The following is a 126,079-nucleotide window of genomic DNA, read 5'->3' as shown; positions in this document are numbered from 1 at the left end:
ACCTTGAAAGGTCATAGAGTCCACTCCCCTGCCTTCACAGCAGGACCAAGTACCATCCCTGACCGATTTTTGCCCCAGATCCCTAAATGGGCCCCTCAAGGATTGAATTCACAACTCTGGGTTTAACAGGCCAATGCTCAAACCACTGAGCTATCCCTTCCACCTTGGGATTTGCACAGAGGCTTAGGACATCACTCCTAGTGCACAGAACTTTGTGCAAGCTGTATAGGCATTGTGTGTGTCTGTTTCAGACTTACAAACTGCATGGGCCTGATTTTGTCATTGTTTCACATGGACAACTTCCACTGAAGCTAGTTGCAGTTGTGTGTGGGTGAATGGGAGGATATCCTCCCTCATTCATCCTACGTATGATGCTAAAACCATATTTTTGTTGCTTGTGCCAATGTACTCCAAGATCTGAACCTTTAATATGTTAAAATACAAGTTAAACTTAAGATAATTCATCTGAAGTATTTTTCCCGTCCCCTCCCCACAAATAAAAGTTTCTGTAGAGAAAAAATCAAGTCATTCAAGAACCCATTTTATAAAGCACTGAGGAATGTTCAGCCAATTGGATTACTCAGTTGACTGAACTGACTGGCAGCTCACTAGCAAAGATGTTTTCTTGTGCCCTTATTGCACATTCAGTGATCAAAGTTTGGGGAGAGTATTTGGATTAGTTTTCTTTTTAATTAATGTCTTGAGGTGATTACATTGGTCAGTGCGTAAGCTTATCTCCACCCACCCAAAGACACTCCTGCTTGGTGCTAAAGAAAAGTCTTTGTGTCCAACCCATAGAAGAAATTGTTTTAAAATCTTTTCATCCATGTGAAAATATCAACCTTGTAATGCAGACAAGTTCGGCAGTGACTTGCTGATTAACTACTGGTAATGCAAGTTACAGGTGCCTGAAGGAAAAAGGACTTTCTTATGCATTCAGAACCACTCAAACAGGAGACTGTTTGCTCTTTTAGTCTATTTCCTTCTGTACCTTCTTATTAAACATGTGGGAAAACTTGACAGGTACACAATGGGGCTGAAATTTCACAAAGGAGGACACAAACTTTATGTAGTTAACAGGTGAGAGATGAATAGCTCTGTTTCCAGTCAGATCATGAAAATAATCAAGATATATAGATCTTCAAAAATATAATGGAGGAAATAGTTAGTGTTTGATCATGCTATGTATTCATTGCAGTACTCACTGATATTTTAGGATACAGCTCTCCACCCATTTGAAGGCTTTTGGTGACGCCTGTTCTAATGACTATGTAATTTAATACCCCAAGATCTGAAGAGTTGAATCTCTCTGTGGATCTGTTTGTGAATGGGGTTTCCATACCCATGTTTCTAGTAGATATGGTTAGTGTTTAACTTATGCAGTACCTATGCCCATATGTGGAAATGTCTATTTAAGCATGTTTATGCCTAGCATATGTCTTATTTTGGTTATATGTCCTAAATGTTCTATTAAACCAACAATCTTCCACTGAAACTTATCAATACAGTAGAACATAATTTGGTTTTTTAGCTCTGCATGTAAATTGCAGGACCGATTGATATCCACATAACACTTTGTGCTTTCTGTCTGAGACTGTCAAAAGTTCACTACAAACATTGATGCCTTTAAGCTTCTTTCTACCCTAACCCTAAAGTAGAGAAGTAGTATCATTCATTCCCCCCTTTAACAGGTGGGGAAACAGCTTCAGGAAGGTAAGCGATTTGCACTGAGCCTCACAAGAGGACTGTTGCAGACCTGGAAATTGAATAGGTATTTCTTGACTCCTATACTTTAAAACAAAACACTTCTAAAGGTTAGTTCCTTTCTTTAGCTTGACATTGTCACAGTGGGCTTCAGCCTGTATTTTAATGGTGCCCATAAGTGTGGTAGATGCATCCCAATCAATATAAAAGTCATGATCACTGGCAGAAGAAGCTTATAAATAATTTGCAACCAGGGGAGTAACTAATAGGGAGATTAGGAGGTGGCAAGATATGGGCAAGCTTGCTAAGGTTATATGGTTACTTAGTGAAGGCTATGGGTTAGAGTAAAAGAAGAGGAAAAATAAGGTAGACGGCTGATTTAAACCATTTCTTAACATGCTTGCTCTTTAGTTTCAAGCAGTGGAAAAGATGGTAAATATTGGGCAAAGAAAGTTTGGTTGTATCTAGATCCTGTTGATAAAGTTTATTGGGCCAGGGGGCGTAAGGGGAGGGCAGCTCTTGGCTCTTATTCTTGCCAATCTTGTTTTGAATTAAAACTCTGAAATGTTTTAACCTGTCTTTGGATGGAGTGTTTGGAAAACGAGAAGTATTAATCATTCTTGGATTTTTGACTGGTGGATGCTATCCAGTACAGTAGTACAGTGTATTCACCTTTTAAATGTAGCGAACTCCACAAATAAAGAGCTGTGCATTTCCATTAGGCTTGTGCACATTTAAAATGTTGAGTTGTTTAATTCTTGTTGGCATGACCAATATAGACATTCCACTTCCTGTATAAGTAAGCGCTGGAACAGCAGCTATAGAGGAAATGAATCATTCCTCTATTTCTGTGTCAAAAGACATCTGAGCACTGTACAATACATTTATGAATCTTTTTATGGCATTTCTTTTAAATTCCTCCTTTACTAGAACCCTATTTACCTGTAAAAATATGTGTATAGAAGAAGGGGGAAAGCCCTTCCTGTGCCTGTTTAATAGGGCTGATTCAAAAAGGTTAGGCAAACTTGGTTTATACGATGAGGCAATCTCAGGGTGCTCCCTTGAGATAGTGGTTGCTCCAGGCAGTGCTCTGCTCTCCTTCCTGTTGAATGGTGGATAGTAGTACGGTGATATACTATAGAGTATGTTTGTTGAGTATAGATTAAAGTGCATTATTTTGAGCATCTTATCTCCTCTTGGAGGCTCATTTGTCTCTCTAGATTTGAAAAGAGGAAGCTCAAACTAGTCAAAGGATTATGAAGCATGAATGCTTCTCAAAGTAATCTTTCTACCCAGACTGTAAATACTTTCACAGAAACTATTTTAGCTACTCAGCCATTTCTGCTTTACAAATGCTATTGAAATGTTCCGAATAATAGATGAATCTAAGACTCACAGAATATCAGAATTTAGGAGGCTGAACCTCTCAATCCATTTTTCCTAATTTTTAAAATGATCTTTTCACTCTTGTATGCGGTCATAGGAATTGATAGCCTAAATCTGTTTCTTCATTCATATTTCTTGTACTACTGTATGGTGGTTCATAGGCACGTAAACTGTTAATGTGCTTTGTTTTGGGGACTGTTGTTTCATTCTGTGTTCATACCACACCCAGCACACTGGGGCCCTGGTCCATGACTGGCTCTTCAGTGCTACCACAATGCAACTAATAAGACTATAACAACTCAGATATCGTGGTGATGGATGTGATATAACTGATAACATAGGTTAGTGTAAAATTCTATTTTGGTGGGAGATGGGCTAAAAGTGGGGAGTGAGAGTCAGAGTTTCTGGCTTATCTTCCCAGTTCTAGAGGTAACTGACTTTAGGCAGGGATTTCCATGCCTCAGTTTCCATTTCTGCATAATGGGTATAATACTTCTACTGAGGGTTGTAATTAGGCTGAATTAATATCCATGAAGAACTTTGAGAGCCTTGGATGAAAGGTGCTACTGAAGTACAAAACATTATTATAGATATAAGGCTGGAATTAGTGCTTGTGGAGCATATTGAAATCCTCAGGTGGAAGACACTATTCAAAAGCAAAGTATTATTACTAATGTTTAATTCTTTAAAACATTTTGTGATCCAAATTGTATGGAAGATGCTATACAAAGTAAACATCGCTGAGGTAATTAAATTTAATGACAACTGTTTTATAGATTTAATCCAGGAGTTTCCTGAGGTGTGTCAGGAATAGTACAGGAACACAGATCTGCTGACTCCCAGGCTTGTGCTTTAACCACTAGACCATGCTCATTCATGAAACTGTGTGTGTATGTGTGGGGTGTTAGAATTTCTATTTCAATGATTAGATAACTGGTATTTCTAGTGATTCCTTCTCATTCTGTAGTAGGGAAGAGGAAGGATTGCTACATTAAGTTGTATTTCCCCTTTCTCCATTTAATAGGCGGAGTTGGAGGGGGGAATACTGCAAAAATACATATTGAGTACGGTGCCTGTGTTTGCATTTGAGTTACAGTCACTCAAATGGTTGCAGCAAGCGCATCTTAAGCTAGCACACTCCAGTATTGGTGCTGTAAATGGTGGGTTTTTTTTTTTTTAAATATATGGGGCAGGATACTGCCTGATAGAGCAGTGGGATGGAGCTTCCCGATCCTCTCACCAGTGCCCTGGCATAGAGGCAGCTAAAGAAAGCAGATCAGGATCTGACCACGACCTTTGCTTCAGGGACCACTCGTGCACACAATTAGTTTACGTGAATTGGAGAAGAGAAGTTTAAATTTAAACCCTGCAGCCTGTCAATAAATCTTAGAGATAAGGGGGGTGAGGTAATCTCTTTTATTGGCCCAGCTTCTGTGGGTGAGAGAGACAAGCTTTCAAGCTTATACACCGCTCTTCTTCAGGTGTGGGAAATGTATTTGTAAATAAATCTTACAGCAGCCTACGGTTCTTTGGGGGCTGGGATGGGGCAGTGGGTTTGGAATGAAAGAGGCCTTGGGCAAAGCCTGTGCACATCCCCAAGGACAAGGATTAATGCTTTCTAAAAGTCCCTCCTCCTACTCTTACGATGCTACCTGCCCCTGAGGGTTGTCTACACAGCATTTTGGCCCAAGCGGGAGTAAGTCTTCCAGCCTGGGTCAGCAGACTTTGGGTAGCAGGGCTTATACTAGTGCTCTAAAAACAGCTTTATAGACAGTGCTTTGAAATGGGGGCTCGGGTTGGAGGTCCTTAGGCTTCAGAGCCTGAGCCTCCACTTCAAAGCACTGTCTGTATAGCTATTCTGGGAGCACTAGGGCAAGCCCCACTGCCCCAAGCCTGTTAACCAGGGCTGGGAGACTTGCTCTAAAAAGCTGGGTAGGCATATTCTGCAAGCCCTCTTCCTGACTGCACGTTAGGCTGAGCCAATCAGAGCAGTAGCAAAACCCAGTGACGTAGGTGAGCAACTTCTTATGCTGTAAGCTCTTAGAGCAAAACCTTGCTTCCACTAAAGTTAACGGAAGCGTTTCCATATATTTCAATGGGTCAAGGATCAGCTCCATAGCTGCTAACTATGGAGGGAGTGGAAATGTAAAAAGCTTTCAGAAGATAGCTATAATATTGCCATTTTAAAACCTTGAGAAGAACAGTGCTATCCCCTATTTTATATAGGTTCTTATATCGCTTTCATCAACGTAGCATCAGAGCTCCTTTCAGCAGCATTAAGTGATGTGACTCATCTGTCAGGTGAGGTGTGTTTTTTCTCTCATCCTCTTCTCAAGAGTACAACGGTCTGTGTGTTTCATTTTGGGGAGATTTTTTTTTTTAAAGTTACACACCATTTTCTGTGTGTTCGAGGAGTCAGGTCAAAGAAGTGCCCCTTGCCCCGGGAGCAGAAGATGGTGAGGTTTGTGATGGTGTGTAGTCCCTGTGGGAGTTCATTCCACAGTCTCAAACTGACCCCTGGGAAAACTGTCTTCTGCACAGACCAGCTTCATCCTTATGGTAAAAGTGCTATAGTGCCAAAGGAGAGGAGTTGTCTGTCATGGTCTCCATCCTGCAGCCTTATGTGATCTTCTGGTTATGCTGCACCCAGGCCATTGAGTGCCCTTAAGAGCAGGAGCAAGACCTTAAAATGTGACCGTTCTAGTGTGGAAAGTGGAGAACAGGGGTGATGGGCTCATGGTTGCCTGTGCCGCTGAGATGATGCACTGCAGCATTCTGTATGAGTTGGAGTTTCCTAAGGGCTGATGGCTTCATGCCCGGGTATTTCATATTGCTGTAGTCCAGATGGGAGGTGTTGAAGGTGTGTATAATAAGCCAGGTCATTACCCATCATGTTGGGATGGAGCCTCCTAGCCAACCAGAGAGGGTAGAAAGCAGCATCCTTGAGTAATGCTATGTGAAAGGTTAGTGTCGGCAAGGAATCCAGAAGCATCTCAAACTACTGACTGAATTGGCCAGTGCTGGTTGTTTCTTAAGTGGGAAATGTGTTACAGTACACCTCTGGGACAACAGGAATATATAATGTTATGAGCCAGTGCTTTAGGCACATCTGGAGAAAATATTCATTGTTCTGCTGAGGCCCATCCTAAATACAGGGGAAGTGCTGCTTCTTTGTGGCATTAGCTATTGTATTTTGTAGATATTCCCTTGGAAGCCAGACAACCTCCAATTAGAAATGGGGCACAAATTTATAATAGTGCGAGTGATTAACCATTGGAATAAACTACCAAGGGAAGTGGTGGATTCTCCATTTCTTGATGTCTTCAGATCAAAACCAGATGCCTTTCTGGAAGGTATGCTTTAGTCAAACACAAGTCACTGGGCTCAGTGTCAGGCAGACTGGGTGAAATGTAATGGCCTGGGATATACAGGAGGCCAAACATTCATAGACAGCCTCTATGAATCTACAAATGTTGATATTTCAGTAGAAGAGCATGTAGGCTATGTGAGGAGTGAAGAGGCTATTAAAAAATAAGCGTAGCTGCCGTGCGCTGGAATGTTCCTCTGAAGTGCTCCTTTGTGAGAGAGCACTCTGAGGAACTCAATGGGATCTCAGCGCAGTGGGTCGTTTTAGCCGCGGTGCTTTCACCTCAAATACAAAGATTATGTGCAGCTCTAGCAATCACCTGTCTACTAGATGGTTTGAAATTTGCTTTTTGAAATGCCTCTTAATGTAATGAAACCCTTGTTAATGTTTCCAATACATAATGCACATAGACCAACAATTTTCAGTGCTCCTACATTACCATGAGAGAGAGTGGGGAGGGATAGCTCAGTGGTTTGAGCATTGGCCTGCTAAGCCCAGGGTTATGAATTCAATCCTGGAGGGGGCCACTGAAGGATCTGGGGCAAAAATCTGTCTGGGGATTGGCCCTTCTTTGAGCAGGGGGTTGGACTAGATGACCTCCTGAGGTCCCTTCCAACCCTGATATTTTATGATATTGTTGCAGTGCAATATAGCCTTATTGTCAAGCAAATCTTAATAAGAGCTAAGTATTTATTGTCATAGGGTATGTCTACACTGCAGTCTGAGGTGTGACAGACATACTCATGCTAGCTTTGCCTGTGCTATCATAGCTAAACTAGCAGTGTAGGTGCAGCAGGATGGGCTTCAGTACCGGCTGTACGCGGGGGACCCTGGGCATGTACTTGCATTGCAAGCCCATGCTGTTGCAGCTCCGCTGCTCTTTTTAGCTGCGATGGCCTGGGTAAAGTTACCGGAAGTATGCCGGCCTGTGACAATCACACCTGAGATTGCAGTGTAGACACACCCTTCCATGTGATGGGCCAAAGATGGCACAGAATTTGCTGCTATGTGAACTACAAGACAAACAAGTGGATGAATTAAAAAAAGAATGAAGGAAGCGGGTCGGGGGGCAGTAAAGAAGGAAATAACATCAAAACAGAAGGCGCCTGATCCAGTTAAATTGGTATAAATCTGGAATAACTCAACTGATGTCCATGAAATTGTATAAATGGGATTGGAACTGCCCTAGATATAAACTTTTCTATTTATTTTTTGAGTAGTCTCAGAATAAAAGCAAATTTGGGGGACTCAAATTTTCATGGCTGAAATATTCTGAGTCTGTAACTTTCATAGAAAAATAGATCACATCTGGGTTCTATATTCTGCTTATCTGAAACTTCCCCTGCAGTTTCAACTGGATAAAGCATTCTTCTGGTCCTGTCCTTAGCTGCTGGTGTGTCCCCTTAACCAGCTGCCACCATCCACCTAGAAATGGCTGCCTTTCAAAGGGTGGTGATGTGATATTTCTAGAGACAGGGTCCTTGTTACAAGTGCAGGGCTCTTCCTGAGGTCAAAGAGAACACTGTGAACACAGTATTTAGTCCTAGTTTGTGTCTGCTTGTGAAGTGCTTAGACAATATTCTATTTGAGTACATGTCTTTGTTATCATTAGCAATGAACACTGCTGCCCCTCACTTTCTCATGCTCCCTCCCACCTCTGGTCCCAGCCTCCTCGAACTCAAGGGATCATTATGGTTACAGTACATACAGAGATCAGAGAGTGGAATGCTGCTTGCGAGACTTGTGGGTAGAGGAGCAGAAAGTGTATGTCAGATGGATAATGTGTTACTTGAATCAAAGCCTGAAGACTGGATGTAAAGTAGCATGAAAAATAAGTTGAATTATATGCAGTACGGGAATGTTTGTTGCTTGAGAGTGGCCTGTATGTGTATTTTCAGGGGCTCCTATGTTGTGCATTTTTCTTTTTTCAGTGATTTTTGTATACATTTGCAGAGGTGGAAGTGGGAATAAAGCCTTTGTGAAGAGGGGATGCTATGGGGATAGGCTTCTTCCTTCAAAATACTTTGATAATCTTTTGGTGGATTCTGGTGCATGCTAAAGGCATGGACCACATGATTGCACCCTGGATGCATTAAATACATTTCTCCCAGTTGTGAGGTGGGTTGGAATTCTATTTCATTCTACTTAGTCTAATCAGGCATTCACTTCAGACAGTTCATTTAAACCAGCAATTTGTTAGCAAGGTTGTTGGAGGGACCCTCCCTGCTAAGATGCAGGGAAGGGTCTTTACTAATATTAACAGACTTTTTCCCTGTGAGGTATGCGTAGTTGCCCATTTCTCACTGATGGGGATATTGGAAGGAGGAATACAGAGGTTGCTTAGGGGTATAGGAGGACTTGGAGGACAAGATTCAACCTTCACTAAGGAGAAGCTTTGAGAGCTGCTCGGGGGATTTTATAAAATGTTTTCAAATAAAGACTGCCTTTTTGGGACATGATTTAGTCAAAGACCAGTCATTGGGCTCAATATAGGGGTACCTGGGTAAAATTCTGTGGCCACCGACTATATAATCTAATGATCCCTCCTGGCTCAAAAATCTAAGAATAAAAGTTCCGTTGGTTAGAAGTTGAGATGAACTTCAACTTCAAAGTTCAATTCCAGATCCAAAGTTTGGAGGCATTTGGATATGGGATTTTGGTCAGCCCATGATGAAGATGGGGTTGGCTACAATGTGTCAATCCAAATCTGAACTTTCCAAAAGTTCAGTGTTAAGACCTGAGAGTTTGGTTTGGGTCCATCTCCAGTTAAGTTTCATAAGCTTCATGAACTGAAGTTTGTACTCCAAAAGAACTTGGCCAATTTCCTTTAACTCTGTTTGTTTTGTTGGCTTTACAGCCTCCTTACCTGTTGAACTTAGTGACATTTGCCTGAGTAAGGATTGCGTGAGAACTGCAGGATTTGGTCTCAAATATTTGTTTGACATCAGGCCCATATAAGACGAGGCAGGGTAAAAAAGAAAAGAGCATACTCAGTGTATCTGTAATTCATACTTGACAAAATTGCAGTCCTTCAGAAAAATAGAGTACAAGAAATATTCAGTAACAATTTATATGTCATAGATGTACTGGAGTACAATATTATATAATAAAAGTTATGTCTTTAAATGTAGCATTTGTGTGTTATATTTTTTTGTACATCTGCTTGGTAGGATAATAGTGAGACACTAGTAATAGCGTCTGCTAGGAAGACATGAGATAATATTAAAAATCTTTTATTATAAATTATTCTTGCGTCTTACCATCTGTTTATTTTTAAAGTAAACTTGCGTGCATCTCCGATGTGAGAATGATTTGACGTTGACAACTAATTAATCCTATTAAATGCCCAGAAACTGGTGTATTTGTGACGCTCCAGAGCAACATGAGTTAAATCTTCTGTTTTTGGCAAGCATTTAATGATTTTTCTCAATAAAATTTCTTTTTCATATTCTGCAGCTTAAAATATCTTTTGACAAATTCCCCTGTTTCATAGCTGTGCAGTCCAGGGGTCCAATTATAAAGGCTTTGCTGGGTTGGTTTAAAAATAATAATTTATACTTATTTTTACATGATTTTCCATATAATAAAGTAATTGCCCCATATGAGGCCCTGCGGTTTCATGCTAACCAGTATTTTTAAGTCACTGTTGGAGTCGAGAGTCTGTATGAGCTAATTAATTCTCTATTCTGTTCCTCTTTTTTGAGTCTGTTTTAATAATAATTTTATATATTCTTATGAATTTGAAAGACTTATTAAATAGGAATGAATGTGAATTAAACAGAATGAGTATCTTATTGTAATAAATACTTTTCACATATTTTAGGGGAGAGAAATATTCTGCTAAGATGAGTCAGCAGTAAGTCTATAATATATAACCAAAAATTCTTCATAGTTATTTTACTGTTTATCCACCAGACTTTAAATGAATGATCTTGAGTGAACTCAATGCGGACAGGTCTATTCTCTCCTTAATGAGAGTAGATGAATAATACCTATCTCTTATAGTGCTTTCATCTGTAGATCTCAAAGCGCTTCACAATCTCTAATGTGTTTATCCTCATGATGCCCTGTGAGGTAGGGAAATATTATCTCCATTTTACAGATGAGAAGGATCTGAGGCTGAGTGAGTTGCCCAAGGTCACGCAAGAAGTCTGTAGCACAACAGAGAATTGAACCAGGTCTCCCACCATCCTAGCCCTGGAGGATAGTCTGTTTTATGGCTAAAGTGCTAGCCTGAGAGTCAGGAGATCTGGATTCTGTTCCTTGGGCTTGTCTACATAGTGCTGCAAAGGACTTCAGAGGCAAGGATGGCTCTGTTTTTTGCCGCCCCAAACACGGCAGTCAGGTGGCCTTTGGCGGCACGCCTGCAGGCAGTCTGTGGTCATGCGGATTCAGCTGCGTTTCTGTGGGTGATCTGCTGGTCCCACGGCTTTGGCGTACCTGCTGCCGAATTGCCGCTGAAACCGCGGGACCGGCGGACCTCCCGCAGGCACGCCACCAAAGGCTGCCTGAATGCTGCCCTCACAGTGACCCGCAGGCCGCCCCACGCAGCTTGCCGCCCCAGGCACGCGCTTGCTGCACTGGTGCCTGGAGCCACCCCTGATCAGAGGTGTGTGATTTGTGAAGCACTCTAATGTGCTGCATTCTTACTGCCCCATGTAGCTTGCTGGCATGCTCTAAAAGGAACCTAGTTTCCGTTAATGTATTTGCACAAGTGCCAGCTGCCAAATTTCCCCGGGGGTGCTCACCCCCTGCTCGGGCCCCGCCCTCGCTCCACCCCTTCCCTCAAGCCCCCACTCCCGCCCCACCTCTTCCTGGCCCCATTCTGCCCCGCCCCTTTGCTGCCTTTTCTCGCCCAGTTCTGCCCCTTCCCCTGAGCGTGCCCCATCCCTGCTCCTCCCTCCTCCCTCCCAGCACCTCTTGCATGCCACGGAACAGCTGATCCACAGGAGGCCCTGGAAGGGAGGGGGAGGAGAACTGGGCTGCCAGTGGGTGCTGAGCACCCACTAATTTTTTTCTGTGGGTGCTCCAGGACTGGAGCACCCACAGAGTCAGTGCCTATGTGTATTTGTAAAGCACGGTAATGTGCTGCATTCTAATGGCCCCTCATAGACTCTGCTAGCATGCTGTAAAGACTGCCTAGTTTGCTTTAATGTAGTCATATTAACACAAACTAGGCGCTCTTTAGCGTGACCCAGCAAGGTCTACATGGGGCAGTAACAGTGCAGCACATTAGATTGCTTTACAAATTGCATCCTCTGTACACTTCGTTGGTGCTGTGTAGACAAGCCCCTACTTCGTCCAAAGGCTTCCTGTTTGACAGTGGGAAAGTTGCTCAAGGTTTGATCCTGAAAACTGCTGAATGGTCTCAACTCTAGTTGGCAGGACTGAGGCTCTGGTCCTCAAAAGTATTTAGGTGCTGAAATCCCATGGGAAATCAATGGGAGTTAGGCACCTGAATACCTTTGAGGATCTGGGTCTGAGCTCTTAACCTGGCATCTGTATGACTGTTTTCCTATCTTTAAATGAGGATAATGCTTATCTACCTCACAGAGAGAAACTAATATTTGTAAAGTGTGATGGGAAACACTATATCAATTGAAAGTATTATAAAAATGGGTCAGACTTCCATGGGAGATTTGTCTGAGTATGGAGTGTGGGATACGCAGACAATATTGTATTCATTTTTTTTCTTGATTTATACTAAAAAAAAGCATCTGACCATTGTTTAGCAACAATTAGACACACAATCCTTAAAAATAAATCTAGCTGCCTATATCCTCAACCCTTACAGCTTGAATAAATCAGCCATAAACATAATGAATCATAAAGTAAATTGGTCAAAAATAAGTTTGTGAGAATACATGGGCTTCTGCAGCATGCCCTCAAGGTCAACAGATTCAGGCGATTTTGGACCAAAAGGGGAGGAGGGAGTTCCAAAGTGGAAAAGCCTTCTTGGGAAAGCACCATCAGCAGCCCCCTCTTTTAATCCAGTGGAGCCCTGTCATGAGCTCTTCTACTGACATGGATGCAGCAGTATGGCATGAAGAGAGAGGTGGGGGCAGGTCTTGGAAGTAGATAGGGCCCATGTCATTCAGGTTTAGGCTTTGCTAGAAAACTAGATGACGGTAGAACATGACCTCTGAGTCATGTTAACAAACATGTTAAAAATGACTTTGCAGTCAGTGTAGATGGGGGCAAGTTGTGTTTAACATTGTTAGCTGCTCAGGCTTAACCCTATGGTTTCAGTTGCTCACACTGCGTTCAATACAACGGGCCCTCTTTACATTGACTATTGCTAAGTTATGGTCAATAACATGTTAGTTAACATGACTCTGCAAGGTCTAGTTCTAACACAACCTAAGTTTCTAGTTAAGACCAGCTCTTAGGTACACGTTCCTTCACAAGTATTTGTGTTTTATGTACTCAGTAAAGCAATATACAGAACGTACTTCCTAAAGGGACATGGTTTAGGAGCGGCTGTGTGCTGTTAGCTGCGTTTTCAAACTCTGCTCCAGCATCATTCAATAACAGTTCTCGACAGAACGTATGTTAAGGACAGAATAGAAAGCGTGTATGAGGGGAAGAGCATAATTGTGATTATACAGTGCACACAAGTACATTATAAATGACAGGCAGTGGGGATCTGAGGTTTTTAGATCAAATTTAGGCCCTTCATCTGGAGACTTAAAGAAAAGAGAAAAATGTGCTTTTACTGATACTGCCAATTAGGGAGTTGACAGGCGGCCTGATAATAATCCAGATGCACTGCAGAAGATGTGGAAGCAGCAGAGGCTGTTTCTGAAGCAAAGCAGAATAGTGTGTTAGAGGGCACAATAAAAGAACAGGAGGAGAGCAGGCAGTCTGGCGGCTAATTCTTTATTATGTTTTAGAGAGGCAAGTAGGATGTGAGGGATGCAAAAGACTCAACAAAAAAGAGAAATGGGTGGGCAGATAATATTAAACTAGGAAGGGATAATGCTGAGGAAAATTACAGAGAAGAACAACAGGGACAAAAGAAATATAAAGAATAGCTAACTATTACCTGCAGGGCCTAAGCAAAGGAGCATGTGAAATGGGATCTCGGGTGTGTATTCGCAGGTATAGACAGTGTCATTGGAGTAATTTAGAGACTGTTGAGACAGAAGGCCAGGTGACTTGTGGAATTGGGCTATACTGTCTTTGCCCTCTAGGCCACCTGTTCAAATCCATCCACTTCAGATCTACTGACTTCAGTTCAGTTCCCAGGAGACATCACAAAAGTCACCATCACAATGATCATGGCACCTCCATTCACAGTTTCAGTGCAGAGAGGTCAGGGCTTTGCATGGGCTGTGTAGAGTATGCTGTATTGCGGGGGCTACGTAGAAGCATGGACTGCCTTGGCTTCTTGCAAAACCTCAGGATTTGAGGCTGAATCCCCTAGTCATTCTGAGGGATATGGGGCAACCTCTCCCTGCTCAAAGGGAGTAAGCAGATGGAAATTCTGTCAGCTTCATGGCCATTCTCGTAGATGGGAACTAGGGAGAAAGGACTGCACAGTGGTTGGGGCATTAGTCTGGTACTTTGAAGTCCCAGGTTAAATTCCTTGATCTGCCCAGGCTTCTTGGATGACTTTGGGCAAGTCACACAGGCTACATCTGCCTAGATTGTGGCAGCCTGCAGCAGGGAGCTGCCCAGCCCAGGTCCATACTTGGGCTTGTGCTAGTGCATTAAAAATAGCTGTGTAAACAGTGCTTTGGAGTTACAGCTCTAGCTGGAGCTCGGGACACCACCTTCCTCCTTAAGCTTCAGAGCCTGAGCTCCAGCCCAAGCTGCAATATATACAAACCCATTGTTTGTCGACCTGGGCTGGGCATCTCACTGCTGCAGCCTGTATAGATGTACCCATAATATCTCTGGGCCTCAGTTCCCCATCTGTAAAATGGGGATAACAGTATTTCCTAACTCACCGGGTGCTGTGAAGATAAATACTTTAAAGATTGGGAGGTGCTCAGATACTATGGTAATGGAGGCATATAAATAATAATATGGTAATGGCCGCATATAAATACCTAGTACTGACTTGAAGTAGAAGCTGCAAATACCTGGATCATAAAGGCCAAGTGAGCAGCTGAGGGAGAACTATGCTGCAGTGAAACCCTGCCAGCAGCAGACATGTTTCTCAACAAGCCTCTGGAACGGGATATAAATAAAAAGTTGGCATTGCAAGAGGAGATAGGCTGTAGTGCAGTGAAGCTAGACCTGTCACCGTGGCAGAATCAAGCCCTTTAAAGGGCTGCCAAGAGCAGTGGGCAAGCACCATCTCCAATGTTTGCCATTTTAAAAAATAGCCAGAGATAGGAGGCTTATTTTAAGACCTAGTGCTAGCAGATTATTTCAGCAGGCTCAACAGTAGGGGAAAAGCAGAGTAAGACCTCCCATCTTATCTTGGACAGACACTTTACTCCCTTACTCGGCCCACTGCTGTGTCAGTGAATGTTGCCAATCCCCCTTGGTAAGATTCCAACAAAGTAGCCAGCTGATTCTCATCTTTGCCACCCTCAGTTTGACATTCACCTTTTGTGGTTTACTTGTACTGCTTTAATGGCAGCAGGCTAAAAACTGGTTTCTAGCTTGGGTTTGATAGTACAATATCTGGTATGTTTTAAATACATGTTTTGGACACATCTACCCCTGAGTCAGATATGCCTAGTTAACATATGAACCAGTTGCTATACTAGAAGCAGGGTTGTTGTGATGGGAACTCTGACTCAAGCACATATGCAGAGATATTCAGTCGTGGCTTACGATGGGCCTGATTCTCCATGAAAATCAGTGTCAATGTCAAACTCCTGTAGAACCACTGATTTAACTGGAGGTACTCTTGATATGCACCAATGCAAGTGAGAATATGGCCAATTGTGTGGAAGTAACTTTTAAAATAGGAAACTTAACATAGTTTATGTAAAAGTTAAAAATACTGGATTTTCAAGTCTGTATATATTACAGGCACATTCTGTACATGAGAAGGTACAGAGTATATGTTATAAACTATACAGTATGACACATTTCATGCAGCACAGGAAGTCTAAAGGTTATGTTGTCATCCTGTGAAATGGAGCTATTTATACTGAATGTTGTATGAGCTGAGCTTAATCAGCATACCAGCCAAATGCAGACTTGTAATTAAAGTTTACAATAAATACTTGCCTACTGTTTAGAACCCAATTTATTCTCTGGACTATAACTGTGTGCATATGTAAAATTTCTCTATCCTATCATGAGAGAACCTAATATAGGAACCTTTTTAAGTAGTCAGTCATCACTGTGAAAAGTTCCTAAATATGGATTCAACTACTTGTGGATATTTTTTAAAACTGGAAATGTGTCTTTGTCTCAGGGTATTAGACTGCTGCCCATCATCATGGCATTTGGGTGCCTTCCACAGAAAATAAACAACAATAGCAAAGGCCCTAATGGATTTCATGGAGTCTCTCCCTTTTTGGAGTCAAACTGTTTATAGTTTATAAGTATATAAAGCACTTGAGGGGACTTTTGCCTAAGTATGAGCAAGAGGAATAATCCCACAGATTTACAAAATATACGATTGTCTCATCTTTTACCTACAAAATGTTTCTCTCTCTTCCCCAGCCCCATTCTTATATTCTTTAAAAAAATATATACCATGAAAATGCATGTGATGGGACATTTACATAATGTCATGTGTTCTGGTTTAATGTGACTCACTGCGTGATGGTTTCTTGAGTTGAAAACTATTTTAAAGATGTAAGCCTTTCTTTACTGTATTGTGATATGGAAAAACTTCATCTATTCATTTATTGTAAGTCCCATTAAGGTGGCAGTGAGTCAAGATGAAAAGCGAGAAGCTATTCAAAGTAAAGGCTGACATTTTAAATGCTGAGACTTAGAAATATGTTAGTTGTAGAATAAAAAATTCTATTAAACACGTAGTAAAAATTGAGAAATGCCATGCACCGCCACTTAACTGTGTGCTCTGCTCCGCCCAAAACAAGAATGAGAGAGAAGTGATTATATTTAAACTATGGGAATTGTGCTTCTAAAACAGGAGCTGCCTTCAGGAGGAAAAGAAATAGAGTTATTAAAAGAAACCTAGGGCCCATTGCCAATGTAGATAGTGAGGGTGTTGCCATCGACTTCAGTAAGAGCAGAAACAAGCCCTTAAATATAAACTCTAGTGCTGAAGTCTCCTATAGCAATGCTGCACCTGAGGGACACTCTCATATTATGCAGGAAGCTATAGTGGCTATATATATATATTTATGTTGCTTAGAATTTTAATCATTTCTTTGGAGAGCTCCAGTTCCTCCAGAGTTTGCAACAGGAGATAGAAATATGGTAGGGTGATAGTCCTGGGGTGAGGGAGTTGCCACTTAAGGTCTCCATGAAAACCTGTTCCGATGGGGCCTAGTTCTAAACAGCTGACAATCATTATTTCCCATCCGTGTTGTGCTCAGCGGGTTTGCGAGCAGCTCAATGTTCCATCAGCACACAGGCCACCCTGGTGTATCACTTCAGCCTGCCACCTGCCGCTGAAATTCTGGACAAGAACTGGGCAAAATGGTTTTATCATCTTTCTCCTCTTCCCCTTCAAAACACCCTTTGGTGCAGAGGAAGGTGCACTGGATTAAGAACCAGGAGACCACCATCTAAAGTCACTACTTCTACTTTCTGATGGCAATAATTCTATCCCTTCACAACTCTTATTGAGTAAGGGTTGAGAGATTACACTAGCTGGGAATAGGGCCCATGTATCTAATATGGCAGAGCCAAATCTCATCCCATTAGCTACACTGTCTCTCAGAATCTGCCATATCTAAGTAGTCATCTATGCTCTGTAAAATGAGTCTACTCATGGATATGTAACCCACTGTTTCAGTGTGTTATGCATCCTCCCCTAGTGGTTGGTACATGGGCAATAACAGCCTATTCCCGTTGCCTGCTATTGTGGTTCCAGTAGCAAACATCTATCCAGGGTCCAGTGCAAATTCCTGTAAGGGTGTGCCAGGACTTGGCTGGAGCTTCACAGGGAACCACAGGCAGGAGACTTAAATTAGAGCTTCCTTAAACCAAGGCCATAATTTGGGATGTGCAAAGGTGGCACTCAAGAAGTGCAGCCCAGAATCTGGCACAGAATCCCCCCCCCTTTGTTCCTGGCGAGCAAAAGTAAGGTGCTTTTCTTTGCAAGACACTGACCCTACTCCCAGCTAGGCATAGAGAAGTCTGGCCCTTGGTTTCTGTGGGAGCAGGATGAGAGCCTGCGACCCGCGCCACTTCCCGCAGCTCCCATTGGCCGGGAACGGCGAAATGCGGCCGCTGGGAGCTGCGGGCAGCCGTGAAAATGTAAACAAACTGTCTGGCGCCCACCAGCAGATTACCCTGACTGGCCACAGGTTGCCCACCACTGGACTAGACTGATCACTAAATGAGAGTTCTCTGTTAAGACTTATCCTTCTCCACTCCCATTCCAATTAGTTTTAAGTCTAGTTGAGCACCTCATATGCCCTTGTTTTTCGTGGCTTGCATTCTAGTTAGTTATAGTCTGTTTAGGAACATCAGACTTGCCATAATAGATCAGATCATTGGTCCACGTAGTCTAATATCCTGCCTCCAGCAATAGTCTTCATCAAAAAGTAAAAAAATAATCCTAATAAGGTATTATATGCAATGTTATAGATGGCTAAAAATTCCTTCCTTATCCTTTCCACTGATCCTTATATGATGTGATCTTTAAGATTTCGTTACCCTTATTTTAGCTTGTGAACTAATGTTCAGAAAATTATCCAGTTCTTTTAAAGATCCAGTCACAGTGCCTGGTTTGGATGTTTCTGTTACAATGAATTCTACAGTTTAGTACTTGTTGATTCAATCCTTGTTTTTTGAGAGGGTACGGCAATAATAATGCAGGTTGCTGGTGTGAAATAGTACACCTATGACGATAACTGCTAATGATATAAAACTCATATTTAGCTACCTTCACTTCTACTAAGACCTGCTAGTTCATTGCACTAGATAAGGTTTTACCAGCACTGTAATGTACTGAACTCTACCAGCATGTGATATGGGTGGGTTATGAAGCCAGTCTAATCCAGATACGGGGTTGTGTCCTCTCAGTTGATTCATTGAGCTTGGGAAATGTTTTCCAGTTCCCTGAAGTTTTGCATTTTGTCCTCTGGATGTCACTGTTCTGCCTTTTTGCACAAGACCTGTTGCAACTGCAGCTTTGACACTTACATTCCGCTTCGAAAGGAACCTGCGCCCGCCCCATAATGCAAACACATACAATCTACAGACTAGTCTTCTTAATTTATTAATGAATTCTTTTCATTAGCTCTACCGATTAACAATACCGCTTTCCCCAAATTAAAAAATGCAACCACCCTATTGCAGAACAGCTGTAGTGAAATACTTTTTCTAACCCTTTGTAAGAGGGAAAAGGTGTAGGTATAATCAATGCAAGCTTTAATTATAAAAATAGAAGTGAGAGTGGTGTGCTGGCAAATCAGATAACTATCACCTTAATAGCCCTTTCAGCACCTTACACTGCAAAATGTACATTACATTGCAGTGCCCTCTACTCATATTTACGTCAGCTTCCTTGTGTACATGAAATGACAGTTTGCAATGGACATGGTGACAGCATTTTCTATAGATTGTGGCAGGTTCCCTAGATATAATTTATTGCCGGTCCTTCTGCAAACTCATAATGAAAGAGTTTTCTTCAGTACATACACCATTCCCTTTCAATATATAAATATCTAACCTGGTCACATATAATTTGAAATAAGAGCAAGGTTTTTGGTTTGCTGATGGAATATCATCACCAATAGGTTTCAGAGACGTTTTGCTTCTTGTTCTGTGACAAAAAGGACCCTCCTACATGCTGCTGTTTCAAAGGCTCTTGTCCATCTGGTTGCAGACAGATGGATGATGCTGTTTGCAGAAGACACTTCCCCCGGATTCATCCTCAGGCTTTAAGTTGGAAAAACAAATCCAAGGAGAGATGCACTGAGAGAGGGGAATCCAGATCTCTGGAAGTGCAAAAGCTGCTGCAGCTGCTGCCCAAGAGGGGGAAATTCACCACCAGCCTAGCATAGGGAAGAAGGAAAAGAGGGAAATCAATCATGCAGCAAGTGACAGGCTGACAGAACACATCCCTCCCAGCCCAACGCAGCACTGAGAGCCTGGAAACCCAGAAAACCATACAAGAAATATTAGAAACAAACAAAATAATCAACATCTCTGTGCTAAAGAAATACTGTGAAGGAAACACTGATCATTACGGAGAGGCAGTGAGCAGCAAGGGGGAGAAGGAATGAACAGTGCTCATCTAGCAAACAAGTCATGTCTTTTTGTTGTTGTTGAGGGCAAAGTGGAGAGAGACGCCATGCTCAGGCTGTGCTGGGAACTAATGTGATACATAGTGAAGATGGCGTATATACAGGTAGGTCTGAACAGCACTGGGGAGGAAATGTCCTCTTTATCTGGGGAGGGGGACTGCAGGGACACTGGGTCTGCTCTAACCTGGTTTAGACTCACCTGAATTTACTAGCTGCATGTTCATCCAGCCCAGGCTAGTGATTCCCTCGCCCACTTAATGGGAAACTTGAGAGTTAGTTACAGAAAAGGTTAAGTTCTTTAGTGACAGATGCAACCTGTAGCATTATTATTTGTTCTGATTTTTGCATTCAATAGTAATATTTGCTTCTAATGTATTTAGAGACAAGAACTGTGGCTTACTGGCGGTTGACAATACTAAGTAGGGTTACAAAACAATCTCTTCCAAGATAAGTTTGAGGAAATTGTTCTTGTGACTGGACCTTAATTAAAAAAAGTAAATAAAAGAAATTGAATGCATCCCTTCTAGCTATGTGTTGGGTGCATGTTCTTTTAAGGTTGTGTTGGTACAAATCAGTAAAACAAAAGGAAACTAACATAGTGTGTGTGTGTGTGTGTGTGTGTGGTGAATGTGAATGTGCTAGTGAGATTCTGTGGATATGAGAGACTTACATTCATTCAGACATACACATTGTGTATGTACAAAAACAACAAGGAGTCCGTTGGCACCTTAAAGACTAACAGATTTATTTGGGCATAAGCTTTCGTGGGTAAAAAAACCTCACTTCTTCCAATGCCCAAACAAATCTGTTAGTCTTTAAGGTGCCACCGGACTCCTTGTTGTTTTTGTGGATACAGACTAACACGGCTACCCCCTGATACTTGACAGTGTGTATGTGTGATGTTGGTATCTCTGTGTGAAGCTATTATTTATATGTAATAATGTCTGCATATGTGTGTGTGTGTGTGTGTATGAGACAAATGTTTGATGCCTTCTTGCACGGTGTGTGCAACTGTGACCTGAGTGAAACAGAACAACAGTTTTCACAGACGCCTCTGCTGCACTTCCTGTTGCTGCTCTATGTGCCATGATCCGTCTGTTAACTCCAGGGTTCCGTTTCTGGGTCTCAGTTTGGCATGTGAGCAAGAGTAGGCTGGGAGATGGGCGTCAGAGCAGCCAGGAGTGCTTCAGCAACGACCCCAGCCCCCGTCCATAGTGTTACCAGGGATGTTTCTTCTAATTGCTGAGCTGAGGGGAGCTTGCTGCTGCTGGACAGCAGGTGGATATCCAGGCAGAGCAGCCCCAGGGATGCAAATGGAGGGGGCCTGGGACTCAGCCAGGGGGGCATGAAAGGGCAGAGCTTCCTGATACTGTTGGCTAACCCTGTGACTCGTAGCCTGCAATCCTGTGAAATGCCAGCATGGAAGTGCCCCTCAGGAGGTCACGTGGGGCCTTGAGAACCACACTTAGATGTAGCCCCCTTCATCTGTGAACACAGAAAGGAGGACTGGACCCCAGCATGCATTCAGTGAGCTCTGTGAATCCAAAATCCAGGGGTCTACACACACTCACTGGGATCTTGTGGATACACAGACAGAGGGGCCCAAATACTCACACGGGGTCCCCATGCAAAGGTTAAAACAGGGCTAGCTTAACACAGAGGAGACTGAAAATGGGGTCCTAACTTGCATATGAGACACCCTCCCATTCGGGCACCCCTGCAACCAGAGTATACTGTGATTGTTCCCTCAGTAATTATATGCCCCTTCCCATTACACACTGTAAATTTCCTAGCATATATTCTGCATTGCAATAATGGGTATGGCTAACCCAAGTGTTTAGAAATCATCAGTCAGGTCCCCTAGACAATTGAGAGATTATAAATATAATAAACGTTGGGTTCTTTTTATTTGCCTTCTGGCATTTAGGAGTCACATTTTCAAGCATTTCTCGACAGTCCGTAGGGCTAGAAACTTACTTTAAGACAACAAAAATGAAAGCAGTGATTCTCAGGCACTAACAGGAGAGCAGCAGCTGGAGCTGGAACAGGAGTGAGGGGCTGAAGGAAGCCGAGGTGAGTGATGGGGTGGGGATCCCCAGCACCTAACATGCAACAGAGCCGATGGAACTACCTGCCACCAACATGTGTGAGGGGCTCGGGACCAGTCAGCTAATGTGTGAAACCCCGGAGTTAGCAGCACTGGCTCAAGGTGTTTTTTCTATTACTGTATGTGACAGGCTCCTGGTGAGTTCCCTAGTGGCATTAGAGGCAGGATTCCCTCCATGGGTGCCACATGGAGTGTGACACAAGTCCCACCAGTGCATACGTTCTGGGGATTCCCATCTCTTTCCCCCCTCCCCCCATGGCACACATTAGCTGACTGGTCCCCAGCCTGTGGCACATGTTGGTGGCAGGCAGTTTCATCGGCTCTGTTGCATGTTAGGTGCTTAATAATATAATAATATATGGTGATATATACCAATCTCCTAGAAGTGGAAGGGACCCTGAAAGATCATTGAGTCCAGTCCCGTGCCTTCACTAGCAGGAGACAAGTACTGACTTTTGCCCCAGATCCCTAAGTGGCCCCCTGCAGGATTGAACTCATAACCCTGGGTTTAGTAGGCCAATGCTCAAACCACTGAGCTATTCCCCACCCCATTGCATAGCATCAGCTTCCTTCAGCCCCTCACTCCTTTTCCACCCTGAGCTCCCATCCTGTGCAGCAGGCACAGCCACAGCCTAGATTTACAGGGTCCTCCTGGGGGCCTGCCCCCCACCCAAGACCTCCCCCGCTCCCTCCCCCCCTTTACCAGACGCACGGGTCTCACCATGCCCAGCGCCTACCCAGGCTCCACGGGCTCTGCGAACTCCACTGGGAGCCTCCGCGGCAGCCTCCCTCCACCCCCTGGCGGCTCCTCGGGGCGGCAGCACCAGCCGCTGCCGCCTGGCGGGGGCGATCCCCTCTGGGCTCCAGCTGCCCAGAGCGCAGGGGGCGCTGCTGCTGTGGCCGGGGCTATCCCCCGCTTGCTCTCCCTGGCGGCCCCGGCGAAGGGAGTCGGGCTCCGGCTGGGTCTTGTTCTGCGCCGCGTGTTGCTGGCCGCAGGCGGCGGCGGGTGGCGGGGTGACGGTCCCGGCCGCAGGCGGCGGCGGGTGGCGGGGGTGACGGTCCCGGCCGCAGGCGGCGGCGGGTGGTGGGGTGACGGTCCCGGCCGCAGGCTGGGAGGTTGGGGCACGACGCTCAGGGAGGCTGCCCCGAGAGAGGCGAATGGCGACCCCGGGGAGAGGGAGGGCTGTAGCCACGGCAGTCCCAGCAGGGGAAATTCACCCCGAGCCATGCCCAGGAGGGTGCAGCGGGTGACAGGCTGCCAGAGCACATCCCTCCCCGCCCGGCGCGGCACAGAGAGCCTGGGGACCCAGACAAAACCTGCCCGAAATCCTAGACAGCGCCGGGCTAGGGAACCGCTGGGGGGGAGACGCCGATCGGCAGCGAGCAGCCAGGGGGAGCGGAGATGGTCAGTGCTCATCTAGCAACCCAGTCACGTCTTTTTTTGTTGTTGAGGGCAAAGGGGAGAGAGACGCCATGCTCGGGCTGTGCTGGGAACTAATGTGATACCTAGTGAAGATGGCGTATATACAGGTAGGTCTGAACAGCACTGGGGAGGTAATGTCCTCTTTGCCGGAGTGGGGACCCGGGGACCACAGGGAAACCTGGTCTGCTCTAACCTGGGTAGCACTCAGCTCAATTTCCTAGTTGCATGTTCATCCAGCCCAGGCTAGTGATTCCCTCTCCCGCTTAACAGTAAACTTGGGTGTGTGAGTTAGTTAGTTGCCGAGAAGGTGAAGCTCTCAGGTGACATACCCAACCTGACGCGCTAGTGGTTCGGCTTTTTGCATTTGTTTAATAGCAGCAGTCAGCCAATGCATCTTGATTTAGACCAGAACTGTGGGTTGTTGGAAACACTTTGTGGAGTACTACAGGAGAAGGGTTTGGGGGAATAGTCTGTGTGATTGGAACTCGCCTTGTTCTTAAGAATGAAGCTGAACGTCCCCTTTTGTGCCTGTTTGTGTGAACGTGTGTGTTTGTGCATCTGACTGATGGTGTACGTATGGGACTGACTGTGTTTGTGTCTGTGGGGGGGTGTTGTACGTAGGCGTGCTTATGTTTGTGTGTGTGCATGGGATTGTGCACGGTCGGTGCGTGTAAATGTCAGCATATATGTGAGTTCTTGTGTGAGTGTGTGTGTGAGAGGTTTGTGATGCCATAGTGCAGAGTTGCATATACCGGACACAAAGAGAAGCGGAGCAACAGTTTTTGCAGCTGCCTCTGCTGCTGTTCTGTTGCACGTTCAGGGATCCAGCTGTTGACGGCGTGTTCCATGTCTAGGACTGAATTCGGAGTGGGAGCAAGAGCGGGCAGGGAGACGGGAGTAGGAGCAGCCAGGGGGGCTTTACCAAGTCCTCCCCCATTCACCCAGCTGGCGTTACCATGGATGCTGCTCCCGAGTTGAGCTTAGGTGGCTGCTGCTGAGGGAGGAGGACTAGGCCGGGCAGCCTCTGGAAGGGGCCTGGGAGGCTCAGGAATCAGCCAGCCAGAAGGTCATGAAAGGGCACAGAACTTCCCCCAGGGTGTGAGATGACCTTGCTACTCACACTCTGCAGTCCTGTGAACCACCAGCAGGGATGGGACGTGCCCCTCACACTGTCACGTGGACCCTTGAGAATGGAGGCTCCGGAACCCCACCTACATGAGACACCCCCCCACCGTGGAAGCCTAGAAATGGGGGCTTCCACACATATGGGAATCCCTTCAGAGATTGAATCTGGGGCCACTCACACCAATAAAGGGACCTGCTATGGACACAGACACAGGGACCCTCACCCCAGTGTGGTATACTGACATATTACCACCAACTATGAACTTCAAAATAGGGGCCCACTCAACTTGCCCCAGGCCATGAAAACAACACTCACTTAAAGCTGTCCTTACTTTGAGGGGCTCTTGAAAGCTAGATGGGCAGGGGGCCCTGAACCCCTAGGTTTATAACTACTCTCAGCCTGGCCTGTCCCTCGTGTAATTGTGCCAGGGTAAAAGGAGCTCTTTGGTGGATAGGCTGTTGTATATGAGACCCTAATGTTGTAAACTGGGTCCATGGTGCATAATTCAAAATGTAATTTGACCTGCTCCCCAGAATGAGTTTTGATACCCGTGGTTTTATGGTTTAAAAATTCCTGGAAGATGTTAGCCAGGAAATCTGGCTTCTTATCTGAGCTCTGACAATGACTCGGTTTGGTTCTCCACTGCCTTGCACAGTCACTGACAATGACATCTGTGCACAGTGGATGTAAAATGCTGTTGGGTAAGTCATCCTCTCTGTAACTCAGTTTCGCATCTCTGAAATGACAATAGTGACCTACTTCCCGGGGATGTACTGACTGCAAATTAGTTAAAAAGTGTTTTGAGATCGTGGGATGAAAGATACTATGATGATCCAAACCACAATGAAGTCAATAGGGATCTTTGCATTGATTTCTGTGGGCTTTAGGTCAGGCTTTGTGTGTGTGAAGTGTTACGATTTATTATTTCAAAAGTACATAAGTGACTTAGGAGCACAAGGCTCATTGGCTTTCATTGGGAGTTGTGTTCCTAAGTCAGGCTCCTTTGAAAATTCCACCCTTAATGTTCTTAGCCCCATATCTGTATTATCAATGGTGTCGTACTGGACCCCTGCCATTCCCAAGTGACCAAAGTGTACAGAAGTAGAGGGGACATGTATATGCCCATACATGCATGTATGTACATATATTCATGCTAGAAAAAGCGAGCCCCGGCTCTGCAATATCACCCACCTAAAAAATGCTGGTCACTCTTGATCTGGAGGATGCAGGGAACTGCTAAGCACAGCAGCATATAGGGCACAGGAAGTGTAATGGTAAAGATAGCAAAACAGCCCCACGTATAGCAGATCCTGGAAACCAAGGTATCAAGGAACAGCTATCAGCCAGGTCATCAAGTAGCAAGGACTATGCAGGCACCCTAGGCCACAATACACATCCTATGTGTTGTTTTGTGATGGGGGTTTGTTCATGGCACCAGGACTCCCAAATGGATTATGCTCCTGAGTTGAAGAGTTGATCTTGAATTTGCAGATCTGGTGCAAGAAGTCTAGGCTCAGCAGCAGTGATTCGAGTGGTATTCCTTTTGCATTCCCAGTGGAGTAGGCCAATCTCATGGTAGACCCAGTCTGCCTATATGTGCTGGGTTTGTTATAGTGTCTATGGTCTTAAACTCCAACTGAGCTTACCCAGCACCTGCTGGCTATCACATCATTTGTACTCTATAAACCTTTGTCATTCCCCCAGAACTAGCCCCCCTGCTGCATGTGACTGGCATGGACACAGACAGCTGTTCGTGTTTGCTTTTATTTCATGGATCTGTGCATTTATGTATTTTATGGCACTGGCTGTTCATTTGCTTCTGCTGTGCTATGGTGATTAGTTCCTGCCTGTTGTCTCTGTCATCACTCCTGTGTTCCTGGCTAGGGTTTCTGGGGGAGCTGGATTGAGCACACAGACAGGATGGAACTCCGCTTACTTTATGATAGAATCTGCGGGTAGCATTGCTCATGTTCGTGGGGTGCTGGCTGCCCAAGGACCTATTTTATTGTAAAGCAGATCTAGGTTGTTTTACTTGATGCCTCTCTTGCACAACTGATACATTTTAGCCAGGATTGTCTGATGCAGGCCTGCCTGGAGTTACCACACCCACTCTCTTACGCCACATGGCCTTTTCTCACAGTACATGCTGGGCTGTTTGGCTGCAGGGCATGAATCCAATGGACTCGTCTTAATGCAGCGTAGGCATTTTAGTGCAGGCTTGGAATATGCCACACCAGTTTTGGGTGGAATTTAGTGTGTAAATTGGGGGATGACAGAACCCTGGGGTTTTTAAAAATGATTTTTGGGGTGTAGCCATATCAAAATACAGCACTTTTGTCCTTGCAATCCTTACCTCATACAGGTGGTGGTATTTTCACTAAGCAATGGTCTGTGAGAACGTGACGATGGATGTTTGTGCTAAAATGCTTTCTGTGGAAGCCATTGTAGAGCTAAATTTCATCTAATCTAATCTAGTTCCTTTTTAAAAAGTTGTATTGTCTATGTTTTCCATAGAGAATTTAGCCAATAGAAGCATTATACTTTTGGGAGTGCAAGCCCCTTAAGGAAACCATCTTTAAAGGAAGGCACATGAGACAGAAAACTACTAGATATGAGCAGGGGTTAAAGATAGCAAAGCAATCACAGTAGAGATCCAAACTTTTTTAAATGAGATTTTTTTAGTGAATTTTGGTGAATTCGGTGCTCATGAAAGTAAAGGTGCTAATAGTGCTAGTTACAGCAGGAATAGCACAAACAAAGTGAATAAGAGTGGAAGGATGGTGCGATTAAAGCACTAGATCGGAACGTGGGAGATTTGGGTTCTGTTCCTGGCTCTGTCACACACTTCTTGTGTGACCTTGGGCAAGTCACTTCAGCTCAAATTTTCAAAAGTGGTCAGTGATCTTGGGTGACAAGTTTTGAGCACTCACCTGGGGACACCTTGGGACTGATTGTTCCAATACTGAGGACCCACCACCCCAGTGAAAGACAATGGGAGTTAAAGGTGCTCAGTATCTCTGAAAAATCAGGCACCGGGTGTCTTGAGTTGGGCACACAGAAATGGGAGTACTCAAAGTTAGTGTCCACTTCTGAAAGTGTTGTTCTTAATATCTCTGGAGTTGCAACCATTTTTGCCAGAACTGAATTGAGACCAAGGTCTCTATTACCAGGAGCTTGTAGTGTATCTATGACCTGGATGTGGTTTGCTACTGATGCAGTAAATAGTTGTAGAAATCAAGTAATTTCCTAGGGACACATGAAGAGTGTGGTTGCACATGATGTCTCTTGGGAGGGGGATGGTAGCAAAAGCAATACATACGTTTCTTTTGCTGTAAACAGGGGTGAGAGTGGTGAGATCCTCCTAGGGAAGGGTGAGCAGCAGGAAGGGAAGGGGAGAAGAAGACATTGTTGCTCCCTCAGGAGATTCTTCCCCTTCCCCTAAAATTAAGTAGGACAAGCTTGGGAAATAGCATGTCCTGAGAAATTAAAGAAATTGTTCTCTGGCCGGTGCTAATTTAGAGTTATTTGAGCATTGCTAAACTGGTTTTGTCTTTTTCATTTTATTCCCCTTTGCTCCATCATGGATATCTAAAAGGACAGTTGGAACCGATAAATGAGGTGAGTTAATCTGATGATTCATTCCCTATTCTGTCTCATCTCGTCATCCAGAGGAGATTGTCCTGCATTTTCTGAATCTTTTCTAATGCCGTAGGTATAGATGGTACGCGAGATTCCTTGCTTTGTGGCTTTTCTGATTTCTGGGGTTCATTTATAGAAAAACTAATTTTTTTGAATAGCAGGAAAATTCAGTTTTTTTACAGGTGTGGAATAAAAATGTGTTTTACTATCAATCTGCTACTGTCCTTCTCTGCAGCCCTGTGCTCCCGGGGAAGGCCTCCCAATGAGTGCCGACTGCCTCCCTATACAGACAGTGTTGAACACTGCAAACATGATACAGTTCAAGAATTTCTGGTACAATTATAAAAAGCCTATTCTCAAATTTTGACTTTGTGAGGGTTTCATAATGCATTCTGGGTTTTCACCTACCACTGAGAACAGATAGCTAGAATCTGTGTGTCTGTGTCCTATGTACTGCTCTGCAAGCCTTCTTACAAACACTTTCTTCTCCCCCACTTACCTGGTAAAGGTGGGTAGGGGTGGCTGGCTTCATGCCTCCTCCCCTCTCTCTCCAGTACACCAGCAAGCTGAGTTTAGAGGGTGTGGTGGGAATGGGATAGTTATTTGTTGTTGATATAAGACACCAGCAAGTTTATACCCTCTTGAAGCAAGGGAGAGAAGGAAGGGAACTGTGGCTTCTTCTGCCACAGTTCCTTTCTTGGGATACACTCCCCCTTGCTATAAATATATACACTTCGCCTGTGTATATTTGTTTATAACATTATAACATAACATATATAATATAATAAATATACACAGGCGAAGTGTATACATTATTACATATTATGTGTGCATGTAATAAATGTAATAGCACTGTTAGATAATTACTACTGCCACCATACAAAATTCTGTTCTCAAGTGTACTTCTATACTTACTGAGGGCAAATAATGTTTTTTTTTTTTTTAAATCAGTAGCTTTTTCAATAAATTAATTATCATAGTAAGAGTCAGGCAAGATTTTGTACCTAGGCTGATACATTTTGCTGACAAATTTGAGGCTGTAATACTGCATGTATGGAGCATATGAATATCATATGTTTACATGCATACAGTATTAAAATACATTCATATTGTTGCGTTAGTTTTTTTCAGCTGTGCAACAACTTGTGAAATTAAATTGAGGTTTTCACTAATCTTTAGTTTTTTCTTCTCTCTGCCATGCATTTGTTGATATATTAGTTTGTTAATGTGAATGAAATAATGGGCATGTTTCTGCTCTAGCATATTGTTATGCCATAGTGTTTTGTAAATCGCTCTCTCGCCCACGTACATTATAATGCTATAAAAGAAAATACCTGCAGTGAATGTTTATTTCCCTGCCTAGTTATGGCTTCAGTGAGATTGTGCCAGTAACTGCACGGCACTTGTCTGTTTATATAAATGGAATAAATAGAGTTCCAAATGTTCTGCTGCAGAGACACAAACATAAATACAGCGGAGTGTTATTTCTCACCAATGATCTACTGGTTGTAATCTTATTCTTTGGTTTCCAATGGCCTCAGGGTCTGCTCTCTAGACTCTCGGATCTCTTGCTGTGCAGATGGACTTGTAGAAATTGTTGTCAGAAGTGTTTTGACTGTAGCTGTTGTCAGTCGAGCGAAGATGAAGTTGAAATCCTGGGACCTTTTCCTGCACAGACGCCAGCCTGGCTGTAAGTTTAGATGTGCATATTAAGCAAATGTTATCTCCAGTGTATAGCAGCATGACAAAGGTAATGTTATTTTGGCTGTGCTGAGGTCATAAACATGAGGCTATAAGAATCCAAAAATGCCACACACCTGGCTAATGGCATACATACAATAAGAGATTGGTGGGAAGAGTCGGTGTTAGGAGTGGAAACAGTGTATATAACTATATAAACAGTGCATATAACTGCAGTAAATCTAAACAAAATGTCCTGCTAATTCAGGTAGCTGGAGTCTTTGAAATATAGCTACCCCAGTGCTTAAGTCAGAAACTATCCTGCAAGCCAACACAGCAAGTTGGTAATTGGCCTAGCTTTGTATTGCATGCTGAGAACAATACATTTCATTTGAATTCTTGTTGAATTTCTAAATTGGACTATGTTATTTTGAGCACTTTAGCCCTCTGATTGCTGTAATTTTCCAGACTGCCAGTCAAGTGACTATGTAGGAGGATCTATATTTATTATTATTATTATTACTTAGAGCATGCCCTGTATTTTATGAACACATAACAGACAAGGTTCCTACCAGAGGAGCTTATGATCTACCTTAACCATAGACATATGCAATACACCAGATAACTGTTCAGACAAAGAGGGATTCAGGCACAGGCCCTAATTCAGCAATTTGTTGCATGTCAGTGAACCCCTGCACCCATGCAGAGCCCCACGGAAAATGGCTGAAATAACCCTTAACTTTAGCTATTTCCAGGATAAATCTGTATTCTTAGGAGGGCTTAGGGTTGGTTGTAAGATATTATTCTAGGCAGAAAGATAGCATACAAGCAGCACTTAGTGAAACTAAACAATATCTACTAGAATGTTTTGAGGATTATAAGAATAAGAAATAGATACTGAACTTATTAACGTTATTCTAATTTAACCGGGCTAAAGGGGGGAACTTTCAAAAACACCAAGGTGACTTAAGAGAACATATCCCCTAGAAAAACTGAATTTCTAATGGGATTTGTGTTCCTGTGTCACTTAAGTGCTTTTAAAATCTGATCCTAAAACAACAACAATAACAACAACATCAAAGCAGTTTACAAGGGAGGCCAGTATTGTTATCCTCATTTTGCAGCTGGGGAAACTGAGGCACCGAGCGGCAAAGTGACTTATCTAAGGTCACCCAGCAGGCCACTGGCAGAGCAGGAGCCTTAGTGCCAGCCCAGTGCTTTATCTGCAAGGCCACACTGCGTCCCATAGAAGCAGAGTAGTTGACACTCAAGGGTTAAATGTGCAATGTGTTTCTGAAACCACAACAGGTGAGGTGCCCCCTTAATTGCTTCCCTAATGCATCACATTTCGCTGTGTTGCTGGAGGATAGATAGGAAGACACGTGATCACTATCATCCTCCCCTAGGAGCTTCCTTGCTTTCATTTTTTTTCCTGCCAGATCTATCGGGTTTGTGTGTAAACGGTATATAAAATTCATCCTTTTCTGTTTGAATTACAGCATCTTGTTTATTGTTTTGAATTAGTGTAGAAAGAAGGTGCAGAGAGGTTATCAGTAGAGCTTTATAGTGGTTCTTAAACAGGGAGCCGTTTTTTAAGGGTCAGAATTATGCTTAGAAACTCATTTATCTGCAGCTAATGGGAATTGGAAATAAAATCAATGCTAAATAAGGAAACAGCGTGTGCAGGTGAACAAAATGATGAGACAGCTTTATTGGACTTAGAAAGATATGCTGCAGAAATGATCGAGTACTTGGGGACAAGTGGCGAGGCTTGATAGGGGCTTCAGGAAGGGGTGGGGTAGAAGAAATCTTCACTTGATCTGTGGCAGGCCATGAGTAAGGTTGCCAGGCGTCCTGTTTTCGACTGGAATGCCCGGTTGAAAAGGGACCCTGGTGGTTCTGGTCAGCACCGCCAAACGGGCTGTTAAAAGTCTGTTCAGCAGTGCTGCAAGTCTAAGGCGGGCTAATCCCTTCATGTCCTGGCACTGCACTGCACCCCGGAAACAGCCAGCAGGTCCGGCTCGTAGGCAGGGGGCCATGGGGCTCTGCATGCTGCCCCCGCGCCGAGCACCGGCTCCGCACTCCCATTGGCTGGGAACTGCAGCCAGTGGGAGTTGGGGAGGCAGTGCCTGTGGGCGAGAGCAGTGTGAGGAGCCTCTTGGCCCCCTGACTAGGAGCCAGACCTGCTGGTCTCTTCCGGGGTGCGGCGCAGAGCCTGGACAGGCAGGGAGCCTGCCTTAGCCCAGCTGCGCCCCTGACTGGGAGCTGCCCGAGGTAAGCCCATGCCCCAACCCCGAGTCCCAACTTCCTGCCCCAACCCTGAGCCTCCCACTCCCCCCTCCCCGCCCCCAAACCCGGAGCAAACAGAGTGTTGGGAATCATTAAGAAAGGGATAGATCAGTGGTTCCCAAACTTGTTCCGCCACTTGTGCAGGGAAAACCCCTGGCGGGCCGGGCTGGTTTGTTTACCTGCTGCATCCTCAGGTTCGGCCGATCGCGGCTCCCAGTGACCGCGGTTCGCTGCTCCAGGCCAGTGGGGGCTGCAGGAAGCTGCATGGGCCGAGGGACATACTGGCTGCTGCTTCCAGTAGCTCCCATTGGCCTGGAGCAGCGAACCGCGGCCACTGGGAGCCGCGATCGGCCGAACCTGTGGACGCGGCAGGTAAACAAACTAGCCCGGCCCGCCAGGGGCTTTCCCTGCACAGGCAGCGGAACAAGTTTGGGAACCCCTGGGATAGAAAATAAGACAGAAAATATCATATTGCTTCTATAGAAATCAGTGGTACTCCCACATCTTGAATACTGTGGTTGCCCCATCTCAAAAAAGATATATTGGACTTGGAAAAGGTTCAGAAAAGGGCAACAAAAATCATTAGGGGTATGGAACGGCTGCCATCTGAGGAGAGATTAATAAGACTGGGACTTTTCAGCTTGAAAAAGAGATGACTAAGGGGGGATATGATTGAGGTCTATAAAATCATGACTGTTGTAGAGAAAGTAAATAAGGAAGTTTTATTTACTCCTTCTCATAACACAAGAACTAGAGGTCACCAAATGAAATTAATAGGCAGCAGGTATAAAACAAACAAAAGGAAGTATTTCTTCACACAATGCACAGTCAACCTGTGGAACTCCTTGCCAGAGGATGTTGTGAAGGCCAAGACTATAACAGGGTTGAAAAAAGAACTAGATAAATTCATGGAGGAGAGGTCCATCAATGGTTATTAGCCAGGATGGGCAGGGATGGTGTCTCTAGCCTCTGTTTGCCGGAAGCTGGGAATGGATGACAGGGGATGGATCATTTGATGATTACCTGTTCTGTTCATTCCCTCTGGGGCACCTGGCATTAGCCACTGTCGAAAGACAGGATACTGGCTAGATGGACCTTTGATCTGACCCAGTATGGCCATTCTTATGTTCTCCTGCACCCTAAACCCCTCATCCCCAGCCCCACCCCAGAGCTTGTACCCCCAGCTGGAGCCCTCACCCTCCCCTGCACCCTAACCCCCTGCCCCCTCCCCAGAGTGTCCTCTCACACCTTGAACCCCTCATTTCTGGCCCCACCCTGGAGCCTGCACCCCCAGTTAGAGTCCTCACCCCCTCCCACACCCCTGCCCCAGCCCAGTGACAGTGAGTGAGGGTTGGAGAGACTGAGCCACCAAGGGAGGGGGAATGTAGTGAGTGGGGGGTGGGGCTTTGGGGAAGGGGCGGGGCTAGGGTGTTCGGTTTTGTGTGATTAGAAAGTTGGCAACTCTAGCCCTGAGGCAGTAATTCCTACCATCTGTGGCCACTGGGGCTGTGTAGTGGTAGATCACCACCTTTGGGCCTCTGTTCCTTTTCTGCTCCCCGCCCCCGCTAACCCATCTGTGTGGTGATTCTCCAGTTCCTTTGGGGAGCTGGACTTTGCAATGTGCAGCTGACGTGGACCCCCTTTGTGGGCTCCAGCAGTATTCCCTTCCACCTGCGTCTTGGATCCGCACTAGTTCCGCTGTCTCTAGGATCCCTCCTGGTTAACTTTTGCAATAAATCATAGTGAAAAAAGTTATATTAAAAGACCCTGTTCTGCAATCCTTTCTTATGCTGTGTTACATATAGTCAGACCAGCAGCCTCTAGGGACTATCAAAGTCATCAGCTCTCATGATATTTTCCCAAATCTTACAAGTTTAGTGTTTGTTTTGTTTTGTTTTGTTTCTTTAAAGATTTTTGTCTCTAGAAGCTGGGCAGCAAACTGCTTCAAAATGGCTGCTGTCTCCCATTACTTTTCATATGATTGAATCCAAGATGCCCTCAGCTAAAATGGCAGCTTCTGTTTCCTGTATGTAGCCCAGGCAAGAGATAGTGAGGGGATAGGGGAATGTATGGTGGTGGCAGCTGACTTTATCCAAGGAATATGGAGGGGCTGAGGAGGGAGGGAGGCTGAGAGATAGACTGTAAAGGAAAATGGGCATAGGGAAGGAGATTTGGGGGTATGCTAATACGGGGGAGATGCTGGGAGAATATGGGTGGCTGAGGGGAAAGGGAGAGAATATATGTATAGGGGTAAGGAGACTGAGAGAGGAGGGCTGGAAAGATGGAGAGGAGAATGGAGAGGGACAGAATGACACCTCAGGAGATAGAAGAGAGAAGTGGTGCCTTTTGCCTGGTCTTGTTGTTGTTTTGGGTGCAGGGAGGTGGGGAGGTTTCTAAATGTTTGGAGTTTGCAGTACTGCACTCATCACGTGAGTAAGTGCTACTCGGCATGAGTAAGAGTTGCAGAATTGGGCTGTGCATATGTACATTAATGTGTATATGTATTTCAAAACTGCTCCGAGGTCTGGTTACACTAATTGTTTTTGCATGGTAGATGTTCCCATGCTATAGTGCTGGGCAGCAGTATAACACCCTGAATTAGGACCTGGATTTAAAAAGATCCACATTCTGCCTCAATGCATTGAGTTTGGGGAACAAGTAAATTTCTTGAGTTGCCCCTTCTCCCCCTGAAAAGTATCTAAAAATGCCTAAGGGCTCACAACTAAGAGCATCCAATCCTCCGCTCCTTGTCCACTTGACATGGCTGTTGCTGTCGTATGGGGGGTGCTTTCCCCCCCACCCAGTCCTTCTCATGGTCTCTAGATGAATGGGAGCAATCTTGTTAATGTCTGCATCGATCCTCCATTCTTTGTATCCGCAGCATTCCCATATTTAGTAGTAGAAGCTCTGGGTATGCTAGGGAAGCAGGATTAGGCCCAACTGCTGTGAAATTAAGTAATTTCTTTCAGTAGATGTTGACTTTTCACACTTCCTGAATTTTTACAGCACCCTACAACGTCAATGTTAAAAGAAGTATGTTTATCTTGCTGAAGCAAATCTAATTGTATTGACTTGCACACATGGCAAATCCTTATTGTGATTTCATCATGATTGTTTGCTTCCTAGCCTTAGCAAAAAAATTGGCTGGGAATTGGGGTGCTTGTCAGCTCTGTATATTATGAAATCTCCTACATAAAAACTCGAAAATAAATACTGTGTGTTCTGGAAGGTTAAACTGAAATTAGAGCTCAATTCTCCTTAACAAAGGTTCTGATTAAATATGAACAGAGCTATTCCAAACACAGCCAAAGTTTATTTGAGGAAAAATTATTGTGGTTCAGTAGCAATTTCCCAGCAAAGGGTCACCTGCTTGTTACTTAGTTAATTCACTATTATGTTTAGCATGTGTAGAATATCCTTAATGATTTTTTTCTGATTCTTTTTGCCCCTGCTTTGCCCCCATTCTGTAGGTTTAATTTGCAGGCATGTGAATCATAATAAGTATGTTCAAATCCTCAAGTCTGTGTCTTGGCATGAAAAGCAGACTTTTATGCTCCTAAGTATTGATTTTTATATCCAGCTGAAGGATTTAAGCAACTGCGTTTGAAAGCTGGGTATTGTCTGTTCATTTAATGTATGTTTTTAATTTGCTATCAAAAATCTATTGAATATCAATGGACTGTGAAGCTCAGGTGGGTTCAGATCTCCAAGCATCACAAGATCCAGATTTGAACTTCTTCCTCCAAACTTGGGGGAGAGGTAGTTTCAGATCTGGAATTCCATTTTTAGTCTATTCCTAAGTTTGATTTTAGATTTTTGAGTTTACTACTTGCTACAGAATATCGTTAACAGCCTAGTTTCATCAGTGGTTTGTGAGGCAAATGATTCAACATATTCATTTTATTCCTGACATAGCCGGGTATATAGAAAGAGTGAATGAGGAGGAAAACTCAAGCACTGCTTCTATCTGATTTGCTTATTTCATGCTGAACTTTGGCTGTGCCCAGTTTCTATTTTCTGAGTGTTCTTTTGTCTTGTGGCTTAACCAGAAAAGTGTATTTTATCTTGGTACACTACAAAGAATGAAATACTGTTTAAAAAAAAAAAGGTGAGATTCTGATCTCAATTATGTCAGTATAAAATTGTTCTTCCATTGACTTCATTGGACTTTTTCCAGACTGTCACCAGTGCAACTGACATCAGAATCTTGAACTATAGATTTTTGTTCCTGTCTGCTTTTGCTCTTCTTTGAGGGGAACTTAAGAGGTTCTGATTTGTTCTGTTTAATGTGAGTTGCTGCAATTTGTGGGAGGCTGAGATTTTCACTGAACTTACTTTATGTAGAAGATTTAAATTAACAAGGGGATTGCTTGTGGACTTTTGTATGATCCCATTCTCATAATCACTTTGTGCATTTTAAACCTTCACAAAGTTTCAGTGAGGGGCATGTAACCTTAAATTCTCCCACAAATAAAACGAGATATAGCAGAATTATTATGCAAAAGAGTGAATAAAAAGGGGACAGGAACTGCTTAAAAGGTATGTCAACAAATCCTGCTTTACAGGGCCACGTTTCCAAACTTTATGGCTCATTTACTACCATATATTAATATTAAACATGTTGTGAGAAGATTGATCATGGTTATTTCCCATGCTATTCATAGTGTGACTATCCAATCCTAATGAAAGCCATAATTCCAGCACTATACCCTAAATATACAGCAGTAAGTAATGGTATAAATATTTTCACTACATATATCAATAATGCTGCAAGGTCTGTATCGCATGGATGTATTTGAAACATGAGCATATCTATATAGATGTGTGTTAAGGAGCATACTGGTGTATATCCTTGCTGTTGCTAGTAAGCTTCATTACATTTTAAGAAGTCTGAAAGACAAAATAAAGGATAGAGAATCCATGTTTTGTAGGGCCTTGAAACCATAGAGTTCAGCACTCTTCTGTTTTCCAGCTAGATCTGAAGATGAGCTCTAGCATCCATGATATTCATCCAGGGTTCAGTCTAAAGTATCAGAGAAGAGGGCTTTTTATCCTGTTCGTTATGTGTAAAGTACACTTACTGGATTCAGACATCCAGAGGTCTTTCATTTTCACAGGATAAGCAATCAAAATGAGGACAAAGACGGAGACTCTGATAACACAACCAGCGAGCCACCTCCAACTCCTCAAGACTCTTCTCCTGACAGAAGGCGATCATCTTCAGATACATCACGGTCCACTTACAGCCTCACAAGGCGGATTTCAAGTAAGGCTGTTAGACATACAAAATTAACATAATTTCCCAAAGCTTAGGTTAGTGCCAACTTTTAGAGAGAGATCCAAGTCAATCCTAAGGTATGTTGATTAAAATCTTAAACAGTTCCACAAAGAGACTGTGAAAGGGGCCAAACTTATATTTTTGCTAAAGGATGAATGTGACAGAATCACAGAGTTAGACAGGGGCAGGGGAGAGAAATCTATTTGATATTTTCACTTAACAATTAACTAGTTATGATATTATTGTTTGTTTTATTATTTGTGTTGCAATAGCCCCTAAGGCCCAAGTCATGGGCCAGGACCTCATTGTGCTGGGTTTTGTATGAACAGAACAAAAAGACCGACTGTAAGAGCTGTGGGGCAGAGACTAAGTTGGGATGTAATAAGATCTTTCCAGTTACCGACATTGCTATTTGATGTTTCTTTTGCCTAGGTCTAGAATCAAGAAGGCCAAGTTCTCCACTAATTGACATTAAACCTATTGAGTTTGGAATCATAGGCGCTAAAAAAGAAATAGTTCAGCCAACTATCCTGAGAAAAACATATACCCCAGATGACTATTTTAGAAAATTCGAACCAAGACTCTACTCTCTTGACTCTAATAGTGATGACATGGACTCCTTGACAGACGAGGAAATCTTATCGAAGTATCAACTGGGCATGCTGCATTTTAGCACACAGTATGATCTGTTGCATAATTATCTAATAGTGAGGGTAATTGAGGCTAAAGATCTGCCTCCTCCAATTTCATATGATGGTTCAAGACAAGATATGGCTCATTCCAACCCTTATGTCAAGATCTGCCTCCTTCCAGATCAGAAGAACTCCAAGCAGACAGGAGTAAAACGCAAAACCCAGAACCCAGTGTTTGAGGAGAGATACACCTTTGAAATCCCATTTTTAGAAGCCCAAAGAAGAACTCTACTTTTAACCATAGTGGATTTTGACAAATTCTCACGCCACTGTGTCATAGGCAAAGTGTCAATGCCATTAAGTGAAGTTGACCTTGTGAAGGGTGGACATTGGTGGAAGGCCCTTGTTCCCAGTTCGCAGGTAATGGAATTTATCAGACGGTTATTATGTAATATTTCGACTTTGTTTTTGTGGCTCCTTTGCTTGTGTGGGGTTAATGAGAGGTTTTTAAATAGCCATGATCATTCATGGCTATTCAAGCACCTTCTAGATTGAAAAGGCATTGGATCTGATTCTAACCTTGCTTATACCTGTATTACACTGGTGTAAATTCAGTGACATTCTTTTTGATTTACATTGGTGTAAGATAGACCTGAACCAGGCCCACCATTGTGGCTTTAAAGGAACATCATCATAAAGGAGATGAAATTAGAAAGACCTTCTATTGTGCACAATGGAAACTGCTGGAAATTGCTTTGTGAATCTGCAACTTCTGGGAGAGCCTTTCTTGCAGATGCAGGTTCATGGACAAATCCTTACCTGCAGTGGGTTGTGCTCGCTGTCACCGTAGGGCAGTGGTGGGTAATCCGCTGGCAGACCGCCAGACAGTTTGTTTACATTTGCCCAGCCGCCCACAGCTCCCAGTGGCCGCAGTTAGCCGTTCCCGGCCAATGGGAGCTGCGGGAAGCGGCACGGGCCGCAGGGATGTGCTGGCCGCCACTTCCCACAGCTCTCATTGGCTGGAAACGGCGAATCGTGGCCACTGGGAGCTGCGGGTGGCTCTGCAAATGTAAACAAACTGTCTTGCGTCCCGCCAGCGGATTACCCTGATGGGCTGTAGGTTGCCCACTACTGCTGTAGGGAGTTTATCCAGGCTAGAAAAGCAGTACTATGATCATGAAAACAGAACGATGCTTGGGGTGGGTGTGTCTGTTTTGCCATTGAAATCTGCACAGTTAGTTTGTGAGAAATACATAAGAGACTGGTCCTCTTTGAGACATCTTGGTCGTCCAATTGTCAGAGGATTCTTCTTGTGTTTCTGTACAGACCTATCTAGAAACATGTGGCCAAATATTGGTGAGGGTGAATTTATTTTCATTGCATCTGTTGACGGAAGTTGAATGTGCAGCGTATTCGATTGGATTGTAATGTCTCTTTGCACATGTGCAATGTTCTAATCTTCTCTCTGGGCTAGCCCCTGCCCTCTGATGTGTTGAGGAGGAAGATGGTGTAGGGTTCTTCGTCTTCCCATATCCTCTCTCAAGACATCAGTGCAGGGTGTCTCCCCTTACTACTCACAGGAATGTTAGGAAAAACTCTTGGCCAGTGTGCCAACCCCACTAGGCCCTCAATGGGATGACAAGCTGGCTTGTCGGAGTGCCTAGTTCCCAGGCTAGTTAGCAAGTATGCTGCAGCTAGCAGCAGCCGCTAGCATAAGGGTACATGCTACTCCGGTAAAAGAAGAAACAAATGGCAGTGCATTGCACTACTTCATCTTGAACCAGCCTGCCCTGCTTTGCTATGCTCCCCCCGCCCAGCAGCCAATGCTAAGGGTGGGAGTTTGCCCTGAGCTTAAGAGGCACTATACTGTTTAGCATTAGTGTAATACACTTAGATCTCTCTCTCTCTCTCTCTCTCATCACTTGTTGTGATGTGTGATTTGTCAGTCTTACATTTTCAGTTTTGGGTAATGCTGTGTCTGATCTCTCTCTGGTGGTTAGGGTGACCAGACAGCAAGTGTGAAAAATCAGGATGGGGGTGGGGGGTAATAGGAGCCTATATAAGAAAAAGACCAAAAATCGGGACATTCCCTATAAAATCGGGACATCTGGTCACCCTACTGGTGGTTAACAGCACCTAAACATTCACAGAAGGCCAATATAGCCATGGATAAGGGATTAGTCAGATTCTGATCTCAGGCATGCTGGTGTAAATCTGAAGTAATTCCACTGATTTCACTGGCATTACTCCCAGTTTTACACTGTTGCAACTGAGGGCAGAATGTGGCCCAGGTGTATAACCCGAGTTCAGAAAGCTGCAGAATTAAAATCTATTGAGGCAGTATTTATGTTCAAAATCCCAAAGCCTTGGGGCCTGATTTTTCATTGTCTGGCACCTTATGTAGCATCTGCACCTGTGCAAAGCGGTTGGAAAGTGTTTTGCACCCCCTTTGCTCTAACTTTGCACTGCTATAAATGCACAAGGGAGTGGAGAATCAGGCCCTTGATTTCTCAATATTATTTATTTATTATGATGCAGATGACTAAGTTTGATTTTTTTTTTATAATAAAGCTAGTAGCATGATGAGATTAACAAGAACACTTTTTGTAAATGCATAGGGAAAAATTCTTTCACCAACCAAAGTGAGTGGCTCCATGGGTGAAAATGAGATGTGGGTGTTCAGCTCCACTGGTTAGAGTCTGATATTGGGAGGGGTGGTAGAACAGCTAAAGGGCTCTGCGTTTAAATGCGTAAGCGTTTAACCAGCCTTACAAGGCTTATCTTGCATCCTATCCCTTGTTCTCCCAAGTCTGTATTTACAAATATGCCCTCACATACATGGATGCAGTTCCCATTGATGGCAGTGGACATCACATTGGTGTATCTGAGGGCAGAGGGCCAAATTTTGTTCTCATTTATAGCCATGCAAACCCATTGCAGCCCTGCATTTTTTTTTCCAACTCGGCTTTTTGTGTATGATTAATGCTTGTCAGCACATGCTGAAACGATGATGTATACGATATAACAGTGTCGTGTTAATGCAAGTTAAGGGCCTGAGTATGCAAGATGTTCACAGCCTTCAAGTCAAACCCCTTACAGGATCTGGTCCTAACATGTCTGGTGATAAGGAAGTAATAGTATCTACTTCATGCTGGCCTGCATGCTATGGGATTATATCCGCTGCTGATGTAAATGGGTGTAGCTCCAGTGGCTTCAGATGACTTGTGCCAATTTATGCCAGCTGAGGGTCTGACCCATATGGTGCAATACCACAAGTGTTTCACAGTAGTGAAGAAAAGTTGATGGATTCTGATTAATTACAAGATACCTAGTGCTGTGAGGTGCATTTCAGACTACAATGTATTAGAATTTAGCCCAGTATATGCATATGTGGCTAGTTTGTGTGGGGATGATGGAAGGAGCCTCGTCCACCCATGGATTCCTGGGCAATGGCTGATCCTTGTGCGCGAGAACCTCTTGAGCTTAGTTCTCTCAACATGCAGTCTTGCCCAAAAGAGGGTGAGGTAGGGAGGGGCATGCTCGGGATCATGGCCCCCTCCCTCTGCCCTTCCAGGAGTGTGGAAAGATCTCTTCTGGTCTGGGCTGTCCCAGGGATTCCAGAGGTATTAGGCCCAATTCACCCTATGTTGTTGTTTTCACTAGTGCAAAGTGATTCTAAAATGCCAACGTTCTGGTTTGGCAGCTACTTATGTCCGCTTTGCACTGATGTGTGTGCCAGCACGAAGTACAGGGTAATGGTGAATCAGGCTCACTGTGCCTACATCGGGCGGAGCTCCTGGTGGGGCAGTCTGCCTCCCTACCAGAGAGCACTGGCTTTATACAGTCTTCTAGTCCACATGTATTGCATTAAAGTCAGTCAGTCCAATTCTGCTCTCACCAGGCCAATTTAATTTAATGAGGTTGCATAGATGTAAGCAAGAGCAGAATTTGGCCTAGTGTCTCGAAACCTCTGTGATTATCATGTATTAATTAATCATTACGTTAATGGACAAGGAGAGTTTTGCTGATGCATTCGATCTCTTAAGTTGGCAGACAGAAGGCGGTATAAAAAACCAAGCTACAAGCAGACTGATATATTTCTATTAGCGTAGCAACTGAAATGTCATGTGGTACATGCATGTTATGTGAAGAGCTGCACTTCTTGCACTCTTCACTTGCTAATTTAGGGCCTGATCCTCAGAGGTGCAGCGCACCGCAAACTCTACATCATAATCCTGTGGGCCAGATTCTCCTCTCTGTTACACTATCATTGCATCACTGTAACAGAGGAGAATTTGGCCCATAGTATCTGAATATGACTTTTAAAAGACAAGCTATGGCGAGAATTTCTGCTGAGTTTAAAATTCAAGAGTACTTGAACCAGAAGATTTGAGCCCCAATGGACCAATAAAATACTGATTGTTCCTGAATGGAAAATTGCAGTTAATGGGCTAAATTCTGCCCTCATTTACCACTGAGCGACCCCATCGACTTCACTGGATGCTTCTCCTTTGATAGTCAGTCAGACCATGTTGTGATTCTGTAGTTCACTTTTTACAGAGAGAGCCATTCGAGCTTGGATTTTGCGAGGCCTTTAAAGCTCGAGTGATTCCTTTTTTTTAGTTGGGAAGTAGATTTTGTTTTGCATCTTTCTTCCATCAAGCCTAGCTTTCATTTTAAAGGACAGTAGCCTAATCTTTCTCTTACTGAGACCAATTGGCGTTCCAGGTGCTCAGTGCCTTTGAAAATCAGGCCCCCAGGGCAGCCAAAACTTTGGCCCTTGAGGTTGAACATTTTGGATTAAATCCCAAGAGGTACTGAACCCTTGCACTACTCTAGCCATCAGTGGACAGATGAGGGAGGGAATGTAGCCATACCACTTAGTGTTCCAGAAATTCTGGGCTGCACTGCATCCCTGAAAAAGCCATTGTAAGCCAGAGCATTACCCAGGGGGAACAAACATCCTCAGGTCAGATGAACTTTCAGTCCTTTGGAACCTGGGACAGTCCTAGTGCTACTGTGTCTGCATGTCAGGTTGATGAATGAGAGTTGTTTTCTTTAAAAATTAAAATATAAGGACAGTTTAAAATGTGTTTTTGACATCACTTGATCCATACTACATGCAGCCTAAGCTGGAATGGAGCTGTCAAAAGCACTGGGAAGTTGAGACCATGGATTTTTTTTTTTTTTAGATCATTAAGTTCAATAAGTCTTAGTGGTATCCATATTCCTGCAAGAAACATAATGTCCATCAGAGTCCATATGCCCTAGCAGTTCCACAGAATTCTTTTTGTGACTGGAGGAGGGTGAGGGATCAGGGAACAGCTGTTATAGAGGATACACGCAGTGTTGTTGTAGCTGTGTTGGTCCCAGGATATTAGAGAGACAAGGTGGGTGAGGTAATATCTTCTGTTTGTGAGAGAGACGAGCTTTTGAGCTACACAGAGCTCTTCCCCAGGTCTGGGAAAGGTCTTTATACTGTCATAGCTAAATACAAGATGGAACAGATAGTTGAACATAAGTCAGTGGTCCCCAAACTGTGGGGCATGCCACTCTAGGAGGGGCATGATGGAAAAAGTTTGGGGACCACTGTCATAAGTAGTCAGCACATATTCTAAAGGATCATTCAAGGTGAAGTGGCCTGTTAACACTCTTGTAGTCAGGGGTTAGTGGGGTTAGTGAGTTAAAGATTGTTGTAATGAGCCATAAATCCAGTGTATTTATTAAAACCATGATTTTTAGTATCTAGCAAAATTATGATTTTAAGTCCCCAGGCTTGTCATTTGAAAGTGTTGTGCAGGGTTCCTTTGAGGATGAGGACTGATAGGTCTGATATAAAGTGATTGGTTTGTGAAAAGTGTTTCTCCCACAGGCGACAGGGTGTTTTTGTCTTTTATCATTTTCCTGTGTGAGTTCATTTGAGAGAGTAGTGATTGTCTGGCTTCACCCGCATAGTTGTTATTGGGGCATTTCATGTAGTGGATGAGGTACTCCACATGTTGTTGTGATAGGCACTTGAAAAGTGTGTTTGAGGGGCGGGGTTGATCATTGACGCAGTGGAGATGCAGGTTTTGCATCTGTTGATCTGATGATACCCCGTCTGGGTTCCTGTGTGGGGTGGTAGGTGACAGCTCAAATACCACAGAATATGCTCAAAGGAAAAAGTCCAGGATATACACCTTAATACACTCAAATCTGCCTTCACCAAACAAGAACAGTCCACCAGAGAAGTAGATCGCATCATGGAATGGGCCACCCAAATGCCATGAGAGAACCTGCTTCAATATAGAATTAAAACCCCCTCTGACTGCACACCCCTCATTGTCACCTAACACCCCAGACTGGAACCCATGTGAGGTATCATCAAACAACTACAACCCATACTTGATGGGGACCCCATCCTGAAAGAAATCTTTCCTGAACCCTCTCTTCTTGCCTTCAAACACCCCCCCACCTCTACAAGCTCATCATCAGAAGCACCACCCCACACACCAACTCAGAGCACCACCAGGCCCTTCCAGAATAACAGATGCAAAATCTGCAGACTCGTGATACCGAGTGTTTTGTGCATGAATCAAGGAAAACATAGATATTTAAATAAGTAAAATATTAATTAATATTAATTTAAAGTACGGTCTTAATATTTTGTAGTGCAAGGGTAAGGTGTATGCTTGCAATTTGTATCTATTATTTTTATAAACAGAAAGTTCCATCTGCAGGATGACAAAAATGGAAATAAAAAAAAATAGTGTTGCTTATACCTGTGCTAAGGAAGCCTTTTCTACTCATCTTATTTTTTAAAAGTGCTGAGTTTGAAGCCGAGAGGAAGCTTTCTGTAAGATCGATGAAGAAGAAAGTTCACTGTCAGCCTTTTAAAATTTCTTGTTAACTACATTTAAATTGAATTTGCTCCAACTGTATCTTCCAAACGAATTCTAGGAATCTTAATACATTGGGAGAAAAAAAATCTGCTCACAGTGCAGTGAAACTTGATTTTGCATAAAGGTATCCGCAGACACTTACAGAATTAAGTAGCGATACAAAACGGGTGTGGATTCTTAGTTGCAGTTAGTGGAGCTATGATGGTTTACACCAGCTGAGGATCTGCCCCAGTATGAGAAAGAAAGCAATGAATGTGGTGAAACTTGTGTGGTGAAAAATGCTGAAACAGTCAGTCATAAGACCATTAACAGAAGGAGAGAAAAATGAAAAGGCATAGACGAGGAATGTAAAGATAGAAGGCAAGATGTCTGTTTTATGGTGACATTTAAAAATAGACGGAAACTTCATGAACTGGAAAGATACAGGAAAGCTGGTCCAGATGGCAAGAGCTACAGAGAAGAGAAGTGAATAGTGGTGAGAAAGAAAAAGCAAAGAGGACAAGGGTTTTAGAAGTGCAGAGAAAGTGGCTGTAAAAAGCTACCAGATCAGAATGGCAACTACTTTGTGCTTACTGTGGCCAAGTGTAAATGACAACACACAGTGCAAGGCAATGGAAAATCAGGACCGACCGCTGTGAGGCAGTGTAGGGTGAAGCAAGTCCAGGGATGGTTCCTTTAAAAAAGGAGTACATCTTTAGAACTGGGTCCGGAAATGAGCAGAGACAAGGGAGTGTGGGCAAACATCTTGTTGCAAGTGAGAAGGTGGATAGAAGCAAATGTATGTTTTCCCTAAATTAAAGGCATGATCCATCTCCTATTGAAGCTGATGGGAGTCTTTCCACTGCTTTCACTGGGGTTTGGATCAGGCAAGCTCTTTAGCCCTCACAAGATTCATAATGGAATATACAGCTTTTAATTTCTAGGGAGTTGGTTCAGATCCAGCCCAGATCAATAGTGAGCGACATTTCTTACTGTTTGGCTGCTTGTTAGTCAACAGCATGTACAATTATTTTGGCTCAGTTCCCAGGCCAGTGAGCAGGAGTCCACATCACAAAAACCACCATCCCAGCAGACATTTTTGTTATCAGAGATGCTCAGGATTGAAAGTGCATGAGCACTGTTTTGTCCTCTCGGCCCGTAGGAGAGATCCCTCCAGCTCAGGATTGGGGCATGTTGGCAAGGCATCACCTCATATGCCGTCCCTGGTCTGTGGATCAATCGAGGACTTCATATTCAGCCAGGCTCTTGAACCAGTGCCTTTCACAGACATTACATTCACAAGGAAGATAGAGGGCTTGATCCTGTAAGGAGTGGAGCACTTTGGCGCCAGTCCAGCAAAGCACTTACGCCGGTGCTTACCTTCGGTGGGGCTTAAAATTGATCATGTGCTTCAGTGCTCGGCTGAATTGGGGCCAGAGTGCCAGCACCTTGCAAGATTGAGTCCAGAAAGAGGGCCAGTGATCTGCCAGTTCAAATAGTACCAGAGCCGGAAAAGAAGAAATATTTTACCCTCCTTAAATAACTCCATACAATGGAATTGCCTGACTATTGTAAAGTAGGTTGAAAGTACTTGCTATATCTATGCTCAGAGTCTCACATTTCTCTGTAGAGATTGATTAAAATAGAGTATGCTGCACCCTTAGTTTTATCAACACATTATTATTTTTTGAGGGGGAGGGGTGTTTATGAATAGGTGAGTTGAAATGTTTTGGACCAGTGTTGATCAGAACTGAGAGATCATTATTCTGCATGTGAAAATCCATGTCTTGCTGGTGTGTGAAAATTCCTAAGAACTCCTTTTTCCCCTCCCCAGAGATTGTCATGGAGCTCCGTCTGATAAAAGACTGGGGGGTACTTGCTGTACCTTTCCTTTGAACCTTCATATCGCTAGTACACTTGAGTGGCATTCACTTTTTGGGAACATAGGTTCATAAGTACAGGGCTCAGTGGGAGTCTAATGGGCTTCTTGCTTGAATGTTGCACTCAGCCTTAAAGAAATTGCTTACAAGAGATTCAAGCGTCCAACAGCTCTCTGAAGCTCTAGTTTTGATTCCTGACTCAAGAGTAAACACAAAATATGTGTCCTCATTGTTCCTCTCTGACCTTAACAGAGATATTGATTGGTAAAGAAGAGGGGTACAGAAATTAAAGACTCGGTTTATAGGTCATTTCTGAGCATTTCTTTAGCAACTTATAATGAACTCTCCACCGTTCATGTCATGTGTTTTGGAAGTCTTCACTTGTGAATGTATTGAATTCATTCTTGGCTGCAGAATTCCCAGACTTTTCAGTTTTGGGTCTATGGAGCTGCAAGTGCCATTCTGTGGAAATGTGCACATCATTTGCATTTGGCTGTAATATCCATCATTTAAAAAAAAAAAGCAGGTTTCCATAATGCCCTTCACAGTAGACGAAAGAAGTTGGACAGAAAATTAAAAACCAGTAAAACTGATCATCGGACAGCTGTTTCTTTGGCAAAAGTTTTGAAACAGCAGTTGGTTCAGAGATTTGTGCATCCGCATAGAAACTAATTCCACAAACTTGGCTAAAAGCCACTGAGCGTGCCAGAGACTCCAGTCAGTATTTTGAACGTGCCCCAAACCGTAGCAGCTGTTGAACTAAACAAGCGATGCAGAACTTCCAGTAAGGGAGGGAAACCAGGGTTCTGTTGCTGAGTCCTTCCCTCACTAGACAGTAAGGAGATGGGAGGATTGAATGCTGGGGTTTGCTAACCTCTCCTCAGCCAGGGTGAGGGAGAGGAGGGAGAGTTCTTCCTCTGCCTTTTAGCAGTGCTGCCCCTTACTTTAACCCCTGGGAGGATATGCTGTAAGTGGCCTGCCCTCTGAAGACAGAGCTAATGGGATTAGATACATGTAGTTGAGACAAGGCCCCAGTATGTCTGGTAGTATGGGGATTGGGTTCCAATGTGGTGGATTGCAGGAGGAGAAAAGGGCCTGTGAAGAGCTGTGGGCTCCCTTTCTACCTGAACTTTTCCTCCTATACAACTCTGACCCACCTATGCTGGAGGAGGCCTCCCAACCCCATCCTGGAACCAAGAGGAGGCATCACAGAGCAGCTGCTTCACTTTCTCTGTGATGATAGTGGGGGTAACTGAAACTCTCTGTAAGGAGGGAAGATCACAGGGCCACTGCTAGTTGGTGTGTGACCTGAGGGATATACATACAGCTAACCTGGGAGAAAGTCTCCCCATGAGGCGGAAGCGGAGCTGAACAAATGCTCCTTCAGTCTAATATTGGTTATATGTGTTGCCTGATCCTATTTAATGCTTAATAATGATAGTATTGATTGCCAATTGATCAGGGCCGGCTCCAGGGTTTTGGCCGCCCCAAGCAGCCCAAAAAAAAAAAAAAAAAAAGCCGCGATCGTGATCTGTGGTGGCAATTCGGCGGGAGGTCCTTCACTCCCAGGCGGAGTGAGGGACCATCCACCGAATTGCCGCCGAATACCTGGACGTGTCGCCCCTCTCTGGAATGGCCGCCCCAAGCACCTGCTTGAGAAGCTGGTGCCTGGAGCCGGCCCTGCAATTGATCCTAATTAATGAGCTGAGGATAATAGAGTTCTTGTCCCAGAATCAATCTGCACAGAACTAAAACCAACTTGTTCAGTATCTTGTAGGGAACCTCGTGGTATATGGCAAGGACACTCACACTGCAGGCAAAGCCTTGGCGATTTTTATTAGAGCCAATGATAAAGACAGAAAAGCTCCAAACCACATAAGCAGAGAGGAATAATACAGGATTGGGGATATCTCTGGTATCATTCCTTGCATAAGCTCTTAGACTTATATATAGTAAAAACTTTGTTATCCGGCATGTTGGGGAAATGGGGGGTGCTGGTAATTCAAATATTCCGGTTAACTAAGAGTTATACTTCCCAATGGAATACCTATTTTCAAATAATTAGAATACAGTAAAATGAATAAAGTATAAAATAGTATACAGGTACTCACCAATCCAGTAGTAGTGTCGCACTGCAGAGTGGTTGGTTTCTTGAAGCACTTAGGTATATACAGGTAATGTTTTCTATACAACAGGTTATCTTCTGACACTACATATCACTATGGGCCGCACATGGAGTACACCCAGATCACTTAACACTAAATTATACTGAACATAATTTAATCTTTGATGATTCAGAAGGCACTTCAGCATCTTGCAGTGCCTCAGGGTCATCATTATCAACATCAATTATCATTGTAGATGCAGAAGGTGTAGGAGATTGGGCTGAATCTGTAATGACCCTGTGACACACCTTGGAAGCTGCTTTTTTGAATTAAATCCCCCATATCAGCTTGCTTGCTTGTCTTCTGCCTCTTTTGCATAAAAGGGGAGTGCAGAATGTGCAATTGCATAACTTCCTGGCCAGGATACTAGTCCCGATTACTAGATTGAAGATTTGTATTGGGAGATATCAGAAATGCCGGTTAATAGACTTTCCGGTTGGTAAAGAGCTGGAGAACACAGCTTTTACTGTACAACCTTCCTTGAGAACCTGGTGGTGAGAGACAAAGGACCAGCTTTGCCTCTGGCTGGCCAAATGAGTCCGATGGTCCAAGTTCCCCAATGCCTAAGATTGGCGATAGATAACAATAGAGCTGAAGGGTTGAATGATACAAAGCTAACCCCCTCTACCTGGAGGTTTGCCCTATTATAGGGCCTGAGAACTATCATGAATATTCATGCTAATGCCCAGCCTTCCATGTCCAAATCTGACTTCCTTGCCCTGATCATGTTGGGGTGCCCTTATCCGTATTAATGCCATTTAACTCATCATCACATATGTCACCTATTGCTCAGCCAAGTTTGTGGTTAGATATGTGCCGATGATTCTATCCTAAAATATCCAAGCCCAGTAGCACTTCAGTGTTCCTGCAGTTGCTTAGTACCATTAGGTTCCAACTCCTGCTATTGAGCAAGCTATTCCTAGTTCCCCAAAATCTGAAGGTAGCTGTCAGGCCATTTATCTATCCCAAGGATCACAGACCTACTAGGCTTGGCTATATTTATGCTAACTTGCTTAAGCGATTGTCTTACAGGATATGGGTTTGTAGGTTCCTTGAGTTACTGAATATAATAAAAGGCTAAGCTAGCTCCATGGGCTACACATGTTGGATGAATATTCAGTGTGCTGCATGGGGATTTGCCCAAGTGATCCCCATTAATTTGAATGGGTCTGCATGGTGCATTGATAATATAAGAATAATCCTGTGCTGCTCACTAGCTCCTTTTATCCCAGGCGCTCAAAGTGCGTGACAAATTCGAAAGAATTTAGCCTCACAACAACCCTGCAAGGTGGAAAGTATTCTCTCCAAGTAAGGCTGGGGAGAATAAGTGACTTGTCCAAATTCTAGAGGGATTCACTGGCAAAGCTAGTGGGACTACAACCCAGATCTCATGGCTGTGTTTTAACCAGGCTTTGTGCTCAGTACCCCTAACCCTAGGTGGGTAAATTGTTGCCAAGGCAGACCAGACCTCCAAAAGTCTTTAGTCATTTACTGTAGGAAGCTGCAGGGGCAGGGTGTACTAAAGCAGCAGTGTTCTAATATACCCAAGCAGGTAATGCCAGGGATAACCTTGAGGAGGAAAATCAATTTGAACCTTCATTGGAAGCACTGTATAGATCTGCACACTGATGTAATGCACTATGTACCTCTGGAGTCAGGGAGTCTTTGAGCTGTAGAACTCTGGGCATGTTGTAGCGATCTCAAACAGTCTGGAAGGCCTGTGAACGGTGCACTGCACTGTTCCAAACAAGATGTGCTAATGGCAAAATTAAACTCTGCTTCTCTCGAGACAGTCTCGCTGTGTTCCAGAGATGGCAGAAAACACGAGCCTTTTCTGTGAGGGTTGGATTCCTCCCCAAAGATAGTTACAGAAAGTTCTGCATCAAAGACAACCCAAGGTTATAGACTCTAGTAACAGGCTGCATAATGCATCCATAAAAAGGAACTGTGAAAGATGAAGCAGTAATCAGAACTTCAGGAAAATAATGGACATCCAAGACTGGATGTCACTTAGCTACCTAATCTAACAGGAAATTGCTTTCCCAGGGTCAGCTGGGATCAAAACACAAACCGGTATGTCATCAGCATTACAATTGTAACTGAAATTATGCCTTTAAATGATGGTGCCTAAGGGGGAGATATACAGCAAACAGCATAGGTTCAAAAACTCACGGCCTGTGGTATTCTACAGTATCTCTAAACAGAACTGGAAACATACCCACCTGTAGGGTGACCAGATGTCCCGATTTTATAGGGACAGTCCCGATTTTTGAGTCTTTTTCTTATATAGGCTCCTATTATCCCCCACCCCCTGTCCCGATTTTTCACACTTGCTGTCTGGTCACCCTACCCACCTGTAATACTGAACGATATACCTGTCTTGTATCAGAAAAAAATGAACATTCACTTAAAAGGGGTAGTAAAGATTGCACATACTGGTTTTGTTTGTGGTTTTAAGGTGTAATCTCTTTTCCTTATGCATCAAGTTAGGCCATTTAAATTTACAAACTTTGGGATGTAAATGTATCCCTGGATCCCATAGTGGGGAAATATTAGAGGTTTTGCCATAACTACTGTGAGCAAAATATAAAGTGGACCTATACAGGCAAAACCCACAGCATTTTTTTTCATTAAAAGGTCTTCGACAAACAAAATTTAGACTCTTCTCTTCCTTGAGCACCTATAAAATAAATATGGCACCGAATACATAAGCTTCCCCCTTCCTTTGTTCAAACCCTGCACTTATGTGGAAGAGAGAGAGAGAGATGTCTTTATCAAACCTTCCCCATCCTGCCTGAAAAGGCTTCAATGTTGTAACAAAAAGATGCTTAAGTGCACAGAGTCACTAGGGAAAAAATATTGTAACATTTCCTCTATAGTATATATGATATATATTTATATAATAAAAGCAAGGAAATGAAAGGGGTGATGATTATGGAGTCATGCCGTATTTATGCAGAGCATTGAGAGGGAGCCCTCCCAAATTTGACAGGCACACGGAAGTGAGAAACATTCCTCTCCAACCAATTATGCCAACCTGAATTGGCCTGAGGCTTCTAATTTGTTTCCCATCAAACTAAGTAAGAACCCCTCCACCAATCTTGTCTGACTCGGTCAGCTCTCCCAGCTGACTTGTCGTAATAAAAATATCCATCTCACATCAACTGCTGACTTTCCCCAGTTGTCTCCATTTTGCTGGCTGAACAAATGACTCTATACAGCCAGGGCCGGTTCTAGGATTTTTGCCGCCCAAAGCAAAAACAATTTTGGCCGCCCCCCCCCTTATTTAATTACCCCACCCCCGGCCCCGCCTCAACTCCGCCCCTTCCCCAAATCCCCAGCCCTGCCTCCTCCCCCCAGGCTCTCAAGCCTAGGAGGGAGGGAGGGAGGGGGAGAAGCGGCGCCGCGCCGCGGCCACTCGGAGTCTCCCCCTCCCTCCCAGGTTTGAGAGCCTGGGAGGGAGGGGGAGACTCTGAGTGGCCGCGGCGCGGGCGCCGCTTCTCCCCCTCCCTCCCAGGTGCCCAGGCGCCTCCCAGGCGCCCAAGCCTGGGACGGAGGGGGAGCAGCGGCACGCGAAACGGTCACTCGGGATCTCCCCCTCCCTCCCAGGTTTGAGAGCCTGGGAGGGAGGGGGAGACTCCGAGTGGCCACGGCGCGGGCGCCGCTTCTCCCCCTCCCTCCCAGGCGCCCAAGCCGCTCGGGATCTCCCCCTCCCTCCCAGGTTTGAGAGCCTGGGAGGGAGGGCGAGTAGCGGCGCGTGAATCAGCTGTTTCGCGCACCGTGGCAGCAGCAGCAGAGGTGAGCTAGGGTGGCTGGGGCACATTTTTAGGGGCGGCATTCTGGCACCGGCCATGCCGCCCCTAAAAATGTGCCGCCCCAAGCACCAGCTTGTTTTGCTGGTGCCTAGAGCCGGTCCTGTATACAGCACCCATTCTTCCTAGTGCTGGGGATTTCATCGCTGACACAAACCCTTCCATTGGCTTCTCTAGTTCAGTGGTTCTCAACCAGGGATAGATACCTCTTCCAGAGGGTACATCAACTCATTTAGAGATTTGCCTAGTTTTACAGCAGGCTACATAAAAAGCACAAGCAAAGTCAGCACAAACTAACATTTCATACAGACAAAATGAGAAAGTAAGCAATTTTTCAGTAATAGTGTGCTGTGACACTTGTATTTTTATGTCTGATTTTGTAAGCAAGTAATTTTTAAGTGAGGTGAAACCTGGGGTCCGCAAGACAAATCAGACTCCTGAAAGGGGTACAGTAGTCTGGAAAGGTTGAGAACCACTGCTCTAATTAGACAGAGTGTCAGAGATCAATGCTCAGATTCAGCAGCGTGGACTTGTCTTGCAGAGTGTATAGCAGAGGCAGGAACTAAACCTTGAGAAGTTTTAACTCTTGCCAGGGTTTTTCTGGAGCAACTGATCCATTTGTAGCTTGGTTGTTAATTGGACTCCATGTGGAGCTATTGAGGACTGTGAATGACAGGTGACCAAACAACAAGAATAAAGTTAGCAAGCATGGTTCAGCATATGAACCTGATTAATGAACAATGGGTTGATAAATCTAAGGCACCAGGAGAGAAGTGCAAGGTTACAAACAAATTCAAAGAAAAATGTTCAGTGCTGAATTGTAGTCATCTGGTCCACCTCCCTGCATTGTAGCAGGATTTGGACTATCCAGCATTCGTATTCCTACAGCTGAACTGAAAATATAGGGCCAAGATCAGGTATAGTTCACTGCTGAAGTTAAATGCCTTTTCAAGTCCCTGAGTCATTGGTATGGTAGGCTATTCAGTGAACTGCATTCTGTTTTGAAAACGCTGTTTGTCATTCTGGAAAGCACATTACCAGCTGTGCTCAACAATGAGACAGTTAAGACTATTCCTTTTTGCCATTTTCCAGCAAACCCATCCTGATGTGGTCTTTGTGGGTAGGATTGCACATTACTTCCTTCAAGGCAATTAATGGAAACATGCAGTGTTTGGACATTGCTGACACTAAGCTGGAAAGCAGTGTGACACACAAAAAGGCCTCAAGGGAAATTTAGGCCGATGATGCCTGATCCCAAGCCCACTGAAGTTAATGGGAGTCTTTCTGTTCAATTCCATGGGCTTTGGATTGGACCATAACGCACAGTAGTTTGTAACTCATCACCTTCTGTCTGAATATTGCATGCAAGACTATTAGTAAAATATAGACCCAGTTCTTCACGGGGGCTTTGCCCCATGAACAAGTCAGGCATGTGCAAAAGGGCACAACTGAAGATCAGGACCTTACATTATCTTTGTGCTAACCGAATCCGGGATCATTCAGTAGGCAGCATTGTGCGTAGTTCACTATAGACCAAGTTTTTAAAAAAGTGTTTTGGTTAGCCACACCCATTTAGCACCTGCAAAACCTGTATTTGCCTAAATTTGTGTGGGTAGATGCCTGACTGCCTGATCTGTGTGTGCAAATTTGAGCTTTATACTCACACACCAATTTTGTGTGTGCACAAAATGAAGCAATGTTTAAAAAAGCTCCATTTTTGAATATACAAATTTAATTTTATTTAAAGCTTACCATGAATACATGGAGTCTCTACCCTGTCTTTGACAGAGCGCCAGGCCCTGTTCCATGCCCAAACTCACTGCCCTCTCCCTTCCACTTCCTGGGGTCTGGCTATGCTGGTGACTCAAAAACAATAAAACCACATAAACTTCAGCATAAGGATAGCTATTCCTAGGAGTTCCGTTTGGGCCAATGAGATACTTTAAACTCCTGTAGATCCTGATTGAAACTAAATGGGTCCACCTACCACCAGGACCCAGCAGTAATTCCCCTGAATCTTGGTGCAGATATTTAGTACCTGAGCTTAGGGTGACTTGAAGAGCCCTGCATTTCTGTACAGCAGTGGTTCTCAATCTGCAGGCCTCTTGCGGCCCAATCAGCACACAGCTGCAGCCTATGTGACATCCTCAGGGCCATAAGGATAGTATATGTATTGTGTGGACGTGGCCCACATAACACAATGGTAAATAGGTGGAGAACCACTGCTGTACACGGTTTTAGTGTCTGCCCTGCATCTTATATTTATGCTTTGATGGATATTTACAAAATTAATTGTTTGGTGGTGGTACTGATTGTTAGTTACGCTACTGAGAAAAGTTATAGGTATCTTACATTATGTAACACAGTTTTCCAATTTGTGTTTTCCAAACATACTGGAATTTGCAAAAGCTGAACTGTGCAATGAACCAGATTAAACAATGACTGCAAGTGACAAATAAGAATGGATACGTTACAAAAAACCCAAACCAATGTAGAGTTGCCAGGTGTCCAGTTTTTGAGCGGAATGCCCGGTCAAAAAGAAACCCTGGTGGCTCTGGTCAGCACCGCTGACTGGGCTGTTAAAAGTCTGGTCAGCGGTGCAGTGGGGCTAAGACAGGCTCCCTGCGTGCCGTGGCTCCACGTGGTTCCCAGAAGCAGTGGCACGTCCCCATTCTGGCTCCTACGTGTAGGGGCAGCCAGGGGGCTCTGCATGCTGCCTCTGCCCCAAATGCTGGCTCTGCAGCTTCCATTGGTGGGGAACCGTGGCCAATGGGAGCTGCAGGGGCAATGCCTGCGGACGGGGCAGCGCGCAGAGCCTCTTGGCCGTGTCTCAACATAGGAGCCGGAGGGAGGACATGCCGCTGCTTCTGGGAACTGCTTGAGGTAAGCGCCACCTGGAGCCTGCACCCCTGCCCCCACCTGTGCCCCAACCCCCTGCCCCAGCCTGGAGCCCCCTCCTGCACCCCAAATCCCCACCCCAGAGCTCGCACCCCCAGCCAGAGCCCTCACACCCCTGCACTCCAACTCCCTGCCCCAGCCCGGCACCCCTCCCACATGCTGACCCCCTCATTTCTGGCCCCACCATGGAACCCACACCCCCAGCCTAGAGCCTGTACCCCCTCCCATACCCCAACCCCCTGCCTCAGCCCAGAGCCCCCTCCCATACTCCGAACCCCTCGGCTCCAGCCCGGAGCCCCCTCCTGTGCCCCAAATCCCCTATCCCTGGCCCTACCCCAGAGCCCGCACCCCCAGCTGGAGCCCGCACCCCCTCCTGCACCTCAACCTCCTGAGCCAGCCCGATGAAAATGAATGAGTGAAGGTGAGGAGAGCAAGTGACAGAGGGAGGGGGGATGGAGTGAGCAGGAGGTGGAACCTTAGAGAAGGGGCGGGGCTTTGGAGAAGGGGCAAGGCAGGGGCGGGGCAAGGACGTTTGGTTTTGTGTGAGTAGAAAGTTGGCAACTCTAAACCAATGGCATGTTATAACAATGTTAATAGGGATGGAAGAATGCCTGATTCAGATTAAATTTGTACATGAAATCACTGGTAGTCACAGGATTCAGAATTATGCAGATGGTCTCATAGACAGTATGGACCTTTTACACCAGTGATGGGCATCCTGCCGCCCAGGGGCCACACACGCCCGTCAGGGTAATCCGCTGGCAGGCCACAAGACAGTTTGTTTACATTTGCACGGCTGCCCACAGCTCCCAGTGGCTGCAGTTCTCTGTTCCTGGCCAATGGGAGCTGCGGGAAGTGGTGGCCAGCACGTCCCTGCAGCCCGCACCACTTCCCGCAGCTCCCATTGGCTGGGAAGGGCGAACCGTGGCCACTGGGAGCTGCGGGCGGCCGAGCAAATGTAAACAAACTGTCTCACGGCCCACCAGCGGATTATCCTGACGGGCCGCAGGTTGCCCACCACTGTTTTATACCCTACATGCCAACCTGTGACTGGTCTGCCAGGATTCAGAATCAGCCGTTCAGTAGACTTTGTCCTAAGTGGCAGCAGCCTGTTCTGTGGTGCAGTGATCGGATGAAGTGCAGTGATGTCTGGGAAATTTTTTCTGTCTGTGAGACTAATCCAGAACTGATTTCATAGAGTATAAAGACCCACGTTGGGAGCGACCCAGTGTCAAGCTACTGTCTACATCAGCCATGTGTAAGCAAGTAGATAATCAGCTACCCTAAGGGTTGCTGTGGTACTAGGAAAGGGTTAGGGATCAGGATATTACAATTGCCTAGGTGCCCCACAAGCAATGATGACTTTTTGAGCAAGGGGCTAGACAGTATTTGTTGAAGCATGGATGGTGTGTTGCTCTCCAAAAGAGAGCATCAACTATCCTTAATAATATGCCTAAGGCTTTTCTGCTAGCTTAAGTCAGCTATTAAGGGCTTGGGCTCATCTCACAGATGGTTGGCAGTAGTTCCCCGAGCACATGCAGGATATCAATAAGAAACTGGCTGGGAAAAATCGTCTGGTAAAGACAGTACATTTCCACTAATTTTTCTAAACACCTCTATCATAACACCCACTCAGCTGCCTGTTCAGTGCTGAGACTGGGCACAGTCGTGTGCTTAGGTAGGGTTTGGACCTACCCGTGGTGCAGAGTACAGTGTGTATATTTTCAGACTTAGATCTCCCGTGGGCAGTGCCTTCCTGACCAGAGGGAATGACCTGTGTAATGAAGATTCAGAATACAATGCTAGCCTCTTAGGGTATGTCTTCACTACCAGCCGGACTGGTGGTGGGCAGCGATCGATCCAGCGGAGATCGATTTGTTGTGTCTAGTCTAGATGCGATAAATCGATCCCTGAGCTCTCTCCTGTCGACTCCTGTACTCCAGCGCCGCGAGAGGTGCAAGCAGAATCGACGGGGGAGCGGCAGCAGTCGACTCACCGCGGTGAAGACACCATAGTAAGTCGATCTAAGTACGTCGACTTCAGCTACGTTGTTCATGTAGCTGAAGTTGTGTAACTTAGAGCGATCCCCCCCACACCCAGTGTAGACCAGGGCTTAGTATCACAGTTATGATGTGTAAATTCCTTAAGGCTGACAAGAGGAAGTGCATGGGTGGGGTGGGGTGGGGGGCTTTCTTCATCTTTCTTTTAGGTAAAACAAGAATGAAGTTCACTGTGGGAAGAAATGGAGAATGGTGAATAGTTAATTTGGAGTGTGTGTGTGCTGCATCTATTCATATTGGCATCTGTTGTAATCAGGATAAGGAAGTAATGATGAGGGTTCAGGATCAGGGCATCCGTTCAGGGAGACTCATTAAGTCTGATATTTTCCATCACCTCAGATTTTAGGTTTGACTTATCCCCCTGTTTGATTTCTCTGACCTGCTTGGCCATCCCCAAGTTTATCTCCTTGACCTATGCAATGGGCAGGGTCCTGCCAGACTGACTGTCACTCAGCAACTCCAGTTGCCTACCTAGGTCTGTTACGTAGTGCAGCACACTCACCTTGCATAGCCCATTGACTGAACCATGCTCTGTGACCGGAAACTCCCTTTTGTATTTCTTTGAGCATGGAGTCCAAGGTCAGAAGGGACCATTGTAATTACATAGCCTGACCTCCTGTGTAACACGGGGCATAGAACTTCCCCAAAATAATTCCTAAAGCAGATCTTTTTTAAAAAAAAAATCCAATCTTGATTTAAAAATTGCCAGTGATGGAGAATCTGTCACAACCCTTGGTAAATTGTTCCATTGGCTAATTACCCTTAGGTGTTAAAAATTTACACCTTTAATCCAGACTGAATTTGTCTGTCTTTGACTTCCAGCCATTGGATCTTGTTATCCCTTTGTGTGCTAGATTGAAGAGCCTGTTATCAAATGTTTGTTTGTTTGCTTCCCATGTAAGTACCCATAGACTGTGATCGTCACCCCATAACCTTCGGTGTTAGGCTAAATAGATTGAACTCCTTGAGTCTGTCATTAAAAGGCACTAAAAATAATCATTTAAACATTCTTGTGGTTCTTCTCTAACCCTCTCCAAACTATCAATGGTCTTCTTCAGTGGTGGACACCAAAGAAATAGCCACAGTATGCCAGCAGCAGTTAGCCAGTTACTGATCTGTTTCTTGTGTGCCATGTTAATTTTGTATGTTCTAGTTGTTTAATGAAAATGAGCAGTGCCAGGTCACGTAATGTTTTGTCTGCCTAAATCTTCCGGGTTAACCTTTTGTCCCTCACCCTAGTCATAAAGCAGGGCTGTGGGCATTGCCAGAAAATCCCTCTGCCATAGGCGCTGCTACCATAGTCTTCCTGTTGGTTGCTGCTCCAAATACTATTTCCCCCCCGCCCCCCGAAGGAGTTTATGCAGGTTTGAGAGGAGATGATGTCATCAACCCATCTTCTCCCTCCCTGGCCAGCCAGTCCCCCTCCCAGCTTTGACCCACAGACATACAGTGGACAGGTCACTGTGCAATCAGGGGGCTGAGGCAAATACTCCCACAACACCTGGCTTGTTTCCACTGTGGTCACTAACTCAGCTTGTGTTAGCAGAATGGAGAATGTGGGGTTAAATACACAGGAATTATTTTACTCACTACTGAAATATAGCCACCTCTAGGGTGGAACCAGACAATTATTTAATTAACCCACAGTGACGCTACACATCAGTTTAGGATATAAAGTGGAAAAGAATACCATATTCAATTCAGATCTGAAGCGCAGAGCTTTGCTCAATCTACCATGTGTTCACCTGTGTACCAAATGCATCTCTGTCATGTAGTCCTGAAAAGTCAATAAGAACAATATAGAAGAGAAACTACTGCAGGGGAATCTGGGTGGGCAGAATGTAATTACCAGAGTTGGGATTGGACCAGAATACCAGATTCAATGGCTCCTACTCATCTTGTGCCCTAGGATCTTTAATGAGGGAAGTAAAAAAAGGGCCTGTATTAAGAAGCAGCAGCCACCTCTGTGACGTCCTGCTGCAGGCCACAGGGGGATCAGAGTTTCCCAGCTGAGGATGGGGGAGGGTGGCAGGAAATGGAGGGTCCTTCCCAAACCTAGAAGGAGTCCTGAGGCTTTATTTACTTCTGAAGAGAGCTCTCCTGCTCGAGTTTTGTTCTGAGTGTTATGGTTCATTTCAGCCCAAAATGCAGAGCCACACTCATCTGGAACTGCTACATTTTGCCTAGTTTCCCCCTGAAAAATGATTAACTGGCTAATTTCACTGGAATCTAAGCCCCAGTTTGTTCAGAGCCCTGCCCGCGTTTACCTGAAACTTGACCTGGGTTTGTATACTTTGGTAAACTTGCCCCTAGTTTCAGGTTTGTGACAGACATTTACCACAATACTAATTGCTGTTGTCATTTGTGTCCACTTGTGGTTTATAACATCTCATGATGTGGGTGCCCTTGTCCTTTCTGTAGTGATTGTGGTACCATTGCATCTGAAGAAGTGAGGTTCTTACCCACGAAAGCTTATGCTCCCAATACTTCTGTTAGTCTCAAAGGTGCCACAGGACCCTCTGTTGCTTTTTACAGATTCAGACTAATACGGCTACCCCTCTGATACTTGTGGTACCATTGTTTCTCCTATTCCTTGCTGAGATGGTCCACACAGATCAGATCTGGACCTGGGTCTGAACTTCTCCAGTGCTTGGATGTGGGAGTTTTTGGGGTGGGCTCAGCTCTGGTGGTGAGAATAGAAAGATACTATGGTTATTGCAGGTATCGGAAAGGTGAATGTAAAACCAACAATGGTGCTCACTGGATATGTATTTCCATCACACTCATGCATCAGGAAGCTTCAAAGGCAGTGCATGTCAATCATTAGTATTTTAAGCCATCGCTTTTATGCAGCTTTTAGTAATATCAGCTCTCAGACACTTTTTCTTTTACTTGTTTCAATTAAGTCAACGAAAGGGGGATTAATGGATAAACAGCTATGCTTATATAAAGCTAAGGTCAGGACACAGTCTGCTGAATAGCAAGGACACAGGTAAGCCTGGCTCACAGATAACTGCATGACATGCTGCAATATCAGGGAATAAGGGCACAAGTTCGTTAAGTGAATGCCACCTCTGAATTTCCTCCCTATTGTCAGTTTATATCACAAAGGAAATGCTACTTAATCCTGTAGAGTCTGATCTCTAAGCATTCCGTGCCCAGAATTTCCAGAGTTGTCAGTGGTAGTTCTGCGTGTGGCTGTTTTTCAAGATTGGGCCCGTATTTTGTATGTTAGCAGCAGATCAGTCATGTTCAATTATTAAGATTAGAACTAGACGGAAAAACTTCAAATGCAAGCAAGAAAAATTACAGCTCTTGAGATTCCTCCTCCTTGTGCATCCTGTTAAAACAGTTCTGACAGGGTGACAACCTGTTCCTGTCTTCTGCTCTCTCTATGCAGACGAGGGCCCTTCAGCTGCTAAACACCCCAGTGCAGTTTATTCACATTTGCTCTTCCCATCACCTTACTGTTCCACACATCATATTAGATACAGTTTCAGTTTCTCCTCCTCAGGTCTCTGCTGAGGAGAGAGCATTCTCTCTCCAGAGACTGGTTCTCATTCTCCCTCCTGCACTGCCTTCCTGTGCTTTCTTATACCTCCTGGGTTAACGGGCCAATTTCCTCATTGCTCCTCCTCCAGACCCATTGTAATCCACTAATTAGGCCCTGGGGAGAATTAATTGGTGTTTAAGTGACCAGAGTGCTGGCTCAGCTCTTGGTTCCCAGCACTCTGTCACAGGGTCACTACAGAGTAATGATGGCAGTTTTAAAACGGAACCATGTTCAGTGATTGAAGTATAATATAGTGAAGCAAACCTATTAGCAGGGGATAGTATCCTTATTTTTACCTTATTCAGTTTAAGGCCCCAAGTGGTTCTTGAAGATGATGAAAATGGAATGTGACTTTACATGTTTTTCTGCCATTTCAATCAATTAGGGGATCTGTTTTTGTTGGTTGAATTGCAGTTGTCTCTCGATCTGACTTTGCAGTTGTATAATCTCGTATTTCCTTTTCCCTGTAGAACGAAGTCGAGTTGGGAGAACTGCTGCTATCACTAAATTACCTTCCCAGTGCAGGACGACTGAACGTAGACATTATTCGAGCGAAACAACTTCTTCAGACAGATATGAGCCAAGGTTCAGGTAAAGGGCAGTGTATTTCTCAGATCACGCCTGCATGTTTGTGTGTGCTCTAAAGTTGTCCTGTATAGTTAGGCTGCCATTTTTGATTCCACCTAAGTGATTTGGACACTCGGTTCCACTAAAATTAATGCATGGCTTTGAATAGCTCTAATATATGTTTTTAAAAATATATATATATAAATCAAACATTGAGAGTCCAAGTCTACTGGTTGAAGCATAAGATTGGGAACCAGGAATTTCCAAATGCTGTCCCTGCCTCTGCTTTTGTGGTTTAGGATTATTTCTCAATGTTCGTGCTGTGCTTTGCAGACACAAAGTGTTGTGTGAATGTTAAATATAAAGGCGGTTTAATTCTGCAAAACTTGTTATGCTGTGTGATTTTTGACAATGTCTACTCACCCCTCACCTGCTTTACCTGAGTATGGGGAAAGGTCGATTTCATCATTCTAGCAGCTGGTGATTCTCTCCCTCACGATATATTGCCCTGACTCCCTACTTCAGCTGCTGCTGTTGTCAGACTATTGACATGTGTCAGTGAGACCAACATACCTGGCTTCTGTCAAGGTTGCCATTCGTTGCACTCCATGCAGAATCAACAGAAACATTCTGAATTTTGCTGCCTGAGACTCGTACATCTTCACTGCAAGTCACCTGGTACCTTGACAGTCCAGATCCTGCCCAAGTGCTCTTTTCCTGCACCGTGCCGCTCCACACTCTGGTCCCAACTGTGCAGAATCTTTCTGAGACAGAAACATGGACTGGCTGCAACTGTAAAGCTGGAATTGTGTTTGTGTTTCTTTCAGATCCCTTTGTGAAAATTCAGCTGGTTCATGGATTAAAATTAGCCAAAACCAAGAAAACCTCTTGCATGAAGGCTACAATAGATCCTTTCTACAACGAGTCCTTCAGTTTCAAGGTTCCACAAGAAGAACTGGAAAATGCCAGCTTAGTATTTACAGGTAAAAGCATTCTTGCTATTGAATTGATGCTATCTTGGCTGTCTCAGAGGTAAACAAATCAGCTGCACCATGCATGCACTTTAGCCTACGCAGTATCTTCCTCTTTTTCAGCAAGCTAACGTTTATGGGACAATCAGCTCTGTCATTTCTAGAGGAGCTTAATTAGCATCACGCTTCTCTGCACAGAAGCTTTCCTGGTGTTGTCACCTATAGTATGGAACTGTCTAGGAACTCACCTTGTCAGTTTCATTCTTAATTGGTGCTACTGGGAAAGCATTTCCACCGAGGAGAGAGGCAGGCTAATTGAACTGGGTCCTGAAGTGCTTCATGGAGAAGTCAGAGGAATGAGAGACAGGTGGAAAGAAATATCTGATAATCAGCCTAGGACTTAAAACAATACTCATTTTGGGACTCAACATAATTTTTACTTTGAGGATTGTGCACATGTCTTGCGCTAGCCCATTGTTCCGCTGTGATATAAATTGATTTGTTTATGCCTGTATTTTTAAAGGGACACTATTAAGGTAGTGAGCTTCCAAAGTAAGTGCTGAGATTTATTGTTGACTGTTTGGATTTTGTAACACTCTGAAAAGAGATGGATAACAAATGTCCAGGCGTCTTGGTGGGTTTTTATTCGCATTCTTGAATTTGGTATTTTCTTACTTCAATTATGGAAACAGGCAATGGAAATTGACACACAGAAAAGTTTCTCAGAGCAGGGTTAGATAACATAGTGGTAAAAATGACTGCTCCTGGTCTATGCTGTGGCTTACATGGTTGATAGCACTGGAAAAGATGCATTATTGCGGAAAAACATTTAAGAAGTTTCTAGGGGCAGACACAGGGTAACTGGAAACTGAAGCCTTCTTAGTAGTTGCACAATACATGCAGCACAAGTAGTGGCAGTGCAGGCTTCCATGCGCTACCTTTCAAAGTGTCTTAACCCAGACCTGAAGCATCTGCTTTTATGGGTTTTCTGTTGTAGCAAAAGGAATGAAGAAGGTAGTTTGTATTTTCCTGCCTCTTCAACCCTTGGCTTGTTGGCTGAGACTTCCAGCAAAGGGTATGTCTAGACTTAAAAAAAACACCGGCACCTGGCCTGTGTCAGCTGCCGCAGGCTTGGGCTGCGGGGCTATGAAATGGTAATGTAGATGTCTGGGCTTGGGCTATAGCCTGAGCCCTGGGACCCCACATCAGGGCTTCCTGCCTGAGCCTGGATGTCTACATTGCAATTGTATATCTCCACAAGCCCAAGTCAGCTGATACGGTGCCTGTTGTGATGATTTTATGGTATGGACGTCTGTTCACTAAGAATCGGGCAGAGACCACTAGCTCATCTCAGTGGGCCACTGAACTGCCATTGGATGGTGGGAATTTTGGTCTCTGCTGACCTTAGTCAGATTTGAACTAGTAACCTAGAAGTGAAAGGCTGCATAGCTCACTATTCATCTACTGAGCAGTCCACTCTCCCAATTGTTTTCAGTAGTAGGGGTTTGAATGATATTTCTGTGGGCAAACAAGTTGTAGAAAAGAACAGAGTTGTATAAAGACCATTTCTGTTGTTCATATTTTAATACATGCTTTCATTACCAGGAGGAGAAAATATCAAATTCAAGAATACAAAAAAAAGTTGTTTTGAATTGTATTTTAACTTTCATTTCCACTTTTAAATGCCATGCTCAGAAACATTAAAAACCAAATTCTGCTCTCATCTGCGCCAGTGCAGTTTCACTGGGGTAACCAAGAGCAAAATTCATTCCCAGCATTCTCTGTGTTAACTTGATTTTGTGAATGGTGGCAATGCCTTTGCTAAAAATTATAATGCAAATAGGATTCAGTCCCAGTTGTTACATTGGGCTAGATGGTAGCATTCATGCCACTGTGGTGCAGAGGGCAGTGTGGAGCCAAACGGTCCCTGGAGGAGCACTATCTCTCCCAGTGCTGTATAGGGGGTGCATTTTGCACGTTGGGATGCAGTTGATTGCTCCCTCCATGGCCATGAGTCCATCTGCTCTTCACCCCACTTGCCCCCTTTTTGGCATTGTGGTCTCTGGGAGGAGCAGGAGTGAACAGGCCCTAGAACTGAGGGAGAACAGGGGCTGCCACTGTGTACAGCCTCTTCTGCAGCCTTGTAGAGACCCTGAAACTTGATGTGCCCCAGTCCTGCAACCAAGCAAGGGCCATGAGCGGAGTTTATGCTCCCGTGAGTTAAAGGAAAAGAGAGAAGGATTTTTTTTCTTTTTTTGTAATGTTCCAACAATGTTTCTGAGCCATTCAAAAGAGAATCTGCACCCAAAAGACAATATTATTGTAAAACTCTGTATTTCTTACATGGCAGAAACGGCTGTCAAGTCAGTATAAACAGCTGAAATTCAATCCATTAGCTTGTTTCCAAACATTTCATAACAAAAGTGATGCTGATCAGCATTTTAAATCTTGCCCTTCATGCACAGAAATTTCCACAGCAAAAAGGCTATATTTAAGCATGACTTTACATGCACGCCATCTTGAATGTTCCCTTTCATGTGTAATGATGAATTTGTTCCTGGAATCTTCAGCCAGGTGATCTCTTTCTGCAGGAGTGAAATACTCCGGTGCTTACCTACAAAATACCAGCTCCCTATGATCAGGAACAAGGAATAAAATACAACACAATTCATTAGAACAAATGAAGTCGGTATTAGATGGTTGGATGGTTGACCTTTTATTATGGATATTTTTTTTTTAAATGAGTCAATCAGAAGCTAACTGATTCATAAAAATAAACTGTCACATGTTGTTACGTAGCAGTCAGATTTAACTGATAATATTTGAAATGATCACATCACAGGGTTGTTTGTACCAGAGGGCACAAAATATTCATTGTTGAAATCACGGACCTGTGATTATCTACTGCATCATCAAAACACAGTGTCATGGAGTAAACAGTACTTGGCGAGATCGATAGGGCCAGATTCTGATAACCTTCCTCATGTTGAGTAATATATCACTCTGAGTAGCCCTGCTGCTGGTGATATTGCAGTAATGCCTAGAGGTTCCAGCCAAGATCAGGGCCCCAGTGTGCTATACGAACCAATGGTGAGAGACGGCATCTTCCCTGCAGAGCTTACAGTCTATAGATGAGACAGACAAAGGGTGGAAGGGGAAGCAGAGATACAGAGGGTGAACTGATTTGCCCAAGATTACACCACAGGTCCGTTACGAAACCAGTATTAGAACCTGCTCTCATCCCCTAGCCACAAGACTACGCTGCCTTTCCATTGTCCTACTCCGTGCTAGCAAGGGGTATCAAAATCTATTATGAAGAGTGGTGAAGAAGGAATCCTATATGGCCACATAGAAGCAAGTGGAGAACAGATATCCGAAGCAATATCATGGAAATAACCTAGTCCAGTGGACTTGGTGATGGTAAGGGCTCTGGGCAAAATTCTTTGCTGGTGTAAACTGGCAAAACTCCATTGATGTCAATGCAGTTGCATTCATTTAAACCAGTAGAAAATTTAGCCCAATTTCATGTTATGTCAGTGTGTGCTTTTAAATAAATAAAGGTAAGCAGCTGTGACTACTCCAAGGGTGGCTGCATTTCTCTGTTGGGTGAGTGTTCCCTACATTGCCTTCCCTGGATCACTGGGGTATTGTGTGGCTTAAGTGGTTCATGCTTGCGAAGTGCTTTGAGATCCTCAAGTGGAAGATGATCTAGAAGTGCAGATTATCATTATCGGAGCTGAATTTCTGTCTGAAAATGAGAGGAGCGGAACCCAAATCCTTTGGTTATTTTGCATGTCTGCACAACAGGAACTAAAGCCACCTCCTTTTTTTCTTTTAGGTCTTGCTTGCTCTAGCATCCCTTAAGTCAGTTAATTAAATTTGCTGATGAGAAAAGAGCCAATTAAAAAGGAAAGTAATCATGCTGCGAAGGGTGGCTAGTGATACCATGAAGGTATGTAGATCTGTAAAAGCACCCAGGCCAGCCAGTAGCTAGATCATCTTCAATAATTTAAAATAAACCATGTCAGTGGCTTCAGGTATTGGACGAGTTCCATAGCTGTCTTAAGCTGGCATCGTTTCATTGAATTCAGTGGAGCAACGCCAGCTTATGCCAGCTGAGGATCCCGGCACTCTCTGTGTAGTTGGTGATAAATTCAGAAGTGACACACTATTTGATTTAGGATACGCCTATACTCGAGCTGGGAGGTGTAATGGATGTCCCACTGCTAGGTTTGATTGAGTTATCCCGCTAAAATTAGCAGCATAGCTGCAGCTGTGTGGATGACAGGACAGGCTAGCCCCCACAATACACTCCCATCTGAAACCCTAGGTATGTACTCGAGGTGGCTAGCCTCTCCCACCCCCCAGGCAGCCAGGGATATACTTCTGTCTCTAGTGTGCTGGCTTGCTCAGTGCTAGCGCAGATATATCCGCCCAAACTGGAAATTACAACTCCAGCTCCAGTGCAGATATAGCCTTAGAGCAATAAGACTTTTGCGTATATTTTTCTTGTGTCCATTTATTTAAACTGCATAGTTTTCAGTGTACTATGGTGGGACGTGCATACAGTTCCCATTACTTCTAATGAGAGTTGAGTGTGCAACATTGCACAGACAACGCCGACAAATGAATGTCTCTTTCCCTTTATGCAAGTTTCATTTCTGCAAATTCCCCCTCCACGCGTATACCCCACTCCCCGCCCCCACCTATCATATGATTCTCTCTAGCTTTGGATTGAAAATATGAATTGTAGCCATCCTGTTTAAGCACAGCATTGGATCTACCTATACATAGATGAACCATGAGTTTGAACCTTAGTATGGTTGACTTACAACGTAGCACCCTATTTCTGATTGACTGTTATATGCCAGGTTGAGACATCGCCATGGACAGCTGTCCATCAGTGTAGCCCATGCTCCCATTGAGGAAGCTACAGATGCTAATGAAGATGAATTTTATCAGCAGCTAGCAGCTGTGACGCAATCTGTTCCACTGCACGACGAACTTATTGTACTTGTAAATATGAACGCCGCACCAAGTTGTCCCAGAAATGGCTTCAAAACTATTCTTGGGCCATTTTCCTCTGGAACAATAAATGACAACTCTGTGAGATTACTCTTCTTTTGTGCTTTTCATGGCATTACCAACACTGGCTGTTGGTTCAGGCACTTAGATATCTGGCAGGAAACCTGGATATTCAATGATGGGTGGATGAGGGAGAAACTGGACCACATATTGATCAGAATCGTAGCATAGTAAGGCCATATTGGGTCTACAGAGGTGCATAAGCCCTGACAAATGCTCACCATCATCATTTTGTTGCTAAAATGCCAGTTACTCCTCTATTTTAACATAAAAGTGTGCTCCTCATGAGACATAAAGCACAAGGTATCTGAAAATTCAGCACTTGCTAATCTGTCTCAGTGGAAAAACAAATTAGACACACTTGGCACTCTCCTGGGTGACGTAGAATTAGCTTGGACAGTCATAGGCACAATCATCTGAACAGCAGTAGATGCCATCCCAGAACTGAAATGCTACAAGCGACGCCTCCAGCTGTACAGTGGGACGTTTCAAATATTGCAAAAGAAATAGACAGCACCATGATGACACTGATCAGAAATGTTTACAAGGTATTTTTCAAGCGTGAGCAAAAGTGACTCCTGAAGCTTATTTTGAGAACTTGACAAAAGAGTCAGAAGAAGGAAGGAGACCTAATACATTTCAGCAGCCATTCAAAGCTATACAGTCACTTCGATCCAAAAATGAAAGCGTGGTAGAAATGCACTGTGTTTTTATTCTCTTAGCCTTTTGTGCACTTGATAGACAGCCCCCAGTGCTATCAGCTGGTTAATTCCACACAGACCATGGATTGGCTCTATGCAGACAAACACAACAGCTATTAAAGAATAGTACGTGTTAATTGTCATGTGTCTCTTACTAAAGGAAAGATGGAATTTGGCCTGGACACCAGAATTCTAGGCAGTTAATTTCAAGTGGAGCCATAGGATCATTGCCTACCAAGTACACAAGCAAGCAAAAAGGGAGTTTTAAACCCTAGAGATTAATACCTCCAAGTGCACTTGTGGATGCCAGTGTTGGGGATGTAAAGATACCTACTCACCTCAGTCAAGAGCGATGCTGGAACTTGCCGGGCTATACTTTTTTAATCTGAGTTTTGATCATTTTCCAAAAGACACTTCATTATAAAGTGGAAAGAAACTTCTTAGAATCCAAGAAATGTGGTCGTTCATGTCTGTAAGCTAGTTAATAAGTATTAATGTTGTTAATATTAATAATATTTTCATTGCAGTATTGTCCAGATGGCCCCCAAAGCACTAGTCCCTCCCAGGCAAATGGCCTGTTAGTAACTCATTAACATCTTTTCTTCACTTACCTGATATAAAACAATAATCTTTTGATAACTTCAGTAAGGGAATATATGCAACCATGTGATCCTATTGCTGTCACACTTCTCTTCTTCCTCTGACACATCAATGTTGTGCCTATTTAGATTGTAAACGATTGGAGCAAGAAATGTCTTCTTTATGGCCGTACAACACGGAGCCCAGTGGCGCCCTGCTTCTGACTGAGGCAGCAGAACACTGTTATAATGTAAATAATAGCTAGTAAATGCATTGTGCTAGGCACTATGCAAACACAGCGAGAAACAGAAACCGCCCTGCCCCAAGGAGTTTACATTCTGTCTGTGTAACAAACAATAGGAGGTGAAGCTGGGAGATTGCTCTTAAAATGGAGGCATAGCAGGAATCCTCTTGCTGCACCCTAAAATGTAAAATACAGCAGAACGCTCTTAAAGGGATGTGCTGTAAAGCGGGGGGGGGGGGGGGGAGGAAGGGGGGAAGGGCGCTTGTGCCATTTTTGCTTTTCGGCACTGTATAATTGCGGATTGCAGGATCTGGCTATAACTTTTGGTATGTCTATGTGACAGTCAGTGAAATCCTTTACTTCTAAATTGTTTGTAGCTTTCAGTCTGGCTAGCTCCACTTCTCATGGTGCCATTTCTCAATAGAGTCTGAGGGTACAGCTTTTAAAGTGTCCAAGTCCCATTTTTAATAGGGATTTAGGGCCAGATTTTCCAAGATATTTAGCTGCATAAAGATGCAGATGGGTGCCTGATTTCAATGGAAATTAGGTACCTAGGCGCTTATCAAAACTCCAGTAGGTGCCTAGCTGTATCTGCATCTTTAGATGCCCAACTGCTTATGACACCTGGCCTGTAGGCTCCTAAATCACTTAGGTGGTTTTGAAAATTTTACCCCAGGGCTCTAATTAACTTCTGCTCAATAGAAACTGCTTTGGCTAAAATAATAATCAAATTACACTGCCCAGTAGTAAAACAAACCGGTTTCACCCCTCTTTTCCCCACCCTCCCCAAGGAAGATTCAAGGGAGATTTAATTGCATCTGAATTTTTGCAGAATATTTCTGGTTTGGGTTTTGTTGTTGTTGGTTTGGTTTTGAACATCCACATATTATTGAAAAAGATTCCTTCTGTTTGTGTTTAAGGATATTTATTCCTTTTTTAAGCCATTACAACTTGATGAGAAGAACTAGCGCGTCCATGAAATTCTGTGTCGCTGTTGGTGATAGATGCTTGTTTTAGGCATAGGTTCTGGGTGCTTAGGGTGCAGCTGCCCGCCCGGCTTGAAGTGGTTTCCATTATATACAGGGTTTGCAGTTTGGTTCAATGACTGTCAGCATCCCCACTATAAAAATTGTTCCAGCACCCCTTGTTTTAGGTACCATTTTGTGACACAGAATACATGGACACTAATGGCTAGTGAAGTGTAACAGTGAAATAGTGTAATCTGTCACTATTCCATCACTATGCTACATCTGGTCACCTGTTCTGCTGAGTTCACCACGCTGACCAAACAGGAAATACAATTCAAAAGTTCCCGGTGTTTTTCCTGTGTACCTGGCTAGTGCAGCAGAGTTGAAAGTGCTGTCCAGAGCGGTCACATTGGAGCACTCTGGGATAGCTCCCTGATAGGGTGACCAGATGTCCCGTTTTTATCGGGACTGTCCCAATATTTACTTGTTTGTCCCGCATCCCAACCGATGTTCGGTCGGGACGCGAATTGTCCCGGTATTTTGCCCTCCAGCGCACAGGCGGAGGGGGCTCGTGCCCCCCCCGCCCCAACTCCGCCCCCTCTCCCCCATTGGATCCCTCCCCAAATTCCTGCCCTGGACCCACCTCTTCCCCAAGCACGCCGCATTCCTCCTCCTCACCCCTCCCTCCCAGGCTTGCGCTAATCAGCTGAATGGCGGCACAGGCGCTGGAGGAAGGGGGGAGAAGCAGGATGTGGCCCCCAGCTCAGGGGAGGTGGAGGCGGAACAAAGGCAAGCTGGTGCGGGGGGGAGGGGGACGGGGTGTGGAGCTGCTGGTGGGTGCTCAGCCCCCACCAGTTTTTCCTATGCTCCGGCGGCTCTTGTTTTTTTCTTTTTTCTTTTGTTTTTGTTTTTCCCTTGGCTCTTGGTTGTGTTTTTTTTTTTTTTTTGTTGCTCCGCCGTCCCAATATTTCACATCTTTCATCTGGTCACCCTACTCCCGGAGGCCAATACCATCGAAGTGCACAGCGCTGCATCTACACTACCCCAAATTCGACCCAGGAAGGTTGATTTTAGCGCTACTCCCCTCGTCCGAGAGGAGTACAGCAGTCGATTTTAAGAGCCCTTTAGGTCAGTGGAACGGGTTTGGTTGTGTAGACGCATTCATTATAAAATTGACCTAACGCGGCTAAAGTCGACCTAACCTCATAGTGTAAACCAGGCCTCAGACTATCAGTGACTATTCTACAGGCTTTACTTTGCCTGTGTTGTACTCTACACACTTCATAGTAGGATTCTTGAATGAGGGAGAGACCTTTTCTATGTGGGGCATATTCACTGGTGAGGCTTTATTTGATGTTGTAGTAGTTGAGTGAAAATGTGCTTAGCATACCGCTAAACCAGAACACGATGCTGGGCCAAATACCCTGCTGGTGTAACCAGGAGCAATGCATTGACATTAACAGAGTTGTGCCTGCTTATGCCAGTAATGAATATGGCCCTTTATCTACAAATAAAGATTGTAAATAGGTATGTGCCAAAAACAGAATAATTTATCTGACTGACATGCACAAAGTTTTGGAAAATGGATCTGAACCCTCCTTATTTTGCAAAGCAAAACCACCATGGCACAAAGTTCTGTAAAAACAAATGCATCCATATCTGAACCTTGGGACTTAGATAAAAAACACACCTATCGCTGGTTTAATTTTTGGAAAAACAAAACCTGACTGAAAATCATTCTCAGTCCTGTCTCTGCCTCATAGCAATCACAGTTAATGGAGTAGGCCTTCTGCCTTCAGTACCTCTGGCCATATTAGAGTGGTGATTATGATGTGTATTTTAATTGCAAAAAAATAGATCACATGATCAAGACACTGAGATATTGGTGCTTTTCACTGGTATTGTAATGATAAGGAGCCAAATCTTTAAATTTTCCAGTTAGCTTCATATGTTGAAGCTAGGGTGACTAGACGTCCCGATTTTATCGGGACTGTCCCGATATTTGCTTGTTTGTCCCGCGTCCCGACTGATGTGCGGTCGGTACACTGGACAAACAAGCAATTTTGCCCTCTGGGAAGGGCTCTCGCCCCACCCCCACCCCGACTCCGCTCCCTCCTTCCCCCATTGGCTCCCTCCCCAAATCCCCGCCCTGGCCCCGCCTCTTCCCCAAGCACGTGGCATTCCTCCTCCCTCCCAGGCTAATGGCGGCAGGCTGGCTTCCAGTTCCTGGAGCTGGTGAGTACGGGCACCGGGCGGTCAAGGGGGCTGCTCCCCCATTAGGGTCCGGACCCCGGCAGCGGCGGGGGAGAGCGGCTCAGGGCCGCACGAGTGGCCATGTAAAGTTTATTGGCTTGGGGTGGACCCTGGCCGGTCCTCGCCACTGTAGGATAAGAAGCTGATAAGAAGCTGAGTCCCCCCCTCCCCTCTTGTCCTGGCTCCTCAGCTGAGCCCCCCGTCTCCCTCCTGGGGGAGCAGCCTCCTTGCCTGCCCGCCCGGTGCTTCCAGCTTCAGGAATGGAAGCCGGCCACCACCCACCCCCTCCCTCCAGGCTTGCGCCGGCATTACAGCTGCAAGCCTGGGAGGAAGGAGGAATGCCGCTCACCTGAGGAGCCAGGACGAGGCGGGAGGGAGGACTCGGCTCCTTACCTGGCCTGCGGTGGCTGGCGGGACATGCTGGCGCGGGGCGGGGACGCTACCCCCCTACAGGGCAGGGCGAGGAGCCGGCCGGGGTTCTCCCCGAGCTGATAAACTTTACATGGCCACTTGTGCGGCACTGAGCTGCTCTCCCCCGCCGCTGCCGGGGTCCGGAGCCCCGCGCCTCTCCCGCTTGGCTGCTCTCCAGCGGCTCCTTCCCCGCGGGGGCGGCGGGACGCGCCGCATGTGCCTGGGGGGGGGGGGCGGCGGGGAGGACAGCACATGTGGCTGCTGCGCGGCCGGGGCTTGCTAATTCCCCCGGCACCTGCAAAACGGCTTTGGTGGGTTTTTTTCTCCGCCAACCCTCTTCCTCTCTCTCTCTCTCTCTCTCCCTCTCCCCCCCCCCCCCCCCCCCCGCATCCCGATATTTCATGTCAGTGATCTGGTCACCCTAGTTGAAGCATGAAATTGGCCTCAGTTGCAGGCATGACCAGAGATGCACCTGAATTTTGAGCTGCCTGAATATGTGGAAACTTGACCTTCAAACATCTAAGTAGTTAAATGTCAACCTCCCCTTTAACTGCCAGTTTGCAGGGGTTGCAAACTGTGTTAGGTGTGGGGCCAGAACATGACCCAGCTCTCAATGTGCATAGCTCATTTCCTCAACGTAACTTTCTGTCAAAAATGTCTTCACACATTTAGACACACAGAGAGCCTCTTGCTTTCATACCCAAACAAAATAAACACCCCCCCCCCTCACTGTAAGCAAATCAAACTATTTCTCTTCCAGGCTGGGAAATAAGAAAATAGATTATTTCTATTTTAAAATACTTGCAAGGCGTTCTGATACTGTGGTGATGGGAGCTGACTAAGTATCTAGCTACAGACAGGGATAGCTATCTTGCTGCTAAGCAACCTCCATTAAAAATTACATTTCAGTGCTGTCACAGGGCATGCCCCCCCCCCACTCCTTGCCTGAATGGACCCCTCTCAGGACCCCTTAAGGACTCCATAGAGTCCAAAATGGTGTAAGACAAAATTCCCTTTCTGGGATTATACTTTAGTAAACACAAATAAACTTGACAAGAAACCTCTCCCCTTGGCTTAGATCTCAGGCTCCAGCTTGATGTTTACAGTGCAATTTTATAGACTTCGTCTCGGGCTGTTTTGTTGCTGTGTAGACATACCCTTGATGGCCTTTTATCAGGCCCACGCTTTCGTTATTGAACTCCCTCCCTTGATGGGCTCATTCCCCTTAAATTAGCTCATCACAGGTAGCCTGGGTCCAGTGGAGGGTGCCGTTTCTGAAACATCTGGCTGGGTTCCTTGTCTCCAAAGATTCTACATACCTGACTCACAAAGGCTGAAGCTGATTTCCATTAAATCTGTGTAGTTCAATCATAGGCAAAGAAAACTCCATTGACGTAAGTGAAGTCACTTAGGATTTGCACCCGTTGCATTTAGATCATGATTTGGCCTTTTATGTCAGGATTTTTAAAATACCCTTAACTCAGCATTCATGAATTTGTGCATCACACACTCTATGGCCCTTGATCTGGAGGTCTAACAAGAGCACACAATTGCTGTCAGCACCGCCCGTGTTCCTGGCAGGTCATTATTCCAGGTCGCTGAGGCTTCAGAATGTGATCCTAGTGATCTTACTAGAACATGTAGGGAAAGTGAACAATGGTTCTTGGGGCTCAGTGTTGGTAGGTTAGGGACACGTAGACAATAAGTGGGAAATGGTCTTAACCCCTAGCAGGAATTCATGCAGAATGGAAACTTCAAGTTGAGAGTTTCTTATAAAAATAATAGCTAATAATTAATTAATTAAACCCAAGCACAGCACAAAGTGGCAGGCAATGTATTTGTTCTAGTTTAACTAAAAGTGTAAAAGGCAAGCTTTCTAAATCCATCCAGCCATGGGAAAGCAGATGAAGAGACAGAAGCTAGATGATGATTGGAGGTCAGACCAGATGATCACAATGATCCTTTCTGGCCTTGGAATGTATGCATAAGCTCCACCAGCAGGGTGCTGACATACCTATGGCAGAAGTGTAATGTGAATTCATCCTAGACATCAGGAGCAATTGAGTGATCCTGTGGTTTAAATGAGAGTGATCGTTCACTGACTCAGCTCAGATATCATAGAAGCCCTTGGGTGCTGGACCCAGACAGGAGACAGAGGATGGGAAACGCTCCTGTGGCAGTTCCCAAGCAATGAGCTGGGATGCTGCTTGTCTTCTTTGCGCACACGGTATCAGCGCAACACCCTCTTGAACTCTGCTTCCAAGCATGGAATGGGGGCAGTGTCTGAAACCCCCCCCCCAGCAATCTGAGCTACGATTTAATTATAAAGATAACCAGATTGGGACTTTCCTGTAAAGGATGTATCAATATTAACAGAATACAAACCACCCTCCAAGTTGCATATGATGCTGTTTGCAAATATTGATAGTAAAAAGAAATCTACACATGCCAGTACTGGAGGATATATCCCTCTCCTGGTTCCTTTCCCTTCTCTCTGCATCTCTGTTAGACATGAACACCCTTCTCACATGCATATAGCTAGCTGCAGCAGTTGTGCAAAGGGAGTTTAATGAATCGTTTTCAAGTGTATAGTTTGCTAGTGAATGATGACTCCGTGGAAGCCTTTGGACAAAAATGGGTATATTGTTAGTGAACCAGGAAGTAATGTGGGTTTTTTTCTGTATCCATTAATGAACATCCCTTCTTGATGCCTTGGAAACCATGGATAGAATCTGGATCTAATGAACATTCTTTCCCAAACCCCAAGTTAGATCATGAGATGCTTTTCATATGAGGATGTGACTTTGCCTTCTGTTGAGCTCTGTAGTAATTATAGCCTTGTTTCTAGGTTGTAAAGTGTGTTCTGAAAAGGAATCCTCTTAGTCTGTCCACCTGTCTGGTATTATACTATTGGATCAGTGCTGAAATGATAGAGAAACAACCACAGTATCCCATGACTTATCATTCATGACATAACTTTCTCCATGACGGCCACCCGGCAGTGCATCTGGCATTTTAGCAAAGGATGCTTGCTCCGGGGGCTTCCTTTTTAAACGTTATGGTACTTCATCACTTTTCAGGGCAAAGCTGTATCCTCTGTTTATAGGATGGTACTGTAGCAGGGCAAGGTTCTCAACTGATTTTCCTGACTCCTGTAATGTACCAGTACAGCAGCCCACCACGCTGCTTTCCGGTAGCGTTGACTTTCAGCCACAAACGGTTCTGTACTGATTTTGAAACGGTGTCCTAGAGGAGGAAGAATCTGTCTCTTGTTACCAGCCCCCAAGCCGTCCTGTTGAATCCAGTCTTCGTGTGTGTTAGCAGCACTGGAACTCTTCTCAAGCTGGCAATTGGCAAGCCAATAGAGAAGAGCAGAAGGTAACGTTAGCATGATTTTTTGGCTAGTGTGGAGCAGGTGACCCCGTCAAAATTTTGTTTCCCTGCAGAGTGGGGTAGTGAGACTTGAGAGAGCTGGCTGAGTGTGGTCATGAGGCTCACTTCATGGGGAAAGTTAGCAGAGGGGAGCAGGCACTGCTGGCTGTTGGGCCCCCAGGGACAGTGAGGCAAAGGCAGTGCCAGTGACACTGCTCTGGAAGCAGTTCTGACAGCGGCTGGCCCTTAGTTCTGCCATACTCGGTCTCATCGAAGTAGCCACTGCTGGCTGGCAATGAGAGTAATTGAAAATCCCCCAAACGGCAGCTGTGCCCATTGTTCGCTTTCACTGGATTATACCTAAACAAGACTGCCCTGATCTCGTTCTATCCTCAGCATGTCCCTCACAAGCCCCGTACTCCCCAGCGTGTGCGATAGATGCTTGCTCACGCTGCTGAGCTCTGCCTGCACTTTTTCACACCCTGCACAAGCCTCCCTGCACAAGTGCTGAGCAGCCCCGGGATGTGGAGTTCTAGCCCTGTGGCTCTCTGTGCTTCACTCAGCAGCCTGCAGGATCCAGCCCTCGGTAAGCACTCCAGGATGAAGCCAATGAAGTTAAGTGCAGAGCAGGCAGTCGGGGTCTAGACAACTTGACCAGATGGATTCTTGCTATAACTCCACTGAAGTAAGTGGAGTTACTCCAGGGATGAATTTGGCTCCTTATATCATGCTGAATGGCTTAATAAGTTAAATACGAGAGTGAAAGAACATTAATATTCTTTCAAATGAATACCTATGAAAACAAGAAGTCCTTGTGGAGCAGCGCTGTTGCTGTACCTTGGTCAATGTGGCATCATCTCATTAGAAGGTAAAATTAGACCCTCAAATTCAATTGAACGTGTTAATAAGGTGTGCAGTGTCCGAGTATATACAACTTTTGCCATAGTATAAAATAAACTGGTTTTCACTTATATTTAATATTCCTTTGTTGAATCTGGCATAATAAAAAGAACTTAGTAAAACTCCTATTTACAAGCTGATTTACTAGCCAATTTTGCAAGTGCATTTATTTGTACTGTGTCATGCCTCTCTGCCTCCTTGCCTTATCTGTCTTGTGTTTGTTTGTTTTGTTATGGTGAAAGGATTCATTACAGTTTGTTATTAGGCTGTATCTATTCTATGCTCTATGCCCTAAAACTCTCTAAGTATCAGTAGCTAGAATACTGAGTGTGGAAAGCATTCTCATTCAATCTGATATTTATCTTTGCTTCCATAATTGTCACATAATATATGTGAATGTGGTGGCAGAGTCTGTCTCTGTAACCCAGAGACCATTGACTTTAAGATGCTGCATAGCAATGGCGCTACTGTATTGAGGATTCGCTCTATTATCCAATTTGCCTCCAAAGGCAGGCTAAGCAATAATGGATTACATTCAAGACTCTTCATATGTAAATATGGCTTTTACATTTCTCTTTCCCATCAGATTCCTTTATCTCCTTAGTTTGTTTTCAGTGCTTCTTTCCTAATAAAACTGTCTGCAGTGAAATTGATAAAATAATTACCTTTCCTGCGACGGTTTTAAAATCAGTGCAGATATTCTATCTGGAACTGGGTTTCAATGCGATCCCTGACATTTTCTGGTACTAGGAACAATTTTTGGAGATAGAGGCTTCTCCTTTTGCGGTGTCAATTTGTACCTACAAAAATGCAGCCGCAGTTCCATTGTGAGTGTAGATCTGAGGCATGGCATCCCAAAGGGAGTTTGCAAATCCAGAGGTTGGAGGAGTAACTACTCATATTGATGCCTGTAATTCACTGTTAGGGTTGCCAGGTGTCCAGTTTTCAAAGGGGACCTGTACATTATCCAGTACTGACCGGACACCAAAAGTCCAGTTACCACAGGTGGGGGAGGGAGGGAGGGCAAGGGAGGAGCTGTTGGGTCATCAACCCATGCCAGCCCCTGCTTAGGTGAGGCCACCTCCTACCTGCATCTCGTGGGTGGGCAGGCTCCCGTCCTAGCCCCGGAGCAGAGGGAGCCCAGTTGGTTGCGGGGAGGGAGGTGGACAGGATCCAGGGAGGAGGAAACAGGAGGAGGGAGAGCTGAGAGGGGATTGGGGGATGAGGTAGAGCAGGGGCAGGGCCTCGGGGGAAGAGGTAGGGAGGGGGTCGGTTCCAGCTCTCCTGCTGTACTGTCCAGTTTTCAGAAATTAGAACGTTGGCAACCCTATTCACTGTGCAGGTGACAAAATGCAGGCATAAGCCCTGGCCTCATAACTGCCTGAAAATATGCCCCTTCAAGTTTAGCTTATTCTGCTAGACATGCAGATGGCTGGGGGCTATGCTGTGCTGTGTGTTTGCATGCTCAGGCTTACCATATACAGCCCTACTGCTGGGTCCTCAGAGCCAGATCACATCTGTAAACAAAGCCATTGGTTGTGTTTGGAGGCCAGGCAAAGATGCCTGAAGCACGCGGGTCTGATCCTGCATTCTTTCACATGACTTCAGGGGGAGTTTTGCCTGAAATAGGAATGCAGGATTTGGCCTTAAAATGTCAGGTGAGGTGTAACCACCCAGAACCAGATCGTCAGCCCAGGTAGGGTCCCATTGCAGCTACGGGATGGTGCAAAGGGACCTTAAACCTGACCTAAATTGGCATTGCTCCAATGCAGGGGGAATCCTCAACTAGCATAAAGCTGATGCTAGCCCCCTTTGCGCCAGCTCTCCTGGTGCCTCCACCCTGCTGTGTAGAGAGCACTCTGGGGTAGGAGGAGGTGTTCCAGGGGGCAGAAGGAGCAGAGCTGCTCTGCTCCATGCTCTGGTCATCCTCTCTGGCGTAAGAGCCCAGCGCCAGTTCAATCCCAACCACCCTTAGGATTTGGGGAGGTAGAAAGATGGCTTTGAATAATCTTTGCCTCCTTGTCCATCTGGTGCAAACATGAGCTCTGTGCAGCTCAGGATTAATCCCAAGTGCCCTGTTTCTGCTCTTGCTTTCACCTGTATAACTCAGGACTAACTTGGGTGAAATCAGTGGATTTGTCCCAGTATAAAACCAGTGCAAGCGAAAGGAGAATCAGTATCTGGTCGTGCTCATCTGTTTTGTTCAAATGGATTTAGAACTAGAGGGGAAAGGAAATACAAAGAACTGACAGAGCCGCTGAATTCTGTGTGAATGCAGTGGAATAGATTCCAAACTTGTCTGCACAGCATCCTTTGCTTTTGATGGTGCATCCTTTTGATTTTTATTTCACATTACATAAGCCTCTTTGTTCTCTACACTTGTATTTGGAACAAATATCCTGTTTCTAATCTGTAGTGCACGGATCGTTTTAACAGGTCATCTCACAGAGCATGATGTTTGCACAACCCCAATAGTTGAAAGGTTTTTCTGGTCATTAAGTAAATTCCTGTGAATTCCAATATTATTTGCCTGCTTGATTAGAAAACAAACAATAGGGCCCAGAGAAAAAAAGGCCCCCTCTTGGATAATTGATTTGCTGCTTTGAATGCCATGAAGTGCTACTTAACAGGAAAGCGTCAAGTAGCATTTTATAGAGTTTTCCCCCCTCCTCTCTATTGTTTGTAATACACACAGGAATGACTTCAAATAAAGCATCTTTCACTGTTAATTTTATCCTCATCCATTTGATTAACACTGATGGCATGCAATGTTTCTAAAGAGTTCAAGGTTAGCATGGATTTATCCTGTCTTTATTCTGTCAAGGGTTACAAATAATAACATCACCACAGACAGCAATTCTTTCAGTTTGGCCTTGTAGGTAGCTGGGTGGGGTGGGGAGGGTGGACTGCATATGCAGTAAGATCTTGACCCAGAAAAGCACTTAAGCAGATGGGTACCTTTAGACATATGAGTAATCCCTTTGAAGTATAGAAATATGCTTAAAGTCACTCACGCGCTTAAGTGCTTAGCTGGGCCCAGGTCCAATGGTGCAGGGAATAGATGGTAAGAAAAGGAAATGATTGGGCCTACGCTCATGTGAAATTGCATGTATTCCCTTTACCAACTTCTTTTTTTAAATTGGAAAAATGATACATTGGTAGAGCTAGTATTTTGTTCTGATTCATCCTGGGATCATATTTCCTGTGGTGTCATTTCTGGCTGTAGTCAAGATCTTCTTGACAGGTATCTGTGCTTACACATTTCTTGCTATGTAGGGGTCCCAGCACTGTGCTATAGGGTGCCTTGTCCTCCCTCCCAAGAATACATAATAGCAACAAAAACAACAAAGAGTCTGGTGGCACCTTAAAGACTAACAGATTTATTTGGGCATAAGCTTTCGTGAGTAAAAACCTCACTTCTTCGGATGCATATGCATATCTGTTAGTCTTTAAGGTGCCACCAGACTCTTTGTTGTTTTTGTAGATACAGACTAACACGGCTACCCCCTGATACTTGACATAATAGCAACAGTAATATGTGTAGGAGAACCTTTTAGGGTTGGTGTAGCATTATCAGCATTACCATGAGTAGATGACATTCAATGTGAACGGGAGGTGGAAATGCCAGAATATAATCACTGCACTGGTAGAGGCTGCTTCTTCGAGGTAGAATATTATTGTCCCATTTGACCCAAATGGCTAGGCAAAAATTCAGGGTCTAGTAAGTTGTTCCAGTTAGGAAGAGAAATTGGTGACTGATATTTCTTTGGTGCGATTTTATTTGTTTGCAAATAATGTACAAAACCCTGTGTCTCTGAATACACGAGGAATCAAATAGCAGGAAACAGTGTTTTTTGCTGACAGCACCAAGAGCACTCTTTTCAGCCTGTACCACTGGCGGGAAAGCACTGGAGGGAGGGAGAGGAGCGGGGACGCGGTGCACTTGGCGGAGAGCAGGAGGGGGAAGCTTGGCTGCCGGTGGGTGCAGAGCACCTGCTAATTTTTCCCCGTGGGTGCTCCAGCCCCGGAGCACCCACGGAGTCGGCGCTTATGGCCTGCAGTACACCTGTCTCTCGCCGTGGGCCCCCTCAGGGAGTCCACTCACTCTGGACCCCCGGGGCCTTCACCCCCAGAGGGAATAATGACAGGTTTCAGAGTAGCAGCCGTGTTAGTCTGTATCCGCAAAAAGAACAGGAGTACTTGTGGCACCTTAGAGACTAACAAATTTATTAGAGCATAAGCTTTCGTGGACTACAGCCCATTTCTTCGGATGCATACCTGAATAATGCATCCCTGATCTCTAGACTGGAGTGACTCTCAGCCAGTGTAAAGCAGAAAGATTTCTTGAGCATCTGAACCCAGCACAGGAAACTTTTGGGGCCCTCAGGCCTAGCATCCCTCAGCACAGTACATCTAGGTCTCTCCTGCATCCTGGTGGGCTACAGCTGCTCTCACTAGTCCAGCAGCCCCCTCCTTCCAACCGAGGCATCCTATATCACCGACCCCAACAGCTGTCCTTTGTCTTCCGTCCCAGGTAAACAGGTCAGTGGGGCCCTCTCTCCTCCGTCTTTTGTTCCCTCTTTGGCTGGAACTGATTGGTCAGGTCACCGGGGTCCTCTCTCCTCAGACCAGTGTCCTCCCACTGGTCAGAACTGGCTGCCTTCCAAGCGGGGCCAGGCCTCTTGTTGTTCGGGGACTCAGCTGCTAGGCGAGGGTCACACCTGGTCATCTGCAACAACAAACCCTCTCCCACCACCTTGTTAAACATGCAGCACACAGGGAAACTGAGGCATGCACACCCTATTTATGTAAAACACTACAAAATTCCCCAACTTTGTCACACTCTGTATTAGTGTGCTGTCCTCTTCATTATTTACCACTCCTTCAATTTTTGTGTCATCTGCAAACTTTGTCAGTGATGATTTTATATTTCTCCCAGGTCATTGATAAAAATGTTAAATAGCACAGGGCCAAGAACTGATCCCTGTGGAAACCCGCTAGAAGCACACCCACTCGATGATGATTCCCCATTTACAATTATATTTTGAGACATATCTGTTAGCCAGCTTTAGTCCATTTAATCTGTGCCATGTTAATTTTATATTGTTCTAGTTTTTTAATCAAAATATCATGTGGTGGCAGGTCAAATACCTTACAGAAGTATAAACATATTACATCAACACTATTGCCTTTATCAATCAAATTTGTAATCTCATCAAAAAAATATATCCTGTCAAATTAACTTGATATTTTCCATAACCTCATGTTCATTAGCTTTAATTATATTACCCTTGCTACTTCTTTATTAATTGAGTCTTGTATCAACCTTATGCTTAGTTATGTTAATTGACTGGGGAATTCACACCTATCAGTCTGTTGGGTTTTAACTTAACCCATACCGAGGTTTCACCGAGCTCATAACAATATCATGGTAGTCTATGTTGCCCACAAAATCCGGTGCAGTACTTTTATAGGCTCAATAAGGGAATTCCCAGGGCCAGACCTGAATTTCACATTCCAAATATGCAGTGATGTTGGTCCCAGGATATGAGAGAGACAAGGTTGGTGAGGTAGTATCTTTTACTGGACCAACTTCATACACCAGCAGCCAAACCTTTTTTTTTTTTTTTTGAAGTCCATGTGCAATCTCATATTTTGGGGTTTTTTTTGTCCGGATGCTGTGCAGGCCAATATATGGGGCTGTCTTTGCAGCAGGACCAGGAGTGGGAAATAATTTTGCCAAGGCAGAGTTTCCTTAAGTTGGTTAGTATTGTTATCCTGTGGGAGGCAGCAGCTGGATGATAGAGACATATTGCTTAGAAGCATTGCACTCTCTGCCCCATCAATCCCTGCAACTCAACATTAGCACAAGGGTTAAATAACTAGCTATAGTGATTAAAATTCCATCTGCAGTTTAACATTAGCAGATGTTGCAGAGAGTAGCTTAATGAAGGAAAATTCTGGGAAATGAATTTTACATTCAGTTCACAGACTCACTTAGACCAAATTCATAAATGTCAAACCACTGCCTCTTGTCTCTGATTTTCTTTTTTCTCTGATAAATGATATAGGCTGAATTCTAGTTACACTGAAGTTGTTGACTTCAATAGAGTTGCCTCAGCATAGCTGAAGGCAGAATTTGCTCCATATCCGTGAACCAGTTGTTGGCACTGTAAGGTGGGAAACTGAGTCATGAGTCCACCCTATTCAGGCTTAAATTTTCATCTTTATTTATAAAATGCAGACAGAGTCCTTGTCAGTTGTAGTGTCTGAACATATATTTATGCCAGATGATAAACAGTTAAGATGGAATAGGTAGGGGCCCATGTCACTGAATTCTGGGATACTGGGAAGTTCTTCTTTACTTCACGATAGTCATTGATGCATCCGATCCCAGTCTGGTCCTTCTGTCTCATTCCTTCAGTTTCTAGTCTGCTATTTCTCCAGTTAGGGCCCCTCCTTTGCTTGGATTTGCATATGTTTCCACATTTACATATTCATTAGTTTTTCTCCAATTAGCATTAAGCATTTGTCTTATGTAACCATACTGTACATATGAGCAAGTATCAATTTGCACAGCTTTTGCTGTTTATACCATTTTCATTGCATTATGTATTCATGTCATCTTGCCCTTATTTTTCCCAGGAAAAGAACTTTGAGCATTACAGGTTTGTATATTTATCAGGCTAATTAACTTTGCTTTTGACCTAAAACACAACATATGCCATGAACAAACCATCCCCTTTGTCCTGCCAGCAATAGAATTATTTAAGAAAATCTATGTAAGAGGGAAAAAATGGCAAAATAACACTCAAGCCAGACAAAGTAAGGCTGAGGCATTGGCTGAGACAAGTGTTACCTCATCTAAACTCATTTACTGTCCATAATTATAAGTTATTGAAGTATAACTAATTACGATCTTAATTTTACCATGTAGCAGTTCTTAATCTTTATATTTCAGTATCATAATTTAATATATGTATATCAACATAACCCTTAATTTATCTGGGTGGGGGAGGAGTTAGAGAGCATTGTGGCTTTAAAATGTCACTATTTCTTTGTCATCTTCACATGCGGGTTTTCAAGGGACTTTCCACGCCAAGTCCAACATCATGTTTATAAACCATTTAAAAAACAAAACAACTTTGTCTGTAATCTTGCTTATTGCACTAGGAGAGGTGCTCTTTATTTTAGGACCTTCATCATTGTTCGCCAGTAGCATAACATTAGTGTCCCGTCATGGCTGTATATTCTTAACTTTATGCTCTTTACACTAACTAGCTTTTTAATATTGATATCAGCAGTTCAGAAGTACAGTTCATCCCTATTTAGCCTAAGGTTTCAGGTGCTCAGGAGTGTAAAGGAGAAAATGTTAGCAGGCTTTAAAGAAGCTGTGCTAACTGGAGCACTGCCCATTTCAGAGCGGGAGCGTGGTCTGGTAGTTAGGATACTCAACTGGGAGTCAGGAGACTCAACTGGGGTTCTAGTCTTGGCACTGCCCTGCTTCTGGGGAACCCACCGTTTGTCTGCTTATCTGTCAGAAACCGAGATGTGGAGGGTCATGCCTGCCAGTGGTGGATGAAATTGCAGTCAGATTGAGAATCAGAGCTAGAGGTTAGAGCTGGAATAAGGAATCAAGAACAGGTGGGAACAAAGCAAGCATAGGGCTGGGAGCTGGACTGGAGCATGGACAGGACAGGGCTGGAGCAATCTAAGGACTGTGGAGTCTGCCACCACTATCAGGCAAGGGAGAGTTCAAAACCATGAAGTTACATTGGGCAGACTGAGCTGCTGTTTCTCCTGTGAAGCTTAAATACCTGCCCTGTGAGTCAGGTCCTGACTTGTGGACTGGCTGGAGCCTGGCACAGGAATGACTTCAGCCACATACAGGATCAGACTCTAGTTTGGGGATGACTCATCACCTCACATCTTTTGGTAGGCTCTTTGCGGTAGGAATGTTGCTTATTATGTGTTTATACAACACCTAACATGTGGGGCCCTGAACTCAGTTGGGTCCTTTAGGTGCTACTGTAATACCAATAATATAAATATAATAAACTCTTATATAGCTTTGAAGCAAATGATTTGCATAACCAGCAGGTGGTCTCACCCAGACCAGCCTCAGGGAACTAAAAGATGAAACTGGAGTTTTGCTAAATAAAGTTTGGGAAAAAATTAGGTTTATATTGTACTGATAAAAATAGAAAAACGTCAGGGTTGTCTTACTCTGTTTTGGTTTCCTTTTGCCGTGTAGTTTGTTTGGCTATGTTTGGGTAGGTAGGAAATGGCCACAGGGCAGTGTTGGACTGGCTCCATTGTCATACTGGGTGTATTGTCAGAGTTGTGGTGCAATTTGTTGTGGCAGATGTGTGCATGTGATGTGCACAAAGCAGCGCTTAATTATTTAAAGGCTTTTAAAATATGCAATGTGAAAGCAAATACATTAAACAAAACTTTGGTAAAATTTGATAGGAAATGAATTATGTACAGTAGAGATAAATTAATGGGGAATTCCGAGTAACTGAGGGAAAACGTTCCATTTGAAGCCAAGAGGGACTCCTGAAGCTACTGAAATTATAACATGGATGATAAACTCATAAGGATTCATTCATTTCATTGTTTTCTCTTATTGTTTTCCTTTGGAGTTAAACAGTTTAGTACAGCATCTCTTTATGTAATTGATTTAGGGATTGATCCTGAGAGAAGTTGACTAGAACCTACAAGTCTCATTGACTTCAGTAAGAGTTGTGGGTTCTCAGCACCTTTTGAGATCAGGCGCTTAATAAATAATTTCCATTTATTAATTTTAAATTATTTTGTTACTTGGGTATTGAACCTGTTTGCCTGCAGGGGGCAGCAGAGTTCCTGCTTGTTTATACCTAGCGCTTGCTACAGTAATTGCTAAATAACTCACTATGACATATTTTTCAGGATATCTATATGTTTACAGCCCCAGCTCAACAAGGTACTTAAGCCTCTGCCTGACTGTAAGCATGTAAATAGCCCCACTGACTTTAATGGCCCTATTGACTTCAGTGGCACTGCTCATTTGCTTAAAGTTATGCACATACTTAAGTACCTTGCTGAATGAGGACCTCTGTGCAGATTATTTCATAACTATAATGATCATTCAAAGGCGGAATCTATATTTTAATACCAACGTATTAAAATCTATGCTTCCTGATGCTTTCCAATCCAACTTTTCAATAAGACTTGCTTAAATTGAAAGTCTTGTTTGATAAGCAAAATGATATCCCATGCAAGTCTGTGCAAGAATGGCAGGACCATGCCCTTAGACCTGTACTGGATAGGCAAAATATTCAGGATGCAAAAGCCAGCTTAATGTTACATAGTGGCAAAGATGCTGAGCCCAGTGGATTTGATTTTTATGTTAATGCAAACTGAAGAGGTCTCTAATGAGTTATGTACCGTTTCCATTGGTTTTCTAGGGAGCCTGGAGTGCATAAGTAGCTAATTCGCTAATCCTATCTGCTTTCTACCCCATCAGTTGATTCATTTTCCACTATGCACACTCCATGGGGTGTATTTTCAAAATGAGAGTGAGCCAAAAAAGAGCCGTCTCTCCTCTAGAAGAGCAAAGTACTGTAGTGTTTTAAACAACCATTTATTTTAATAGTATTGGAGCTAAAGGCACTATATGCAGCTAGCTGGGGGACTGTTGTTATAAATATGTCATTTGGGTTTTCTCCTTCCCTTTTATTGCACTTCTCAATTAGGCCTTGCCTACATTGTTGGGTTCTATTTGCACCATTGTAGTTTGAAACCTGGGTAAATTGCCTTGCAAGTCATCTTTTACACCGGCACAGCCTATGCACAAGTTTGAGTTACATCTGTGTAGCTAGAGGAGGCTGGAATGAGTCACTTTGCCCACAAGCTAACTGGCCTTGTAAGAAAGAAACCTCCTTAAACCATTAACAATATTTACCAAATGAAAAGCAATGGCAAGTGATCAGGAGACACGATTGTCTGCATGTGTTTTTTTAGAAGACCAGTGAGATCATGGAGAAGTCTTTGAAGAGGGCAGTGGGCACACAAAACTAGATCTGAGAAAGTTCTGCACCCACAGGGTCTGAGAATGCCACAGGAGCGAGTTTACTTCATTGGGGGGCATGGGTGCATAGGTCCCATTAAATGCTCTGTGCCAAATGGAGTTGTGACCTTAGTGAAATGTTCCTATTCACTAAGGCAAACACACTGCCCTGTCCCCTGTATGCACTGAGGCCTTCTTAGCAGTGAAGCTGTATGGTTCCAATGCACAGGGGACAAGAGATGTCACACAGAGGGTGCTTACCCTTGCTGCTCCCCAGCACACAGCTTTGTAGGGACCCCTGTGTCGCAGCACGCAGAGAGAGGACTGGTGGGGGCAATGCGTGGGCTGGCTAGGAGAGGAACATGGCTGGGAATGTGCTGCTGCCTGAATCTCCCAGTGGCCAGTACCATGGGGCTCTGCATTAGAAACATGCACAGCACTGAAGTAGCCTATTAGAGCCATTCAGCAGTTACTCTGCAGGCTTGGAAGGAAGTGTCTCTCCACGCATCTGCCCAGTGCCTGGCCTGGCTACTCAGGCCGAGGTGGGCCTAAGGCAGGGATTCTCAAACTGGGGGTCGGGACCCCTCGGGGGTCACGAGTTTATTACATGGGGGGTCGTGAGCTGTCAACTTCCACCCCAACTCCGCTTTGCCTCCAGCATTTATAATGGTGTTAAATATATTCAAAAGTGTTTTTAATTTATAAGTAAATTTATAATTTACTCAGAGGCTTGCTACATGAAAGGGATCACCAGTACAACAGTTTGAGAACCACTGGCCTAAGGAAATGATCCAGCAACCCCTTACTCATGCAATGTCATTAGGAGTACTGACAGGAGGGCTCGTCGGAGGAAGGAGTTATGTGGCTGGATCCGTTGGTCCCCATACTTCACAATGAATTTGGAGACAACCTCATCACAGTGCACAAAGTCCAATCAGTACTTTAGCTAGGAAAAAAGCATTTAGGAAGAACACAAGTAAATAGATAATATACAATTGTTATTTGCACCATATTGTTCATCCTTAAAAATGCAGCTCTTTTGGTGCACATAAACGAACCCAATTTTCATGTATATTTCAACATTTCCATTGAAAGGGTAAGGGGAACCTTTTTATTCCAGAGTGGATCTCTTCAATGGCCGGCTGCGGTATGTGCAGATACAGAAGGAATTAGTTTGATTAGCACAGTATATCCAGTCACCTGATCTCTTCTTTTTTAATTGCTTTTTGCTCTATCTTGGCCTCGAAATGGATGCTGTTGTCACAGCAATGACTACTATCATGCAGAAATACCTCATGAGATCCGGTTGTGCAATTTCTGTTAGGAAGAGAGATTACTAAAATGGAAAATAAGTGTCCACCTGGTCATAACCAGAACTTGGCTGAGTTTGGGGAAATCCAGATGATGAGAAAAGTACTTTATTTTATGCTTTAAAAAGCCCTGCCGGGTTATCAGGTTTGCAGACCTAGTACCAGTTTAATTGAAGTCTTTAAATCAAGTGTTGAGGACAGAGGTTAGTGGCCTATGACAGGAGTGGGTGGGTGAGGTTCTGTAGCCTACTGTGTGCAGGAGGTCAGACTAGATGATCATGATGGTCCCTTCTGGCATTAAAAGTCTATGAGTTAACCCATCTTCTAGGCCTGCAGTGACCTAACTGAAGCAAGCCTTGTGTTATTTAACAAATGAATGTGCACTACTTGGACACCTCCTTTGGGTGGAGTCCTGCCTTCTTTTAGAGCTGCCTCATCTGAAACAATCCCAATTACGAGTGCTTATGTGCTTCACTCTGGTGCATAAGGGAGGTGGAAAGAGGGCATCTGGAGCCTCTTCCCCAGGCCTGAAGGCAGGAAGGCTGGATGTATCCATAGTACACAGGGCATTTGGCTCACTCAGAACTTCCCAAAGATGTGTGGTCTGTGTGTCTGGGACATTTCTATCTCCTCAGCTAGCGCGGATGTGGCCATTAGAAGTAATTGCTAGTTGTCTGATAGTGGATGCACACATTGCTGCTGGTCAGCTTCTCTCATCTCTCCCTGTGAAATCTTGCCTGGCCAGAATAATTCCTGTTGCAGAGGTGGCAACTCTGTTCCCCTCACTGTGCCAGCTAGGGTTGCTTGTGGCTTGTGTCGTATCTTGGCAAAACTATAATTCTCTTAATGTGAATAAATAGATCAGAGACCTGCAAGTGTGTATAATGGGACAAACGTAGCAATGACCATGTCTGAAGTAGCTGAGAGTCTTCACCAGGACTCTGAGTATATATACACCTTGGGAAAGGAGAGCATGTGCTTTTGCCCTTTAAACCAACCCTCTGTGTGTGCAATTACTAAGAGAGCATAAATAGTGTAGAGAAGAGAGAATGGCTAGCACACCCTTATCAATGTACCAGGCAGTGCTTAATTGGCACGCTGATAAAGGAAGTTCTACTTCTAAAGCAGGTAATGAACAACAGTTTCTTCCTCTGTAGTTGAGAGATGAAGCACATTATAAAATACACCCAGTGAGGGAAACCTATCACACATCTAACTGGTACAATCTGCTGGACAACTGGTGCAGTCTACAAAGACCCCATTTTTATTTTGAGCTTCTCTTACCCCTGTGTATGGAGTCTTCAAATTTCCCTTCCCAAGCTGTTCTTGTAAGAAACAAAATTAGCAGGAAAAGAAATTCAGGGCTTGGATCTGATTAAAAAGAGGCTTAATTTCACAGCTGTATCTTTAGAGCTTTCTGATTGGTGGTGCCTGTTAAGCAGTTCTGTTCCTCTGAGCCATTACAGATGGTTTACCAAGCAAATGCTGACAGTTTTAACAGTAGAATAAAACAATTAGCTCCCAATGATGAACTGCCTAGAATTTTAAAATGAGCTCATGGACTGATAAACGGAGCTGAATTTTTGGCAGACAAAGATGTTTTATCTTAGCAAGCAGCAGCCTTTATTATCTCAAGATGTGAATTCATTGAGACTGTTTGTAGACATTATAGTAGAGGACAGGGCTATCTGTTGCAGTCCTAAAATGCCACCTGATTGAAGTAAGTCTAACATCCATTCTGGAGGTGAACACCAGGAAATTTCTTTTCCCTTTTTTCAGAAATCGTGAAACTGCACCAGTGCTACCAATGATAGCAGTACTAATAATGATAGTAGTAAGCTGTAGTATAATTAGCATATTGCTACCCTAACGATTCAATATGCTAATTATCTGACACTACCAGATAAGCACTGGAACTCTCCTTTGGGTAGTTAGTCTGGGAGATGAGTGCTATACCCTCAGGTAGTTCTCTTGGAATTAAAGAAAATGGTTTGAAATGTATATACTTTAAAAGGCAAGTGCACATAAAATCACTGCAATCCAATCTGCCTAGCATCACCAGAACAATAAGTGATCCCCACATTTGAACTCAGCTGCTCAGTTTACAGTCCCAACATTAACTGATTGTTAAGGAACCTTTTATTGCCTGGTTTCAGAGTAGCAGCCGTGTTAGTCTGTATCCGCAAAAAGAAGAACAGGAGTACTTGTGGCACCTTAGAGACTAACAAATTTGTTAGTCTCTAAGGTGCCACAAGTACTCCTGTTCTTCTTTTTATTGCCTGGAGTACTTTGCATTTGCTAATCTGTGCTGTGATTAATTAGTGTAGACCATCCTATCCCTAATGGTTTAAATTACATGGTATTGTGTCTCAGGGTTCTGCTTCCTCTTTCGTTGTTGAAACAAAGAGAAAAAAATACCATTATAGAAGTTGGGTGAGGGTGTTTTTTGGGGGGCTTTTTGTTGTTGTTTTTTGCATAATGTTTGTTTACTGTCAGATAATAAATCCCCCTTGGGATCTTTCAGGCATTTCTCATAGTCCTGCTGGGTATGTTTGAGATGCATTGCCTTCTATGAGAGCTCATTAATAACTCCGACAGGCTGTGTACTAGTTAAAGAGATGGATAGTCTGAAATTCTGCCTTGCATGCATGGCCATTCCACAGAAAACAGGGCTGATTCTCATCACGCCATCCTTTCCTTTGCAGTAGCTCCCTTAGAGCGAATCGAGTTACTCCAGATCTCCACTGGTGTAGCTGAGACCAGAATCTGACCCCCTGTCTTGGGGTATAAATCAAATTAAAATATTGATTGTAGTTTAAAGACACACAAGGCATTCAGAGTTTTAAAGTGGAATTTTCAAACACTGCCCTCCATGTTTGGAGCTCATATTGTTTTTATAGCACAGGCTCAGCAAAATGACGTTAACTGTTTCTAAACTGGGACTCAAGAGTTTGAGAGACAAAACTTTTATGCATTTTAGTAGTGTCAATTAGAAATATTCCAGAATAGTTTGATAGAACATCAGGTACATCTGGATATACCGTAAGTATCAGGGAAAATGGGAGCTGGCATTATAGACAGGCATTATTATCTGTTTCCCCCTAGGGAACATCATGCATTCGGAGAGCTCCAGGTTTAGAGGGAATGGCTTGCTGGTTGAGGCAGAGCTCCACTGGGAATTGCTGTGGGAGTTCACGCTGATAGTTGCAGCTGTATCTCCTGCTCCATGGGTGTTAGGGTCTGGTATGTAAGCTGTGCTTACCTGTGCCATGAGGAGAGAAGGCCCCAGGGAGCAGTGCAGAGGGACAGGTCTACGCCCTGTTCTTGCAAAACCCTGTTCCCCAGGTGATGACGAGTCAGGAATTTTGTCTGGAGATTCCTGAGTAAGGTGACCAGATGACAAAACTGAAATATCGGGGGGCGGCGGAGGGGAAAAAAAAAAAAGCCGCCGGAGCACCCCCCTGCACCAGCTCACCTCGTCTCCACCTCCCCACATAGGGGAAGGTGCCCAGCTGGTGCAATCCCGCAGGCGGCCCCAGAGTGGGGACAACAGGCCCCAGTCCCCCAGTCCTGCTCGGGACCCGCAGGGGAACAAACGGGGCTGCCGCTGCCTCCGCCCCGGGGCGGGGTTTCCCTACAGCCCGCCCTGCGGGGCAGCGCAATCCCGTCACTCCGAGTGTGCCCAGGCCCGACCCGCGCCCAGCTGCCCCGCAGAGCACTGCAGGTGGCCCCGGAGTGGGGGCAGCAGGCCCCAGCCCCCCTGTCCTGCTCGGGTCCTGCAGGGGAACGAACGGGGCTTCCGTTGCCTCAATGTGGTGGGAGGTGAAGCCCCGTCGGAGTCCTGGTGCGGGCAGCTGCTGCCCCCCCACCCATGGGCGCATACAGGGAGCCGGTTCCCTAGGCCGGACCCGGGGCTGCCCCTGCAGGTACCGCCCCGCCCTCATGCCTGCACTCGGGGCCAAGCCGGACTCACTCACCCCGTGCTCCCCTGCGTCCCCCGGGCCTCCCTCCAGCGCTTGTGCCACCATACAGCTGATCAGCGCAAGCCTGGGAGAGAGGAGGAATGGCATGCTTGGGGAAGAGGTGGGGATTTGGGGAGGGATCCAATGGGGGCAGTGAGGAGGTGGGGCCAGGGCAGGGATTTGGGGAGCGATCCAATGGGGGAAGGAGGAGGCGGAGTCGGGGCGGGGGGGGGGACGCAAGCCCCTCCAGGCTCCGCCTGTGCGCGGGAGCGGAGGGCAAAATTGCTTGTTTGTCCAGTGTCTCGACCGAACATCGGTCGCGATGCGGGACAAACAAGCAAATATCAGGACAGTCCCGATAAAATCGGGACGTCTGGTCACCCTATTCCTGAGTAAACTTCCCCCTTATGCAGATGGCACTTTGTATATGCAACCCTTTTCCTGGCACTACCTCAGTCCAATCCCCTGCTTCTGCTTGCTCCTGTTTTAACAAGCGAATAATGCCAACGGTGTAAACTAAGAATGTGTAACCTAAATGGGATGTGACCAACCACACACTGGCATGAACAGAGGGCTCAGTTCTGCCCCGGCTGAAGTTAATTGCAATATTGCTACTGACTTTGGTGGGAGCCAGATCGGGTCCTGAGTTAGCAGCCTGAGGCAGCATGATGTATTAGCCAAAAGGACAGAAAAGGGGAAGCCCAGGGCTTCAGGCTCTGATTGTTCTACAAGCCAAAGGCCATCCCTGCTGCATGCTAAGAACAGTACATTATACATAGTTAATTAGCATATTTACAGAGTGGTGTTAGTATAATAGCAAATATAGAATCATTAAAAGACACTTGTAGGGAATAGGGATAGAGCATCCAGTGCTTGGTAACTTGCCTCCATTAATCCCCTGGAAGAGTTACATTCTGCATCACTTTGTACTGGAAGTTTAGAAATCCATCCAGTTTTAAAGATTTTTTGTTGATCCTTCCGATTCTAGCCAGTGCCTGGGAACCCTCTGACTTTGGCTATGCCTACACTGGGGAGGTTAGAGCAGCACAGCTGTACCGCTGCAGCTCCGCCGCTATAAGGTTTCCTGTGTAGCCACTCTGTGCCGGCAGGAGGGAGCATCTCCCACCAACATAGCGCTGTCCACACTGGCGCTTTTGTCGATGAAACTTATGTCGGTCAGGGGTGTGTTTTTTCACACCTCTGACTGACAAAAGTGCTAGTGTAGACAAAGCTGTAGGTTTTCTCAAACACTTTCACCCACCGTCCTGCTGCACTGATGGAGGACTTTGTCCTGCAAGCTGCTGGGTGCCCTCAATCCAATCTCACGGGAGTGCTCCCTGCTTTCCAGGGTCATGCCTTTATATTGCATAATTATGATTTCTGTTGCTGTGGGTGGCCATTTGTTCCACTAGGGGCGGTTAATAGAAGGAACAGGATATTAGGTTTATTCCTCCCTCTTTGTTGCTTAGCTGGACTTTTAACAAGTAGCTCTAGTGATAATTACTGAAAATTGGCCCTTTATAGACATCACACTGGACAGCCTTGTCATGTCTGATTGTTTTCTGTAGATCAAGATCTCTGGTAATTGTAATTAGCACATTTGCAACTAGAAAATGAAAGGAGTATATATAGCATCCATTCACTTAAAATCCTTCACTATATTTATGTGTTTCATCCTTAGAGTGTGTTTGGACCAAAATCTCAACCTCTTTTTACATAAAAAAATTCTACTGTAATTGTGTATGCGCTAGTTGTTTTCCCTTTACTTTCTCTGTTTTCTAAATACCACTGTAACAAGCTCTAATTTGTTGGCACCAAGGTATCCATCTCAGATTAGAATCTTATTTTAATCTATAAAATAACATTTATTTTTTCTAAGCAGCTAACCAGGTCTGCATAACCTTTTTCATAGGCCAAAATGCTGAGGCATTTTGCTTACAATTTCTGCAAAGTCTTTTCTATACAATAACTCCAGAATTTTACATACCATATTCCATGCCCTGTCCATGTCCTCTATGTGGCATATGGTCTAATACAAAAATACATTTGATCACCGCAGACATCTACTGCAGGAAGATTCCTTCTTCCCTTCTGCCAAAGATGCTGCTAATCTTAGGACCTCCTCCAAAACTCATCAAAGTCTGGAGGAGTCTTTTTCTATTGATTTCACTGGCCTCTGGGTTGTTCCCTTACTGCATTACTCTGATGTTATTCTCTAGTGATGAAATCCTGGCCCTATTGAAGTCAATGGCAAAACTCCCCAATCCGTGAGGCCAGGAACTCACTCTTGAGGACGGTTTCCTACTGAGCTCCTTTTTGGACTGCTCTAGATTCCCCCTTCCTTTGCTGCATTATTCTGCTCCTCGGTGTGCTGTGGGGATATGAGGATTTCTTGATTTGTACATAAGTTCTGCAATTTACCTGGGTTCATTCCTGTACAATTCCAACTGCGAAACGGTTCTTTGGATCTTAAAATGGTCTCAGCTGCCTGGTGGGATTTCTTCACTCACCGAATGTGTTGTTAGTAACCAAGAGAAGGGCGGCTTTCTGTAGATGCGATGGGGATGTTTGTTGTAGGTGTTGATCTTGACCCGCTTTCGTTTCTGTTTCTTCAGTTTATGGCCACAACGTGAAAAGCAGCAATGACTTTGTTGGAAGGATTGTGATCGGTCAGTATTCGACAGGCTCACCAGAGTCAAACCATTGGCGTCGAATGCTCAATTCCCATCGGACAGCCGTGGAGCAATGGCACAGCCTGCGGTCCAGGGCTGAGTGTGATCGTGTCTCTCCAGCATCTCTTGAGGTGACGTGAGAATGGTTCTTCATCACCAACACAAGCAAACAACTGAGGAAAAAAAATCAAACCCACACACGCTCCCATGTGATTTCCATGGAATTGAAAGTAACTGTTACAGCTGCTGGTAACAAACTGGCTGCGTTAGCCTACGTGCCTCAGTGAGCCTTCATAATGCAAACCATGTATCACTTGTTCATGTGCCCATTGTTTTCGCAGGGTCACTACTAATGTGGCCTGTTGGACCTGTTACTACTTGCATCATCTGCTGCATCTACACCACTGTTTTTAATCCATGTACATTATAATGGAGACTATTCAAAAGGTCACTATTAACGCAGAAGCGTTCTTTACCTGCTCCAACGTATTGCAGAGCAGGTTATAGGCTGATCTGCTATGGAGATTCTGAGTTAACTGGAAACTTTTTGAGTTGCCTCCGCTACCCTTACAGTACCGATCCATGACTCATTTTATTGGAGATGTAAGTATTTGTGTGTTCTCTTTGGTGAATGTGGTAAATAGGTTAGAGTATTTATTTTTTAAATGATAGAACATGTGGTAAAATCACTTCTAACTCCAGTTTTGTCTTTGTACTAGTTCAACAAAATTAAACTCCTGTTAGTATGTATGTGTGCCTTTGTGCGTCTGGGTGTGTGTATGTGTTTGTGTGTGTGCATGTGCAGTGTTACACGCACAGACCCTCACATACAACCATGTATAACATGGAGCTAATGTTATGTCAGTAATGAGACCCTGCCACTCTAATATAGCAATCTCTGTATGTATAGTAGATAGAGTATGATATAGCAAAATAAACCTTTTCAATAAAGTGTGTTCTGGAAAAGCCATGGCAAGTTTTAAAGACCTTTCTTATGTTGTGCAAAAGATCCTGCTTTGGGAGCTTTTGCAGATAAGAACACCCAAAACAACACACGGTTTTAATTCCCTTCTTAGCAGGCTGCAGTGGGTCTTTCTGTGTTTTATGTACTAAACAAGGTAGTTTTTCAAACCACTGAGTGAGTTTTAGCTACAATCAAGCTGTCTGTTCTGTTGGATGCTTCTGTACATTTTTTCATGGCATATTGTCTGGTCTGATGGAGAGTGTATATTTATTGAAAATAAAGATCTATTTATTTGTGCCATGTATATTGAGGTGGTACTTATTAGCCCGACTCAGGTGTGTGTCCAAATCGGTCAGTTATGTTCATTGCACAACAAAAAGAAAAGCCAAGTTGTTGGTCCTGATTTTCTTCTCGCTTACCCTGGATAAATCACGAGTAATGCCAGTGAAGTCAATGGAGTTACACTGGTGTAAATCTGCTGTGGGAGGAGAATTCGAACTGCATATAGGTTCTGATCCAAAAGCCATTAGGAATCGAACTCCAAAGGGCTTCCGATCAGGCCCACAGAGCTCAACCCTTTGCAGGATCAGGCCCATGGGCTGACATTTTCATCTCTTTGGCTATCAACATGGCCACGTCAGCTCCAAATGCTCATGAATCTCACCACTTTGTTTACAGAGTCCATATAAAAATAAATAAATAATGGAATTAAAGGAAGCGTGACCTGATGATCGGTTTTTGTTTTCTCTCTGTATCTCCATTTTAGAGGGAGAAATATCCCTCTTGTCTTCTGAAGTGTTTACCCATGTTGTGATGGGAAGCCCAGACTTCGAAGTGTGAGTTTGCAATGCTGCCATATCAACGCGGATGGCCAATTAGAATGGTCAGAGACAGCCCCTGGGGCTCTTAGCCTGCCCTTCACTCGGAATGTAATTCCTTAATAACCAGCAGGCTCTTGCATTCACTGCTCAAGCCTTTCAGTCTGGAGGTCAAACAAAGGTGGAGGGTTGGGCCATCCCATGGCTTCGTGCATAGCTGTATGCATTGCTGCAGGCAGATACAGGTTCCGGCTCTAGAGTCTCGATCTATGTGGAGCTGAAAGCATTCAGAAAAGTTGTATAAAATTCAGGAATAAAAATTCAGAACACCACATAAGGCCCCAATCCTGCAAACTGCTCCATGCAGGCAGACCCACTGAATGCATGCAGAAATCCATTAACTTTAATAGGGTTGAACTTCAGAGGGGGTCCATATGAGTGCAGGGTCCACCCATTTGGGAGAACTTGCAGTGTCAAGCCTTAGATTAGCACGCCTATATCTCCAGGGCTGCTTGTCAGGTACATCTTTTGCTGATATTAACACAGACTTCCCCCACCATTATTATTTGTTTGAAGTTGTCACTTTTCTGTACATCATGTGAAATCTACAAATCTTTCCAGCACCGAACCGTAAGGTCTAACCAATTAGGTCCCATTCTGAGTGCTGCTGCTCCAGAATGTAGGACTGTATTGCCAGAAAGTACCTATCATTCGTCTGCTGTGCAGTGCTAAGAGTGGCATAAAACATTGATAAGTCAATAGACACAAACAAAATCTCTCAAGAAGCAGCCATGAAAGCAGAAAGGGGATGTGGTTTGCTTGAATAGAGAACTTAACATTTAAAGGCTCACGACTAGGAGGTGTGCATGCCTGCTTTCTAAAACCTCACCAGAACTTTTGGGGAAAAAAATGGTTTAAAGCAACTAACTTCTGCCAGTGAAATGGGATGTAGCAGCTTCTCTGTAATGTCTCAGCTGGGAAGCTCTTGGTTGTTGTGTAGAGTGTGATATTACACTGGAGGGAGCTTGGCCAGCCTTCCTAGCATGTCATTGTGAAAGTTTGGAGTTTCGGGGGAGGGTGCAGTGTAAAAAGTATATTCACATCTGCTCCAGGAATCTCAGCAACAGAGCAAGGCGATTCCGTACTAAGGAAAGGCTTCATGTCATTGGCTCTCTGCACACCTGGAAATGAAATTTTGTCCTCAGTCAGAGATGGTGATCAGATGGGATTTCTGTGTGCTCCTCTCAATGGTTATGCTCTCTACCCAGGCTTTCCCACAGACAAATATTAAAATCAGTCAAGGTGAGTGCAAATCACTGACTGTGGTTTGGGTGAGTAAACTTTAGGTTATTGATGGCTTAAAATCAGGCACTTTTACAAACGCATCCAGTAATGTATGCAATTCTCCTTACCAGTTTGCTAACTTCTCCATAAAACCCAAACTTGTAAATTCAATAATCTGCTTAGTTTGGGAAGATGTATTACTAAGTAATGCTGATCTTTTCTGTTCCAGTGTGTTGAAGCATTCTCTCTTTTGACTTTATTTCTTTGTTTTGGAGGCATGTTCAGTTTAATCTTATAAACAATATGTGGTCCTGTACAATGGTGCCAAGAAGTTTACATTATGTTTACAATGCTCTTAATCTGATTTTTAGTCCAAACAATAGTAATTGCACTCAATAATAATTAATAAAGCAATTGCAAGTTGTAAAGGATTGTGACTCTTTGGATATTCAGCTTTCTGTGGAAGTGCAAAAAGCAGAGAACAGTGATTTGCAAAGTTTCTTTTATTCACCCTTTTTAACATAAAGTGAAGTTATATGTGAGAACTGTCCCTCTACATATTAGATCATATAAAACACATACAGCTGGCTGAAGAGTTTCTCTACAGTTAATCACAAAGTGTACTTTTTTAGGGGAGAGAAGTATTTTAATGAAATTTTAACTGGCTTTGTGATTTCATTGTATTACCCAGGTTTGTGGTACATTTTTACTTGGATAGAATAAGCCAAATTCTGTTCATTTACACCAGTGTAATTCCAGAGTAACTACACTCACTTTGATAGTGTTCTTCTAAATTTACATGGGACTGTGAGCAGAATCTCACCCAATAAGTATTATTCAACGAACTAGTGAGAAAAATAATTACCACAAGCTTGGCTTTGGTGCCAGGCAACAAATCAATGGGAGCTTCCTCAAAAACTAATTGAGGAGAGAAAAATCAAAGATGCTTCCTATCCGGTTGCAGCTAGATGTATAGTATTTCTGTGCTGCAGGAGATCTACAGAATTGACTATAATATTTTTACATCTTGAAATACAAATACCATAGCATTTTATTCCATAAAAATAACTTCATTTTGAAAAAAAATATTTACAAAAAATTCTCTTATGTGTCTGAGGTTGTGACACTTTTGCAGAACAATTAAAGTTTCAGTCCATTGTCTGGATAATCTATAATCTCCACACTCACCATTGGTCACCACTCCCTTCCAACTCTGCCCTGCCGTTCTGCAGAAGAGAGGAGCAGCTGGCTTCAAAGAGACTTTTTCAGAGTACAATAGGTGCGCACACACCCACTTAAGATAAAGCCTTGTCACGACCTGCTTGTTTTGAAAGCAGTCATCTAATGAAAGGGGGCAAATAATCATACAAATTAAATATTTTGCATGATAATAATATTGCAGACACCCTATGTAATTTTTGGTGTCTGTATTTAAGGACAGCCCTTATTCACATACAATCTCTCAGTAATACTTAATGACATTGGCTTATTTTTTTTCTATCCATCATAAACTCCTCTTTTGGTGCTTATCCTTTGGCAGTGTGTTTTATTCAACCACAGGGAGAGGTTAAAACGAGTGTAGTGTAAGGGGAATGTAGAAAAGTTACTCTGGTGAGGTATTACAGATCTATCTTAGGGTGGCACTTTGTATCCTCACTGGGAGTGTATAGTTATTGTTAGGTTACGTCTGTAGAAGATGGTGCCAAAGTCTTGGTTTGAATTGTTTTGTGGAGCTTGTAAAATGTGTCCCATTCCCTGCATACTCACACCTTCCATAATTGTGCACATTTTCTGTGATCCTGCTTAACATCATCTATCGCACCAAGACGTGATGTTGTGTCCCCAACCCTTTCCAAAATGGAAATAAATAATAAATTAACAGATGCCTGATGTGTTGCTTGAATTGGGAGAATTGCCGAAAGCATGTACGTGGCTCAGTTCTGCAGGCCATTGCAGATAAGGCAGTGAGTAAGCATTCTCGGACTGGGATTTTCTTCTGGAAAATCCATTTCAGTTCCTTACTCCAAACATTTTTAAATTCTCATTTCTCTGATTTTGTCCATACTCTGGGGGAAATCCTCTCCCTGCTGAAGCTGATAGCAAATCTCTCATTGACTTCGGTGGGGTCAGGATTTTACCCTCTCTATATATCGAACAGGTTTCAGAGTAGCAGCCGTGTTAGTCTGTATCCGCAAAAAGAAGAACAGGAGTACTTGTGGCACCTTAGAGACTAACAAATTTATTAGAGCATAAGCTTTCGTGGGCTACAGCCCACTTCTTCGGATGCTTATATGGCAGTGGAGGGGCATTGATGGAACATCAGGTCCTTCTATGCTTTCATGTTGTATTTACAAGTATTCCTGTGGCTGAAGGTAAGCTGTAAACTAAATGAGATGAAAAATCAAAAGGACTACATTAGAGGAAAGAGAAGAAAAATTAACATCCCTTTCCCCAAAAATGTGCTTACCCCTTGATCCTGACAACACTAACTGCATGTACAAGAAGTAAGAGAGAACACACACTTGCTGGCATCTAGTTCCAGCAGAGATCCAGGAATGGTTTCCATAGCAGAAAGTCAGTTGATCATTACATGTAAAGGGAGTTTTCTCTCATTCAATCTACTCTAGGGCCCTAATCCTGTGAGGTGCTCAGTGCCTCCTGAGTAGTGGTAGGGGACCCTTGATACCCAGCAAGTTTAGTGCAGTTTAAGTTGCTCAGCACCTCTGAGGACTGGGCCCCAGAAGAGCATTAATCTCATGAAGGCTAGGTATGCTATTTGCAATACAGCACGGTTTATTGAAGTCTCTGAATCTCTGTAGCAGGCACAGTCAAAGCCACATAACTAGGGCCCTACCAAATTCATTGTCCATTTTGGTCAATTTCATGGTCATAGTATTTTTTAAATAGTAAATTTCATGATTTCAGCTATTAAAATCTGAAATTTCATGGTGATGTAATTGTAGGGGTCCTGACCCAAAAAGGAGTTGTGTGGGGGATCACAAGGTTATTGTATGGGCACGTTGCAGTACTGCTACCCTTACTTCTGCGCTGCTGCTGGCGGCGGTGCTACCTTCAGAGCTGGGCAGCTGGAGAGCAGCAGCTGCTGGCCAGGAGCCCAGCTCTGAAGGCAGCGCAGAAGTAAGGGTGGCAATACCATGACCCCCCTAAAATAACCTTGTAACCCCCCTGCAACTCCCTTTTGGGTCAGTACCCCCAATTTGAGAAACGCTGGTCTCCCCCATTAAATCTGTATAGCATTGGGTAAAAGCACACACAAGACCAGATTTCATGGTCCGTGATGCATTTTTCATGGCCGTGAATTTGATTGGGCCCTACACATACATTCTGGTAGCCATAGGGCTCCCTTTGGCTGAACCCTCTTTTCTGAGTTGCTAAGTCGTCTTTTTAAGGGCATTAATGGCTTGTTTACAGTTTAGACTCTTACTGATAAATCCATAGCCCATGATGAAATCAAGCCCTTTAATAGTCTCCAGCAAGAATATGATTTGCTTCCAGCACAAGTAATATCTGGTAATATCTGCTGTTGAAAAGATGCTCTGAGAGTGCTTTGAGGTGCCAGGAATGCTACCAGAATGGACATCACTTGTCAGTCTTGCCCCAGACCCTGGGCTACACACATTGCAGAGCTACACACTTTTATCACAGAAACATCCTCCAATCTTAAATTTGAAGCTGTTATGAAAAAAAATGACTTGAGAAGCAGATTTCTGTAGGGCTCAGGTTGTTGTTGGTTTTCCTTTCTCAGTAGCATCATGGGAAAATATTGGTTGGAAATATTGAGCAGCTAGACGCTTCAATCACAGTTGGGCCTCTGTTGTGCTGGATGCTGTCAATACATAGAGTAAAAGGCCATTCCTGCCTCATAGAGTGTTCAGCTGAAGCACAAAGGAAGGATTGTTATCCCCATTTTACAGATGGAGAACCAAGGTACAGAGATTAAGTGACTTGCCCAAGGTCACTCAGAAAGAGCCAGGAATTGCACCCCAGTATCCTGAGTCCCAAGCCACAGGCTTAACCACAGGTGATCCTTCTTCTCTCAGTGAAAGCGTTAATGATGATAAAAATAATAAAGGATTAGCTCTTATAAAGCTCTTTGCGGCAGGAGATCTCAAAGCATTTTACCAAGGAGGTCAGACAGTGGTTACAGTGGTGTTCTGCTGACGTCGTTTCATATGTAGAAAATTGATATGACTGACCCGATGGCACTGCCCTTGTTTTCCATACTAGTAAATACCATTCTGACCGGCTGGGCTTGGTTAAAGTTTTCCTGCTCAGAAGTGGGCTTGTCTGCCATACTACATCTGACAGATTTGAAAATAAAAGTAGACCTAAGTGTTCTAGCATAAAAGTGGTTCCTTGGTTATTTCCTGTGAATTTAAGAAGAATAATCCCTCTTCTAAAGAGAGTGCAAAGGCTTCCTACATTGACCTAACAGAAAGATGCTAATTAAGCATTGACCTACCTTTGTTCTCTTTTCTGCTATATTTAACCTTAAAATCCTCCAGGCACCTCTTGTTCACTGAAGCTAATCAAATTAATGACACCTAGTCGGGAAAATGGTGTAGGAGATCAAAAGCCTCTATGAACACCTTGGTCTGATGATTTAGTTTCAACCATTTGTATCAAGGGGAACAATTTTCTCATGAAATTTCAGGGAAGCCAAAACCACCCTAATTGAAATTTCGAACCAGCACACAACAAACGCCCATAACACTTGACATGAAAAGGCAAAACACTGAGACGGCTGCTGGTTTTGGCTTGTCCATTGTGCTGTCATGCAACTAAAGGTGAAGAGTTCGCAGCCATTTTTAACAAGCGTTCCAAAAATAGCAATGACTAGGCTGCCCGTGAAGCTCACCGTGTCTCCAGTCACCCCAGCCAATAATTAAGTACCCCAAGGCATTCTAAATGCTTGGTGGGCAGGGCTGGGTCCTTCCAGGTGCTGAGTGTTCCTGAGGAGCTGGGGGTGTCCTCAACCCACAGGAGTCCTCACCACCTTGCTGTACTGAACCCACAGCGAGCAGGAAGAAGCATGTATCAAGCCAATGTTACTGCATCTGGAATTAGTAATAAGTTACATCAGCAGCATAAAAAATATATATAAAATCAGAATATGGACCCAAAGACATCTAATTCAAGACCCACTAAAATTAATGGGAGATTTCCTCTTGCTCTCCAAGGGCTTTGGATTTGGCCCTCAAGCTAAAATGCCTATGGACACTAATAGTTTGCCTGGCTGAGGACCCTGTAGTGAGGTGTGATGGGGAGCAAAGCGAAGTAAAATGAGTGGGTGGAAGAGCCTCGCATAGAACCAGCAAAGCTGGTGTGCCGTGCTCCCTATCACTCACTAAGGCCTCTCCTGGCAATTCCACCTTCCCTGGGATCTGAGGGGCTCTGGGAATAGGTAAGGAGGGAGGCTAGGGACCCTGTGGACAGCCAGGCTGAGATGCACAGAAGTTATAAGCAGCACTAACCTATATTCCATGACTGACTCCTCAGTACATGTGAGGGAAGGTGGAGCCCAGGGTGGATTGCAGCTATTTGGTGGTTCCTGTCCTGGGATCTGTGGAGGCTGGAGGCCGATCCCTCACTTCCGTTCATTGGTGTTTGATACTTCTGTCCCTCTCTCACTTGGGTTTTGTTGTAACAGATGTGAGGTAGCCCTGAGAACCTTTTTCTCTGTGAGACGATGGCAGGATGTGGCCCATGGGAATAAACATTGCATCTTGCTGTTAACAAGATTAGTCCTGCCTTGAGCAGGGGGTTGGACTAGATGACCTCCTGAGGTCCCTTCCAACCCTGATATTCTATGAACTGAATACAAATTTGCTACAATTTTTAAAAAGCTGCTTCCATTTTTCAAGGTATCGATCTGATTTTCGACTAGAGGTCTTTTGCATAGCCCATCACTAACACAGTCAGACATAATGATCTGAAAGCAACTTGTTCATCTCTACAATGTTACTTGGTTCTTGAGATCGGAGTTGCTCACTGACCCTAGTTATCTAGGCATGGCACTTCTCAGGGCTGATAATGACTGGGACTGGCTCCAAGAGCACTTGTATCAGGATACAGCCTCTAAAGAGCTCTGGAGGGGAAAGGGGAAGGGTCACCACAAAGGAAGAATAATTATCTTTTATCTGAGCTCAAGGGACAGAAGAGTGCTGGTGGAGGCTTGGGGCTGTCAGAGAAAGGCAATGAAAAAGTAGCTGTTTATATTAGCCACAAAATAGCGCCTGTTTTGCAGTACTTGAAATAACTGGGCTCAACATATTTGACATTATGGAGGCATATAGTACCCTGGGTCAGCAGGAGAGACTGACTCACAGCACTCCAGTTCCCCTGAATGCCTGCTGTTTGATTCACAGTGCTATTGTGAGCACTGAAATGCTGGGAACAGTCAGTTCCCAGTATCTGAGTCATTCTTCTGCCACAGACTGTGACAAGTCTCCCAGTTTCTGGGGAGCTGATCTATAACCAGAGCTAGTTTTATGTTCTGTACTCAGGAATGGTGATGTAATGGTTAAAGGACAGGCCTTGGAGCAAAAGAGCTGGGTTCTAGTGCTGGCTGTGGCGCCGACTTCCTGTGATATCATCAATGAGCACCTTTGCCTCTTTGAAAACTGAGTGTAATGCTTATAGCAGGGGGCTTCTGTGAGGCTTAATCGGCTGATGTTTGTAAAATGCTTTGAGGGCCCTGGGTGGAAGGAACTAAAGAAATGTGGTGCAAAATGACTGCCAAAGGAAGCTTCACGTAGTGACATTTGGGGAGGAAGGAGCTCAGTCCAGCTAGTTCTAGCATTTATACCCTGTGATGATTTGGACTTGGCTAATCCCCCCCCCCCCTTTTTTTAATATGCTCATACTTGCTGCTTCAGTTGCTGCCTGTGGCAGAGTTTGTTCTACAGGTTAATTATGGTCATTGTAAAGATGATACCCCTGGAAGTCCCTGAATACCAGATCCGTTCCTAGCTTCAGTTTGAACTCCTTGGGTTTTGAGCCTGTTATTTGCTTGGATAGTTTTGTGGCATCCACCTTCGCTGGACCTCTCAGGATTTCATACACATTAGTTGTGCTTCCTCTTTTCTAAAGAACAACAGCAGCGTTTTCCTCCCCCTTTTTCCCAAACCTGAAACATTTCATCCTTGCTGCCCTCGGCTCTACCTTTTCCAAGTCTTCAGTGGTCACTCCAGCTGGGAGCTCACTCATCCTTTGTGAAGGATGACTCGTGCTTCATGAGTCCATTGATTTAAACCAAATGAACAAAGGACAGGACTCAAGAATGAATTTAGTGCAGGGAACAATCCCACACTGTCAAGGAGATAGACTGGATGGAGATGACTGAGCTTTCTCAACTTCAGTGATATGTCCTGGTGATTAAAGCCCTCGTCCAGCAGGATTCCTAAGCACACATCTAACTTTAAGCACCTAGATCATTCCATTGATTTCAGCAAGACCAGTCATGTACTTAAAGTTAAGCACGTACTTAAATATTTTGCTGAATCAGGGCCCTATTTACCTTCTTACCTATCTCCCAGAAATGTGACTGATGGATTTAAAGTTCTGCTCACTATTTCACCCTCAGTGTCTTGTATCTTGTGACCATTTAGAGTAAAATGTTTCTTGGCATCTTTCTACACTGTTTTCAATGCTTTTACTGCATTAAGTTGCATGTATCCGTTTCCCACCACTGCCCCCATTTTTTCCCCCTGGTCCCTTTGATTGGAGTCTTTTCCCTCCTCCCTGTGTTATCTGCAATGGTGGTACAACCTCTCCTACAAGTTTGCTCTTTCCAGGCATTGATGTGAATGAGAAAGGGCCCAGACCTGACCCCTATAGAACTCCATAGTGTCACTTCCGTCCTACTTGGAAAATGTACAATAGGGTTAGTAAATATTTATATTATGGTAGCATCCAAAAGTATTTTTCTTCCCTGCTTGGACTACTCAAAAATGGCAAATTCTGCTCAAACTTTCCAAAGTGCTGAGCTCCCATCCTCTGAAATTCAGATATTTTGAGGAGATATCCAAGAATGGAGGCACCCAAAGTCCCCAGTTGCTTGTGAAAATCTAGGCACTTGGGGGAATTTTTTGTTTTTGTTTTCTGTAAAGCCAACAAGGAGACGGGTCCTAAACAACAGAGACATTCACCATTTCCGGGGGCCCCGCAGCTGTTGTGTATTAAATGCACTTCCAGTTTTCTTTCCTTTCTCCCCAGCTATGCCAGAGCCAATTCAGTCCTACTCCTGCCCACTGTTTTGGACAGAATATGAAGGGTACTGTTACAGATACTTTCCCATCAATAAAACATGGGCTGAAGCCGATCTCTATTGTGCGGAATTTTCCATTGGCATAAAATCAGCCAAATTAGCGTCGATTCACAGGTAAGACTCAAAGAAATCTGTTTCTAAAACATTATCAAAGTCCAGCTAAACGATGTCTGCTGCAATAAATAAATATATAAGTAATTCCTCAGCTGGAGTTTAACCTTCCCATGAGAAAACAAACCCATTCAAGCCAAATGTACCACTGTCGTAAATTCTGTGTATCTGTATTGAAATGCACTAGCTAGTGTGCATGTGTATCTCTGCCCTCTAATGGACAGAATCAAAACTCCTCAACTGTATTAATTAGATGTCTATCAGAGAGTCTCCTTTAGCTCAAGTGGTAGAACCAATAATTCTGAAGCAGATCTATCGCTATTGCTCTTAGTCAAGTCCAGAGGCACTTGTGAAATGGCCATGGTCTGTAACACTGTTTAGTTACATTAACATAAATAACAAGTTGTCACCTTATGCTCTGTGTTACAACAAAGCTATTAGGATCACCCTGGGTTTGGCTGTGGTGGTACAAGATAATAACTTAAAGGGCCACGTTTTCCAAAGGCCGTGTGAATGTGCATGCAAACCCCATGCATTTGCATATAAACTGCACACCACCTACCAGATGCTTGAGCCAATTTTATGGTCATATTTTTGGAGACTCTTTGAAAATTTGGCCCTCAATTACAACAGACGCCACTCTGACAACTGCAGACACATTGTACCCATTATACTAATCAGTCCCTGGACAGAGGAGGGTGGCTTTGCTTTCAAGGGAACAATTTTGGTTACAAATTTTGTCTGACTCAGCACTTTCAAAATAGAAAGGTTTTCCACTCCATGTTTCATGGAACAGTTCACAAACCCAGATTAGAAATGGGGCCCAAAGCAAAATGCTGGATCTAAACATCCAAGTATCAGAGGAAGACTTTGCTACATGGGCACATCTATAATTCATCTCAAATTCAAGAATCTCTCTCTCTCTCTCTACCCCCCGTCCCTCCCCGCCCTGCAGGCTAATACTGAAAACTGCCAGAGAGGTAATGCAGAAATGTTTTCATTGATGTCAAGGAGTACTGAAGCAGGTCCCTAGTGAGCGAAAGGTCATTCACCAGGCCATAGGCGCCGAATCCATGGGTGCTCCGGGGCTGGAGCACCCACAGGGAAAAATTAGCAGGTGCTCCGCACCCACTGGCAGCCAAACTCCCCCTTCCTTGCCTCCTTCTCCTCCCCACCGAGCGCACCGCGTCCCCGTTCCTCCCAGCGCTTCCCGCCACCCCACCGCCAAACAGCTGTTCGGCGGCGCTTAGGACTTTCCGGGAGGGAGAGGGGATGCAGCATGCTCAGGGGAAGAGGCGGAGAAAAGGCAGGGCAGGGGCAGGGACTTGGAGAAAGGGGGTGGAATGGGGGTGGGGCGAGGGTGGTGCAGGGGTGGGCGGGGGAGAGGGGATCGAGCACCCACCGGGCAGAGGGAAGTCAGCACCTATGCACTGTGCCATGTCCTGTTTCCAGGTTTTTTCCTCCATCCCAAGGCCCAGCCACTCCTGATGGTTTAAGACAGTGTTCTTCACTGCAACGCCGGTGAGCCAGGGGCGGCTCCAATGGACTCTAAGTGCATCTCCCTGTTGATCGTGCTCTGTGGCGGCAGTGGGGCTGTAGCTAAGGCAGGCTCCCTGCCTGCTCCGGCCCCACGCTGCTCCCAAAAGTGACCCACACACCCCTGTGGTCCCGGGGGTAAAGTGGGGGAGAAAAGGTCTCCACGCGTTGCTCCTGCCTGCAAGCACCACCCCTGCAGATCCCATTGGCTGGGAATGGGGAACTGTGACCAATGGGAGTTGTGGGGGTGGTGCCTGCAGAGAGGGGCGGCACACAGGACCACGTTCCCCCTCAGGGGCCACAGGGGCACATTGGCCCCTTCCAGAAGTGGCATGGGGCCGGGGCTGCCCAAAGTAAGGGCTGCCCCTTCAATGGACAGGTTCTGAATAGCTCTTCTACCACTCAACCTGCAGCCTCCCGAAGCCAGCCCCCCAAATCCCTGCCCCAGCCCTGAGCCCCCTCCCAGAGCCAGCCCCCCATACACCCTCCTGCATCCCAAGCCTCTGCCCCAGCCCTGAGCCCCCTCCCAGAGCCTGCACCCCATTCCCCTGCCTGCACCCTGTACCCTCTCCTGGAGCCAGCACCCCATACTCCCTCCTGCACCCGAACACACTGCCCCAGTCTGGAGTCCCCTCCTGCATCCAAACTCCCTCCCAGAGCTTGCACCCCTCACCCTCTCCTGCACCCCAAGCCCCTGCCCCAGCCCTGAGCCCCCTCCCAGAACCAGCCCCCAATTCCCAGCCCTTCACCCCAAGCAATATTACCAATAACAGTAATATTACCATATCAACCAACAAAGAACTCAGAGTGTTCAACCATCTGTGTCGGGTTGATGTGGCTCTCAAATGGAAGGTTTTTTGCCAAAGTGGCCCCACTTCAGAAATAGTGAAGAGCACTGGTTTAAGATGTGGAAGCTCATTGACCTGCTTGAGTTCATTTCACACCATTCCAGCAGAGCATAGGCAGTAGATGCTTTACATTACCACACCTCCTGCTTGCTGTTACAGCTGGTGAAATGATTTTGAATTTTTGAAAGTTAGAATTTTTTAATTTTGAAAGGGGACGGGGATTTGAAATCACTGTCATGTATTTTTCCCTGCGTTTCCATCCAGCTCTGGGTTTTGCCATACTAAGCCATCCTCTTACACAGACTAAGAAAATGAATCCAAAATTTCCATGGACAATTTCAAAGATTGGGTCCCATGTGCCAAACTGCAGTCTGAATGCCTAGGGATAGTGTTTGCTTAATTTCACTAATACCAACCTCCTAACTATTTCATATTATGGTACTTTACCAGCTGGGAAGAGAATGTCTTTGTATATGACCTGGTAAACAGCCGAGTGCCTGGAATACCCACCGATATCTGGATGGGACTTCATGACCTAAGACAGGTGAGAAACCGCTACAACATTAGCTACCGCCTGCTTTTCCTCTTGACCATCATACAAGCAGGTTTTCTCATAAAAAGCACTGGAAATCTATTCAGCCTGGAGCTCATTGAGATGTAACCCTTAGCCAATTTCATCAGACTCACATAAAAGGCAAAATTATATTTTCTGTTTTCCCTCTACACCTTTCAATTTTTTCCCTCTGACTATAATACAAAGTGCTGGACTGACAGCCCTGGAGAGCAAGATTTTCTGCTTATCCACATTGCCCTTCCAATGCTTCAGCTGTGACCTATGAACATTAGAGGATAATTCAATCTCCACAACTACTGAGGTAGCCAATAAAAGTTTAAAAGGGGGGAAGGGAACTATTTCATGATAAATGTTGAAATTTCAAAGTTGTTTCCATGTGACATGGTTTGAAACAGAACAATTTGTGTGTGTGTGAATTTTCTGCAAAACATTTTCCTCCTTTCTCCACTCTTTTTTTTTGGTGGGGGGGGGGGTGTACAGGTAGGGGACAAGGACAGTGAGTACTGGGAGTCCAGCACCCCCAGGCTTGAAGTAATAGCAACTGAATGCATGGCTTCCATCATACTCAGGGTTTGCAGTTTGGTTTAATGGCTTTCAGTACCCACGTTGAGTGCAATACAATAAATGATGTCTAGCCCCCCCCCCCCCCACACACACACACTTTTTCATTTTTTCTTTGTCTTACTCTGTAACTTTTGAAATTTTCTTTTCAAAAATTACACAGTAACAAAAGGAAATCCAATGAAGTGGAGCCTGGGCACTCATACCTACCGAGGCAGAGGCTCTCGAAGCTCGGGCTCCAGTCCAAGGGGGAATGTCTACATTGCTATTTTTAGCCCCACAGCCCAAGCCCCATGAGGGCGAATCAACTGAGACTCGACGCTGCATGTTTTTTCTTTGCAGTGTAGTTGTACTCTATGATCTTAAATGATATGCTAGCAGAGTGCAAAACTCAATAGAAGAAGGGCCTTTGTTCAGCATGGACCTAGTTTTTGCCATCTAGACATAGGAATGAGGTCAGATTGATGACGGCACTCTCTACAGGGGAGAAGAGAATATTCTGTTGGCCAATCCTGAAGTCCACACTTCCACAGAGGTTCAGTTGAAATCACGGCACTTCTCCATTCTCCCCCCCTAATTTCCGGATGATGTTTAATAGGAAGGCCACTTTGAATGGACAGATGGTTCTTCCTATGACTATAACTACTGGGATGGCAACCAGCCAGATGATGGGATCCACTCTATTCCAGAGGAGGAGGACTGTGTACAGATCTGGTACAGATATAACAGTGGTAGGTATTTCACTGTTGCGCCTCAGGCTGTACACCACGCTTTCCAGAAAGCACGTGTAAATAAACTCAGTGAAATGCAGGCTCACCCTTTTCTATGCATAACAAAAAGATGCTGGCAGCATGAGTATCTTAACATATTGTTTTTGCAGAGGAGGCAATTTGGCCCCTCCCCAAGAAGCAAGGAGGTAAAGAATTGTCAATCAAAGGCAATATAAAGACACCAGCTTGCCTGCTTCCCCGCCAGGTCTACACTACCTATATCGGTATAACTACATCGCTCAGGGGAGTGAAAAATCTACACCCCTGAGCGATGTAGTTATGCTACCTAAACCCCCATGAAGACAGCACTATGTTGGCAGGAAAGCTTCTCCCTTCAACATAGCTACTGTCTCTTGGGGAGATGGATTAACTACGTTGACCGGAGAAGCGTTGCTGTAGCGCTGTATGTGAAGACAAAGTCCTGAGACATTTCCAGACCAAAGAAATAATGAGAGGAATATATTATTGGAAAGAGACACCAGCAGAGATGCAGTCACTAGGGGGAGGAGGGAGACAACAGGATTGAGGAAAGGGTAGACTAGGACAAGGAGCATTACAAATAAGTCTTTTTCTCTTGTCATATGGGAATCTGCACAGGAATAAGCACAACATACATGCATGAATAATTGTATCCAGGGCTGGGTCTGGTAAGACTGTAATAGTCTCTATATCTAGCCAGCATGGTCTTATGTCTATGCAAAAGTATATTGTCAGAATTCAGGGGGTAGCCGTGTTAGTCTGTATCTACAAAAACAACAAGGAGTCTGGTGGCACCTTAAAGACTAACAGATTTATTTGGGCATAAGCTTTCGTGAGTAAAAACCTCACTTCTTCGGATGCATAGAGTGAAGAAGTGAGGTTTTTACTCACGAAAGCTTATGCCCAAATAAATCTGTTAGTCTTTAAGGTGCCACCAGACTCCTTGTTGTTATTGTCAGAATTGTGTCTGTATTACAGAATCTTTTGACAAGACTTTTCTTCAGAGCTAAGGTCTGGGGGTGAAACAAACTCCTTTGTGTAGGAAATTTGGTGTTTCTGTATACATTGTATGCCATTTCTTCATGGAGGCACTTAGAGTTGAATTTTGTCCTTCATCATGTGATCACACCTTCATTTAAAACCTTAACTAGCTCCTTATTCTTACTCCCCTATAGCTTTACGCTCATGGAATGACAACAGCTGCAACAGAGAATTCCCATTTGTCTGCAAGATTCCATCCCTGGCAACTGATTAGCTCGCTCCCACAATAACAAACAGCAGCAGTCAACCTACTAAACTACTGGAATAAAGTCAGTCTGACCAAAGGCATATTTTATATCAGAGACAATTTTAGTGGCTCAAATAACTAGTTATATGTCTGATGCCAGCTACTCCACCTTGAAAATACCTTACCCGTCTCTTGCTTTTGTCCATGCTATGGCTGACCAAAGAGCATTGGTGAACAGTCAAGCCTGTACATTTATCATGGTCTAGGAATAATTTCAGTGTTGCATCTCCATCCAGACCTCTGTGACTGAAAAAATGATTTCTTAACCTATACGTATAATTAAACAGGTGAAACAATTCAAGACAGTGAGAAAGTCTGATTCTATGGTCCTCATTCCCATAAAATCCTACTGCCCTCAGTGGGAGTTTTGTGTGACAAAGGACTGCCTAACTGGTCCTTAGATTTGGAAATCTCTCTAGCATTCTGAGGAGCAAGACAATAACCCTTTTGCAATGACAAACTCGAGTTCATTACTACAGAAGACACATTCTGCATCATTTCTGAACTTTGATGTCAGAATGAAGTAAAACTAACAGCCTGAATCAGATCTCACTTATACTGGATGATTTCAATTGAATTACTGTTCATAATTTATATCAGTGTGAGCTCAGAATAAGATGCTAACACATCTGTACCGTTATTGTACAAATAAAGCAGCTTCAGCCAAATATTGAAGTCTATGCTCAGGTCATATTCACTCTTTACTCAGACCAAATGTGATGGGAGTTATACCTGAGTAAAAGCTGAGTAAGGACCTCTAGATTTGAGCCCATATTTAGATTTTAAATATACCAACCTGTCACATAACAAGAAATGAATTATTTTACTACAAACACTCAGACTGTAATCATAAAGTAATAGGGGACTATACTAAATAATTTAGCCTGTGGGAATTAGGAGGGACTGTCATTTTCATAAGTTATGCAAAATACCATGTGTTGCTAAAGTTGTTTTCTCACAACTAAAATCCATTGTAAACAGCATACTGAAGTTCCTTCTTCTTTCTAACACTGCTGAAATATACATGTTCATTAGCTTATACCGGTTGTTTTACACTGGTGCAAATCCAAACCAGCTTTTATACTCAGTTTTGGCAATTGACTGTTGAAGAAAGCAAAAGGGGGAATAAAAGCTTTCATGCAGTATACAAAGCAGTAACTTTTTATATTGGAACAAATATTTCCATTAACACCATTCCTTCAGGATTACAGGTTTTTTTGTTTTTTGTTTCTCTCTCTCTCATGTGTGCAAAAGAGGGGACAAAATTGTTACATGTCAGAATAACCAAGGTGCCTATATGAGATATACAAAGCACATCTCTGTAATTGGTAACTGCTGTTTTACTATAAAAAGCACGATTATTATTTTATTATTATATTGGACTGGGGATTGCAAAAATAATTGCAGTGGGAAATATTTTTCTTTTTAAATTGAGAGTTTTTAAAAGAAATTATTATTAACAAATACAAAACAAACTGGACTAAAACCATGTGCAGCTGGGTACGCTTCTGTTACTTTTTTATAATTTGTTAGCTCCTTTCAGATGTGGATAATGAATTAATATAAATCACATCCTCTGTCTCCACTTCTTTCCTCTGTGGAATAAGAGCTCCTAGAATGAAGGGGTGCAAGAGTAGATTTACAGATTTGGGGCCAGATCCTCAGCTAGTATAAATTGGCATAGTTCCATTAAAGTCAATGGTACTACACTAGTTTACATTGGTAGATGGAGATTGTTTCTGCTCACTGCTATTCTTGATATCAGCTGTTTGCACCTCAGTGATGGGTGGTGCGAGACTGGTAGATTTACAGCATACTGTTGGTCCAGTTTGCTCTGTTTGGATAACAGGAGAAGACACTGCTGAAAGGAGGAGGCAGGAAGTATCAGTTTTTATTTATACTAGTCGTGGTGCAAACTTCCGTGAGCATGATAGGACAATGGGGTGAACTAAAACCCCTCCCCAACAAACTCTGGGGAAACAAGGCTCTGGATCTGAGTTTTGCAGTTCAGCCCTAGCTGTAGCAGATTCATATGCCAAGGATGTGCTTTACAAAGGAAGGTAGGGATCTGCTATGTAGGTCAATCCAAGCAACGTCCTTGGGATTTCGGGCACCTTTTCATCCTCAGCTGACAGTTCACCTCTGTGTTCTGCAGCCTCTGTTCTCAAAGCTGCACTCACAGGAGGGACATTTCTAACATCAGATGCTCTTGCTGAGGAGGAACAGATTAATCCTTTGGGAGGTCCTGACCCTGCTGTTCTTCTCCTACTGGCTTCATTACAGGAGAAGAAGAGTTATCACTATGAATCTACTTTTATTTTTTACCGCTATAGCACCTTGAGGCCCTAAATTCAGGGCCATGTTGTGCCATGCTATGCTAAACTCCTTGCCTCAAAAAGCTTACAATGTAAATAGACATGACAGAAAAGATCCACCATTTTACAGAAGGGAAACTGAGGCACAAAGAGACATAGTGACTCATCCAAGGTCACACAGGAAGGCTGGGGCACAGCAAGGAATTGAATCTGGAGTCATGCCGTAACCACAGGATCATCCTTCCAGCACCATAAGGTGGACTTGCCTTGAGTGCAGGGGACTGGACTAGATGACCTCTCAAGGTCCCTGCCAGTCCTACACTTCTGTGACTTTAAGTAGTTTTCAGGGCATTTTATGTTTGTGAGTGTGTGTGTGTGTGTGTGATAGAGAGACGCAGAGAGATCTGCGTATGTTCCAGAACTGGTCCAACTAGCATTGCAAGGTCGCTTGAGATGGCTGCCCCCACACAGTCCCAGGGTTTCATTCTTTTGCCTTTTGTCTCACATAAAGCCTGTTTGATTCACAGCAGGTATCCTCTCATCCTATTGGGTTTTTACACTGCCACTGTCCTACATACTATCTGTCATTCTGACCATCAGGTGAAATCAAATCATTGACTGTAAAATATTCAGCCTCTATTGTGCCTCTGAACTTTCATGTCTTGAACTGGTGTCATTTGGCACCTTACTGTGAGTGCCTGTTAAATTTAAAAGGCTGCAGGGAATCATTACAATGATGTATTAAGTAGGGTCAATGGACAGCTGAGTTGTGGGGTGATAGATGTGTTAATTGGAGCCAATACCACCAGGCACAGGGAGCCAATTATATTTTTATCCAAAGAAGGAATCATCTCAGTAGCAGATTTCTTCTGGGAGGCCCCATTTTTCTGAGACGTCCCTTGTATTTTTACCTTTACAAGGTGTGTCATCTGTATGCAAAATCTGAGGTCATATTGTCTTTGAAACAGATAAATGAAACCTCTCTCCATCTCCTACCATGTATCAGCTGCCCAAAGTCTTGTAATAGTCATTATTTGTCTAGAACTGAATGAGTATCAATGCTCCAGCTAAGGCTTCAGTAGCTCCCTTTGCACAGGATTGTACAGCAACCACCGGGTTCCTGAAAGGTGCGGAGCTCTCTGGCCTCCATCCAACAATCATGTAAGCAACTTCTGAACTTTAAGCAACTGTAGTATGTGAGCACTTTACACACTGCTTCTCCTTCCTTCTTCCAGTCAAAGGGAATAGTTCTGCTAGAGTGTATGGTTAGTAAAAGAAAGCTGCCAGCGGTCCAGGGTTTAGTATGGTTGCTTGGGACTTAGGAGACTCTGCATCCTGTTCCCTGTTCTGCCACAGGTATCCTGTGTTACCCTGGGCAAGTCACTTAAGTCTCCCTCTACTCTGTAAAACTGGGATAACGGGGTGTTGTGAGGATGAATACACGAAAGACAGTGAGGTGCTCGGATACTATGTTGATAGAGGCCATGGAAAAGAGAAGTGCGATTTACCTTTCATTCTGCAGGTGGTGAAGTCTATGGCCATTCTGTGCAGCTTTGTAGCCTCTGGTGCTTTGGGATGTATTTCTTTTTAATGCTCAGTGTTATGCTATCGCACAAGATGCCCTGATTAAAAGAAACAAATCATTCTATCCAGGGGACAAATTACAAAACCAGCCAGATAGAAAGAATCACTAATGGTCAATACCTTGTGGAAGGAAATGTGATTCAGTACTTCGGGCTGAGGACTATCTTCATGACTCACGGCTGGACTGTGATTCCGTCCCTCATGCTGAGGTGTACAAAACTGGTCAGGAATTTTCTGCTCCCCCCCCCATGAAAATATTAGATGAAAACAAATTGGTTTTGTCAAAAATTTTCTTTGAAAAAAAACCAAAGCCCTAAAAAATGAAAAATTTTGTTTAAAACTGACAAGTGTTCATTGTTTTTGGACAAAAACTGAAAAAGCCAGTTTTTAATTTCAAATTTCTTCCCCTGAAACCAGCGAAGCTATTTGTGGAGTACATTGCTACTCATTATGAGCAAAGGGGTCACAATCTGGCCTTAATGGAGAAAACCATGGAACATTTCAGTCAGAGAGGTTCAAACTGGCACACTGTTTAGAGTGACTATATCTCAACTTCAAAATAAGGCCAGGAAAATAAATGTAACCGCTGGAGCGGGATAAAGAGCGCCAAGGAAAAGAAAGGTGGTAAAGTAACTGAGCTCCATAATATCCAATCTATTCTCAGCACAAGATCTAGTGCTTTGGTTCATGCGTGCCCTTCAATGTGGTTCATATGTGCACTTATCAATAGCTGTGATGGTTCTCTAATTTTCATCATAGAGAAGTTTGCCTTTGTCTTGAGGAAGCAGGGGGAAGGGAGTTAGGATATGTGGTTTATATTTTCATTGATGCCACCACCTCACTTACTAACCCTGGGCAAGCCACTTTCTGTGCTCCAGTGTACTCATCTGCAAAATGGATCTGATACCTCATGGGGTGCTGCAGGGCTTAATTAACTGATATTTGTAAAGTACATGACCCTCCACAGCTCAGATGTTCAAAGTAGTGTGGCATTCAGGGCCAGCTCCAGGCACCAGCCGACCAAATAGGTGCTTGGGGTGGCACCTGGAGGGGGGGCGGCACTGTGGCCGGCCAGGGAGAGCGGGGCCGCCCTCCCCCGGCGCTCTGGCCAGCTGGGGAGAGCGGGGCCGCGGCCGGGCTCGGCGCCCTCCCCTGCCGCGCTCCCCGCCGGGGGCGGTGGGAGGCTTTTTTTGCCTGGGGCGACAAAAAAGCCAGAGCTGGCCCTGGTGGCATTATATTTTTAATGTAGGGTAAACTCAACCAAATCAGTTCTGTCTGTTAAAATTGAAATAGGTAATCAATAACATGTAGCTGACTCTCTCTCTCTCACACACACACACACACTCTCTCTCTCTCTCTCTATTTCTGGCTGCAGTGCAGCAGCGGTCTGCAAACTACTAGGAAGCAACTCCTGATGTTCAGAAAAATGGTTGAGTGTCAAGCCACTGAGGTTAACTTTCTCCCAGAAATTTTTTTTCTGCTTGTATCCATGGAAATAAGGCAGCCTTCCAATGCTTCTTAGAAATCTGACAGCTGCTCACCTTAACACAAGGCAATGTGGCAGACATAGCTTCCTGGCAACATTTTTTCCATGAAGGGAGTGTAATTCATTAGATGTAATTTTCCAGGTGATCTTGTGCTACTTGGTTAAGTTTACCTTTGAAATGCTTTGTACTGCTGAGTTCTTGGTGCAATTAGCTTGCTAATCCATTATGCAGATACTGAGCAACCCCATTTTTTCCCCAGGTCTTTGGCAATGCCACAAGTCTTTTGGGAAATTGGGTTTTGTATAAGCAGGAGATCAGTCCATGGTACTCACTGCTGTTGGGGTCATAACTAAGTCACAGATAACTTATTTTTATTACTCTTGCTCCCTAGAAACAGTAGCCATCTGTGACAGGGTGGACTAGGCCCCAAGGGCCCCCTGCTGGAGGCCTTGTGGTCCTGCCACACCCTGCCCCAGAAAAGGGTAGCGGAGAGAGTCCTCAAGCTGCAGTGTGGGATCCAGCCAATCAGAGGGGTTGCAGGTAGTAGCCAATCCAGGCCCAGCAGGCCCATATAAAAAGAGCTACAGTGCAAAGCAGTATTTGCTTCCTTGCTGGAGCTGGAAGAGTGTGGATGGTGTGTTTGGCTGAGGGTGCGAAAGGACCTCAGACAGAGCAGTGCTGGCAGAGACCAGTGGGCATGAGAAGGTGATCTGGGCTGGTGGCTGGGACTCAACCAGTTCAAGGCCCTGAGGTCAGGGTGAAGAATGTCCTGGGGTTGTGGGGAAGTGGCTCAGGGAATCATAGCAGCAACACAACTTAGTTAAAGGGGCACAGTGGATGGCTGCTATTGTTAGTCCCTGGGCTGGGACCTGGGGTAGAGGGTGGGTCCAGGTCCTCCCCACCAGTCACTGACAAAGTGGCCTGGACTTTGATGCAGTCCCAGAAGGGGAACTGAACTGTTTAGTGGCCTGGATGGAGAGCTGGGGCCCAGAGAGGCAAAGAGCCTCTAGGGAGGGAGTCCTGGGGAAGTGGCCCCACACCAGGGCCAAGCCTGCTTGAAGAGCAGGGACAATTTGAGAGAACCCAGAAAGGGCTGAGAGACAGTCCAAACCAGGGTACTAGGATTGGCCCTGCTGGGCAGACTGAGACTTGAGCCTAGGGATAAGACTGCAGATAAAAGGACTTTACAGAGGGTGCTGAGATAGGCCCCATGTTGGACTTGTACCCCAGAAGGGGTTTGGTTTTTAATCTCATACAGACTGTTGCCGGCACAGGGGCCCGAGGACAGCAACAGGGGGGTTCGTTGCCCAGAGTGCTTCACGCCAATAAACATACCGGGGTGGAGAAACAATCAAAGTTTATTTGAGATCTCAAAGTGGTGCAAGGAGACAGGCAAGTCTCAAATCGAGCACACCAGCAAAAACAGTTTCTCTCTTCTTTATACATTTTACAACTAAGCCCCCCCTCTCTACCACCCCCCCTACTCCCCCTCCCCTCTCTACCGAAGGCATGTTTATATATTTAAGCAACTAAATCATTCTAGGGCTATAAATCTAGCTTGTTAGTAACTTCTCCCTAAACAGTTATTTGGTCCTGTTTACCCTTAGTTTATTACCCCTTCCCCAGCTAGAAACATGCAAACCTCATCATTATTGTTTGGTACCTGAAATGAGCAAGGTCGTAATTGCTAACTAGCTATTTACACATTCCAATTCCTGTCCTTGGTGGTTAAGGTCGATCAGAGTTAAACATAGAAGGACAGCGTTTAAACATGGAAGAACTCTGGCTCAGGCAGGCATAGTAACCCCAACAAGACTGTGTGATTTTGCTGGAGTGCTGAGTTGCTGAAGAACCCACCACAAGCCAGAGAGAAAGTGCAGGCACGTGCACTTGCTCACAAGATGTGAGTGCCACCTGGTTACACCATCCAAAGTAATAATTCTTTGAATATAATGCCAGATTCTGGATGATTTCTATCCTATATCACTCCACTGACTTCAGTGAGTCTACACAATGCTGGAGCAATGGCAGAATTTGGCTTATGTTGTATAAAAATTCTTCTCCCCTGTGTACAAATTAAATGTTTTATTAGTGCTCTGCTGTGAGCCCATCAGCCTAGAAACACAGTTCTGGGGATGCTAAAGGCAGAACAAGGCGGTCTGCAGCATCCAGAGGTTTATCTATAAAGACAGGTAAATGCTCATGTTAAGTTTTTATTGACATTTTAATGTCTATATTAATTAGAAGCAGTTACTTCTACACTAATGTTTTCGGGCCTGATCCAAAGTGCTTTGAAGTCAATGCAAAGACTCTGGGCTTTGGATCAGGCATGTAGTCCCCTAAGGACTATTCTGCTACTTTTTTGCAATACAGTTTGAAGCGAACTTTTTAAAGACATTTTGGAATATGGTCGTCTGTGTAGAGCTAGCGATTTGCCAAAGTAGTCTAGGAAACTTGGGTCCATGTGGAATTTGAGCGTATTCTAAAACCTATCAATAGTTTGAAACCGATCCAGACTACCTCTACCTTGCCCATGCTCTGTGTTCACTGAGTCCTTTTAGACATTGACTCATGTGGTATGAGCTGAATTCTGCTGTCAGTTGTACCAGTGGAACTGCATTGATATGAGTGGGTGTGTACTTGTTTATGTTTAATCCCACTTTCCCCAGACTTGCTCTGGGCCCCACACAAAGCACAACGTTACTCAAGGCTGCAGTTTCACTTGCAAACAAACCACCTGAAATTATTCCATTTTAATTGTATTTCTATTTTTGACCATTATGATACGTGAGGATTTGAAGTGGGTGGCAGTAACCACTAGCAGAATGGTCCAAGGTGCATTAGCAGGGAAAGTGGAAAACTGATCATCACCATCTAGATAGATCAGTCTTCCCATGTGCAGAGCTATTGCTTTATTTCAAACCACCTGGCATATGACTCGAGGAAACAGGCCTTCAGCATTTTAAGCTTTCACCCCACACTCAGTCTCCCAGGCATCTCATGTCCTGCACAGGTTAAACTAGTGTTACATTAGATCTTCCACCTCAGGATAAACAAGAGACTGATTTTCATGATGTGTCATATTTCCATGATTAGTGATAATTTCATTACTGATACTTGAGGCAAACAGAGGATGTGAGAGAATTAACTGTATGTGACTGATGTTAGTCACATTGCTTAATGCATGACTGGAAGGTGCACAGATACTACAATTATGAGGGGAGTATAGGAACCTACATAAAATAGATCACACAATCTTCATTAGAAGAGCTCCATGTAAAGCATGGCACACCAGAAACCATTTCCTGTATAAAAATTTTTTTATTGGTCCTACAAAACCTAGAAGCATGGCTCCATATGCTTGAGCACTTTCTGTGCTCAAATGAAGAGCCCATTATCAAATATTTGTTCCGCATATAGCTACTGATGAACTGTAATCAAGTCATCCCTTAAGCTTCTCTTTGCTAAGTTAAATAGAAAACCTGTCTTCAAGGACTTTCAATCGTCCTTTAATCATTCTCATGGCTCTTCTCTGAACCCTCTCCAATTTAGTAACATCCTTCTTGACTTGTGGACACCAGAACTGGACATATTATTCCAGAAACAGTTGTACAAGTGCCAAAGCCAAAAGTAAAATAACCCCTCTTCCTTTTTGAGACTCCCCTGGAATGCCCAGGATTTTGGCCAGGGCATTGCATAGGGAGCTACGGTCAGCTGACTATGCACCCCTCACCAATCAAAAAAATCTTTTTCAGAGTTGCTGCTTCCCAGGGATAGAGTCCCCCATCCAATAAATATGACCTACATTCTTTCTTCCTAGATGTATGTCTGCATTTAGCCATATCAAGACACACATTGTTTGCTTGTGCCCAACTTATCAAGCGATCTATGTATGTATTAGTGACCTGTCCTCTTCATTATTTACCAGTCCCCCAATTTTTATGTCCTCTGCAAACTTGGTCAGTGATGATTTTGTTTTCTTCCATGTCATTGATAAAAATGTTAAACAGCGTACAGGCAAGAGCCAATCCTGCGGGACCCCCTGAGAAACATACCCACTAGATGATGGTTCCCTATTTATGATTATATTTTTGAGACCCAGCTAGCCATCTTTTAATCCATTTGAAGTGTACCATGTTAATTTTATAGTCTAGTTTTTTAATAAAAATGTGTGATACCAAGATAAACTCCTTAGAGAAGTCTAAGTATATTACTTTAACACTACTACCTTTTTATCAACCAAACTTGTAATCTCATCAATAAAATATATCAAATTATTTGGCAGGACCTCTTTTCCATAAACCCATGTGGATTAGCACTAATTATATTGCCTTCCTTTAATACTTAATCAAGTTATTACCTGAGAGCAGAATCAGGCCTAATGGCCATGTCTTGAATAGTTTACAATTGAGTGAGTCACAACTAGTTACTTCTCTAGTGAAGACACTGCTTAAGAGCCTAATCCTACACACACATGTGCCTGTACTTAACTCTGCACAAGTGTGGTCCCAGTAATAGGGTTGCCAATCTTGGTTGGCTGTATTCCTGGAGGTTTCATCACATGACGTAATCTGTCATTAAAGATTAATTCCTGGGGACTCCAGGACAATCCTGGCGGGTTGGCAACCCTACCCCAGAAAGCTATTGGACTATTCACATGCATAAATATATATGGTTGGATATGAAGGGCCCAGCTTGGAAACACTAGTGGGTGTGATGATGGTTGCAGTTGATAGTAATTGTAAGCTCTTTGGAGCAGGGACATAATCTTTCACTGCCACAGGTGCCGGAACTACAGGTGCTGGTAGCAATAATAATCCAAATAGATGGTTTCCACCTTCAGCACCCCCACTATAAAAACCTGTTCCAGCACCACTGTATACTGATAAGGCTTTGTAGCACTATGCATTGTGAAAATATTAATAACTTAATTCTTTCAAGTTGTTGTTAATCCCCTCTACATGCAGCAGTACCTCATCATCGCCCTTATCCTGCAACCCTGGCAAAGTTACATGACTTTTTTTTAGTCCCAGCTATGCCATGAGGTGTTGAGAGCAGCCAAAACAGTTGGAATGATCACTGGGTTTCATTATCTCAACTGCAGGTTATGATAGTGAGTTCCAGAAATAGCAACAGCAAATGAATAAGAGAAAAACACACTAGAATGCTGAAGAGTTTGCTTCATAGCTGAAAGGACCAGGGAGATAAATGTGAGTTACATTGTCAAGTTAAAATAACCCAGTGCTGAAAAAAGTAACTTTGTGAGCATCATAAAGAAGTAATGAAGACATATGATACACAGTTATAAATGCCCTAAGTCACCTTTTGTTTGCTCAGCTGGCAAGACCATGTTTTTTGTATTATCAGAGTGCTTTTGATCCAACCAAACCAATGAAAATCAATCAGAATTCTTTCTGTTTCTAAGAAATAGCATCGTTTCCTGCAGAAAGACCAAGCAACTCCATCTCCCTTTGAAAAAGCTGTTTAAGACTCTGGGCTGGCAATAAGGATGAGAAAAGGGAAAAGATCAAACAAATCCATAACATGATTTTGTTAAACACTTTATTGCAGTTCTAAAAATGTATCTAGTATAAACATAAACAATAAACCAGCAACAACTGGTTCTAATCAACCACTGACAAGATTGATTCACTATGATATAATAATTAGTGAAAATAAACAACTAGAGAGGGTAATAAACCAAGCATACATCTGTAGTATTTGTTTAGGGTTAGACTGTGGGTTGGACTACATGCTAGGCAAGAGGCTAAAACACCTAAGCATGGCTACTTAGACCTTGAGTCTGGACTCAGAGGAGCAAGCAAGGTGGTTGGAGCTGACAAGGAGCGGTGGGGAATGATCAGTGTCTTGGTTCCAGCTCTGCTCGCTGACCAGAGTAACTGAGCCTGGGTGGCGCAGCTAGTCACTGACTGCTGTCTAGGTTGGCAGTAAATCACTGATGCCCTGGGAATGGGACCAAGGAGTAAACCAAAGAGCAGCTCTGCTTTGGAGGAGTGTCTCTGAAGCACAGTCCTTCCTGGGGTTGCTCTGGCAGTGGGGCAGTTTACACTGCAGTCCTTGCTCAGGACAGTACATCCACTATACACAAATCCAACTTCTCAGCTAGCAACTGTGGTGGGCTTCTCGGAGAGGCCAAGGACTCTATGGGCATAGAGACTAAAACGCTCTCACCCCGGGAATTGGTCAGGTTTGAGGCCTGTTGGCAGGGCAGCATGGAGAAGCATATGCAGTGCTGGGAAATGCTTCCTGTTCAGTGACTCACTGTCCAGACATAACCTGGAAACTGTCACAAGCTTTGATTTCACATTATCAAAGATAATCCCCCCGAGAGGGACAGGAATAGTTCTCCAGCTTATTCTGAACATATTGGCCATCTATGGAGTGAGCTATTCAGCTAGAGGTTTCCAGATTTTCAGGAATGGCTTGACAAGATTTCTAAAAGCTATTGGAGCTTGAAATGTGACGAGCAAAGACCTGTAAGCATAAATCCTGTGTCATATGGAAGTGCGCATGTATCCTATCTTACACAAGGGTGCCTTGACATCAGATTCACACACGCGTGCAGAGCCCTGTTGTGTACAGCTGGGCTGGGAGAGTTGGAATTTATCTGGCGCGTAGCTGGAGAGGTTCCATTGTTAAAGGAAAAATGTAAAATTAAAATATTCATCGTTGCTTTCTCTAAACATGTCACAGGAATATAAAGTACCATAGATCATATGTTCTTTGGTTAGCTGTTTGATTTCTAGATAAAAATAAACTTCATTTTCTCCTTGATTTCTTTTGGGCAGTGATGTTGCTGCCGCTTGATACTGCTAGTTAGAGTACTTTCTTTATTTTTACACATACCTATGTCTAGTCCCTTTCTGAGGCAATTAAAAGCTCAGGTCCATATTCCAATGAAAGTGCTTGGTCTCCCATGATATCACTATCTTGGAAACACGATGGGGTGGGAAAAAAGGGTTTGAAAACTGATCCTTTTTTGGAGTGATTACATTAAATAAAATGAGCCAAAGGCCATTAGAGGGTTGTAGAAACTTGACATCATTGCTTTTCGGAGTAAATACATTAAACCTCTATGAGAAGTTTGCAGTAAAATTTCAAACTGAGCTTGCATAAATCTTTGCCCTCCAGATGGAAACCATTGGGTTTTAGCAGATGTTAAATAAGACAAGCCTTTAATTCCTGCCCCTAAACCACATGAAGGAAAAGATGATAAAAGCAAGTTACATAATTTTTAGTGTTGGAAAAACAGGAAGATGCAACATTTAAGGCCTGTTGCATGAGTCCTGGTTATGCTGTTTTTGCACTGGAATAATTATTATTTGTATTGTGGTATTGCCTAGGACAGGGCTGGCTCTAACTTTTTTTGCCGCCCCCCAGCAAAAAAAAAAGAGCGCAGCGCCGCCCCGCTGAAACACCCCTCCCCCCCCAGCACCACACCACCGAAACAAAAACACCCCCCCCACACACACACACACCCAGCGCCGCCCGGCCGAAACAACAAAAATCCTGAGCGCCCCCCCGCCACCCCAAGATTGGCCACCCCTTACAAGGTGCCGCCCCAAGCATGTGCTTGGTCGGCTGGTGCCTGGAGCCGACCCTGGCCTAGGAACCTCAGTCATGGACCAAGCCGCCATTGTGCGGCTGTGCAAACACAACAACAAATACAATGCCCCAGAGATCTTACAATCGGGGGGCAACGACACTTGCAGACAACTGAATTCACTGGGCAGTCTAACAACTGGATTTCATTTGCAAATCAGGAGGTTAGATATCTACATCTGCAAAACTGTATTTTATTTATTTGCAAATACAAAATTGTGAGTGCAAAGAGGGAGGCCAGGTTGAGGACACTATAAAAATCAGGCTCTTAAAATCTATGGGAAAATGTATTGAAATATTGAGATTCTTTTGGAATAGGTATGGACTTTGTATGTTTCGGGCCTGATTGATAGCTCACTGAAGTATTTCTATTAACTCTAATAGCCTTTAGACTTGGTCCTTAGAGCCCAGTGCTGCCTCATACTAAACAACACACTGTTCATTTATTAATCATAATAGGCATGTTTATAGTACCAGCAGTTTTCATGTGGTGTGCTTGTGGAAATGGATATAGATGTTATCTAAGGTTGTGTAGCATTCATTGTTTCATTATTTGGTCAAAAACAACACCACCAAAAAAAGGCACTTGAAATCTACACTGAAATATTCACTCACGGTGTATGAAACAACCCCCACATGAAAGAGAAATTATCACTGTGCAGTGCATATAATTTCATGGAGAAGGTCACCTTTCATTGTGATATTTTAAACAAGGTCTTTTCTAAAGTGTTCAGTTTCCTGAGTGAAACCTAGGGAGAGCATGGTAAAGAAGCAGTTGTGA

General features: G+C 44.3%; 2 protein-coding genes across 4 annotated transcripts; both read left to right on the top strand.

Annotated features, from left to right (window-relative positions):
* Positions 1 to 23,021: 23,021 nt before the first annotated feature.
* SYT17 (synaptotagmin 17) lies at positions 23,022 to 96,534 on the top strand. 3 transcript variants are annotated; one of them, XM_054041976.1, is made up of 8 exons: positions 23,022 to 23,455; positions 28,075 to 28,092; positions 29,655 to 29,803; positions 37,200 to 37,348; positions 37,793 to 38,412; positions 61,691 to 61,811; positions 62,615 to 62,770; positions 95,210 to 96,534. In XM_054041976.1, the coding sequence occupies exons 1-8, from the start codon at positions 23,441 to 23,443 to the stop codon at positions 95,404 to 95,406; spliced, it is 1,425 nt and encodes a 474-aa protein (XP_053897951.1). In that variant the 5' UTR covers positions 23,022 to 23,440; the 3' UTR covers positions 95,407 to 96,534. The 3 variants fall into 3 exon arrangements, with proteins under 3 accessions (XP_053897951.1, XP_053897955.1, XP_053897954.1); XM_054041980.1 differs by lacking the exon at positions 29,655 to 29,803; XM_054041979.1 differs by lacking the exon at positions 29,655 to 29,803 and having other exon boundaries at positions 28,070 to 28,092.
* A 1,604-nt stretch (positions 96,535 to 98,138) lies between these two features.
* CLEC19A (C-type lectin domain containing 19A) lies at positions 98,139 to 113,086 on the top strand. Its single transcript, XM_054042787.1, has 5 exons — positions 98,139 to 98,350; positions 106,571 to 106,736; positions 109,568 to 109,661; positions 110,851 to 110,983; positions 112,177 to 113,086. Exons 1-5 carry the CDS (start codon positions 98,236 to 98,238, stop codon positions 112,254 to 112,256), a joined length of 588 nt encoding a protein of 195 aa, XP_053898762.1. The 5' UTR covers positions 98,139 to 98,235; the 3' UTR covers positions 112,257 to 113,086.
* The last annotated feature ends 12,993 nt before the right edge of the window (positions 113,087 to 126,079 follow it).

Source organism: Malaclemys terrapin, chromosome 10 (genome assembly GCF_027887155.1).
Source record: "Malaclemys terrapin pileata isolate rMalTer1 chromosome 10, rMalTer1.hap1, whole genome shotgun sequence".
Taxonomy (NCBI): Eukaryota; Metazoa; Chordata; order Testudines; family Emydidae; genus Malaclemys; species Malaclemys terrapin.
This window is presented reverse-complemented; position numbering and strand designations above follow the sequence as displayed.

Excerpts from the sequence above, each read along its gene's own strand:
- SYT17 (XM_054041976.1), top strand. Across the intron at positions 37,349-37,792 it reads CCTCACAAGGCGGATTTCAA|GTCTAGAATCAAGAAGGCCA; the intron begins GTAAGGCTGTTA and ends TCTTTTGCCTAG. Across the intron at positions 62,771-95,209 it reads TGCCAGCTTAGTATTTACAG|TTTATGGCCACAACGTGAAA; the intron begins GTAAAAGCATTC and ends CTGTTTCTTCAG.
- CLEC19A (XM_054042787.1), top strand. The coding sequence starts at position 98,236 with ATGAAATTTTGTCCTCAGTCAGAGATGGTGATCAGATGGGATTTCTGT. Across the intron at positions 109,662-110,850 it reads GACTTCATGACCTAAGACAG|GAAGGCCACTTTGAATGGAC; the intron begins GTGAGAAACCGC and ends GATGTTTAATAG. Across the intron at positions 110,984-112,176 it reads CTGGTACAGATATAACAGTG|CTTTACGCTCATGGAATGAC; the intron begins GTAGGTATTTCA and ends ACTCCCCTATAG.